This window comes from Narcine bancroftii, chromosome 13 (genome assembly GCF_036971445.1).
Source record: "Narcine bancroftii isolate sNarBan1 chromosome 13, sNarBan1.hap1, whole genome shotgun sequence".
Lineage (NCBI taxonomy): Eukaryota > Metazoa > Chordata > Chondrichthyes > Torpediniformes > Narcinidae > Narcine > Narcine bancroftii.
Window position 1 is genome coordinate 42,264,184 of NC_091481.1, and position 121,896 is coordinate 42,386,079.

At 47.7% G+C, this 121,896-nt stretch overlaps 2 protein-coding genes across 2 annotated transcripts; one reads left to right on the plus strand and one right to left on the minus strand.

Moving 5' to 3' along the window:
• The first annotated feature begins 10,333 nt into the window (after positions 1-10,333).
• nopchap1 (NOP protein chaperone 1) lies at positions 10,334-19,366 on the plus strand. Its single transcript, XM_069909980.1, has 4 exons — positions 10,334-10,837; positions 12,816-12,899; positions 17,578-17,714; positions 18,020-19,366. The coding sequence occupies exons 1-4, from the start codon at positions 10,441-10,443 to the stop codon at positions 18,194-18,196; spliced, it is 795 nt and encodes a 264-aa protein (XP_069766081.1). The 5' UTR covers positions 10,334-10,440; the 3' UTR covers positions 18,197-19,366.
• Positions 19,367-20,127: 761 nt separating this feature from the next.
• aldh1l2 (aldehyde dehydrogenase 1 family, member L2) lies at positions 20,128-114,145 on the minus strand. Its single transcript, XM_069909979.1, has 23 exons — positions 114,018-114,145; positions 111,865-112,009; positions 107,460-107,694; positions 95,201-95,366; positions 93,090-93,191; positions 71,051-71,140; positions 68,779-68,913; positions 67,597-67,722; positions 65,856-65,947; positions 63,987-64,134; positions 51,258-51,377; positions 49,153-49,280; positions 46,465-46,615; positions 46,092-46,162; positions 45,900-46,005; positions 45,400-45,487; positions 39,141-39,234; positions 31,061-31,160; positions 29,102-29,200; positions 28,134-28,299; positions 25,811-25,916; positions 23,061-23,260; positions 20,128-22,308 (listed from the first exon to the last, which is right to left on the minus strand). The coding sequence occupies exons 1-23, from the start codon at positions 114,063-114,065 to the stop codon at positions 22,253-22,255; spliced, it is 2,772 nt and encodes a 923-aa protein (XP_069766080.1). The 5' UTR covers positions 114,066-114,145; the 3' UTR covers positions 20,128-22,252.
• Between the last annotated feature and the right edge of the window lie 7,751 nt (positions 114,146-121,896).

A 121,896-nucleotide genomic window follows, 5' to 3' on the forward strand; every position in this document is an offset into this window, starting at 1 on the left:
CAAGAGTTGTATCCAGCTGTATGTGTCCATGATAATTACACTGGCAAGAGGTGCATCCAGCTGCAGATATCCCTGATAAGTACTCTGGAAAGAGGTGCATCGAGCTGCACGTGTCCCTGATAATTACTCCGGCAAGAGGTGCATCCAGCTGCAAGTGACCCTGATAATTACACTGGCAAGAGGTGAATCCAGCTACACGTGTCCCTGATAATTACACCGGCAAGAGGTTTATCCAGCTGCAAGTGACCATGATAATTACACCAGCAAGAGGTGCATCCAGCTGCATGTGTCCCTGATAATTACTCCGGCAAGAGGAGCATCCACCTACACTTGTCCCTGATAATTACTCCACCCTGATAATTACACCGGCCAGAGGTGCATCCAGCTGCATGTGTCCTTGATAATTACACTGGCAAGATTTGCATCCAGCTGCACGTGTCCCTGATAATGACTCCGGCAAGAGGTGCATCCAGCTGCAAGTGTCCCTGATAATTACTCTGGTAAGAGGTGCATCCAGCTGCAAGTGAACATTATAATTACACCGGCCAGAGTTGCATCCAGCTGCACGTGTCCCTGATAATTACTCCGGCAAGAGGTGCATCTAGCTGCATGTGTCCCTGATAATTACACTGGCAAGAGGTGCATCCAGCTGCAGGTGACCCTGATAATTACATCAGCCAGAGGTGCATCCAATTGCATGTGTCCCTGATAATTACTCTGGATAAGAGGTGCATCCAACTTCAAGTATCGCTGATAATTACACTGGCAAGAGTTGCATGAAGCTGTATGTGTCCATGATAATTACACTGGCAAGTGGTGCATCCAGCTCCACGTGTCCCTGATAATTAAAAAGACAACAGGTGCATCAATCTGCACGTGTTCCTGATAATTACTCTGGCAAGAGGTGCATCCAGCTGCACGTGTCCCTGATCATTACTATGGTAAGAGGTGCATCCAGCTGCAGGTGACCCTGATAATTACACTGGCCAGAGGTGCATCCAGCTGCAAGTGAACCTTATAATTACAGCGGCAAGAGTTACATCCAGCTGCAAGTGACCCTGATAATTACTCCGGCAAGAGGTGCATCCAGCTGCTTGTGTCCCTGATAATTATTCCGGCAAGAGATGCATCCAGCTGTACGTGTCCCTGATAATTACAGTGGCAAGAGGTGCATCCAGCTCCACGTGTCCCTGATAATGACTCCGGCAAGAGGTGCATCCAGCTGCAAGTGTCCCTGATAATTACTCTGGCAAGAGGTGCATCCACTGCAGGTGACCCTGATAATTACATCAGCCAGAGGTGCGTCCAGCTGCATGTGTCCCTGATAATTACTCTGGATAAGAGGTGCATCCAACTACAAGTATCGCTGATAATTACACTGGCAAGAGTTGCATCCAGCTGTATGTGTCCATGATAATTACACTGGCAAGAGGTACATCCAGCTCCACGTGTCCCTGATAATTAAAAAGACAAGAGCTGCATCCATCTCCACGTGTCCCTGATAATTACTCTGGCAAGAGGCGCATCCAGCTGCACGTGTCCCTGATCATTACTATGGTAAGAGGTGCATACAGCTGCAGGTGACCCTGATAATTACCCTGGCCAGAGGTGCATCCAGCTTCAAGTGAACCTTATAATTACAGCGGCAAGAGTTACATCCAGCTGCAAGTGACCCTGATAATTACTCCGGCAAGAGGTGCATCCAGCTGCATGTGTCCCTGATAATTATTCCGGCAAGAGATGCCTCCAGCTGTACGTGTCCCTGATAATTACTCGGGCAAGAGGTGCATCCAGCTGCATGTGTCCCTGATAATTACTCCGGCAAGAGGAGCATCCAGCTACACGTGTCCCTGATAATTACTCCACCCTGATATTTACACCGGCCAGAGGTGCATCCAGCTACATGTGTCCCTGATAATTACACTGGCAAGATTTGCATCCAGCTGAACGTGTCCCTGATAATTACTCCGGCAAGAGGTGCATCCAGCTGCAAGTGTCCCTGATAATTACTCTGGCAAGAGGTGCATCCAGCTGCAGGTGATCCTGATAATTACACCAGACAGAGGTGCATCCAGCTGCAAGTGACCCTGATAATTATACCGGCAAGAGGTGCATCCAGCTGCAGGTGACCCTGATAATTACATCAGGCAGAGGTGCATCCAGCTGCATGTGTCCCTGATAATTACTCTGGCAAGAGGTGCATCGAACTTCAAGTATTGCTGATAATTGCATTGGCAAGAGTTGTATCCAGCTGTATGTGTCCATGATAATTACACTGGCAAGAGGTGCATCCAGCTGCACGTATCACTGATAAGTACTCTGGCAAGAGGTGTATCCAGCTGCACGTGTCCCTGATAATTACTCCGGCAAGAGGAACATCCAGCTACACGTGTTCCAGATAATTACTCTGGCAAGAATTACATCCAGCTGCAAGTGACCCTATAATTACACCGGCCAGAGGTGCATCCAGCTGCATGTGTCCCTGATAATTAATCTGGCAAGATTTGCATCCAGCTGAACGTGTCCCTGATAATTACTCCGGCAAGAGGTGGATCCAGCTGCACGTGTCCCTGATAATTACTCCGGCAAGAGGTGCATCCAGCTGCACGGGTCCCTGATAATTACTCTGGCAAGAGGTGCATCCAGCTGCAAGTGACCCTGATAATTACACCGGCCAGAGGTGAATCCAGCTGCATGTGTCCCTGATAATTAATCTGGCAATATTTGTATCCAGCTGAACGTGTCCCTGATAATTACTCCGGCAAGAGGTGCATCCAGCTGCACGTGTCCCTGATAATTACTCCGGCAAGAGGTGCATCCAGCTGCACGGATCCCTGATAATTACTCTGGCAAGAGGTGCATCCAGCTGCAGGTGATCCTGATAATTACACCAGCCAGAGGTGCATCCAGCTGCATGTTTCCCTTATAATTACTCTGGCAAGAGGTGCATCCAACTTCAATTATCCCTGATAATTACACTGGCAAGAGTTGCATCCAGCTGTATGTGTCCATGATAATTACACTGGCAAGAGTTGCATCCAGATGTATGTGTCCATGATAATTACAGCGGCAAGAGTTACATCCAGCTGCATGTGTCCCTGATACTTACTCTGGCAAGAGGTGTATCCAGCTGCATGTGTCCCTGATAATTACAGTGGCAAGAGGTGCATCCAGCTGCATGTGTCCCTGATAATTACTCCGGCAAGAGGAGCATCCACCTACACGTGTCCCTGATAATTACTCCACCCTGATAATTACACCGGCCAGAGGTGCATCCAGCTGCATGTGTCCTTGATAATTACACTGGCAAGATTTGCATCCAGCTGAACGTGTCCCTGATAATGACTCCGGCAAGAGGTGCATCCAGCTGAACGTGTCCCTGATAATGACTCCGGCAAGAGGTGCATCCAGCTGCAAGTGTCCCTGATAATTACACTGGCAAGAGTTGCATCCAGCTGTATGTGTCCATGATAATTACACTGGCAAGAGGTACATCCAGCTCCACGTGTCCCTGATAATTAAAAAGACAAGAGCTGCATCCATCTCCACGTGTCCCTGATAATTACTCTGGCAAGAGGCGCATCTAGCTGCACGTGTCCCTCATCATTACTATGGTAAGAGGTGCATCCAGCTGCAGGTGACCCTGATAATTACCCTGGCCAGAGGTGCATCCAGCTTCAAGTGAACCTTATAATTACAGCGGCAAGAGTTACATCCAGCTGCAAGTGACCCTGATAATTACTCCGGCAAGAGGTGCATCCAGCTGCATGTGTCCCTGATAATTATTCCGGCAAGAGATGCATCCAGCTCTACGTGTCCCTGATAATTACTCGGGCAAGAGGTGCATCCAGCTGCATGTGTCCCTGATAATTACTCCGGCAAGAGGAGCATCCAGCTACATGTGTCCCTGATAATTACTCCACCCTGATATTTACACCGGCCAGAGGTGCATCCAGCTACATGTGTCCCTGATAATTACACTGGCAAGATTTGCATCCAGCTGAACGTGTCCCTGATAATTACTCCGGCAAGAGGTGCATCCAGCTGCAAGTGTCCCTGATAATTACTCTGGCAAGAGGTGCATCCAGCTGCAGGTGATCCTGATAGTTACACCAGACAGAGGTGCATCCAGCTGCAAGTGACCCTGATAATTACTCCGGCAAGAGGTGCATCCAGCTGCACGTGTCCCTGATAATTACAAAGACAAGAGGTGCATCCAGCTGCACATGTCCCTGATAATTACTCCGGCAAGAGGTGCATCCAGCTGCAAGTGACCCTGATAATTATACCGGCAAGAGGTTCATCCAGCTGCAAGTGACCCTGATAATTACACAAGCAAAAGGTGCATCCAGCTGCATGTGTCCCTGATAATTACAGTGGCAAGAGGTGCATCCAGCTGCAGGTGACCCTGATAATTACATCAGCCAGAGGTGCATCCAGCTGCATGTGTCCCTGATAATTACTCTGGCAAGAGGTGCATCCAACTTCAAGTATTGCTGATAATTGCATTGGCAAGAGTTGTATCCAGCTGTATGTGTCCATGATAATTACACTGGCAAGAGGTGCATCCAGCTGAACGTATCACTGATAAGTACTCTGGCAAGAGGTGTATCCAGCTGCAAGTGTCCCTGATAATTACTCCGGCAAGAGGAACATCCAGCTACACGTGTTCCAGATAATTACTCTGGCAAGAATTACATCCAGCTGCAAGTGACCCTATAATTACACCGGCCAGAGGTGCATCCAGCTGCATGTGTCCCTGATAATTACTCTGGCAAGATTTGCATCCAGCTGAACGTGTCCCTGATAATTACTCCGGCAAGAGGTGGATCCAGCTGCACGTGTCCCTGATAATTACTCCGGCAAGAGGTGCATCCAGCTGCACGGGTCCCTGATAATTACTCTGGCAAGAGGTGCATCCAGCTGCAAGTGACCCTGATAATTACACCGGCCAGAGGTGCATCCAGCTGCATGTGTCCCTGATAATTAATCTGGCAATATTTGTATCCAGCTGAACGTGTCCCTGATAATTACTCCGGCAAGAGGTGCATCCAGCTGCACGTGTCCCTGATAATTACTCCGGCAAGAGGTGCATCCAGCTGCACGGGTCCCTGATAATTACTCTGGCAAGAGGTGCATCCAGCTGCAGGTGATCCTGATAATTACACCAGCCAGAGGTGCATCCAGCTGCATGTGTCCCTTATAATTACTCTGGCAAGAGGTGCATCCAACTTCAATTATCCCTGATAATTACACTGGCAAGAGTTGCATCCAGCTGTATGTGTCCATGATAATTACACTGGCAAGAGTTGCATCCAGATGTATGTGTCCATGATAATTACAGCGGCAAGAGTTACATCCAGCTGCATGTGTCCCTGATACTTACTCTGGCAAGAGGTGTATCCAGCTGCATGTGTCCCTGATCATTACAGTGGCAAGAGGTGCATCCAGCTGCATGTGTCCCTGATAATTACTCCGGCAAGAGGAGCATCCACCTACACGTGTCCCTGATAATTACTCCACCCTGATAATTACACCGGCCAGAGGTGCATCCAGCTGCATGTGTCCTTGATAATTACACTGGCAAGATTTGCATCCAGCTGAACGTGTCCCTGATAATGACTCCGGCAAGAGGTGCATCCAGCTGCAAGTGTCCCTGATAATTACTCTGGCAAGAGGTGCATCCAGCTGCAGGTAACCCTGATAATTACATCAGCCAGAGGTGCATCCAGCTGCATGTGTCCCTGACAATTACTCTGGCAAGTGGTGCATCCAGCTGAACGTATCCCTTATAATTACAGCGGCAAGAGTTACATCCAGCTGCAAGTGACCCTGATAATTACTCCGGCAAGAGGTGCATCCAACTTCAATTATCCCTGATAATTACACTGGCAAGAGTTGCATCCAGCTGTATGTGTCCATGATAATTACACTGTCAAGAGTTGCATCCATCTGTATGTGTCCATGATAATTACAGCGGCAAGAGTTACATCCAGCTGCACGTGTCCCTGATAATTACAAAGACAAGAGATGCATCCAGCTGCATGTTTCCATGATAATTATTACGGCAAGAGATGCATCCAGCTGTACGTTTTCCTGATAATTACAAAGACAAGAGGTGCATCCAGCTGCATGTGTCCCTGATACTTACTCTGGCAAGGTGTGCATCCAGCTGCAATTGAACCTTATAATTACAGCGGCCAGAGGTGCATCCAGCCGCACGTGTCCCTGATAATTACAAAGACAAGAGGTGCATCCAGCTGCAAGTGAACTGATAATTACAGCAGCAAGAGTTACAGCCAGCTGCAAGTGACCCTGATCATTACTCCGGCAAGAGGTGCATCCAGCTGCATGTGTCCCTGATAACTGCAGCGGCAAGAGTTACATCCAGCTGCACGTTTTCCTGATAATTACAAAGACAAGAGGTGCATCCAGATGCATGTGTCCTTGATAATTATTCCGGGATGAGGTGCCTCCACCAGTACGTTTTCCTGATAATTTCAAAGACAAGAGGTGCATCCAGCTGCATTTGTCCCTGATAATAACTCTGGTAAGAGGTGCATCCAGCTGCAAGTGAACCTTATAATTACACCGGCCAGAGGTGCATCCAGCTGCACATGTCCCTGATAATTACTCCGGCAATAGGTGCATCTAGCTACATGTGTCCCTGATAATTACACTGGCAAGAGGTGCATCCAGCTGCAGGTGACCCTGATAATTACATCAGACAGAGGTGCATCCAGCTGCATGTGTCCCTGATAATTACTCTGGATAAGAGGTGCATCCAACTTCAAGTATCGCTGATAATTACACTGGCAAGAGTTGCATCCAGCTGTATGTGTCCATGATAATTACACCGCCAAGAGTTGCATCCAGCTGTATGTGTCCATGATAATTACAGCGGCAAGAGGTGCATCCAACTGCAAGTGACCCTGATAATTACTCCAGCAAGAGGTGCATCCAGCTACACGTGTCCCTGATAATTACTCCGGCAAGCGGTGCATCCAGCTGCACGTGTCCCTGATACATACTCTGGCAAGTGGTGCATCCAGCTGCAAGTGAACCTTATAATTACAGCGGCCAGAGGTGTATCCAGCTGCACGGGTCCCTGATAATTACACCGGCAAGAGGTGCATCCAGATGCACGTGTCCCTGATAATTACTCCGGCAAGAGGTGCATCCAGCTGCATGTGTCCCTGATAATTACACTGGCAAGAGGTGAATCCAGCTGCACGTGTCCCTGATAATTACACCGGCAAGAGTTGCATCCAGCTGTATGTGTCCATGATAATTACAGCGGCAAGAGGTCCATCCAACTGCAAGTGACCCTGATAATTACTACAGCAAGAGGTGCATCCAGCTACACGTGACCCTGATAATTACTCCGGCAAGAGGTGCATCCAGCTGCATGTGTCCCTGATAATTATTCTGGCAAGAGGTGCATCCAGCTGCACGTGCCCCTGATAATTACTCTGGCAAGAGGGAAATCCAACTGCACGTGTCCCTGATAATTACACCGGCAAGAGTTGCATCCAGCTGTATGTGTCCATGATAATTACAGCGGCAAGAGGTCCATCCAACTGCAAGTGACCCTGATAATTACTCCAGCAAGAGGTGCATCCAGCTACACGTGTCCCTGATAATTACTCCGGCAAGAGGTGCATCCAGCTGCATGTGTCCCTGATAATTATTCCGGCAAGAGGTGCATCCAGCTGCACGTGCCCCTGATAATTACTCTGGAAGAGGTGCATCAAGCTCCACGTGTCCCTGATAATTACAAAGACAAGAGGTGCATTCAGCTGCACGTGTGCCTGATAATTACTCTGGCAAGAGGTGCATCCAGCTGCACGTGCCCCTGATAATTACTCTGGCAAGAGGTGCATCCAGCTCCACGTGTCCCTGATAATTACAAAGACAAGAGGTGCATCCAGCTGCACGTGTGCCTGATAATTACTCTGGCAAGAGGTCCATCCAGCTGCATATGTCCCTGATAATTACTATGGTAAGAGTTGCATCCAGCTGTATGTGCCAATGATGATTACAGCGGCAAGAGGTGCATCCAACTGCAATTGACCCTGATAATTACTCCAGCAAGAGGTGCATCCAGCTACACGTGTCCCTGGTAATTACTCCGGCAAGAGGTGCATCCAGCTGCATGTGTCCCTGATAATTATTCCGGCAAGAGGTGCATTCAGCTGCACGTGCTCCTGATAATTACTCTGGCAAGAGGTGCATCCAGCACCACGTGTCCCTGATAATTACAAAGACAAGAGGTGCATCCAGCTGCACGTGTCCCTGATAATTATTCTGGCAAGAGGTGCATCCAGCTGCACGTGTCCCTGATCATTACTATGGTAAGAGGTGCATCCAGCTGCATGTGTCCCTGATAATTACTCTGGCAAGAGGTGCATCCAGCTTCAAGTATCCCTGATAATTACACTGGCAAGAGGTGCATCCAGCTGCATGTGTCCCTGAAAATTACAGCTGCAAGAGGTGCATCGAGCTGTACATGCCCATGATAATTACACCGATAAGAAGTGCATCCAGCTGCTAGTGTCCCTGATAATTACAGCGGCAAGAGGTGCATCCAGCTGCAAGTGAACCTTATAATTACAGCGGCAAGAGGTGCATCCAGCTGCAAGTGAACCTTATAATTACAGCGGCAAGAGTTACATCCAGCTGCAGGTGACCCTGAGAATTACACTAGCCAGAGGTGCATCCAGCTGCACGTGTCCTTGAGAATTACACTAGCAAGGGGTGCGTCCCGTTTCACGTGTCCATGATTATTACACCAGGAAGCGGTACAGCTCCTTACTATTCTGTTCATCATATGGTTCCACGGGTTGAAAGAGAATCAAGTGTGGACATTAGTTATGAACAAACAGTGGATTTTATTTCCACACTGGAAAACTCACAAAAGGGCACATACTGACATACTGATAGTGTGACTTGCTCCCATTTTCAGTTCATTTTTATTTGTGTGGGATTGTCACTTCATGAACCCTCAGGTCAGCTATCTTGGCGTGCTTTACTGTTCCACGCTCAAATTGTAAACCCAGCAGAGATCGCACCTTTGCTGCCCCCAAACTGTGGAACGACATTCCTCTTTCTATCAAATCGGCCCCTTCATCAACTCCGTTCTATCCAGACTGAAGATGTACTTTTATTTCTTTGCGTTTTAAGTCCTCCTCATGCACCTTATGTTCTAACTTCTTGTATTCATTTCGCTGTGATAGCTTTTTGATCTGTCCAGCACTTTTGTCAATGTAACTTGTTTTAAATGTGCTGTTTAGATAAATGGAACTGAACTAAACAAACAAAAGCCTGCAGTGTTTGGAAAGTGACTGTGAACTAGCAGCAGGTTTTGAAGGCAGCATGTACTACAAAGTTGATGCATTTGCAGAATGAAGCGGTGCAGCCCTTGAGAGGCCAGGGGCAGAGACCATGTGACCAGCAGATTGAAAAGAAGCTTTGCTCGGGGTCCATTTTAAGGAGACAGCACAGGAGAAAACAGCTCCTTGAAGAAGAAATTCTGTGCTGGATTGGCCTCATAGGTGGTTATAGACCAATGGTTCTCAGCCTTTTTCTTTCCACTTATATACCACTTTAAGTATTCTTTATGCCATTCTGCTTGCTTAAAGTGGTTTGTGGGTGGCAAGAAAAAGTGTGAAAACCACTGTTCTAATCGTACCAAATTATGCGCGCAGTTTCCTAATTCCAAAGGAAATGGGCCAATGACAATTTTTCTCATTCAAACTATTTCAATAACAATTGGGTCTAGTGCGTGGCTCTCAACCTTTCCTTCCCACTTAAAATGGTATGTGAGTGGTTGAGAACCACTGTTCTGGACAATTTCCTCCTGTGTTATAGAGGGACGAGAAATACGGCTCGTGGAGGTCACTTTTGTTTGACTGACCCACCAAAAGGGTTTTTACCTGCAGAAGGAAGACTGCTCTTGGATGGTGCCCAGAGTGAGAGTCTGACCCACGGAAAGGGTCCTGGAAGTTGTGTGAGCATCACTTGCTTCGTGTCCCCTCCGCCAAAGAGGGGAGGAGTTTTGGTTGCCTCTCATCGCATGTGTTGTTTTACTTGAAGGACTGTTTGGGGCCCCCCGCATGGTGGTGAAGTTTCAGTACAAATGCAGCAGTCACAGGGGTAGGTACCACGGGGAGGATTGGTGGAGAGGGACGAGTGGATGAGGGAGCTGTCTCTGCAGAGAGAGAGAGAGAGAGAGGAGGGGGAAATGCCTGGGGGTGGGATCATGAAATTGTGGAGGATGTTATGATGGAGGCTGGTGGGGTGGTGGGTCGGTGAGGAGCAGGGGAATCCTGTCCTTGTCGGGTCTGGGGGCAGAGGGCAGATGAGCGGGAAACCGAGGAGAGGGTGAGGGCCGAGTTGAGGGCGGTGAAGGGGAAGCCATGTTTTCTGAGGACACCTGAGATGCTGGATAATGGAAGAGTTCCACCGGGAGAAGCGAGGGAGCAGGGTGCGGAGGTGTCGTCAGGGCAGCTGTGCGATAGAGTGGGGGTCATAAACCCACTGAGATGCCCTCCTTTTCTGGAAACACTGTCCCCTTTTTACTTCATTTGGATGCTGCGTGACCTGCTCAGTTTCTCCAGCACTTTAGAGCGTGGGAAATGTTTTGGTTTTGTGGAGTCTGGATTCACAGCCCGAGCTGGAGGCTCCGCGTTCCGGGTTTTCCACACTCCCGTTGCTGTTGGTTGCTTCTCCAGCCGGCAGGTGTCGCTGTGGACACGGGCGACTTCGGACATGGCGGCCGGCGACGTGGTGGGGAAGCGGTGCTCGGCAGCGCTGCTGAGGGCGGGGAGCGAGGCGGGTGAGAGCGGGGCTCAAACCGGGACCACCGAGCCCGGCCCTCCCCCTATACCTCAAACACCCCCTTCTCCTCCCCCTCCCCTTCTCCTCCCCCTCCCCTTCTCCTCCCCCTCCCCTCCTCCTCCCCCTCCCCTCCCCCTCCCCTCCCCCTCCCCTCCCCCTCCCCCTCCCCCCTTCTCCTCCCCCCTTCTCCTCCCCCTCCCTCCCTCCTCTCCCTCCCCCGTCTCCCTCCCTCCCCGTCTCCCTCCCTCCCCCGTCTCCCTCTCTCCCTCAAACACCCCCTTCCCTCCCCCGTCTCCTCTCCCCTTCCCTTCTCCTCTCCCCTTCCCTTCTCCTCTCCCCTTCCCTTCTCCTCTCCCCTTCCCTTCTCCTCTCCCCTTCCCTTCTCCTCTCCCCTTCCCTTCTCCCCTTCCCTTCTCCTCTTCCCTTCTCCTCTCCCCTCCCCTTCTCCTCTCCCCTCCCCTCCCCTTCTCCCCTCCCCTTCTCTCCTCCCCTCCCCCTTCTCCCCTTCCCTCCCCCTTCTCCTCTCCCCTCCCCCTTCTCCTCTCCCCTTCTCCTCCCCCTCCCCTTCTCCTCCCCCTCCCCCCTTCTCCTCCCCCTCCCTCCCTCCCTCAAACGCCCCCTTCTCCTCTCCCTCCCTCCTCTCCCTCCCCCGTCTCCCTCCCTCCCCCGTCTCCCTCCCTCCCCCGTCTCCCTCCCTCCCCCGTCTCCCTCCCTCCCCGTCTCCCTCCCTCCCCGTCTCCCTCCCTCCCCCGTCTCCCTCCCTCCCTCAAACACCCCCTTCCCTCCCCGTCTCCTCTCCCCTCCCCTTCTCCTCTCCCCTTCCCTTCTCCTCTCCCCTTCCCTTCCCCTCTCCCCTTCCCTTCTCCTCTCCCCTTCCCTTCTCCTCTCCCCTTCTCCTCTCCCCTCCCCTCCCCTTCTCCTCTCCCCTCCCCTCCCCTTCTCCTCTCCCCTCCCCTCCCCTTCTCCCCTCCCCTCCCCCTCTCCCCTCCCCTCCCCCTTCTCCCCTCCCCTCCCCCTTCTCCTCTTCCCCTCCCCCTTCTCCTCTTCCCCTCCCCCTCCCCCTTCTCCTCTTCCCCTCCCCCTTCTCCTCTCCCCTCCCCCTTCTCCTCTTCCCCTCCCCCTTCTCCTCTTCCCCTCCCCCTTCTCCTCTTCCCCTCCCCCTTCTCCTCTTCCCCTCCCCCTCCCCCTTCTCCTCTTCCCCTCCCCCTTCTCCTCTTCCCCTCCCCCTTCTCCTCTTCCCCTCCCCCTTCTCCTCTTCCCCTCCCCCTTCTCCTCTTCCACTCCCCTTCTCCTCTTCCCCTCCCCCTTCTCCTCTTCCCCTCCCCTTCCCTCCCCTTCTTCTCCTCCCCCTCCCCTTCTCCTCCCCCTCCCCTTCTCCTCCCCCTCCCCTTCTCCTCCCCCTCCCCTTCTCCTCCCCCTCCCCTTCTCCTCCCCCTCCCCTTCTCCTCCCCCTCCCCTTCTCCTCCCCCTCCCCTTCTCCTCCCCCTCCCCTTCTCCTCCCCCTCCCCTTCTCCTCCCCCTCCCCTTCTCCTCCCCCTCCCCTTCTCCTCCCCCTCCCCTTCTCCTCTCCCCTCCCCCTCCCCCCTTCTCCTCCCCCTCCCCCCTTCTCCCCTCCCTCCCTCCCTCCCTCCCTCCCTCAAACGCCCCCTTCTCCTCTCCCTCCCTCCTCTCCCTCCCCTGTCTCCCTCCCTCCCCCATCTCCCTCCCTCCCTCAAACACCCCCTTCCCTCCCCCATCTCCTCTCCCCTCCCCTTCTCCTCTCCCCTCCCCTTCCCTTCTCCTCTCCCCTTCTCCTCTTCCCCTCCCCCTTCTCCTCTTCCTCTCCCCCTTCTCCTCTTCCCCTCCCCCTTCTCCTCCCCCCCCCCCCCCATTACCACCCTATCAACTCCATTCAACAGTTCTCCCTTGCTTGTCTTTGTGTACTAGTTTCTAAAGTATGGTTGGTGTAATGTTACCTTGTTGTGATCTGCCCCCAGGAATTGAACAGAAGCTTCTCATAGGTTCTGCGTGTTCCCAGGAAACTGCCCCTCCCAAGATTGTGAAGGTTCCCAGAAGTGAAGGTGAGTGGGACAGATGGCTTCCTCCTCCCAGGGTCTGGGCTGTAGGGTGAACTACAGCAATTGGCTGATTATGGGAAACTTGTAGCGGGCGCTACAGCAGAGAGTTATAGTCAAGACTGGTTTATTGCACACTCTGCTGCTTGTGTAGGTCCAGTTTCCCACCGCTGGGCCTGGTTTTCCCGTTGTTGTCGCCAGAAGTGACGTCAACAGCATTCCAGCCACTAATTAGTTGGTATTCCTGAAGCACAGGCAGTTGGCCAGGGAGAAAGGCCATTAGCCTGCGCGGGCTTTTCGAGATTGCTGTGTTTGTCTGCCATTTTGTGTATCAGATTGCCTCCACAAGCCCCACCCCCATTGATCCCATTGATTTTAGGAGCCTACCCCTGCGTCACGGGGCTTGTGTAGTGACCGGCTGGCTGGTGTCCATATGTGCCAGTTTGAGACGGTCAGTCTCTTCCTTACCACCGATGCCCAGCACACCTGTGGTTGTGTCAGACCCCTGGTGTCTGTCATTGCACAGTCTCCCTGTCACACATGTTTTTAGATCCTTGGGGATAAATATCTTGGGCTGGCCGTACAGTAAAGGCTGTATTGGGGCTAGGGTGCCTAGTTGCTCCCTTAGCTTTTTCAATGCTGCCACTTGTGGTTCTTCTGGGCCCTTGGTAGAGACCACGATTTCCCCCGGTATGACCAAAGGTGTGCCGTACACCATTTCCGCTGCCAAGGCGTTGAACTCCTTCTTTGGTGGTGTGCGGATACCCAGGAGGACCCATGGTAGTTCATCTGTCCAATGCGGACCCTAGAGCTGAGCCATCAGGGCTGTCTTCAGGTATCTGGAACCACTCCACCAACCTGTTGACAGGGGGTGATATGCCATTGAGTGGTGGAGTTAGGTTCCCAGAAAGTTGGCCAGCGCCGCCCAAAGCCCCGAGGTGAATTGTTCACCCCTATCTGAAGTCATGTGCTCTGGCACTCCGAACCTTGGCATTCAGGTATTGATCAAGGCTCTGGCGCTGGACTCGGTTATTGCTTCTGGCTATCTCGTGGAGTGTTTGACCGTCGGACAAATCTTCTGGCTGCCATCTTGACGGTGGTTCTGATGGCCAGGTGCTCCAGGTTGTGTACCACATCAAAAACCTGCCAGTAGGATGGGGCGGGCTTTGCCAGTGGACACGTTGCACAGGAGCCTCTCGGTAGCTGGGCCGATTGGGACGTCCTCTGGCCTGAGCCTGCCGTCTTGTATGCGGGAATCTCAGGGTCTGTCTGTGGTGCTTTGGCCAGGGCTGCATAGTCTATCGCCTGGGACAGGGTCTGGATGGTCTGACTCACCGGTTGTTACAGTGCATCGTCCACTACATTGGTTTTACCAGTGATGTGTTCAATGTCCGTGGTAAACTCGGAAATGTAGGATAGGTGTCTTTGCTGCCCGGCTGACCACAGGTCCAACACTTTATTGAAAGCAAAGGTCAATGGCTTGTTGTCTGTGAAATTATCTCCCCTCCAAAAAGTACCTGAGGTGTAGGACCACAAGAATTTGTGGTCGAAGGCGTTGTATTTAAGTTCAGGTGGCCAGAGGTATCTGCTGAAGAATGCCAGGGGCTGTCACTATCACTTGATCAAATGTTCAAACATGCCCCTGACTGCTGTGTTGGTGGTGTCTTCTGTGAGAGCAGTCAGAGGATCTATCCTGGGCTGTACCAGAATCGTGGCATTGGCCAGTGCGTTTTTTGCCTTCTGGAGGATCTCTGATGCTTCCCTATCCCTGCCATGAGTGTGAACAGGGGGAACATGATGTGGGCTGCTGCCGGTATGAAATGTTGGTTAAAAATTGATCATACTGGCAAATTCCTGGAGGCCCTTCTCCATGTGGGGTTTGGTGAAGCGCCTGATGCCCTCTTCCTTTTCAGGCAGTGGTGTCGCCTCGTGTACGTTGATTCTGTGGCCCATGAAGTAGATTATCTCTAGCTCGAACTGTCATTTGGCCGGGTTGATTGTGAGGCCAAAGTCGCTCAGGCGAATACAATTGTCTTAGGTGGGCCACATGTTCCTTGGAATTGCGGCTGGCTTTTAAGATGTTGTCCAGGTAAATGAACACAAACCTGAGGTCCTGGCCCACCTCGACAATCGCCCTCTGGAAGGTCTGGGCTGCATTTCTGAGCCTGAAAGGCATTCTTAAGAACTGAAACAGCTCAAAGGGGTTGAGGATCGCAGCTTTAGAAACTTCATCGGGGTGGACCGGGATCTGATAATAGCCCCGGATGAGGTTGACCTTGTTCCTGTAGGTTCATGGTGAAATCCTGTGTATGTGGTACAGGAGACCTGTCTGGTGTGGTGGATTTAATGAGGCGGTGATGGTCTCAGCATGGCCTCCACCCTCCCGCTGCCTTTGGTACCATGTGCAGGGGGGAGGCCCAGGGACTGTTGGAATGCTGCACTATCCCCAGCTCCTCCATTTTTAAAAAACTCCTCTTGTGCGAGGTTGAGTTTCTTGGGAGGAAGGCGGTGCACGGCCTGGTGTGGGGGAGGTGGGGATGGGATCTCTGTCAGGATGTTGTGCCATACACCGTGCTTCGGTTTAGCTGAGGTAAACTTGGATGTCATGATGTGTGTGAACTCGTTTCTGGACATTCAGGGAATGTCTGGAAAGTTCTGGCATGCTCCAAACACCACCCTTTGAGGTCCACTAGCAGACAGTGGGCTCAGAGGAAGTCTGCTCCAGGAGTGATTGTGCCACTGCTGCCAGAGTAAAAGTCCATGTGAACTGGCTGTTGCCAAAGCGGAGTCAGATGGTATGGATGCCAAAGGTCCTAATACTGCTACTGTTCACCACCCTCGGGGCCAGACCTGGTTTCTCGTTCCGAGCGTCGTAGGCTGAGGGGAGAAGGACACTAACCTCGCCACCTGTGTTGACCAAGAGTCCTAGACATGGAGGAGGCTGTCTCATTGGCCAACCGCCGTAGACACTAGTGACGGTTGGCCATGGCATTTCCCTGAAATGCACGGGGGCAGGGGGGTATGGGCCTCTGCACCACATCACTGATGGTACAAGCACAACTGATCGGTTGTGGCGGCCTTGACGTTCACTATGTGTGTGGCCTAGCGACCGATTCCACCTTGGCGCTGCTGTCCCTTTTTGCTCTCCAGAGCATGTCTGCCTGAGTGGCGGCTTTCCTGGGGTTGCTGAAATCCTCATCAGTGAGCAGCAGTCAGATATCCTCAGACAGCAGGCAAGGTTTGTGCCCCTCAGCCCTCATGAGGGTGCAGGGGGCCCTGTACCCCAGGCCGTCCATGTGCAACAGTCGGGTGGCACGCTCGCCCCGTGCCAAAAGTTCAGGTTAAAAACTCTGAGGGCATCGTATTTGCCTTGTTCTGGAGGCTGCTCCAGGAAATCGACGACTTGCGCTGCTGTGTCCTGGTTGAGTGAGCTCGCCACATAGTAGAATTTTGTGGTGTCAGCGGAGAACTGTTGGAGCAGGAACTGGGCTTTGGCCTGCTTGAACCCCACATTGTTCATCTTCGGGTCCACATGCCATTTGGAGTAGTCGGGGTCACCAATGTAATGGGCGCTACAGCAGAGAGTGGAGGAACAACACATTCAGTGTGGTTATAGTCAAGACTGGTTTATTGCTGATGCTACTCCTCCTTATATAGGCCCAGTTTCCCGCTGCTGGGCCCGGCTTTCCTGCTGTTGCCATTGGCATTCCGGCTGCTGATAGGTTGGCGTTCTCGCCATTTGGGCATTCAGCCAGGGAGAAAGGCCATTAACCTGCTTGGGCCTTGCGAGATTGCCACATTCGTCCGCCATTTTGTACATCGGTTAGTGGACCACTACAAAATAGCCTTTATATTGGAATGAGATTTAAATTTAGACATATAGCACAGTAACAGGCTATTTCGGCCCTCTAGTCCGTGCCACCCAATTCACCTATACCCCCTGGTACGTCATGAAGGGTGGGAGGAAACCTGAGCCCCCAGGGAATACCCTCGCAGGCATGGGGAGAACGTACAAACTCCTTATAGACAGTTTTGAATTTGAACCCCGTCCCGATCGTTGGTGCCTTAACAGCGTTGTGCGAGTTGTGGGAAGTTGGGGTATTTACTGCAACTGGGATAAAGAATTGATGAGTAAGTTCAGTGAGGAGGGACAGTGCTGGGAGGTTGAGTGATGACCTGCTCCCTGTGGGATAGAGGACAAGTCTCCACAGGGATGTGTAGATTTGCAGGGTGACCCCAAAAGATTGGAGCAGAATGGGACTATTAACACCACTGAGCCTGCTCCAGCATTTGCATCGTAGCTGATGAATTTCCCTCATCCCTATTCTCCAGCTTTCTCCCCATAAACTAATCAAGAATCTATCAACCTCTCTTTTAATGATGACTAGTCCTGGCAGGGCAGAATGGGATCCCAACACCATTGGTCACTGGCAGCCAGCCAGAAAAGGCCCCTTTTATTCCCACTCTTTGCCTTCCACCTGTCAGCTAATCTGATGGCTGGCTGGTACAACACAGGTACACAGTTCCAGCCATTGACTGTGGACTGGAACTGGCTGACTGCACTTGCAATGTTTGACTGACTGCCTGTTTCAATGGGGTGTAACTGGGTCTGACCGACTGCCTATGAGCCTGCCTGTACCAGGGGTGTGATGGGCCTTAAGTGTTTCCATGTGCTTTGCCCCAGTGCTGGACAGGCTCCAAGACTTCTTGCCGCGGATGGCAAAGGCGAACACAGAGCTGAGGAAACAAATGGAGATGGCTGAGGGGAGGCGATTTGACATTGAGAATGTGGAAGATTGTCCAGGCAGGATCATTGAAATGGTGAGTGAGTAGTCACCTAGTGGATGGGAGTGGAGTGGTGTTTATGCCTGTCCATGGGGGATGCCCCCATGACTCTCAAACTCAGGCTGGACGTACCGGTGACCCCTATCCATGGGGGAACGTATTGGTGACCCTGACCCCCATCCTCAAGCTGGATGTGCATTAATGACCTCTGACCTTGGGCTCCATGCCCCACCCTTCTCCCCCAGTCCGCCTGTTGGATTATAGGCACCAGATTCCCAGCCGTCCTCCCCACCCCCACACTTCTTGCTGTACCAATTCCTTTGCCCATTCTGCCCTGCCAGGACCTATCGTTTTTTGAAATGGGGAGTGAGAGCGGAGCAGAGGAATGGACGTCTGATGATTCCCAGTCTGATGAAGAGTCATTTGGTGAAGTGACAGCGGCAAACCTTAAGCTGCCCACAGCCCATCCACAACGCAGCGGCCACATTGAGGTGGTGTCAGTCGACCAGACACAGTGACTGAGGGTCTGGCTCACGGACAGTCGTTCCCTGCTGCACCGGGGGCTGGGAATGCCGTCATGGAGTTGTGCACGACCTGGGTGTGAGGAAAGCCCATTGCATGAGCCCATCCCAACACTTGGTGCTGCAGGTCACCCTGTGGACGGGTCGGACCCTGCCTGCTCATCGGTGGGGCGAGCCATCGCTGAACAAACTGGTTTCTGGTCAGTCAGTCACAGTTGCCATCCCCAATAATCAGCCATCTACCTGCCCTATCAGAATGCTTTGAATGCAGAGCAGCCTGATTGTAACAGGAACACGCCACTCGGCCCCCTCCAGGGTGTGCTGCCATAAGCCCCATTTTGTAGAACATTCCAGCACAGTACAGGCCCTTTGGCCCCCAATGTTGTGCTGACCTGTGTAAACTTGCTCCATAACAATCGGAACCCTTCTTCCATTGCAACAATAACCTATTTTTCTTATTTTTATGTGCCTGTGTAAGATTCTGTTGTACCAGCTTCCACCACCATCCCCCGGCAAGGCAGCACCCATGACTCGTATGTGTTTAAAAAAAAAATGTCTCCCCTTAACTTTCCTCCAGTCACTGAAACAGATGTTCTTGTGTAGTTGCTATTGTCTCTCTCTCCACCCTATCTGGGCCCCTCAACCTCTACTGTTTCTCTCTCCACCCTATCTGGGCCCCTCAACCTCTATTGTCTCTCTCCACCCTATCTGGGCCCCTCAACCTCTATTGTCGCTCTTGACCCTATCTGGGCCCCTCAACCTCTATTGTCGCTCTCCACCCTATCTGGGCCCCTCAACCTCTATTGTCACCTCTCATCCTTCATCACTCCTAAGAGAAAAGCCCTAGCTTTGACAACCTTGCTTCTCCAATCCAGGCAATCGCATCCTCTGCAAAGAAGCATTTGCATTCTTCCTGTTTTGACCACCGTCCTCCTTGACCAAAGAGCCTTCTTTTTTGGTGTTGGAGCTGTTTCCAATCGGGACCCTTTCTGAGGATGTTTTGAGGGATTCGGTGCTGCTGAAGGGAAGGGGTGGGTTAGTCAGTGAGCATAGGCATCCCCAAGGTTGTGATGGATGTTTCCAACCTGATTGGTAATGCAGAGTAAATGGCCAAACCATTCTGATTGTTACCTCTCCTATATAAAGGACATTGTGTTTTTACTTTAACCATGGTGTCTGTTTTACTTCAAACCGCATAGTCGCTGAAGGAGGTGCAGGCTCAAGAGGTTGAATGAGCTCAGAGGCTTCTGGTGTCTGAAGCCCAGTCTCCTGAGCAGGAGGGCCATGCCCTGAGATTGGCCGCACTCAGGCAACAGCAGTGGTGCAGATCACACACATGGGGTGGGGTTCCTCTCTGGTCCTGCACTTTAGCCAGGACACTCAGCAAGATGTCCTGGTTTGGGGCAGTAATCCAAACTGCAGACAAATACAGTGGAAGGAATTGCACCTGCCCTGACCTTCTGGATCCGCAGGCATGGGGCATGGCATTGTCTTTCCTGTGATTGATCTTTCAATCTTTCACTTTTTAGAACGGTTCACTGACGGCTAAAGGCGAGACAATCCACCACCACAGTACCTCGGGTCGCAGTTGTCCCCTGCATTAGGCTATGCCAAGTCTGTTTAGAAGTGATGAGATGGAGCCATTGATAGCAGATTGTATAATTGCAAAGTTCAGAAAATCAAAGCTGGCAGCATAAATGGGAGATTCATTTGGCCAGTCGGCACCTCACCCCTCCCTGCCTCCTGCGCACACACTTGCCCTGTTGGACACTTCTCTTTGCCTCTCCAGTTGGTGGAAGAGTAGGCAAATCCTGCAGAAGAGGAGGCTGAACACCCATGTCATATTTCGGATTGTTTCAGCAATCTGCGACAGAACAGGAAGCATCAAATGCCAACATTGTATAGAGCTAAACTCCACAGAAAACAGATGGAATGCAGAGAAAAGCTTTACTTGTAAGAAAATAAAATCACACGGCATTTTAAAATTGGGACCACATTTTTACAGCGATGAGTAACTTCTCACAGTCGATTTTGATCCAGACTTGGAAGGAACTGAGATTTGTGGGAAGCTGGATGGGCCACATTGAAACATTTTGAATGTTGAAAGGCATGGATAGAATAGATGTAGAAGGGTTGTTTCCCATGGTGGGAGAGTCCAGGAGAAGAGGGCACAACTTCAGGATTGATGGTCATCCGCTTAGAACAGAGATGTGAAGGAATTTCTTCAGGTGGGGAATCTGTGAAATTTGTTGCCACAAGTGGTTGTGGAGACCTGGTCATTGGGGGTACTTAAGGCAGAGATTGAGAGGATTAGCCAGGGCATCAAAGGTCATGAGGAGGGCAATGGGGCTGAGTGGGAAAATGGCAGGGCAGACTCAATGGGCTGAAAGGCCTATTTCTGCTTATGGATCACCCCCAGGGCCTTGTTGTTGTGAGGCACTGTGCCACTCTTTGCTATATTTTGCTAATGTCTTGATGTCTTTTTAAGGGGGGGGGGAACGATAAGGAAAGGAACAAGCCCTTTGGCCCACGCTTCTGTGCTGAATATGATGCCTTATGATCTTGTGTGCTGGATGGATGGAGCCCTGGGGTGCACTAGAGGCCCTTTGGTGAGCCGGGTGGACAGGCCCTGTGGTGAGCCAAGTGCGGATGGGGCCCTGGGATGAGTGAGGTGAGGATGTGGCCCTAGGGTGAGCGGGAGGAGGGAATATGGCCCTGGGATGAGCTGGGGGGGACAGGCCCTGGGGTGAGTAGGAGGAGGGAATAGGACCCTGGGGTGAGCCACACTCCTAGGGTCCTAGGATGAGTGGGGTAAGGATGGAGCCCTGGGGTGAGCGGGGAAAGAGAATGGGACCCTGGGTGAGCTGGGGGACAAGAACCTAAGGGAACAGGGTCCTGGGGTGAGCTGAAGGGATGGTGTCCTGCGGGGACAGAGTGAGCCAGGACGGGGGGGGGGGGTCTTGGGATGAGCCGGGGGATGGGGCCTGAGGTATCCTCATCAGATGGCAGTCGCTCACCCATGGGTACCAGAGCTTTTGAGCTGACATCCAACATTCTCCCATCAACTAGGAGCAGAATTTAATGCGATGGGCCCCTCCTCGGAGATGACTGGGGGGCAAGGATGACAGTGTTCGGCCACACTGAAGATGCTGCTAATACTGACGGCATGCTGTGGATACAACCTCCGACCCAAGATGGCAGCACCACCTCTGCCGGTTCTCAAGAGTCTCCCTGCTCTCCTCAGTTGTCGCAGATTTGACGAAAGGTCACAGCTGAACCAATGTCTTCCCTCTGCAGATGCTGTGCAGGCTTTCCTGCACTTTCTTGGTTTTTGTTTCAGATTTGTAACATCTGCAGCTTTTGAAGGGGTTTTCAGACCAGTAATATGGGTATATGATTGAACATTATCGATACAGTATTTCACAAACATCTAAACATTCAACGGCATATCTAATATTCTGGAACAGGAATGCGTCAGACTTTACATTCACTGTGTCCTCACACCACACTGCTCCCAGAGGCATCAACATCTAATGCAACAATTGCCTGATTTGAAGCTTACGTGCATAGATTTAAAACGTATTGATCCTGGTGATGGGAGAGATGTGGCGATGAGCCCTGGCCTCGGCGGGGTGGGGGGTGGGGGGGTGGGGGGTGGGGGGGGATTGTGCTCTGCCCAATGGAACATGATAGACAATTAAACAAAACCTCTGCTTGGTTGAGTGGGTTTTTTGGAAGAAGGTCCAGGCTCTTAACATCCAGATACAGGGTGTGCTCAGCCTTCGCACCTTCCTGTCCCGTGTGAAATGACACAAAGATGACCTTCAGGTAGAAACTGCAACCATTGATAACAATGAGAGTCTAGAGTCTAGATTTCCAAACTATACAGGAACTGTCAGGGGCTCTGTGTTCAATGTGCAGGGTTTAGCTTCAGCCTTGCTACACCACGAACATTGAACAGTCGCGCTCAGCCGCTGAATCAACACACCCGTGCTCCTGTCCTGCTAAAATATAGCCAAAAATAAGCAGAGATGAAGATGTCCCTGCCGTGACCTAATACTCCACCGTCACGGCTTTCGTTCGGAGATATTCATGGAGAGCCTCCTCACCTGGAATCAGAAGAGAATGAATGTTTGGAGGGAAAGGCCTTTCTGGTCACCTTCATTCAACCTGCATTAATTGTTCTGTGCACTCACAGGCAGAACAGAATAAATCTGTACATAGCAAGATCCCATAAAATGCCATTAGACCCATGTTATGTGGGTGTGGAAGTTTTGGAGGAAGAGAGGTTGGTTTATCACGGACACTGGACCAAAGGGGTTTCTTATTCTGCTGTAAAAATACGAGCTGAGATCTCTGCAGCAGGATTTGAACCCCAATCCTCTGACTAGGTGGCAGTGGAGGCTCCTCACACTTCCCTGGTGCAGGAGGGAGGTGTGTCTGTCCATGGCACAAACTACCATGGTGGTGGAGAGCAGAGGGAAGGGGTGGGATTTAGTCTCGTGAGGAGGAGGAGGTAGGTTGTGTGGGGCCAGAGCAGGGTGGAACAATTGTGCTGCGGGTGCTGGACAGGAGATGGAAGTGAGATGTGAGTCACCATTGCTGGGACCACCCAATTAGAACCCCTTCACCCATCCCCCTCTCTCACCTACTGCTGCTCAGGGTACATGTAGGTCACCTGTTGCTCTGGCCTCTCACTCGGCCAGGGATCTCTGACTCCCCTTTTGGTTCTGGACCCTATCACATGTCACACCCACACTGAGGAGCAAAGCCCCAGACACTGTCATCAGGCAAGAGCCAGGCTGAGCCCCTCCCACCCACCTGGTCAGTGATATCAATACCTCCCCCAACCTGGACTTACCCAGGTCTTTCCCAAACCCAGACTGCTTGAAACCTCCAAAGGGAGCTGCCACATCTGTCTTGTTGTAGGTGTTGATAAAGACTGTTCCAGCTTCAAGTCCATCGCTGACATACATTGCTTTCCCAATGTCCCTTGTGAAAACTCCTGAGGCCAAACCGAATTCCGTATTGTTTGCTCGATGTAACACTCCATCCACGTCCCTGGAAGCAGCGAACAGAGATTAGGATCAGTACTTGCCACTGACACCTAACATCCAGGTTCTCCAAGAGCAATCACTTGAGAGGTAGCCATGGGGTGCTGTCATCTAATGGCTCCTCGGCAGGGAGAGAGTAAAGGCGTGCACAGAGATTTTCACACAAGAGAAGAAATTAAAATGAGGTACAAACCTGCTGAGACACAGACAGAGGCCACACACTATGTGTGAAAGTGTCTCAGTGCTTTGAGATTCTGTATTGATGTAGGGGCTTATGAAGAAGAGAAGAACGTGTTGAATGTTAATTAAGAATAATCTCACTTTTTAAAAATGATTTGAACTGAAAATATGAAAAAAAAAAATTATTTGGTATGTTTTATTTAACCATATAACAATTTACAGTAGAGAAACAGGCCATAATGGCCTTTCTAGTCCGCACCAATCTACGTGAAACTCCACTAATTCCACCTACTCACTCCCTTGCCCATAACCCTCCAAACCCCTCACATCCATGTACTCATCTAACCTCCTCTTTAATGACAGAATTGACCCTGCTACAACCACCTCTTCCAGTAGGTCATTCCACTCAGCCACCACTCTCTGAGTGAAGAAGCTTCCTCTTATATTTAACTTATGACCCCTTGTTCCAATCTCACCTACCCTCAGGGGAAAGAGCCTATTCACATCTATTCCCTTCAAAATTTTAAATACCTCTATCAAATCCCCTCTCAACCTTCTACGCTCCAATGAATAAAAGTCCCAGTCTCTTTCATTTGCTCAAAGGTCAGAAAATAGGAACCTAAAAAACATATTTTACCCTCTTTATCCCATGATTAGGCCAAATATAAAAAAAGGATTATTTAATGTGAAAAGAATAAGTGGGTTCTGTTTAATATTATCTTGGCTATTTGATAGTTCTTTATTCCTCTTTCCATATAGATTCTGTTCCATATATTAAGCAAATGCTTTAGAATTGGTACTTAGAAACATAGAAAATAGGTGCAGGAACTGGCCATTTGGCCCTTCAATCCTACACCACCATTCATTATGATCATGGCTGATCAGTACCCGGTTCCTGCCTTCTCCCCATACCCTCTAATCCCCTTAGCCACAAGGGCCAAATCTAACCTCTTAAATATTGGTAAGGAACCGGCCTCAACTACTTCCTGTGGCAAAGAATTTCTCAGATTCACCAAAAGGTGAATCCTTAAACCGTGACCCCTCGTCCTGGTTTTTCCCAGCATCGGAAACAACCTTCCTGCATCTAGTCTGTCTGATCCTTTAAGAATTTTATACGTTTCTATAAGATCTCCCCTTTCTAAATTCCAGGGAATATAAGCCTAGTCGATCCAGCCTTTCTTCATATGCAACTCCTTCCATCCCTAGTATCAATCTACTCTATGGCGAGGATGTCCTTCAGATAAGGAGACCAAAACTGAACACAGTATTCCAGGTGTGGTCTCACCAAAGCCCTGTACAGCTGCAGTAGGACCTCCCTGCTCCTGTACTCGAATCCTCTTGCTATAAATGCCAACACACCATTCACCTTCCTCACTGTCTGCTGTACCTGCATGCCCACTTTCAATGACTGGTGCACAGCGACACCCAAGTCTTGCTGCATTTTCTCTTTTTAAACTGATACCATTTAGATAATAATCCTCTTTCCTGTTCTTACCTCTAAAGTTGATAACTTCACATTTATCCAGGTTATATTTTCCCTTTCAAAAGTTCTTCATGCCATTTGTACAAAATATGTTCTGGATTCATTTCTCCTATTTTATTCATTTCAGTCTGTACCCACGCTGCCTTTTACCCAGTTTGATAACAGGTGGACAAAAATCTTAACTGAGCAGCTTTATAATAATTTTTAAAATTAGGCCTGTTCCCCTTACATCAGAGGAGGTCGTTTTATCACGAGGGGCCAAGATAGGGTGATAGTGACAGTCTGTGGTGGGGGGGGGGGCAATCAAGAGGGAGGGCTGTTTGGTGAGGAGAGGCGGATTGATGGAAGGGAGACCACGGAAATGGTAGAGGGGCAGACAGTCCCATCCACACAACGCCTCCTCAGCCGGCTCGTGACTGATCCACTGGATTGGGATCCCAATCTGCACCTCTGACCTGTAGAGTCCTAGGTCACACACAGACCCCCTGATCTGACCCCTCTCCTCCCTGATCCACCCTCTCTCCTCCGCACATCCGTCCCCATTCCTCCCCCCATCCACACCCCTCTCTTCCTTCATCTGCACCCTTCTCCCTGATCCACTCCCATCCGCCCCCACTCCTCCCCCATTCGCCCACTCTCCTCCCCAATCTTCCCTCTCTCCTCCTCCCATCTACCCCCTCTCCTCCCCATTTGCCCCTCATCCATCCCACTCCCTTCCCCATCTGATCCATGCAACCTGTCCATCTTCCCCCCAATATGTCCGACCCCCCATCTGTCCCCATCTCTCCAAGCCCCACAATCTATCTGCCCTCCTCCTTCTCCACCCTCCCATCCCCTCCCCCCAATGGACTGTGCTCATTGGTCTGAGTCCAGGGCTACTAATTGTCCACTCACCCATCCTTGAACTTGGAAATGACCATGACAGGCCCGAAGGACTCCTCTTTGGCAATAAACATGTCATCCTCCACGCCTGTGAAGACGGTGGGTTCCATGAAGAAGCCTGGAGCAGTGACATTCAGAAGTCAGCCTGATGCAGAGATCATGGGGGCTAGAGATTAGACCAACCCCTCAAACTCTGGGAGACCCATGTCAGAGCAAGGACTGGAAACGCGGTGACAGACTCCCAGTCTACACCCGAGCCTCCTTGAAACCCATTGCTTGGGCCGTGGGTTCCACAGCTACACCCGTGAACTGCAAGGAGAGTGGGAATACAGGGGACAGAGCACAAGGTCACAAGGACCAGTCAGGAATGGAAGTTGGTGAGGGCGACTGGTTGGGACTGTCCTGGTGTGGGACAGGGATTGGACAAACTCGGGCAGCTTGAGGTCAAGATGGAATGAAGCAATTTTGGTGGGAGGCTGAACGCTGGGGTTTGAAGTGATTCATGCTGTCGACATGCCCTCCAGTGAGGCATCAGACATGACTCCTCAGTATCGGCTGAACCAGAATATTCATACATGGGATTAGGGTGAGTGGTAAGTGATACACAAAAGGCTTGCCTGTAGAGAAGGAAGCAGACAGTGGTCATGAAGCAGAGCTGATCCGACTGGAGGTAAAATGTCGGGGGTCCCTCATCAGAAGGAGTGAGGACAACATGAATTTTGCTAAGTTCTGGACAATGTTGAGGGTTAGTAAAGAACACAGCAGGATGTAGCTCAGTTACAGATAACTGGGCACAGAGGTGCAGGGGTGGCACAGAGTGGGGGTTGGGGAACAGTCAGTGGGGACGGAAGATCTGGGGAATGGAGAGGGGGGGACAGTGTAATGGGGACCAGATGCAAGATGGGGGAAGTGACAGTGGAACGGGGAAGAGATGGGGAACGGGGATGAAAGATATGGGATATGGAGAGGAGGGTCTAACAGGGGTGGGGGGAGCAGACAGGGAGTTGGGGGACAGGGAACAGAGAGGGGAATGGGGAACAGTGGCGGGGACGGGGAACAGATGGGGGAACGGGGGGGACAGGAGAACAGATGGGGGGTGGGGTGGACACAGGGGGGATAGGGGAACAGACGGGGATGGGGAACAGATGAGATAGGATGACAGAGGGGGGATGGGGGACGAAGGAACAGACGGGGGCTGCTTGTCTGGTGTGGAAGTTGACATTTATGAGTATGTGACAATGATTGTAATGAACGAGAGTGAAGCAGGACAGAAGGAGGGGGAACCTAGTGGGCAGGATGCAGCCTCCTCCCCGTACAGGACGGACGGAGGGAGGGGTGGACAATGAACCAGAATGGGCCACAGCCCCCCCCCCCCCCATACAGGTCAGACAGACAGGGAGGGACAGAGGGAGGGGGAACCTCGTGGGACAAGACACAGCCCACCTCCACATACAGGATGGACGGAGGGAGGGATGGGCAATCAACCAGGGTGAGGCACAGCCCACCCCCCACCCCCGTACGGGACAGAGGGAGGGGGAACCTAGTGGGCAGGACGCAGCCATGCCCCCCCAATACAGGACAGACAGACGGAGGGAGGGGGAATCTAGTGGGCAGGATGCAGCCTTTCTTCCCCCCCCCCCCATACCAGACAGATGGAGGGAGGGAGGGATGGGGAATCAACTGAAATGGGGCACAGCCCTCCCCCCCATCCTGTACAGGACAGAAGGAGGGAGGGAGGGGGAACCTTCTGGGACAGGACGTGGCCCACCCCCGTACAGGACGGAGAGAGGGAGGGGGAATCTACTGGGACAAGAAACAGCCTACCTCCACATACAGGACGGGCGGAGAGAGGGTAGGGGAATCTACTGGGATAGGATACAGCCCATCCCCACATAGAGGACAGACGGAGGGAGGGAGGGGGAATTACTGGGACAGGAAACAGCCCACCTCCACATACAGGACGAGCGGAGAGAGGGTAGGGGAATCTACTGGGACATACAGCCCATCCCCACATAGAAGACGGACGGAGGGAGGGAGGGGGAATTACTGGGACAGGAAACAGCCCATTTCCATATACAGGACGGGCGGAGAGAGGGTAGGGGAATCTACTGGGACTGGACACAGCCCACCTCCACATACAGAAGGGAAGGAGGGCAAATCTGGGACAGGACACAGCCCACACTCATATACAGGACGGAGGGAGGGAGGGAAAATCTACTGGGACAGGACGCAGCCCACCTCCACATACAGGACGGAGGGAGGAAGGGTGAACTTCCTAGGACAGAACGCAGCCCACCCCCACAATACAGTATGAACAGACGGAGGGGGAACCTACCGGGACGAGGCACAGCTCTTCCTCCGTACACGAGCATGGCCCCCTCCTTCACACCAATCTCACAGTACTCGAGCAGCTTCTCCAGGTGGGCTCGGTGGTTCTGTGGGCCATGATCTGTCGAACGGTCCAATGGGTCACCAATCCTCATCTTCTGAATCTCCTCAACCTGGAACAGACAGGACCAGGGCTGACACACTCCCACACATCTTGCACATTACCCTTCACATTCCCACACATATTACACACCACCTCACGCACATCTTGCACTCTACCCTTCACACTCCCACACATCTAGCACAATCTGCCTCACAAGCACACTCATTTTGCACACTCCCACACCTTACACACTCCAACACATCTTGCACACTCCCCCTCACACACATCTTGCACACTCCTGCTCACAATCACACACATAACACAGACACACATCTCACACCCACACACTTAGGCTCCCTCACACATACTCTCACACACACCCTCTCTCACACACCCTCTCCCACACACACCATCTCACACAAACCCTCACACACACACCCACTCTAACACACACCCCCTCTCACACACACACACGCTCTCTCTCACACACACCCTCACACACTCTCACACACACCTCACACCCACTCTCTTACCCTCTCATACACACACCCACCCTATCACAAACACCTTCTCACACACCTCTCACACACACCCTCTCTCACACATACCCGCTCTAACACACGCCCTCTCACACATACACGCTCACACACACATCCTCTCACACTCCCTCTCGCACACCCTCTCACATATCCTCTTTCACACACACTCTCACACATACCCTCTCAACACCCTCTCACACACACCTCTCACACATCCACTTACACACTCACCCTCTCTCACACATCCTCTCTCACACACTCACACCCTCTCACACTCCCTCTCTCTTGCACACCCTCACTTATACCCCGTCTCTCACACTCGTATTGCCTTACCACTCTGTGAACAAATTCATCGTGCACTGACTCTTCCACAAACAAGCGACCGGCTGCGATGCAGTTCTCACCCTTGTTGAAGTAGACGGCCCCCATCCCCTGTGGACAGAGTGAGTCCCACCACAGCAATGTTATCGACACCATTCTCAATCCATGAAGCCCCAAATCCACGATCCACTCTAACATTCTCAATGAGAGATGTAGGGTCCCAGGGACATTTAATGGCATTCACTGAGGGACAAATCTCAGTGGTTTTGGGGATCATGCCTCTCCTGTACAACTGCAGCTGAGCCTGTGCCCTATCCACTGAGCTGGTGGGATGGCTGGTCCCAGACAGAACGTCGTATTGGTCTAAGGAGGTGCTACAAACGCTGTAAACTTCCAACAGTTTCCCCATACCAATGAGAGGCACATCTTGGCTGCAGTTACTCTCACCGTCCAGTTTAGTGTCTGGATGTTTTCCCACCCAGCTGGTAAAGAGGGGAGAGGGAGCCTGGCAAGGAGGGAGGGAGAAAACCTGAGGGGGAGGGAGCTCGGCAAGGAGGGTGGGAGAGAACCAGAGAGGGAGAGAGCCAGATGAGGAGGGAGGGAGAGAACCTGAGGGGGAGGGAGCAGGAAGCCCAAGGTGAGGGTGGGAATGAGGGGTGGAGGGAAAGAGCCCGGGGAGAGGGGGGAATCCAACTAAGTGCCCCCCTCCCATGCCCACCCTTTTCATATCTCCCCTTCTCAACACCATTCCTCATGGCCTCCCCTTCCAGCTCTCCTTCCAGCTCAACCCCCTCCCAATTTCCAATCTCCCCATCCTCTCTCCCCCACCCACTCATGCACCCAATCCCCCACTCACTCACCCACTCCCCCCCACTCACTCACCTACTCCCCCACCCACTTCCCCACTCGCTCACCCATCTACTCTTCCACCGCTCCTCCATTCCCTACCCACTCCCCACCCACTCTCCCACCGTTCACCCACTCCCCCACCATTCCCCGACTCCCCACCACCCACCCACTTCCCTACCCGCTCCTACTCCCCCATTCACTCCCCCACCCTCTCCCCAACTCCCCCACCTACTCTCCCACTGCTCCCACATTCCCCCACCCACTCTCCATTTCCCCACTCTCCCACCACTCCCCCACCATTCCACGACTCCTCACTCCCCACCCACTCTCCCACTGTTCACCCACTCCCCCACAATTCCCCGACTCCCCACTCCACACCCACTTCCCAACCCACTCACCCACCCCTCCCCCATCCACTCCCCGGTTCCCCCACCACTCCCCGACTCCCCCACCACCCACCCACTTCCCTACCCGCTCCTACTCCCCCATTCACTCCCCCACCCTCTCCCCAACTCCCCCACCCACTCCCCCACTGCTCATCCACTCCCCCACTACTCCCCCACCATTCCCTCCCCACCCACTCTCCATTCACTCTCCCACTTCCCAACCCACTCACCCACCCCTCCCCCACCCACTCCTCGACTCCCCACCATCCACCCACTCCCCGACTCCCCCACCCACTCCCCCACTGATCATCCACTCCCCCACCACTCTCCCACTACTCCCCCACCATTCCCCCACTCCCCACCCACTCTCCCACTGCTCACCCACTCCCCACCCACTTATCCACCCCTCCCCCACCCACTCCTCGACTCCCCCACCATCCACCTGCTCCCCAACTCCCCCACCCGCTCCTACTACCCCACCCTCTCCCCAACTCTCCCACTCCCCCATCCGCTCCACCACTCACCCACTCCCCCATCCCATCCCCTATTCCCCCACCTACTCCCCCTCCCACTCCCCCACCCTCTCCCCAACTCCTCCACCGCTCCACCATCCACTCTCCCAACACTCCCCCACTCACTCTCCCACCCGCTCCCCCACCACTCACCCACTGCTCCCACTCACTTCCCCACCGCTCACCCACCCATCAACCCCGCTCTTCTCCCCCAATGCCCTCACCATGCGCACGGCCTTGTCCAGGTCACAGTCATTGAAGATGATGAGTGGGGACTTCCCGCCCAGCTCCAATGACACCTTCTTTAGGTTACTCAGCGCGCAACTGTGGAGAGGAGAGAGCCCCCTTATTCCCCATTCCCTTGTCCCCATGCCCTCCCATCCCCATCCCCTCCCCCTCCTGAACCCGTCCCATCCCCTCCCCATCCATGTCCTGTCCCCATCTAATGTCACTTTTCCCTGATGATTCCTTACCAACAGACCCACACCGTTCCCTCTGCTTACCAGCCTATCAACAAGCATAGAACATAGTACAGGCCCTTCAACCCACGATGTTTTGCCGACCTACCTAAAAAAATCCCCCAAACCCACCCTATCCCATAATCCTCTATTTTTCTTTCATACATGTGCCTGACTGAGAATCTTGTCAATGATACCAGCCTCCAACACCACCCAGGCAAGGCATTCCACACACCCACAATTCTCTGTAAGAACTTCCCCCTAATGTCTCCCCTAAACCTCCTCCATTCACTTTGTACAATTGTCCCCTAGTGGTTGCCACTCTCAACCTTGGCAAAAAGCTGCTGGCTGGACCTTATCACATTCTTGTAGACCTCTATCAAGTTTCTTCTCATCCTCCTACACTCCAAAGAGAAAAGTCCCAGCTCTGCTAACCTTGCCTCATAAGACTCATTTTCCAATCCAGGCAACATCCTGGTAAATCTCCACATCCTTCCTGAAATGAAGTGACCAGAACTGAACACAATAATCTTGTGTGGTCTCACCAGAGATTTGTAGAGTTGCAACATGACCTCTCCACGCCTGAACTCAATCCCCCTATTAATGAAGCCCAACATCCCAAATCCTTCTTAACTATCCTATCAACCTGTGCAGAGACCTTGAGGGATTTATGGATTTGGACCCCAAGGTCTCTCTGTTCTTCCATGTTGTTAAGTTTCCTACCATTAACCCTGTACTCTGCCTTCAAATTTGACCTTCCAAAATGCATCCTCACACTGGATCTTACACTCATCTGGATTGAACTCCATCTGCCACTGTTCTGCCCAACTCTGCATCCTGTCCATATCCTTTGTAACCTATAACCTATGTAACCTTCATCTCTACCCACAACACCTTCAACCTTCGATTCATCCACAATTTTACTGACCCATCGCTCCACATCTTCATCAAAAGGAAGAGGGGTCCCAGAACAGATCCTTGCAGAACTCCACTAGTCAATGACCTCCAGGCAGAATACTTTCCCTCCACTTCTACTCTGCGTCCTATAGGCCAGCCAATTCGGAATCCACTCAGCCTCTTGACTTCCTGAATGACTCTCCCAAATGCCTTACTAAGATCCACATAGATTCCTAATAGCCTGAATATGCCTGAGATTGTCCGATCTTGGAAGCTAAGCAGGCTCAGGCCTGGTCAGTACTTGGAGGTACGCTGGACGAAGTGGCGACTCTCTGTCTGCCTTATGGTGGACAAAAGTTAAAGAGGTTCATTTGTGTTACATTCTAAATGTAGTATTACGTGACAACCATGGAAGCGTTACTGTTACCTTTATCTACCACCCAACTTCATCAAGACTCCTCAGAAACTCAATTAGGCTCATGAGGCACGACCTTCCCTTCATAAAGCCATCCTGACTATCCCTGAGAAGACGGTACTTCTCCCAAAGCTGATAGATCCAGTCATTAAAGGTCCTCTCCAATAGTTTTACTGCTGATGCAAGGCTCACTAGTTTATAATTCATATGATTCTCCCAGTTAACCTTTTTAAACAAGAGACTACATTGACCATTCTCCAATCCTCTGGCACCATCCCTGTGGCCAAGGAGGATGCAAAGTGCCAATGCCCCAGCCATCTCTTCCGCCCCCCCCCACCCCCCACCCTTCCCACAGCAGCCTGGGGTATCTCACATCTGGCTCCGGGGAGGTTTTTAAGAAGATCCAACACTTCCACTTTCAACATGGTCCAGCACAAAGGCCTGTTCTGTTCTGACCTCACCTTGACCAAGGTCCTTTCCCTTGTAAATACCGATGCAAAGTATTCATTTAGGACCCCACCCCCCACCTCCTCCGCCCGCAGGCACATTGCCTCCCTTATCCTTTAGCGGCCCCACCTTCAATCTCGTTGTCCTGCTGTTCTTTACATACGCACAGAGAGGGTAGGAACAGGAAATGATGGCAGATGACTGTGTGGCTGAAGAGCTGGTGCAGGTGTTTTCAGATTTAATTTTTTTTTAATTTATACATACAGCACGGTAACAGATAATTTTGGCCCACAGGCCTGTGCCACCCAATTGACCTACATTTGAGCAGTGGGAGGAAACCAGAGCCCCCCCCATGCAGACACAGTGAGGACATACGAACTCTTTATAGACAGCGCGGGATTCAAATCCTGGTCCCAACCACTGGCGCTATAAAGACATTGCATTGGGGGAGCATTTCAGTGATAGTAACCACAACTCTCTGAGCTTTAGTAAAACTATGGACAAGGATAAAAGCAGATAAAATGGGAGAAAGCAGAGAAATATTATGGAGGAAGATTAGGGACCACATTCATGGGGTTCAAGATAGGTTTGTCCCACTGGAAAAGATGGTAGGGAAAGGGAATTGTGGTTGCCATAAGAGGCGAGACAGCTAGTCGAGAGGAAGAAGAAAGTATACATTAGATAGAGGAAGCAGGAAACAGGAAGGGCTCAGTGAAGTATATGGTAGCCAGGAAGGAGCTTAAGAAAGGTCTTAGGGGAGCGCAGGGGAGGGGGGGATGAGAAGGCCTTGGCATGTAGGATTAAGGAGAACCCCTAAATGAATACTTTGCCCCAGTGTTCACAAGAGAAAAGGACCTTGATCAGGGTGAGGTCGAAATAGAACAGGTCTCTGTGCTGGAAAATGTGGAGATTAAGGAAGTGTTGGATCTTCTTAAAAACATCAATTACTAAGTCCCCAGGACCAGACGTGATATACCCAGGCTATTGTGGGAAGTGAGAAACAAGATAGCTGGGGCAGTAGCTATGATCTTTGAGCCCTCTTTGGCCGCAGAGGAAGTGCCAAAGAATTGGAGAATGGCAAATGTAGTCCCCTTGTTTGAAAAAGGTAATAAGCAGAATCCTAGGAATTATAGACTGGCGAGTCTTATGTCAGTGGTGTGTAAACTAATGGAGAGGATTCTTAAGGATAGGCTCCATGAGCATTTGGAGAAGTACTCAAGGATAGTCAGCAGGGCTTTGTGAAGGGAAGGTCGTGCCTCATGAGTCTAAATTAAGTTTTTTGAGGAGGTAACAAATGAAATTGATGAGGGTAGGGCAGTAGATGTGGCCTACATGGATTTTAGCAAGATGTTTGACAAGGTTCCCCACGAGAGACGCTTCCAGAAAGTCATGAGGCACGGGATCAGTGGAACCTTGTCTGTGTGGAAGAAAGCAGAGGGTAGTCGTGGAGGGGAAGTATTCTGCCTGGAGGTCAGTGGCTAGTGGAGTTCCACAGGGATCTTTTCTGGGCCCCTGTTCTTTGTATAAATGACCTGGATGAAGAGGAGGAAGGATGGGCCAATAGGTTTGCAGATGACACAAAAGTTGGAGGAGTTGTGGATGGAGCTGAACGTTACAAGAGGATGTAAAGAGGATGCAGAGTTGGGTGGAAAAGTGGAAGATGGATTTTAATGCAGATAAGTGCGAGGTGATGCATTTTGGAAGGATGAACTAGAAGGCTGGGTACAGGGTTAATGGTCGGATACAAGAGGGTGGATGAACAGAGGGACTTTGGGGTCCAAATCCATACATCCCTCAAGGTTGCCGCACAGGTTGATAGGATAGTTAAAAATGTTGTGGTTCATTAATGGGGGAATTGAGTTTAGGAGTAGAGAGGTCATGTTGCATCTCTACAAATCTTTGGTGAGACCACACTTAGAGTATTGTGTTCAGTTGTGGTCATTACAGGAAAGAAGTGGAACCTATGGAGAGGGTGCAGAGGAGATTTACCAGGATGTTTCCTGGATTGGGAAACAAGTCTTATGAGGCAAGGTTAGCAGAGCTGGGACTTTTCTCTTTGGAAAGTAGAAGGATGAGAGGAGACTGGATCGAAGTCTACAAGAATATGAGAGGCATAGATAGGGTGGACAGTCAGCGGCCTTTTCTCAGGGCAGGATCAGCAAACACCAGAGGATGTGTGTACAAAGTGAAGGGAAGGAAGTTTAGGAGAGAATCAGGGGTAAGAGTTTTACACACAGAGTTGTGGGAGCCTGGAATGCCTTGCCTGGGATGGTGATGGAGGCTGAAACATTGGGGGCATTTAAGAGACTCATAGACAGAAACAAGGATGAAAGAAAAATAGAGGGTCTAGTACTTTTCTAGGAAGAAATATATGGGTTGGTGCAACATTGAGGGCCGAAGGGCTTGTACTGTGCTGTATTGTTCTATGTTCTATATCCTTTGCCATGGGTGAGGTGCTGGAGAATTGGAGAGAAGCTCACGTGGTTCTGTTGTTTAAAAAAGGTTCCAAAAGAATTCCTGGAAATGATAGGCTGGTCGGTGAGCCTGACGTCAGTAGTAGGTAAATTATTGGAAGGTTTTTTAAGAGATCGGACGTACAATTATTTGGATAGTCATGGGCTGATTAGGGATAATCAGCGTGGCTTTGTGCGTGGTAGGTCATGTTTAACCAATCTGATCGAGTTTGATAAAGGAAAGGCTGTAATTAAAACAGGAAATTCTACAGACACTGAAGTAAAAACACAAAATGCTGGAGAAACTCAGTAGGTCAAACAGTGTCTTTTATAGAGCAAATGTACAAATACATCACCGACATTTCAGGCTTCAGCCCTTCATCAAAGTATGGAAAAATGTTGGCAGGTATCCAAACAAAAGAGCAAGGGGGAGGCATGGTCACAAGGCAGGAGGTGATCGGGAGGGAGGGGACAGCAGCAATCAAGGGCAGGAGGAATGGCTTAAAGGAAGGAAAGGCTGTGGATGTTGTCAAGGTACCGTGTGGGAGATTAGTCAGGAAAGTTTTCACTCTCGGTATTCATGGTGAATACCTCGAGTGAACTGGATTCTTCAACGGATGGACGGGAGAAGCCAGAGAGCGGTGGTGGATGATGCTTCTCAGACTGGAGGCCTATGGCTAGTGGTTTGCCTCAGGGATCGGTACTGGGACCATTGTTGTTTGTTGTCTATATCAATGACCTGGATGATAATGTGGGAAATTGGATCAGCAAGTTTGCGGGTGACACTAAGATTGAAGACAGCAAAGAAGGTTTTCAAAGCTTGCAGTGGGATCTGTACCAATTGGAAATTTAGGATGGAAAATGGCAGATAGAACCAAGCAAGGACATACACAGTTAATGGTGGGGAACTGGGCTGTGTGGTAGAACAGAGGGATCTGGGAATATAGTGTAGCAACCCACACACACACAGATGAGAACCAGTACACCAAATGGCCGACAAGAGCGGCAACCGTGCAGACCTGGGGGGGGGGGGGGGGGTGACACCAGCCGTTGTTTCAGGTGACCTCCCACATGACGGGAGGACAGGGAACTGTGGTGGGAACGTGTGCCAATCCCAGGCCAGTGCTCCGATGATGTGGGGCCCTGACGTCAGCACTGGGGCCCATATAAACGTGACGGCCAGAGCAGTAAACCAGTCTCGACTTCAAGGCTTTGGTGTGCGAGTCGTTCTTCTCCACGCCCACGTAGTGTGAATGCTACATTGGTTACCCCAACAGGTCCAACAGGCACATGGACCCAAAGATGATGGACCAGGTGGAGCCAGTGACCATCTACACGGTCTCTCTTGGGCTCCCAACATACTGGTTGTCGCAGTCACACATGTGGTTCGAGCAGGCCGAGACACAGCTCCAGCTTCACATCATCACCAATGACACCCGCTACTTCTACGCAGTGAGCGCAATCAATCAGAACACAGCAGCAAAGATTATAGATTTCCTACGGCAGCCTCCAGAGGAAGGCAAATATGTGACCCTTACAGAGCTGTTCACCGCACTTTTGGGTTCTCACAGCACCAGCGCACCACCTGATTGCTGCATATGGACGGACTAGTAGGCCAGGCCCCGTCCGCCCTAATGAGGGAGAAGTTCACTTTAACTGAGGGCCACAGGCCTTGCCTGCTCTTTGAGCAGATCTTTCTGGACAAACTTGCGACAGACATCTTCGACAAACCGACCAGCCCCCACAGCTACTTCGTCGACACCTCTTCCCACCCTGTCCCCTGTAAGGATTCCTCCGTCTCTATCACATCTGTAACCATGATGAGGAAGGATTTCCATGCCAGATCATCAGATATGTCCTCTCTCTCCCACCTCTGGTGGAACCACTGTGGAGCTATGAGTGCTGTCTCATGCGAATGTACTGTACGGGCTGGCCCGCCCCTGTACCTGTGACCACAAAGGTGGTTACAGCCAAACCCCTCCCCCTTGGAGCCGTACTAGCAATACGTGAGACGTGTCTGCCGTTAATGGTGAGTAAAGCCTATTAATCATGAGTTATCGATAGTGTATCACCACTCACCCACATATTCTTCTTTACCCACACATCTGCCCAGCCCCCTCCGCCCCCACACGCAAAAAGGACAGGATTCCCCTGTCCACCTCATCAGCCTCCGTATCCAACACATCCTTCTCTGCCATTTCCCCCATCTACAACGTGATCATACCACTAGACATATATTCCTCTCTCTGCCTTCCACAGGGACTGCTCCCTCCATGACTTCCTTGTCCACTCATCCTGCCCCACCAATCGTCCCCTTGGGACCTACCCCTGTGACCACAGGAGATGCTCCATTTGTGCCCACACCTCCTCCCTCACCACCATTCGGGGCCCCAAACAGCCTTTCCAAGTGAAGCAACATTTCACTTGTGAACCTGCAGGGGTCATCTCCTGCATCCAGTGTTCCTGTTGTGGTCTCCACTGCATCAAAGAGACTAGGCACAGACTGGGAAATCACTTTGTTGAGCACCTCAGCTCTGTTCCCTGCAATAGCACGAATCTCCCAGTGGCCACCCATTTCAATTCTCAATTCCATTCCCTTGCTGGCATGTCTGTCCATGGTCTCATGCACTGTCAGACTGAGACCACCCGTAAATTGGAGGGACAACACCTCATCTTCCGACTGGATGATATTAATGTGAAATATGGTTGAAGATGATTAAACTTGCACCATTCTGTGAAAAGGGATGGAATGCAAAGAATGTAGTTGAGAGCTTGAAAACAGACAATACAAGCTAGTCGGCCTCTTTTTATCAGGAGCCCCAAGGATGCAAGGATCTGGTTCAGGCTGGTACAGTGACCTAAGGTAGTCTATAGCTAGTACCGCGCTTGCTTAATAGAGACATGAATATTAAAAGACGCCCCTAAGGAGGGAATGAACTAATTAACATAACATGTGATGTATGAAGAGGGAGGATCAATACCTGTATTGATGGAAGGGAAAAGGAGAATGTTGTAATGTATTGGGATTCTGATTGGAAGAAGGTAAATGAAGGTGGGGTGATGTAGAGCGATTGACTTTACAAAAGAGTGATGATTCTGAACCTCCAGTGTGTCTCCAGACCAGGGACTCCTGACTCTGTAGACCCGAAATAAAGCTGAACCTGTTCTCCAAGACTTTGTCTCCAGAGTAGTGTTTGTGAACACTTTATATTTCACATTAATGTCGACTTCTCTGGCTTTCATTAACCCCCACCCCTCATTGCTCCCTTCTTCTTCCGCTGCACCCCCGTTGTCTCTCCTTTCCCTGTCTCTTTTCTCACAGACATGATAAATTCTCAGCTGGTCCCTTATCATCCAGTTAACACCTTGTGTTGGTCTGGATTCCTCCCCCATTGTTTGAATTCTGAGACGTTCTGAGATTTCCTGCTTCCACCTTTTCTGATTTTTCCTTGAAGAAGGGCTCAGGCTTGAATTGTCGGCGATATATCTTTGTCTCCTAGAGATGCTGAAAAGACCAGCTGAGTTCCTCCAGCTTTTCGGTGTGTTTACCACATACAAGGCTACTCAATCCACCCCTTCGGCTCAAGGAAAACCCAGACAGCATGTGGTTTTCATGCAACAGTGACTCACGAACCTCTTCATGATCTGTTTCCCAATGGGTGTGGAGCCGGTGAAGCCCAGTTTGCGGACATCTGGATGTTCAGACAACCGTTGTCCAACGAGGCCTCCTGTGATAACACAACACAAATGAATGATGGCCAACAAATATCCCCAGTGGCCTGATCAACAGGGTCCATTGGTCCCAGACCCCCCAAAACTGATGTCACGACCCCTGAACCTCCAACTGGTGTCATGACCTCTGAACCCCTAACAGTGGTGCTATGATCCATGAACCCCCAACTCGTGTCACGACCCCTGAACACCCCAACAGTGTGTCAAGACCCTTGAAACCCCAGTCACAGGAGTCACGACCTCTGAACAACTCGACAGTGGTGTCACGACCCCTGAACTCTGACACAGGAGCCCCCTAATGCACAGTGGGGAACAACTGGTCTGCCTGTGAAAGCGAACACAGAAAATCTTTAACCACTTTCACACTATCAAGTGATCCCAGAAATTAACTGTCAATCAGCCTTTAAAGTGCCAGTGTGAAAGCAAAATCAGCTCAACTCCAGAATCAGATGATGTCATCTCATGCCGGGGATTGACGGCCTCGACACCTAGTACGATCCCCGGAGTCTGCAGACACTGGCGATGCAATCAGGCAAGTGTGAAATGGGTAAATGCATTAGGATTGAAATTACCCAAGTTTTTGTGAGTCCAGGAAAGGAATGCGAATAAAGAAAAGATTGAAATGAAGATATAAACTTTGCTGCGGGAAAGTTGGTAGTGCTATAGCGCACAATTTATACAGTGCGGGGAAGTTTGTAGTGCTATAGCGCACAATTTATGCAGTGTGGGGAAGTTTGTAGTGCTATAACACAGAACTTATACAGTGCGGGGAAGTTTGTAGTGCTGGAGCGCACAATTTATACAGTGCGGGGATGGTTGTAGTAGCGCACAATTTATGCAATGCGGGAAAGTTTGTAGTAATATAGCACACAAGTTATGCAACGCGGGGAAGTTTGTAGTAATATAGCGCACAATTTAACCAGCGCAGGGCAGTTTGAAGTACTATAGTGCACAATTTATGCAGCGCAGGGATGTTTGTAGCGCTATAATGTACAATTTATGCAGTGAAGGGAAGTCTGTAGTAATATAGCGCACAATTTATACAATACGGGGAAGATTGTAGTAATATAGCACACAATTTATGCAGTGCAGGGCAGTTTGTAGTCAAGTCCAAAGCCCGCTGCGCAGCTCAGACGGCAAAGTCCTCCTCAGCGACAAGATCTCCATCCTCAACCGATGGTCAGAACACTTCCAATCTCTTTTCAGTACCAACCGCTCAGTCCAAGATTCCGCCCTGCTCCAGCTCCCTCAACAGCCCCTAAGGCTAGAGCTGGATGAGGTTCCCACCCTGGATGAGACATATAAGGCAATCGAACAACTGAAAAGTGGCAAAGCAGCAGGTATGGATGGAATCCCCCCAGAAGTCTGGAAGGCTGGCGGCACAACTCTGCATGCCAAACTGCATGAGTTTTTCAAGCTTTGTTGGGACCAAGGTAAACTGCCTCAGGATCTTCGTGATGCCACCATCATCACCCTGTACAAAAACAAAGGCGAGAAATCAGACTGCTCAAACTACAGGGGAATCACGTTGCTCTCCATTGCAGGCAAAATCTTCGCTAGGATTCTACTAAATAGAATAATACCTAGTGTCGCTGAGAATATTCTCCCAGAATCACAGTGCGGCTTTCGCGCTAACAGAGGAACCACTGACATGGTCTTTGCCCTCAGACAGCTCCAAGAAAAGTGTAGAGAACAAAACAAAGGACTCTACATCACCTTTGTTGACCTCACCAAAGCCTTCGACACCGTGAGCAGGAAAGGGCTTTGGCAAATACTAGAGCGCATCGGATGTCCCCCAAAGTTCCTCAACATGATTATCCAACTGCACGAAAACCAACAAGGTCGGGTCAGATACAGCAATGAGCTCTCTGAACCCTTCTCCATTAACAATGGCGTGAAGCAAGGCTGTGTTCTCGCACCAACCCTCTTTTCAATCTTCTTCAGCATGATGCTGAACCAAGCCATGAAAGACCCCAACAATGAAGACGCTGTTTACATCCGGTACCGCACGGATGGCAGTCTCTTCAATCTGAGGCGCCTGCAAGCTCACACCAAGACACAAGAGAAACTTGTCCGTGAACTACTCTTTGCAGATGATGCCGCTTTAGTTGCCCATTCAGAGCCAGCTCTTCAGCGCTTGACGTCCTGCTTTGCGGAAACTGCCAAAATGTTTGGCCTGGAAGTCAGCCTGAAGAAAACTGAGGTCCTCCATCAGCCAGCTCCCCACCATGACTACCAGCCCCCCCACATCTCCATCGGGCACACAAAACTCAAAACGGTCAACCAGTTTACCTATCTCGGCTGCACCATTTCATCAGATGCAAGGATCGACAATGAGATAGACAACAGACTCGCCAAGGCAAATAGCGCCTTTGGAAGACTACACAAAAGAGTCTGGAAAAACAACCAACTGAAAAACCTCACAAAGATAAGCGTATACAGAGCCGTTGTCATACCCACACTCCTGTTCGGCTCCGAATCATGGGTCCTCTACCGGCACCACCTACGGCTCCTAGAACGCTTCCACCAGCGTTGTCTCCGCTCCATCCTCAACATCCATTGGAGCGCTCACACCCCTAACGTCGAGGTACTCGAGATGGCAGAGGTCGACAGCATCGAGTCCACGCTGCTGAAGATCCAGCTGCGCTGGATGGGTCACGTCTCCAGAATGGAGGACCATCGCCTTCCCAAGATCGTATTATATGGCGAGCTCTCCACTGGCCACCGTGACAGAGGTGCACCAAAGAAAAGGTACAAGGACTGCCTAAAGAAATCTCTTGGTGCCTGCCACATTGACCACCGCCAGTGGGCTGATAACGCCTCAAACCGTGCATCTTGGCGCCTCACAGTTTGGCGGGCAGCAGCCTCCTTTGAAGAAGACCGCAGAGCCCACCTCACTGACAAAAGGCAAAGGAGGAAAAACCCAACACCCAACCCCAACCAACCAATTTTCCCTTGCAACCGCTGCAATCGTGTCTGCCTGTCCCGCATCGGACTGGTCAGCCACAAACGAGCCTGCAGCTGACGTGGACTTTTTACCCCCTCCATAAATCTTCGTCCGCGAAGCCAAGCCAAAGAAAGAGCACACTATACAGTGCGGAGATGTTTGTAGTGCTATAGTGCACAATTTACACAGTGTGGGAAAATTTGTAGTGCTATAGCTTTCCCACGCTGCGTAAATTGTACGTGATAGATATACAAACTTTCCCACACTGTCTAAATGACATGTGATCGATCTACAAACTTTCCCATGCGGTATAAATTGTTCGTGATAGATCTACAAACTTTCCCACGCTCTATGAATTGTTCATGATAGATCTACAAACTTTCCCACGCTGTCTAAATTACATGTGATCGATCTACAAACTTTCCCATGGTATATAAATTGTTAGTGATAGATCTACAAACTTCCCCATGCTGTATGAATTGTTCATGATAGGTCTACAAACTTTCCCACACTGTATAAATTGTACGTGATAGATATACAAACTTTCCTACACTGTCTAAATTACATGTGATCGATCTACAAACTTTCCCATGCGGTATAAATTGTTGGTGATAGATCTACAAACTTTCCCACGCTGTATAAATTGTGCGTTATAGAGCCACCAACTTCCCCACACGGTATAATTTGTGCGCTATAGCACTACAATCTTTCCCGCACTGTATAAAAGTAAGTGTTATAGAACTACCAACTTTCCCACCCTGTTTCATGATGTCACTGGTAGAAGGTAGAACAGTCCTAACTGGCTCCTTGTCCTTGCATGTGTGAAAGCATTCAGTGTCCCAGTTAAGAGTGGTCAAGTGTGAAAAGCCAAACCCTCATTCCTATCCCAGGACACTGAATGGCCAACTTAGTAGGATGCAAGTGTGAAAGGGGCTTTTACTTACTCACTGCTCTGCTCACACTGGCACTGATAAGTGGGTGACGTTGCCCATACCAGTGAGCCTGACAATACCTCTGCTAACCTGTGCAATTACGGGAACCTGACTTGCAGGTGAAGGGGGTGATTTGAAGAGGATCCAAGAGGCACCTTCTTCATACAGAGGGTGGTATGTTTCTGGGACGAACTGCCAGAGGAGCTTGTGAAAATGAGCCAGCGTTCCTTGGATGTCCGCGGGCCAGAATTCCAGGAATGTCCATGGGCTAGTGTTCCTGGAATGTCAGCGGGCCAGAATTCCAGGGATGCTACTTTCAGGGAAAAATATATCTGAATTCCCAGATCCCTCTGTTCCTCTGTACTCCTTAGTTCCCTACCATTTACTTGGTTTGTCCTTCCAAAATGCAACACCTCACACTGGCCCATTTTTCCAGTGATTCCAGATCCCTCTGCAATTTTTGAAAGCCTTCCTCACTGTCCACAACGCCCTCAATCCTTGTGTCATCAGCCAACTTGCTGATCTATTTTCCCACATTATCATCCAGATCATTGATACAGACAACAAACAACAATGGTCCCAGCACCATTGAGGCACCCCACTAGTTACTGGCCTCCAGTCTGAGAAGCATCATCCACCCCCACTCTCTGTCTTCTTCCATTCAGCCAATTTCCAATCTAGTTTACCTCTTCTCTATGGATACCTAGTGTTTGAACCTTCTGAATTAACCACCCATGTGGGACCTTGTCAAAGGCTTTACTAAAGTCCATGTAGACAACATCCACAACCTTTCCTTCATCTACTTTCTTGGTAACCTTTTTGAAAAATCCTATAAGATTCATTAAACACAACCAATGCTGACTGTCCTTAATTATCCCTTGGCTGTCCGAATACTTGAATATCCGATTTCTCAGAACTCCCTCCAAAAAATAATTTACCCACTACTGACATCAGGCTCACCGGCCTATAATTATCTGGTTTAATTTTGGAGCCTTTTTTAAACAATGGAACATCATGAGCTACCCACCAATCCTCCGGCACCTCACCTGTGTTTTAAATATTCTACCAGGGCCCCTGTAATTTCTACACTAGTCTCTTTCAAGGTTCTGGGACCCTTTCTCTTTGTGATCTTTCTCAATGACCTGGACAAAAATGTAAATGGATGAGTCAGTAACTCTGTGGATGATATGAAGGTTGGAGGTGTTGTGGATGGTGTTGAAGGTTGTCATAGGTTACAACAAGACATAGATAGGATGCAGAGTTGGGTTAGAAAAGTGGCTGATGGAGTGTGAGGTGATGCATTTTGGACGGACAAACCAGAAGGCTGAGTACAGGGTTAATGGTCAGTTATTTAAGAGTGTAGATGAACAGAGGGACCTTGGAATCCAAATCCATACATCCCTCAAGGTTGCCACACAGATTGATAGGATTCATTAATGGGGGATTGAATTCAAGAGTCATGAGGTAATGTTGCTTCTCCAGAAAACTGATGAGACCACACTTAGAGTATTGTGTTCAGATCGGGACACGTCATTATAGGAAGGAAGTGGAAGCTGTGGAGGGAGGACAGAGGAGATTTACCAGGATGCTGCCTGGATTGGGAAATAAGTTCTATGAGGCAAGGTTAGCAGAGCTGGGACTTTTCTCTTAGAGTGTAGAAGGATGAGAGGAGACTAGATAGAATTCTACAAGATTATGAGAGGTATAGATAGGGGGACAGCCAGCACCTGTTTCCCAGGGCAGGATCAGCAAACACCAAAGTGAACGGAGGGAAGTTTAGGGAAAACGTCCGAGAGTTGTGGGTGCCTGGAGGCTGGAAAAATATGGGTATTTAAGATAGATGCAATGATGAGTGTTCTGAGAGAGGGAGGGTTTTGCTGTTTTGGGAATGGGTGTATATAGATCAGCACAACACAAGCTGTCCTGTGCTGTAATGTTCTATGTTCCATGAGAGGCACCAGACTCAGGAAAAAGGCATGACTGGGCTGGGCCAACATGGTCTGTCTTGGCAGGTGACCATCAACAGGGGCAAGGAAAAGGTAGAGATGGAGGCTGCCCTGTGAGGGACACCCACCCTTGTATGGGACAGACCCTGCCAGGGCTCAGCCACCAACTTGTGAGGTTCCCAGCAAGGTTGGGGTGTGGGGAAGGGGGGCTGCACATGGTGCAGTCACCTCCACTGGGTGCTAACGGGTTATCAGCGCACATCTGCACGCTTCTGCCATGCCTCTAGCAACACACCCACACATCCCTGACCACTCCCCAGGGCTGGGCTGATTTACCTGAGCCGGGCAGGATATTGATGACTCCTCTGGGAATTCCAGCGCGAGCGGCAAGCTCAGCGAACTTCAGCGCTGTCAGAGGTGTGACCTGGAGCGAAGAGAGGGTGCAGACATGAGTGGGAGCATGGATGAGCACCAACACCAGAAGGGGAATGGAGAGGGCATGGAGACACAGGCCATGGGACAGGGACTGATGAAAGTTCAGAGATAGGGGACATGGCACATGGGCTGACGAAATGACCCATTCTGTTCTCCCATCCTTCGCTGAAGGGCACAGCCTCCCCCTTCTGCTGGGGATGGCCTGTACTGATGGAGTCCAGCAAGGTCATCGCTGTCAGTCCCACAGCAGAGCCAGGAGGAAGGGTGCAAGTATCCCTTTGGCAACCAGCCCAGCTCTATGTGTGACCAGCCAGTCAGCACCCACAGATCTGGCTCACACACACGTTCCTCTGGCCCTGCTGCTGACTGAAGGTGGATCAGCGCACGGTATGGCATGTTACCTGCGCTGGTTTCAGCACCAGGGTGTTCCCCGCAGCAAGACAGGCTGCACTCTTCCATGCCAGCATCATCAGAGGGTAGTTCCAGGGAATTATGATTGCACACACCCTGCAGCATAGGAAGAACAAAATGCCATCACACACCGTGCAGACCAAAAGCTCAGTCACAGGATGGACGCAGAAATTCAACCTTACCCCAGAGGCTCTTTCTTAGTGAACGTTAAATTGTGATTTGGCCGTGCTTGGTTAATGGGGATTGTTGAGCCCTAAAAAACATGGAAATGTGGTCAGTTTCCAGATTCCAGTATGAGCCATTCTTCAATCATTTCATCAGTCACGTTCAATTGAATCAAAATGTGGGGTCGGCAGGTTGATTCAGTGGGAAGGTGAGGAGCAGTGAGATGGGTCATCATCAGTCCAGATCTCCCTCTGCTCCTGGACTCCAACTGAAGGACTGTCCAGGGCATGAGTCAATGTGGGGAGAAACCAAGTCATTGCCACCCTCTTCCCAAGCCTTAAAACGCTGGATGGGTTTAACCTTGGAGGGGACAGCACTGGAGAGACTGACCTGAATCTTGTCACACCATCCGGCAAAGTATCGGAATGTCTGGATGGACATTCCAACGTGGGTCTTCAGGGCAAGCGTGTAGACAGCCCCAGAGTCAATGGCCTCAATGGTAGCCAGCTCCTCCTGGTGTTCTTCCATCAGATCTGCCAATCTGCAGGGAAACACATCACACAGGGGCATGGTCAGAGGCTGGATCCTCCTGCCCCACCCTGTTCCCAAAGGTGCAACGAGTGGCTGTAGCAATGATTCCGCCACCAGAAGGTGTCAGAATTTGAGAGGTGAGAGGTGAATGGGGAAAATAAAATCTGCTTATCCGCCTGAGGTTTTCTAAATTAATGTGACACACTGAAAACACAAATATGTAATTTAAGGAACAGTTTTACAACCTGACCTGGTGTCATTAGAAGAAAATGGTTAAACACAGAGGCTGGAGAACTGGAACACACATAAGGGTGGGAGGAGGGGCAAAGAGTACGGTGGGGGGGGAGTGGGAGAGAGAAAGGAAAGGAGCTGAGAGGTTGGGTTGAGAAAGATGTTCTCTGATGGGAGAGGAAAGCGAAGGGAGTGGGGAACAGAGGGATAGGGAAAGAGAGAGACTAGGGAGGGGTTTAACAGAAACTGGAGAAGTCGATAACTGGTTGAAGAATGCCCAGGCCCAATACTAAAGTTAAAAGTTTCATACATAAACATCACATACAACGCTGAGATTCTTTTTTCTGTGGGTGAGGCAAAATTACCAGGTATTGGCAGTGAAAAAATACTCAACCTACACATGTAAACAAATAAAGAAATGTAAATAAACTGACTGGGCAATCCAGAGAGAAAAATCGATAAAGTCAGGGTCTTTAAATGAGTCCCTGATTGAGTTTGTTGTTGAGGAGTCTGGTGGTGGAGGGGTAGCAGCTGTTCCTGAACCTGGGGGTGCGAGTCTTGTAGCACCGAGACCCGACACACCGACTGATGGCGGCCGCGAGAATAGAGCGTGTGCTGGATAGTGGGGATCCTTAATGATTGCTGCTGCTCTCTGAAAGCAGCGCTCCCAATAGATGGTCTTGATGGTGGGGAGGGTTTTGCCTGGGCTGTGTCCACTACCTTTTGGAGGGCCTTATGCTCAGGGGTATTGATGTCCCCCATACTTGACCGTGATGCAGCCGGTTAGCACACTTTCCATCACACATCTGTAGAAATTTGCCAGGGTTTCCGAGTTCATAACAAACCTCTGCAAACTCCTGAGGAATTAGAGGCTTCATGATGCCATTGGTGTGTTATGTTCAGGAAAGATCCTCTGAGATAGTGACTCCCAAGAATGGTTAGTGCAACACTGTTACAGCGCCAGTGATCAGGACGGGGGTTCGAATCCCGCGCTGTCTGTAAGGAGTTTGTATGTTCTCTCCGTGTCTGCATGGTGTTTCCCCAGGGGCTCTGGTTTCCTCCCACTGTTCGAAAGCATGGACTCGTGGGCTGAAATGGACTGTGCTGTATGTCTAAATCAGTGGTTCTCAACCTTTTTCTTTCCACTCACATACCACTTTAAGTATTCCCCTATGTCAGTGATTAGTAAGGAATTGCTTAAGGTGGTAAGTGGGTGGAAAAAAGATTGAAAACCACCATTTTAATCGTACCTAATTGACTCATTATGTGTGTAGTTTCATAACTCCAAAGGAAATGGGCCAATGACAAATTTTCTCAAGCAAAATATTTCAGTAACAATTGGGTCTAGAACAGTGATTCTCAACCTTCCCTTCCCACCCACATACCAGGTGTGTTGCTCCTCCATTTTGCGGGTGGCCTTAGTTTAGCAGTACATGAGGCCATGTGGGAACGGTGTACAAATTGTGTGTGAACCTTTGAGCCCATGGACATGCATCTCCGTGTGGGAACAGTGTATGAAATTGTGTGTGAACCTTTGCTGTTGCAGTAGACGGAGCAAAGGTGCAAAATGAAACGGTCTCCTGATCTGCATCCTGGCTCTGATGTGGAGGTCACCGGATGCAGTAGATGACCCCTTCACATTCACAGGTGAAGTGTTACTTTGCTTGGAGGGACTACTTGGGCCCTTAAATGGTGGTGAGGGAGGAGGTGTCGAGCAAGTGTGACACTTCCTGCGAGCACTAGGGTAGGTACCAAGGATGCAACTGGTGGACGAGGGAGCTGTGAAGGGAACTATCCCTGTGGAAGGCGGAGAGGGGAGAGGAGGGGAAGAGGTGCCTCGTGATGGAATCATGTTGCAAGTGGCAGAAATTGCAGAAGATATGTTGCATGTGTAGGCTGGTGGGCTGGTCGATGAGGACGGAGAGAATTGTGTCCTTGTTGAGTCTCATGACTGAGGGGGCCATAGCAGATATGCAAGAAGTGGAGGAGAAGTGGGTCAGGGCTGAGCTGCTGACATGTTTTCTGAAGAAGGGCATTTCAGGTTTTCTGGAATGGAAGACCTCATCCTGGGAGCAGATGGGACAGAGAGAGTGCAGGTGGTTTGGAGCTGAATTTAGGCATTCAGGATTCATGGTCTGTCAGATTAGTGATGAGGCTGTGGACAAGATTGCTGATCAACCTGCGCTTGTGGGATCGGACTACTCTGACCCACTCACGACAGTGTTCAAGATGAATAATGATGCCACAAGCAATCATTTGGGTACTGACCCCAGGTATTTTTGCGAACAAGCTGGAAGAGAATCAGAACCTACTTACTGATACAACAACCTCCCTCGGTCTCGTGCGTTCATTTTGCCCCATTGTCCATTCTCAAACGCATCCTTTGCTGCAGCCACAGCTTTATCAACATCAGCAATAGATGAATAGGATACTTGGCAGATCACCTGATACACGGAACAAGGAGTTTGACAATCCATTCGGGCTACTTATCATTTAATATCAGTTATTTACCACGGTAAGATCAAAACAGAGAGCACGGAAAGCACTCAAGAGGTCAGGCAGCACCAGTGCAGAGGTGACCTTTCAACCAATCTGAAATCCTGAGCTTTTCTCCCTCTCCAAATGCTCCCTGATCTTTGGAGAATTTCCGCCTTTCATTTTGGAGTTCCAGCTTTTTTGGGCTGGGTTCTGATGACTCTCTCGACAGTGAAACATCAAGTGAGAAGATTCCAACAGAACTAGCTCATTGTCTCAAGGCAGTCAGTTGCACTCTCTATGCTCTGCGCAGAGGGGACCGTGAAGCCACTGAGGTTGGAAGGGAGGGGAGGCACCTGCAACATCTGGGAAGCCCACTGAATACCAAGGAACTAAAGGGACTCAAACAATGAAGCCCTCAGATGCCGGGGTTGAGTTGCAAGACACAAACGTGCTGGAGCAACTCAGCAGGATATGCAGCATCGACAGGAAGTAAAGGGTAACCAACGTTTCAGGCCTGCGGCCTTCATTGGGTATATGCAAAAATAACCAGGAACCTGAATGAGAGAAAGGGAGGAGCTCAGGTGGATACAGGTGGGAGGGTAGAAGAGGAGGTGAGGGGGGAGGGGTACCTCTCTGATAGGAGAAGGAAGGGGGTGTAGCCCAGGAGAAACTGGGGGAGGAGGGTTTAATGGAAGCTGATCCTAATGCTATCTGGTTGGAGACACCCAAGGGAGACCAGATGGCAGGGGAAGGAGCACATGGAATCACTCTGATAATGCAGAGTGTAGATGTGGGGTAGGGGATACAACGGGCAGGGTGGAGTTGGGAATCAAACTTCAGGTAGTCTCCAAACAGACCTCCAATCCTGTTCACCCTCTCCCCAAGTATCTCTTGCCTTCTCCTCCAGTTCCCCACCCTCGTTCCTTCTTGCTCCTATAAGAAAGCTCCCCGCTCTCCTCATCACTTCTCAACTTTTTTCTCTTCTACCATCCTACCTGTGCCCATCTGTCAGCCTGTGGCCCCTCCTGCCTGTGCCCATCTGTCAGCCTGTGGCCCCTCCCACCTGTGCCCATCTGTCAGCCTGTGGCCCCTCCTTCTCCTTCCCATGTGCCCTTCTGTCAGCCTGTGGCCCCTCCTACCCCTTCCCATGTGCCCTTCTGTCAGCCTGTGGCCCCTCCTACCCCTTCCCATGTGCCTATCTGTCAGTCTGTGGCCCCTCCTGGCCCTTCCCATGAGCCCATCTGTCAGCCTGTGGCCCCTCTTGCCTGTGCCCATCTGTCAGCCTATGGCCCCTCCCACCTGTACCCATCTGTCAGCCTGTGGCCCCTCCTACCCCTTCCCATGTGCCCTTCTGTCAGCCTGTGGCCCCTCCTACCCCTTCCCATGTGCCCATCTGTCAGCCTGTGGCCCCTCCTGGCCCTTCCCATGTGCCCATCTATCAGCCTGTGGTCCCTCCTCCCTCCTCTCCCCACTTTTTTATGCAGGTGCCTGGCTGTTTTCGTTTATACCTTGACCAATGGCCCAGGTCTGAATCCCTTTCCTTCCTGCGGGACCTGTGGAAATTCTCCCGCACATCTGGGCACAGAATTGAAAGGTCCCTCTGATAGGAGCAGGGACAGGATCTCACGTCAGGTTGGAGGAGAATAACTGTTGCAGTTGTAAACTGATGAAGACAACACTGTGAATAGGATGCTGCAGGACAGGAGGAAGTATTACAGCAAGGTGGGATGGATTTGCATTTTAACATCCTGCACCTGGAACTCGGTGACCCTGCATATGTTTAAAACCTAGGTGAGCGAAGCAACATGTGTTCTGAGAATGACTGGTGGAGGAGGGGAAGGGCACAGTGTGATCAAACCCACAAAACCTGCCACCAAACACCTAAGCCTAAGGTAGTGGCTAACCTAGCCATCTACATGTTCACTGGAAAATTGGTGACTCACCGATCCATCGGTGGGGTTGATGCTGTTGTAAGTCTTCCCATCCTCTGCATTCGTGAACCTGCCGTCAATAAAGCACTGGTGTGGCATTTTCACAGTCATGTCATTTACATCCATAGTAACCTTCCGATTAGAACCAAACATCTCAAATTACCACCCCCGGTACCACCGAACACAAAATATCCAGCCCGGTACCTCCGAACACACTCTTCCCTTAAAAGATCCAGCCCAGTGCCACCAAACACACTCTCCCCTTAAAAGATCCAGCCTGATACCACTGAACACACTCTCTTAAAATTACCACCCCCAGTACCACCAAACACACTCTCCCCTTACAATTACCACCCCGGTACCACCGAACACACTCTCACCTTAAAAGATCCAGCCCGGTACCACCGAACACACTCTCCCCTTACAATTACCACCCTAGTACCTCCGAACACACTCTCCCCTTAAAATTATCACCCCCAGTACCACCGAACACACTCTCCCCTTACAATTACCACCCTAGTACCTCCGAACACACTCTCCCCTTAAAATTACCACCTCTGTACCAGGGTTCAGAGCAGATTCACCAGGATTTTGCCTGGATTGGGGAACAAGTCTCATGAGATAAGGTTGTTAAAGCTCAGGCTTTTCTCTGGAGCGACAAAGGCTGAGAGGAGGCTTAATTGAGGTGTGTAAGATGAAGAAGGGCTTAGACAGGGTGGACAGCCAGCACCTTTCTCCTGGGTGCCACAACTGCAAATACCAGAGTTGAGTGGAGGAAAGTTTAGGGGGAGATGTTATAAGTTCAGGGCCATCCATAATGTTTGAGACAAAGACAGATTTTTCCTTTACTTTTTCCTGTGCTCCACAGTTTTAAAATTGCAATCTAACAATTCACGTGATTAAAGTGCACATTCCAGATTTTATGAAAACATTATTTGTACTGTATACATTTTGGTTTGACCATGTAGAAATCACAGCACTTTTTTTATACATAGTCCCCTCATTTCAGGGCACCAAAATATTTGGGACATAGCAATGGTATGTATGTTAGAGATGTTATGTTTACTACTTGGTTACATACCCCTTGCATGCATTGACTGCCTGAAGTCTGTGATGCATTGATATCACCAGGTGTGGAGTATCTTCTCCAGGCCTCCACTGCAGCCACCTTCAGCTCCTGCTTGTTTCAGGGGCTTGTCCCCTTAAGTTTTCTCTTCAGCATATGAAAGCATGCTCCATTGGATTTAGATCGAGTGACTGACTTAGCCTTTCAAGCATTTTCCAGTTTTTATATTTAAATTTTAAACTTTAAAAAAAGCTTATCCCTGTGTAGTGATGTAATGTATTATGCCGACTACTTGCTATTGGTTACGACTGTAGATTGGCTCCACCCTACTGGTATAACAGATGGTAGAACTTATCCCACTGGTCAGTAGAGATGGCTTCTTCTGTTAATAAAAGCCTATAGTATGATACAAGTCTGGTCCTTGCTTATGGTATATCAATTTTATTAACAGAAGAAAAATTATGGATACTTCCCTGAAATCTGGAAAACTCGAGATAGATCAAGATGCCACCCGAGCTGGAGAAAAGTTCCACCACTGGCTCCAATGTTTTGAAGCGTACATGCGAAAGAACAATGTCGTGCAAGGTGCCGAGAAAATGGACCATTCCGTGGCTCTCCTCGGAGACGTCCCCTACTCGGTGGTCAGAGAGGTGGCTGGCTATCAGAACGCAGTGAATCTCCTTAAAGTCTACTATGATAGGCCTCAGAACACCCTGTATGCAAGAACCAGCTTCACATTCGGAAGCAACAAGCAGGAGAGAGCGTAGATGCTTTCGCGCTCGCCCTGAAAGGGTTATCCAGGGATTGTGCATGCGTCACCATCATGGCTGAAGCCCACCGTGAGTCCCTGATTTTAGACGCAATTGTAAACAGTCTGGACTCCGGATACGTTAGACAGCTTCTACTGGAGACTCCGGGCTTGACTTTTAACGCGGCTCTGCCACAAGTGAAGATGCTCCTAACTGCGTTACAAGGGGCGAAACCATTCGAGCAAGAAAGAGGTGCCAAAGTGGCGCCCCTCAAATCGACCCATAGTGAAGATTCGCTACTGAGTACCACAAAACCGCGACGCCAAAGCCAGTCCCCGAAGTGTTATTTCTGCGGCCTGGCACTACATGCCCGCAACCAGTGCCATGCACGCCAAGATGCCTGCGGGAAGGGCCATTGGGCAAGACCATGCCGAGGTAGAAAGATGACATCTGGCACTCACAGCAAGCAAAAGAAGAAGAAAGAAAAGAAGCACCCAAGCGTTGATACTAAGCAAAGTCGCCGTATTAACGCCATGATGCTGGGCTGGAGAATCAATGACTCGTCTAGTCCAACTTCGGCTTCGTCGACTTCTCCTGAATCATCCAGCGAATCAACCAGCGACGAGGTAAGGCCCTCTATGCCAATGCCACAAGGGGATCCAATCCTAGCTTCTATGAAGGTAAATCAAGATAAATCCAATGACCTGCAGCCTTCCACGATGAAAGTGGAGGTAAATGGACAGCCTATTAACTGTTTATTTGACTCGGGCAGTACAGACAATTACATTTACCCCTTGACCACTAAACCATTAAATCTGGCGTTATACCCAGCTAAACGCACGAACACGATGGCTTGCTCAGGACTAGAACAAGATATGACAAGTTATTGCAGAATTAATTAAAAAATACATGACAATGAGTATTCTGATTTCAAGATTTCTGTACTCCCTGGCTATGTGCTCCTATGCTTCTGGGTCTAGACTTTCAATGCCAAATGAAAAGTATCATATTGGCATTCAAACGGCCCCTTGCCATCGATCACTGTCTCGTCAAAGAAGTTTTGCGGTTTGTCATCACTAAAAATTAAACCCCTTAGTCTCTTCAATAATTTGACCTCGGATTGTAAACCTATAGCTACAAAAAGTAGGCACTACAGTACACTACACTACAGTAGCCACTAAAGACGAGGTTAAGAACTTGTTAAAGGAGAATGTCATCGAGAGCAGACGAGTCCTCGGCGCGCTCAAGTAGTAGTGGTTAGAAATGGCGTGAAACCTACAATGGTCGTGGATTACAGCCAAAGCGACGATGCCGCTTTAGTTGCCCATTCAGAGCCAGCTCTTCAGCGCTTGACGTCCTGCTTTGCGGAAACTGCCAAAATGTTTGGCCTGGAAGTCAGCCTGAAGAAAACTGAGGTCCTCCATCAGCCAGCTCCCCACCATGACTACCAGCGCCCCCACATCTCCATCGGGCACACAAAACTCAAAACGGTCAACCAGTTTACCTATCTCGGCTGCACCATTTCATCAGATGCAAGGATCGACAATGAGATAGACAACAGACTCGCCAAGGCAAATAGCGCCTTTGGAAGACTACACAAAAGAGTCTGGAAAAACAACCAACTGAAAAACCTCACAAAGATAAGCGTATACAGAGCCGTTGTCATACCCACACTCCTGTTCGGCTCCGAATCATGGGTCCTCTACCGGCACCACCTACGGCTCCTAGAACGCTTCCACCAGCGTTGTCTCCGCTCCATCCTCAACATCCATTGGAGCGCTTTCATCCCTAGTGTCGAGGTGCTCGAGATGGCAGAGGTCGACAGCATCGAGTCCACGCTGCTGAAGATCCAGCTGCGCTGGATGGGTCACGTCTCCAGAATGGAGGACCATCGCCTTCCCAAGACCGTGTTATATGGCGAGCTCTCCACTGGCCACCGTGACAGAAGTGCACCAAAGAAAAGGTACAAGGACTGCCTAAAGAAATCTCTTGGTGCCTGCCACATTGACCACCGCCAGTGGGCTGATAACGCCTCAAACCGTGCATCTTGGCGCCTCACAGTTTGGCGGGCAGCAACCTCCTTTGAAGAAGACCGCAGAGCCCACCTCACTGACAAAAGGCAAAGGAGGAAAAACCCAACACCCAACCCCAACCAACCAATTTTCCCCTGCAACCGCTGCAACCGTGTCTGCCTGTCCCGCATCAGACTTGTCAGCCACAAACGAGCCTGCAGCTGACGTGGACTTTTTACCCCCTCCATAAATCTTCGTCCGCGAAGCCAAGCCAAAGAAGGAGAAGACAGCCAAACCATAAACAGATACACTCAACTAGACGCATACCCCCAGCCAAACCATAAACAGATACACTCAACGAGACTGATACCCACTGTCTGCATTTCAGACATGGTCACTCGAATTGCTCAATACGAGATATACTCTACTATTGATCTGAAATCAGCTTACCAGCAGGTTCCCATCCATAAGGATGAAAGGAAGTTTACTGCTTTTGAGGCAGATGGCAAACTCTTCCAGTTTAAGAGTATTCATTTTGGCGTCATTAACGGAGTATCAGTTTTTCAAAGAGAAATGGATAAGTTAGTGGACACCTATAAGGTGGAGGCCACTTTTCCTTATTTGGACAATGTTACCATCTGTGGCAAAGGGGGTGTTTCTAGTGAGCCAGGAAAAGCGCGGTGATGCGAGGTGAAGCACGGTGACACCTCGAATTTGGTCGCACTGGAAACACATCCGGCTGTGGCCGATGTGTGGTGATTCGAGGTGCTCCGGCATCCTACTTTTGAAGTGGTCGATGCAAGGTGATGCGAAGGACAACCTCGCAGTGGAAACACCGCGGGTGACTCACCGGAAGTCGTGATTTTTCACCCACGGTTTTCAATTGCTCATCGGACTTCCTGATCACCTCGCATCACCCTGCACCACCTCGCATTCCTCGCATCACCTCGCATCGCCCCGCATCACCGCGTATTCATCTCTCGGTAGAAACAGTTCAGGTAGTCCAAAGATGCACGGTGAAGCGAGCGACAAAAAATCGCGGTGATCCGAGGTGATGCGAGGTGTCCTTAGTATAAACACAGCTAATGACACGAATGATCATGATGGAAATTTGCAACAGTTCATACAAGTAGCCAAATCCTTGCGATTAACTCTAAATAATGACAAGTGTGTGTACCGCACAAAGAAACTGCCAATATTAGGCTACGTAGTAAATCAGGGAGAAATTTGTCCCGACCCTGAGAGAATGCGACCACTCATGGAGCTGCCCCCTCCAACAATGCAAAAGGCCCTCAAACATTCTCCTATTATACTCAGTGGGTACCACATTATGCTGTCAAAGCACGATCACTTTTTAAAACCACCCATTTTTCTCTGAGTGATGAGGCTCTCCGAGCTTTTAAAAACATTAAGCAAGATATAGCTAAGGCCTCCATGTCTGTAATTGAAGATTTACCTTTTCAAGTGGAATCGGATGCATCTGATTTTGCTCTAGCTGCCACATTAAATCAAGCTAGCAGACCTGTAGCTTTCTTTTCCCTCACACTGCGTGGACCAGAATTGAAACACTCATCCGTTGAAAAGGAAGCACAAGCGATTATAGAAGTTATCTGCTACTGGAGGCATTTTTTAGCTGGCAGCAAGTTCACCTTGCTAATTGATCAGAAATCTGTTGCCTTCAACACTAAATTGAAAAGCAAGATTAAAAACGATAAGATTATGCGATGGCGCATCGAGCTTTCCACTTATGACTATGACATAATCTATCATCCAGGAAAATTCAATGATTCTCCCGGATGCTCTCTCTCACGCTTCTTGTGCAAGTCTGCAGTTAGACTGATTAAAGATTCTCCATGAAGAACTGTGCCACCCAGGGATCACCAGACTTTATCACTATGTGAAAAATCTCAATCTCCCCTATACTGTGGAGAATGTGAGAACCTTAACTGCTCAATGACCTATCTGTGCCGAATGCCAACCTCGTTTTTACATACCCTCCCCTACCTCATTGATCAAAGCTTCTAGACCCTTTGAATGTCTCAGCGTAGATTTTAAAGGGCCACTGCCTTCAAATAATAAAAACATTTATTTTCTTAGTGTTATTGATGAATTCTCTCGTTTCCCTTTTGCTATTTCTTGCATTGGTTTCTGCTGCTTCGGTAATTAAATGTCTTGATTCCATTTTTAGCATTTTTGATTACCTGAATTTCATTCATCATGACAGAGGTTCAGCCTTTATGAGCTCAGAGCTTTGGCAATTTCTTCTTGACAGAGGTATTACCACAAGTCATATGACCAGTTACAATCCTCGGGGAAATGGGCAAGTTGAACTCAGCAATGGCACAATCTGGAAAGCCGTCACTATGGCACTCAAATCTAAAAGTCTCCCCGCCAGTCACTGGCAAGAAGTGTTACCTGAAGCTTTGAACTCTATCTGTACTTTACTTTGCACATCAACTAATGAAACGCCTTGTCAGCGTTTGTTTTCTTTTTCCAGAAAGTCGAAGACTGGATCGACCTTTCTAGACCTGGAGAAGTTTTACTGAGAAAGCATGATAGACAGAGCAAGGTGGACCCTCTAGTCGAGCGTGTACGTCTGATTCATGCTAACCCGCAATATGCTCAAATTGCTTTCCCTGATGGGAGACAGGACATTGTTTCCCTTAGGGATCTTGCTTCGTCAGAGGTTCTGCCTAGAGCTTCTAACCATTTTCCTGCTCTTACTTATTTTCCTTTGCCTTCAGAATATGTATCTGAACAGTGTGTATCAGAATAGCATGTATCTGAACAGTTTGTATCTGAACAGTGTGTATCTGAACTGAACAGCATGTATCTGAACAGCATATATCAGAACAGCGTGTATCTGAACAGCGTGTATCAAAACAGCGTGTATCAGACAGGTGTATCAGAACAGCGTGTATCTGAACAGCATATATCTGATCAGCGTGTATCTGAACAGCGTGTATCAAAACAGCGTGTATCAGACAGGTGTATCAGAACAGCGTGTATGTGAACAGCATATATCTGAACAGCGTGTATCTGAACAGTATATATCTGATCAGCGTGTATCTGAACAGCGTGTATCAAAACAGCGTGTATCAGACAGGTGTATCAGAACAGCGTGTATGTGAACAGCATATATCTGAACAGCGTGTATCAGAACAGTGTGTATAGAACAGTGTGTATCTGAACAGCGTGTATCAGAACAGTGTGTATCTGAACAGCATGTATATGAACAGCGTGTATCAGAACAGTGTGTATCTGATCAGCATGTATCTGAACAGCGTGTATCAGAACAGTGTGTATCTGAACAGCATGTATCTGAACAGTGTATAGAACAGCGTGTATCTGAACAGCACATATCTGAACAGCGTGTATTAGAACAGTGTGTATCTGTCCCTGAAATCCAGTCTGTAACACATAGAGACTTACCCCAAACAACACCTGTGACTAATCATTCTTATCTCCTGAGAAGGAGGCTTCTCCTGTTAGCTTACAGGAGCCCTCACCAATTATTCTGTGTCGGTCTCAGAGAGTTTCAAGGCCACCCCAACGGCTTACTTAAATTTTAATTGCAGCATTTCTCACAGCTTTTTTTGACTACTGATTTTCTCTTTTCTTCTGTAGAGTTTTATCCCTTAGATTTTTTTGCTATTACTTAAAATTGGTTAAATTGGTATTATGCTGACTGCTTGCTATTGGTTATGACTGTAGATTGGCCCAACCCTACTGGTATAACAGATGGTGCAACTTATCCCACTGGTCAGTAGAGGTGGCTTCTTCTGTTAATAAAAGCCTATGGAATGATACAAGTCTGGTCCATGTCTCTGTATTAATTAAAAGGGTGAAATCCTTCAGTAGATGAAGGATTAGTTTCACAGAATAGTTCTATCTGGATCTTAATAAACTCATAAAAGTCCTTCCCTTTCAACAGTGTGGTATTCAGATGCCATCTATACAAGCTTTCCTATTTTCCATTATCATAATAGTTAAAGTTAATGGTGAATGATCTGATAGAAGTCCCACTAAATTTTCCATTTTTACCACTCTACTTTTTAACTGTGCTGACATTAAAAACAAATCAATCCTTGTACATGAGTCATGTACCTTTGAGTAGAATGAATAGTCTCTTTCTACAGCCATGCTGACTATTCTCGAGTACTTCTCCAAATGCTCATAGATCCTCTCCTAAGAATCCTCTCCATTAGTTTCCACACCACTGACGTGAGACTCACTACAATTCCCAGGATTCTCCCTATTATCTTTTTAAACAAGGGGACTACATTTGCCATTCTCCAATCCTCTGGCACTTCCCCTGCAGCCAAGGAGGATTCAAAGATCATATCTAATGCCCCAGCTATCTGTTCCCTCACTTCCCACAGCAGCCTGGGGTATATCGCATCCTGTCCCAGGGACTTAGCAATCGATGTTTTTAAGAAGATCCAACAATTCCTTAATCTCCACATTGTCTAGCACACAGACCTGTTCAATTTCAACCTCACCGTGATCAAGGTCCTTTCCCCTTGTGAATACTAGGGCAAAGTATTCATTTAGGACTCCCCCAACCTCTGCCTCCAGCACATGTTGCCTCCCTTATCCTTTAGCAGCCCCACCTTCATCCTCACCATCTTTCTGCTCTTCACATACGCATAGAACGCCTTGGGGCCCTTCTTAATCCTACATGCCAAGGCCTTCTCATCCCCCCCTCCCCTGCGCTCCCCTATGACCTTTCTTAAGCTCCTTCCTAGCTACCATATACTTCTCCAAGCCCTTCCTATTTCCTGCTTCCTATATTTAATGTATGTTTCCTTCTTCCTCTTGTTGCCTGACCTATTTTGTCAGCCACGGTTCCCTTCTCCTACCATCTTTTCCTTGTCCCATTTGGACAAACCTATCCTGAACCCTGCATAATCTGTCCCTAAACTTCCTCCATGTTTCTTCTATGAATGAGGATGAGGCTACTTGGAGAGATGTTAAATATGTAATAATGTACTTGGACATTAATATACATGTGAATATGGACATATGTGCTTTCACCCTTAAACATCTATTTCCAATTTATTATCCCTTGTTCCTGCCTCATCCCTTCATAATTAGCCCTTCCCCAGTTGAGCACATTCCCAGTTTGGCTGTTTTTATCCTTTTCTACAGCTAGATTGAAGCTAAGGGAGTTGTGGTCACTCTCTCCAAAATGCTCCCCCACCGAGAGGTCCGCCCCTGACCAGGTTCATTCCCTAGAACCAGATCCAGTGAGGCCTCACCTCTAGTCGGCTGGTCCACATACTGTGTCAGGAATCCTCCTTGGACACACCTGACATATTCAACCCATTCTATCCCTCTTCCAGTCAATATTAGGAAAGTTGAAATCATCCATAAGTACAGCCCTATATTTCCCTCACCTTTCCAAAATCAGCCTGCTTATTAGTTCCTCAGTGTTCCGAGGGCTATTTGGGGGCATATAGATGACTCCCAGCACAGTAATAGGTCCCTTCTTATTTCTGACTTGCACCCACACCAACCTGGTGGACACTCCTTCTACAGTGTCGTCCCTTTCTATAGCTGTTATATAGCTCTTCAGCGCTTGACGTCCTGTTTTGCGGAAACTGCCAAAATGTTTGGCCTGGAAGTCAGCCTGAAGAAAACTGAGGTCCTCCATCAGCCAGCTCCCCACCATGACTACCAGCCCCCCCACATCTCCATCGGGCACACAAAACTCAAAACGGTCAACCAGTTGACCTATCTCGGCTGCACCATTTCATCAGATGCAAGGTTCGACAACGAGATAGACAACAGACTCGCCAAGGCAAATAGCACCTTTGGAAGACTACACAAAAGAGTCTGGAAAAACAACCAACTGAAAAACCTCACAAAGATAAGCGTATACAGAGCCGTTGTCATACCCACACTCCTGTTCGGCTCCGAATCATGGGTCCTCTACCGGCATCACCTACGGCTCCTAGAACGCTTCCACCAGCGTTGTCTCCACTCCATCCTCAACATTCACTGGAGCGCTTTCATCCCTAACGTCGAAGTACTCGAGATGGCAGAGGTCGACAGCATCGAGTCCACGCTGCTGAAGATCCAGCTGCGCTGGGTGGGTCACGTCTCCAGAATAGAGGACCATCGCCTTCCCAAGATCGTGTTATATGGCGAGCTCTCCACTGGCCACCGTGACAGAGGTGCACCAAAGAAGAGGTACAAGGACTGCCTAAAGAAATCTCTTGGTGCCTGCCACATTGACCACCGCCAGTAGGCTGATATCGCCTCAAACCGTGCATCTTGGCGCCTCACAGTTTGGCGGGCAGCAACCTCCTTTGAAGAAGACCGCAGAGCCCACCTCACTGACAAAAGGCAAAGGAGGAAAAACCCAACACCCAACCCCAACCAACCAATTTTCCCCTGCAACCGTGTCTGCCTGTCCCGCATCGGACTTGTCAGCCACAAACGAGCCTGCAGCTGTCGTGGACATTTACCCCCTCCATAAATCTTTGTCCGCGAAGCCAAGCCAAAGATACTATCCCTGACCAGTAATGCTACCCCTCCCCCCCACATTTACCTCCAATTCTATTCCTTTTAAAACACATAAACCCAGGTGCCTGCATCAGCCAATCCTGCCCTTCCTCCAGTAAGTCTCTGTAATGGCCGCAGTTTCACGTACTGATCCATGCTCTAAGTTCATCCCCCTTATTCCTAATAGTCCCAGCCTTGAAACAGGCACATTTCAACTCCTCTAACTGGATACATTTATGTTTTGTCCCCTGCCTCTCCTTCCTTACTAACTCAAAACACACAGCATCAGGCTTTTGTCCTTCTCCCCTAATCTCTGCATTCACATTCTGATTCCCACCCCACTGCCAAACTAATTTAAACCCTCCCCAACAGATCTAGCAAACCTGCCCACCAGGATACTGGTCCCCCTCCAGTTCAGATGCAGCCCGTTCTTTTTGCACAGATCAGACCTTCCCCAGAAGAGACCCCAATAATCCACAAATCTGACCCTGCCCCCTGCACCAACTCTTCAGCACTCATTCAGCTCCCACAACTTCCTGCTCCTACCCTCTCGGGCACATGGCACAGGCAGCAATCCTGAGATCACCACCCTTGAGGTTCTGTATTTTAACTTTCCTAACTTCCTATATTCCCTCTTTAGGATCTCATCCCTACTCCAACCTACGTCATTGGTCCCCATGTGGACCACAAGATCTGGCTGATCACCCCCCCCTCCAGAATGCTGTGAACTCAATCAGAGTTGACTCTGACACCTGGGAGGCAACATATCATCTGGGAGCCTCAATCTCACTCACAGAACCTCCTCTCTGCTCTCCTAACCAATGAGTCCCAATTATCATCGTTCTCCTCTTCTCCCCCCTTCCCTTCTGAGCAGGGAGTGGGGTGGGGGGGGGGGCAACCTCTGTTCTGGAGATGTAACCACCTCGACTTGTCCCTGGTAAATCATCCCCCCAGCAGTGTACTTGTTGAGGGGAACGGTCACAGGAGTACTCTGCACTTCCTGCCTCTTCCTCTTCCCTCTCGTGACAGTCACCCAGTTACCTCTCCCTTGACGTTTAGGGGTGACTACCTCCCTGAAGCTCTCGTCTATCTCAACCTCCGCAGTTCATCCAACTCCAGCTCACCTCAGAGTTCATTTTGCTACGACCATCAGCAGTTACATCATCAGTGAAGATTAGTGCCCCAGTACCTGTGGCAGCCATACATACCATGTTTCACAGATAAGATGGTCTGATTTGGATCTTGGGCACTTCCTTTACGCCTCTACACTTACCATCACTCTGATACAAGTTAATCTCATCGGTCCACAAGACCCTTTTCCAGAATTCTGCAGGTTCTTTTAAATACTTCTTGGCAAACTGTAATCTGGCCATCCTGTTTCTGTGGCTAACTAGTGCCTCTGTATTTCTGTCCACGAGGTCTTCTGAGGACAGTATCATTCACATATCCCCACTGCCTCCTGAAGAGTGTTTCTGATCTGTTGGACAGGTATTTGGGGATTGGTCTTCATTATGATGAGAATTCTTATGTCATCAGCAGAGGAGATTTCCCGGAACACCAGGCCCTTGGTGATTACCGACACCCTAAAGTTTGGGCGATGTCTCGCACTGTTTTATTCTTGTTTTTCAGCCTCATAACGACTTTTTTGACTTTCATTGGCACAAATCTGGTTCTCATTGTGAAAAATGGCAACTACAGACTCCAAAGGTGATAAAAAGCTTAGAAACAAGCCTCGGTCTCTTATACCTGCACCAATGAAGCAATTAAACATTCCTGAGTTCTCACAAACACCTGTGAGGTCAAATGTCCAAAACATTATGGTGGCCTAAAATGAGGGGACTATGTATAAAAAAGGCTGTAATTTCTACATGGTCAAACCAAAACATATACAAATAACCTTGAATAAAAACTGAATTGTGCACATTAATTACAAGTGAATTGTTTGATTTCAAATGTAAAACTGTGGAACACAGGGCAAATGTGTCTTTGTCCCAAGCATCATGGAGGGCCTGTCTGTTTGGTGGATGCCTGGAATGCATTTCCAGGGATGGTGGTGCAATAGGGATATTCAAAAGGCTGATAAAAAGGCTCAAGGATGCACGAGAAATTTAGTTATAGATGTGATGGAGGGAAGATTAGATTGTTAGTGAATAGGTCAGCACAACATTTTGGGTTGAGCGAGCAGAGTCTCCTCTGTTGTCATGAAAAGACTGGACATCACCAAGGAAATAAGGGAGAATTTGGATGTATTTTACAAACTTTCAGTTTTAACACATTGTTATTGCCACGGCTGCAGAGTGACCGTCACTTGAGGCTCGGTGCTGAACACAAGGGGCCATCCTCTCACAGAACTCACACCAGGCACTTGGCTCTGAGCATCACGGACAAGACACAAGGCACTTACATAGTCCACCTCCAGCTCTTCTTCATCACCCCCTCCTCTCATCTTCTGCACTGCCATCTGAATGAAATCCTCGAACTTTGTCGCCATGTAGACATCTTCATTCTGCAACTGCAGCCCATTGCATTTCTGTTTGATCACCTCGACCAACCTGTATAGACAGCAATGATACTGAGCTCAGCCAGTGCGGTACTGGCAAAGCAGATAATCTCTTCAGAAACAAAGGACTTCACTCAGTGATCAGCAGAATACTCACTCATCAGAAATTTCCTCAACCATCACAACACACTTAGTGCAGCAGTTAGTCCCATGCCATTACAGCTCCAGCAATCGGGACTGTGGAACATCGTTAAAAAGAAAGGACATACGGGTTCGAATTCCGTACTGTTTGTAAGGAGTTTGTACGTTCTCCCTGTGTCTGGGGCAGTGACCTGGGCATCTATGGCTGCCACAGGTACTGGGGCACTTATCCTCATTGATGATGAAACTACTGATGGCCCGAGCAAAATGAACTCTGGATGAACTGTGGGTTTTCTCCAGGGGCTCCGGTTTCCTCCCACTCATCGAAATGTACTGGGGATGTTGGTGAATTGGGTGTAAATTGAGCAGCACGGACTCGTGGGACGAAAGGCCCCTGCTACTATGCTGTATGACTAAATTTAAATTAAAATTTTTAAAATTTAACATAATTTAAAAATCTAAATTTAAAATATTCAATGTTCAACCAATATAAAGGATAATTGCAAGCTGGAGATTAGAGGATACAGAGAATAAATTTTCACTCTGGTGGAGTTTACCACAGTTGTGATCATTCATTCCAGCTCAGACAACAACTGGGTCACCAACACAGTTCAATGATGTCGAATATGTACAAATGGGAGAAATCACAGCAGAGATAAACAATGCAGAACAAAAGCTCCCGATTCAATGCACGAAAGTTGCATGTGGAATTGTGTTGTCACGTTCAGCAATGTACTGGGACGGAGGTCACAGCACTAGGGCAGTGGCCACAGCACTGGGGCAGAGACCACAGCTCTTGGACAGTGACCACAGCACTGGGGAAGAGACCGCAGCACTGGGACAGAGGCCGCAGCACCGGGGCAGTGACCGCAGCACTGGGGCAGAGACCGCAGCTCTGGGGAAGTGACTGCAGCACTGATGCAGTGACCGCAGCACTGGGACGGAGGCTGCAGCACTGGAGGAATGACCACAGCACTGGGACAGAGTCCGCAGCTCCGGGGCAGTGACCGCAGCACTGGGGCAGATGCCGCATCACTGGGACAGAGGCTGCAGCCCTGGGGCAGAGGCCGCAGCACTGGGGCAGAGGCCGCAGCACTGGGGAAGAGACCGCAGCACTGGGGAAGAGACCGCAGCACTGGGGCAGAAACCACAGCTCTTGGACAGTGACCGCAGCACTGGGGCAGAGGCCGCAGCACTGGGGAAGAGACCGCAGCACTGGGGAAGAGACCGCAGCACTGGGGCAGAGGCCGCATCACTGGGGCAGAGACCACAGCTCTTGGACAGTGACCACAGCACTGGGACAGATGCCGCAGCACTGGGGCAGATACCGCATCACTGGGACAGTGACTGCAGCACTGGGACAGAGACTGCAGCACTGGGGCAGATGCCGCATCACTGGGACAGTGACCACAGCACTGGGTCAGAGACCGCACCACTGGGACAGAGGCTGCAGCACTGGGACAGTGACCAGAGCACTGGGGCAGATGCCGCATCACTGGGACAGAGGCCGCATCACTGGGACAGTGACCGCAGCACTGGGGCAGTGACCGCAGCACTGGGGAAGAGACCGCAGCACTGGGACAGAGGCCGCACCACTGGGACAGAGGCCTTTGTGTGAGATGAGATAATTACCTGACCACATCCATGGAAGCTGCTCCTGATCTGAAGAAGTCCGTGGAGTCCTCGATGATGGCAACGTTGCTCAGGATTGATTTCCAGGTGGCCTGAAGCACAATGAAGAGAAAACAAACTGTGTTCATTCTGGGACAAACCCTTCACTTCAATGGGGGAGGGGCAGGTGACCCACAATGACCCCCACCCCCTAACACTGAACCTCCCCGTCCCCAACATGTCCGACACCCACCCCGAACCCCTCCTATACCAACCCCGACACCCACCCCCACCACTCCTACACCCACCCACCCCGATACCCTCCTACACCCACCCCGACCCCATCCTACACTCACCCCAACTCCCTCCCCCACCCCTCCTACACCCACCCCGACACCCTCCTACATCCACCTCAACACCCTCCCCCACCCCTCCTACACCCACCCTAATACCCTTCTACACCTAATCTTACCTCTTCCTACACCCACCTCGACACCCTCCCAAACCCCTCCTACACAAACCCTGACCCCCTTCTACACTCACCGACACCCTCCTCCACCCCTCCTACAACTACCCCGACACCCTCCTACACCCACTCCAACACCCTCCTCGACCCCTCCTACACCCACCCTGACCTCCCTCCTACACCAACCCTGATACCCTCCTACACCCACCCCAAAACCCACCCTGACCCCTTCCTACATCCATCCCGAACCCCTCCTATAACCACCCCGACCCCCTCCTACAACCACCCTGACCCCTCCTACACCAACCCTGACACCCCACCTTGACCCCCTCCTACAGCCACCCTCCCCACCCCTCCTACACCCACCCCAACACCCTCCTACACCCACCCCAACACCCTCCCCGACCCATCCTACACCAACCTCGACACCATCCTACACCTACCCCGACACCCTCCTACACCCACCCCGAACCCCTCCTACAACCTCCCTGAACCCCTCCTACAACCACCCTGACCCTTCCTACACCCACCCCCTCCTATAACCACCCCGACCCCCTCCTAAACCACCCCAACCCCTCCTACACCCACCCAACCCCTCCTACACCCACCCCAAAACCCATCCTGACCCCTTTCTACACCCACTATGAACCCCTCCTACAACCACCCTGACCCTTCCTACACCCACCCCCTCCTATAACCACCCCGACCCCTCCTAAACCACCCCAACCCCTCCTACACCCACCCAACCCCTCCTACACCCACCCCAAAACCCATCCTGACCCCTTCCTACACCCACTATGAACCTCTCCTACAACCACCCCACCCACCCTGACCTCTCTTACACCCAACTCGACACCTAGTCCCAACACCCACCCCAACACCCTCTGCACCCACCCCGACCCACCCACCGAGCCACTCTGCCAATTGCTCTATCTGACCCAAGCCTCCAAGGATTTTTGAGGGGGGAGGGGAACAAATTCGCCTTGTGGGTTCTTTCCCCCACCCCCAGCTGAAGTTACCGGGATGAACTGGGAAATGGAGTGTTGAACAAGCAGAAGTTTGGGTAAACACTAAAGTTATCTCAAGATTGTTCAATCCATCTAAGGTCCCTTCTCAGTATTTCAACCCAAGTCACTCTTCGTCCAACTGCAGTTCCAGAAGGCCCAGTGTTTATGTGTCAGTGCTGACTTTGGGAAGATACCAATGGGAAGCAGATCACTTCAGAGGGTATGTGGTCAGGATGCTGGACAGCTCGGACACAGTGGCATAGCCTCCTCAACCTGGCTTAGAACCTACCCTGATATCTTCAGCCATTCTCTTTTCTTCATCAGTCAGTTCCACTACTGGGCTCGCACCAGCAGAGAAGTATTTAGAGGCTGGAATCATTTTCCCATCTTCAAACTGCAGGTTTCGGACCACCAGCTGAAACATTAAGCAGAAACCGTCAGAGGACTGACCACCAGGAGGTCCCCAACACAACCCAACACCCTGACCCTGGCTGAGAATAGCTGGCAGAGACCAACACAAGGCTGTGGGACCCCATCATCATGGGCAGCCCCCTCACTCACCCAAACCTGTGACAAGGGACTCACCATCCCCTCCAACCCCACATCCATAGTGCAAAGCTGCAAGCACCAGCCCAGGGCCACAGACATTCTGCTGAAGGTCACAGCCCATGAGCCCACACCACCCAACCATGTTCCAACCGCATGACTAACAAACATATCAACCCCATATGGCGTTGGAACGTGGGAGGAAGCCAGAACACCAAGGAAACCCATACAGACACGAGGAGAGTGTATTAACTCCGTACAATCTGTGCCAGATGGAACAGAGAGAATGGGGATGGAACGGGGGGAATGGGGGAGGGAGATGGGGATGGGAGGACTGAGGGAATGGGGGAGGAAGATGGGCATGGGACAGAGGGAATGGGGATGGCATGGGGGAATGGGGGAGGGAGATGGGACGGAAGGAATGGGGATGGGACGGAGGGAATGGGGAGGAAGATGGGGCTGGGGTGGAGGGAATTAGGGAGGGTGACGGGGATAGGTTGAAGGAAATGGGGGAGGGAGATGGGGATGGGACAGAGGGAATGGGGAGGAAGATGGGGCTGGGGTGGAGGGAATTAGGGAGGGTGACGGGGATAGGTTGAAGGGAATGGGGGAGGGAGATGGGGATGGGACAGAGGGAATGGGGATGGGGAAGGGGGTGAGGGAATGGGAAAGGATGAAGAGATGGGGAGGGGATGGAGAAAGTGTAAGGGGGGGAGGATGAGGGGAGGGGTGGAGAGCAAGGATGAGGAAGGGTATGGGTGGACAGGGGAAATGGGAAGGGAGAGGGGGAGGAGGCTGCCCACCATGCAGGAATTCCCAGATCCCATTATTTCATTCCCCTCGTTCCTGTCCACTTTACAGAGGGTCTTCAGTGTGATGGCATCGCTGGGCCAGGCACCAGCAGCGTTTGGAGGGGGAACTTTACCATTTTGCCATCGTTGCCGAAGAGCACCAGTCCATCCGTGGTGACCACACCTGGTTGACAGGCTCCACCGATGTCCAGCTGCTGGCCACTTGGCACTGCTCCCCTGTACATGGATGATCCATATAGAGTGACGGTCTGAAACAGACAGAAGGTGTGTCAGCACCCCCACCCCACCATCAATCAGACAGGGGTGGGGGAGGGTGGGGATGGAGAAGAGGTGTGGGGGGGGAGAGAAATGGGAAAATTGGGGGGTTGGGGGAGAGAGCCAGGGCAGAGCGGTGGTAGGGGGAGAGACAGGGATGGGAGGCAGGAGTGGTAAGGGGAGACAGGGATGGTGGGGCAGGGGTGGGGGAGATGGGGGGTGAGGGAAAGATGGAAAAGAGGATGGGGAGAAAAAGATGGAGGGGCAACGAGGCGGGGAGAGGAGGCAGAGAAGGAAGCAAAGGGGATGGGGGCCCAAGGGGAGGGGACAGAGGGTGATGAGGCAGAGGGGGAGGGGTGGAGAGGGGACTGGGTGGGGAGGGGGCAAGGGGAAGGGGGTATGAGGGGAAATGGGCAAGGGGAGAGGGGAAGTGGGGAGAGGGGGAGTTGAGGGAAAGAGGGTGGTGAGGGGAAGAGGGATGAGGAGATAGGGGTTGAGGGGAAGAGGGTGGTGAGGGGAAAAGGGGAGGGGGCGAAGGAAAGAGGGGATGTGGGAAAGAGGGGGACAAGGAGAAGGGATGAGGGGAAGGGGGGACGAGGGGCAGGGAGGATGAGAGAAAAGGGGGATGATGGAAAGGGGAGTTGAGGGGAAGGGGACAAGGGGGTGAGGGGAAAAGGGGTGAGGGGAAGTGGAGATGGAAAGGGGAGATGGGAAGGGGGATAGGGAAGGGAAAATGAGGAAAAGGGGGACAAGGGTAAGGGACAAGGGGAGATGAGGGAAGGGGGGACGAGGGGTGAGGGAAAGATGGGAAGAGGGAAAGGGAGTATGAGGGAAGGGGTACAAGGGAAAGGGAGGGGAAGGGGGATAAAGGGGGGAAATTAGGAAAAGGGTGAACGCGAAGGGGGATGAGGTGATGGGGGGACGAGGGAAAGGGGAAGAGGGTAGGGGGAACAAGGGAAGATGAAGGGAAAGGGGATGAGGGAAAGGGGGAATGAGGGGGAGAGGGGAAGTGGGGGAGAGGGGAAGGGGAGTGAGAGAAAGAGGGGACAAGGTGAAGGGAGGATGAGGGGAAGGGGAAGAGGGGACATGGGGAACAGGGTGTGAGGGGAAGGGGGCAAGGGGAAGAGGGGGTGAGGGAAAGGGGCAAAGGGGAGTATGAGGGGAAGTGGACAAGGGGGAGAGGGGAAGGGAATTGAGGTGAAGAGGGTGGCAAGGGGAGGAGGCGAGGGAGATGGGATGAGGGGGAGGGGGATGAGGGTTGAGGGGAAGAGGGTGGCGAGAGGAAAAGGAGAGGAGTGGAGGGAAAGAGGGGGTCTTTGCCCCTCATGACCCTCCCCCTCCTCTCCCCATCACTTACTCAGCCCCCTTCCCCAACCCTCCCCTACACCTTGACTCCACCCATTACTCCACTTGCAACCCTGCCCCTTACTCCGCTCCCCCGTCTCCGCCCCGACCGCCTCTCTCCGACCCCATCCTTGACTCTGCCACTTTCCTTCAACTCTGTCCCCAACTCCACCCAATCTCTTGAATCTGCCTCTTCCCTACTCCACCCTCGACTCCACCTCTGACTCCAACACCTCCCCCTGCCTCTGCTGCCCACATCCAGGTTAGAACGGAGAGGTAAATGGACGATCTGGATACCTGTTGCCATCTCTGCTCCCAGCTCCACCAATCCAGAAGCTGGGGTTACTGGGAATGAACGAGGAACTGGGGTGGTGCATGGTCAGAGGATGTTTCAGGCCTCAGCCAGCCTGAGGAGCAGGGTGGTGTGGGATTGGACAGCTGGGCATTGGTATTCAAGGCACAAGGACCATTATCTTTCCCTTCTCTATACAACCAGGTTCCTCTGTCAGGGTCAGAGGTGGCAACGTTTTTATCCAGTTTGTTTCTCCAGCGCCCCTCCCCTCCCCTCCCCAGTGCTCACCGTGCCAGGTCTTGCTGCTCATCTTGTTATGCAGCAGGTGCCAGAACCTGGAGGGTAATTACTTCTTCTCCAAGCCGAGACACATTGCATTTCGAACCCAAACATGCCCAGCTTCCCCCCAACCCCCCCGCCAACCACACTCCAGTGAGGAGTCCAGTGGAACCCAGAATCACTTTTACCTTATCAACAAGGAGGCCATGACATACCTGCCCATCAATAACTGTCCAAGCTCCAGGAACCTTATCGTGACCACGGATCCAGTTATGGATGAACTCTGCAGGCTGATCCCAGCAAATCTGCAGCAACAACGGATGTTCCCATGAGGAGCAAGGAGCAGAAGTCTCGTTTCCTTCAAGTTACATATTCAGCACATGCTGTGCCAACGGGCCCTGGGCCAGCACGTCCCTCTCCCCAGAAACTCCATTATCCAGGCTGCAATTCCTCCTGGACTCTCTCCCTCTGCCTCCTTCAACACCACCACTCTTACTCCCTCATTGTTACAGTGAAAAGACACTTCAGAGCCTCTCAAAGGACTCGGGAGAATCTAGACAAACCACCTGAGTGGGATAATCACTGAGCAGCCAGACTTGATGTGGCGAGAGTGAAGATCGTAGCCCAGTTACTATGTGGTGGTGGTGACAAAATCACCAGGAAAAAGCAACTTGGGCCCAATCACAGAAGCTGAGGTTTCACCAGAGTGCAGGGGCCTTTGGGATAGGTGCATGGTCCCCTGCAGAAACCTTTCTGTGCAAAACCTGCATTTAAAACCATTTGAATCCTGCACATCAAAAGGAATCCTGCCGGTGATTTCACTTGCACCAACTTCACGAATAGGTTTGTGTTAAAGGGGCCCCCACACCTTCATGCTTTGCACCCATTTGCATGCCTCCCCTCCCTTCCCCTCTGTCCTACCCATTTGCATGCCTCCTCCCCTCCCTTCCCCTCCCTCCCACCAACCCCCCCCGCCACCTTATCCCTCCTTCCCACCTCATTCTTCCCCTCCTCCCTTTCCCCTCCCCTCCCCTCCTACCTCCCTCCCACTGCCTCTTCCCTCCCTGCCCTCTCCCTCGCCTAGTATCTCCCTCCCCTCCCTCCCGCCTCTCAGCCTCCTCCCCTCCCTCCCGTCTTGCACCCCCTCCCCTCCCTCCCTCTCTCCCGCCTCCCTTCCCCTCCTCTCCTCCCCTTGCATCCCTTCTCCTCCCTCCACCCGCTCCCACCCCTCCTGCTTCGCTCCCCCCCCCTTCATCCAGCTGTGGGTCAATCGCTGAAATGTGCTGATGTGACATAGGAGATTATCTTCACTCCTCCTGCTTCCCTCATCCACCTTGTCAGTATAATTAAATCCAGCTATCTAGAAATATCCCAGGGCAGGGACACAGTCAGTAACCACAGTGGTGATGGGGAAGTCCAATGAACAGGTTGCACTATGTAAACACAATTGATCTGATTAAAACAACCCAGCCAACCCTCAAACTACTGAATAAACTTTACAACTTCACAAATTCAATGGTACAAAATATTCCAGGTTCCTGCACACCAAAGAAGTTTGCTCTTCCAAAGCCCTTGTGCCACCACCATCCACATACAAAACAGAAAGGCAAGAGATCATGGCCAGTGGACACGAGTCAACAACGGGCAACGTGCAAGTGATCGGGAGCATGGAAGGTCGACCTTGACGGTGAGAGGGTCCGAGTCCATTTGAGACGATTGAATTGGGACGAAGGGAAAGGGTCTGGAGGGTTATGGTTTGGGTGCAGGTCAATGCAACCAGGCAGAAGAGATAGTTTATCATGGGCTGAAGGGCCTTTTTCTATGCAGTGTGCTCTGTAAATTGATCGTCAGTGAACATCTCCACTAGGTGTCCTTCATGCTCTTCAATGGTCTGAATAGTGACCATGGCCAGTCTCAATAAAAAGGGAAATGCAGCATTAGATCAGCCAGATGCTGAACAAGTCCCACCTCCATGCACACACCTGCATCAACAGTGTTTTGTAAAAATTTAATCTATTTGGAAAGAAAGCTGATTAAGGACTTCAACATGCAGAAGGATTACCTTATTTTCCAGTGATAATCATATTTTGTGAACAAATTTTTAGGGTAAAATTAAGTGGATTGACTATTACACACATACAATGTTTGATTGTGGTTTGTATCTGCATCATTCAGGGCATTGGGAGCTCGAACGGGAGGGCAGGCGACCGGGACCGGGGTTAAGTCTGAGTTCGGTGCGTCGGGAGCTCGGACGGGTGGGCAGGATCTCCAGACAGAGAATTTGTGGAATGCCTATGAAGCGACTTCAAAGAACAGCTTGCGGCTGAGCCGAGCAGGGAAATGGCAATTCTGGATTGGGTATTGTGTAATGAACCAGAGCTGATAAAGGAGCTGAAGGTCAGGGAAATCATCGGAGGCAGTGATCAGAATATGATAGAATTCGCTCTGCAGTTTGAGAGGGTGAAACTAAAATCAGATGAGTCCATGGAATAGAGGGAACCACAAAAATATGAGAGAGGAACTGGAAGGGCTCACGGGCAGGGAGGACGGCAGAGCAGCAATAGCCGAGTTTCTGTGAGAAATAAGGAAGGTGAAGGACAGGTTTATTCCCAAAAGGAAGAAATGTTTGAATGGAAAAAGGACACAACTGTGGCTGACCAGAGAAGTCAAACCGAAAGAAAAGGCATGCAATGAAGGCAAAATTAGTGGGAAGATTGAGAACGGAGAGGTTTTTAAAAGCCTACAGAAAGTAATTGAAAAGGTAATATGGAATAAAAAATATAACTTTGTAAGGTTAGCAAATAATATTACAAAGGATACAAAGTGTTTTTCAATATATTAAGAGTGAACGAGGTAAGACTAGAGATAGGACTGTTGCAAAATGACTGGAAACATTGTAATAGGAGACATGGAGATGGCAGAGGAACTGAATGAGTATTTTACATCAGTCCTCACTGTATAGTGGGCTTCCAAGCATGTCAGAGGTGTTTGGGAACTGAAAGGATTATGAAAGACTTCAAATTCCCAAATATTGACTGGCACCTGCTGACTGCAATAGGAATAGATGGGGCAGTTTGTCAGGTGCGCCCAAGAGGGATTCCTGACACAGTATGTGGACCAGCTGATGAGAGGAAAGGCCACACTGGATCAGGTTCTGGGGGATAAACCTGGTCAGTGGGGGAGGATTTTGGTGACAGTGACCACAACTTCCTGAGGTTTAGCATAACTATAGACAAGGATAAAAGTAGACAAAATGGGAAAGTGTTTACTTGGGGAAGGGCTAATTATGATGGGATAAGGCAGGAACTCAGCAGAGTAAATTTGGAGTCGATGCTCACAGAAGAAAGCACAGAAGTGATGTGGAGGATGTTTAGGGACCACTGACACAGTGTTCAGGACAGAGAATGGGGGTGGATGATGCTTCTCAGATGGGAGGCCTGTGATTAATGGGGTGCCTCAGGGATCGGTGCTGGGATCATTATTGTTTGTTCTCTATATCAATGATCTGGCTGATCATGTGGGAAATTGGATCAGCAAGTTTACTGTTGACACTAAGTGTGGAGAGCCAGGAAGATTTTCAAAGCTTGCAGAGGGATCTGGATTAAATGGTAAAATGGACCAGAAAATGGCAGCTGGAATTTAATGCCGACAAGTGTGAGGTGTTGCATTTTGGAAGGACAAACCAAGGTAGGGCATTTATCGTAAATGGTCGGGCACTGAGGAGTGTGGAGGAACAAGGGATCTTGGAGTACAGATACATAATTCCCTGAAAGTAGTACAGGTAGACGGAGTTGTAAAGAGAGCTTTTGGCATCTTGGCTTTCATAAATCAAAGTACTGAGTACAGGAGTTGGGATGTTATGATGAGGTTGTACAAGACATTAGTGAGGCCAAATTTGAATTATTGTATGCAGTTCTGGTCTCAATAGTCAGGGTATTGAAGGTTAAGGGGACAAGGCAGGAGTGTGAAGATGGAACAGCTCATGATGGAAAGGTGGAGTGCACACAACGGTCCAAATGGTCTTGCCTCCCAATCAGAGAACAGGAAGAATCACGTCCACCTCCCAATCAAAGAACAGGGAGAACCATGTCCATCTCCCAATTAGACAACATGGAGAACCACATCCACCTCCCAATTAGACAACAGAGAGAACCACGTCCATCTCCCAATTAGAGAGCAGGAAGAACCACGTCCATCTCCCAATTAGAGAGCAGGAAGAACCACGTCCATCTCCCAATTAGAGAGCAGGAAGAACCACGTCCATCTCCCAATTAGAGAGCAGGAAGAACCACGTCCATCTCCCAATTAGAGAGCAGGGAGAACCACATCCATCTTCCAATTTGAGAACAGGGAGAACCATGTCCATCTCCTAATCAGAGAACAGGGAGAACCACGACCATCTCCCAATTAGAGAACAGGGAGAACCACGTCCATCTCCCAATCAGAGAACAGGGAGAACCACATCCATCTCCCATTGGATAGCAGGGAGAACCACATCCATCTCCCAATCAGAGAACAGGGACAAACACGTCCATCTTCCAATTAGATAGCAGGGAGAACCACATCCATCTCCCAATCAGAGAACAGGGAGAACTTTGCAAGCATGTTTCACTCAAGCTAAAGAGTAGGATAATTTCTGACCATTCTTTGCTGTTTATTTCTTGTGTGGGGCCGAAAGTTAATCAATCAATTTTTTGCTGGAGGTTTAATGTAATGCTATTGAAAAAAATGGAATTTGTAAAATTTATTAAGGATAAAATTGGTATTTATTTAGATTTTAATAAGAATACAGTCAGATGTAATTTTATTGTATGGGATGCTTTAAAGGCAAATCATTAGTTATGCATCAAAGGAAAAGAAGAAATTTCTGATAGAGTCTCAGTAGTTGGAAAAACAAATAGCAGAGTTGGAAAAGGAATTTCAGAGGAATTCTACAGAAGATAATAAGGCGTTTTTGACAAAATTGAAGCTAAAATATAATATATTGCAAACTGACCAATTTGAACGTTTGATTCAAAGATCTAAGCAACGAGTTGGGGACAGAGCACATAAAGTCTTGGCATAGCAAATGAAAACTGAACAAGCTTCAAGGTTATTAATGCTGTGAGGAAGGATAATTCAGTTACTTTTAAACCTCAGGAAATTAATGACCAATTTTTGTCATTTTATCAGAAATTATATGCTTCTGAGGGAGTGTGAGATGATGGTTCTATTGAAGCGTTTTTGTCAGAGTTAAATTTACCAATATTGAAGGAGGAGGATGTGAGAAAGTTGGATTCTCCTTTTACAGATTTAGAAATAAAGGATGTTATTCAACAAATGCCTAATGGGAAATCACCAGGAGATGATGGGTTCATTGCTGAATTTTATAAATTTTTTTTATGATGATCTGTCCTCTGCATTCATGGATGTTCTTAATCAGGTAACTCAGGAACAAGCTTTACCAGACTCATATTTGAGTGCAATAATAACAGTTATACCAAAAAAAGACAGAGACCCTTTGAAGGTTTCTTCTTATCGACCAATTTCTTTATTAAATGTGGATTATAAAATAATAGTGAAATTATTAGCAAATAGATTAGCAAAATATTTACCACAATTAGAACATTCTGACCAGGCAGGTTTTATTAAAGATAGGTATGCTTCGGATAATATTCTTAGAGTGGTTTCATTGATCAATGCTTCACGTCAGCAACACAACCTACCAATCATTAGATGCTGAAAAAGCTTTTGATAGGGTCGAATGGAATTTTTTATTTAAAGTTTTGGAGAAATATAAATTTGGACCCTTATTTATTAGTTGGGTGAAGACATTATATAATCCTGTAGCAAGGGTGGCGACAAATGGTCAAACTTCTTTTTTTTTAATTAACATGTTCAATTCATCAAGGTTGTCTTTTGTCGCAAGCCCTATTTGGTCATTGAACCATTAGCTCAGGCTATTAGGCAGAATGAGAATATTACAGGTAAAAGGATTGGACAGGATGAATATAAGATTAATTTATTTGCTGATGATGTTTTGATATATTTAACTAATCTGGATCAATCTTTAATTTATTTGCAAAATTGTTTAGAATTATATGGTAAATTATCTGGATATAAAGTGAATTTAGATAAAAGTGAAATACTACCAATTTCTGAAGGAAATTACGATCAATCTAGACAAATTATTAAATTTCGATGGACTGATAAAATTAAGTACTTAGGGATAATGATTGATGTAAAATATCAATCATTGTAAAATTTAAATTATGTACCATTAATGAGAAAGATTAAAGCGGATATGATTAAATGGAAAGATTTACCTTTAACTTTAATAGGTCGAGTAAATTATATAAAGATGAATATTTTTCCGCGAATTCAATATTTATTTCAATTGATTCCTTGTTCTCTTCCAAAATCCTTTTTTCACGATTTAAATAAAGTAGTTTGAGAATTTTTATGGAAAGGAAAATTAGCAAGAGTAGCAAAGCATAAATTGACCTGGGAGTATGCTTTGGGAGGTTTGCAATTACCTAATTTTTTTAATTATTATGAAGCAGCTCAATTAAGATTTATTAATCATATGTTAGATATTTCCAACCCTTCTAGTTGGGCTAGGATGGAACTGGCTGTGATATTGGAACCTTGTCCCCATCAGTTTGTATTTAAATGGAATACTGTCTTACTACCGAAATATAATGTACGGGGAGTGGGGGGTATGGCAAGATGGCATAGAGGACAGGCATGCAGTCCTAATCCTCCCCAGCCAGTTTTTTTAAACACCCATTTTTAAACTTTAATCTAAGTATATAAACGCTTTATTTCTACTTCTAAGTACATTATTTGTATATAATGGGAGCTAATATTAAAAAACCAAAGACTCAACGACAGAAAAAAACTACTCTTTAAAAGTGCTGAAAAACTGAGGCCTACCTGACCAGCTGGAACCACGGATTTGCCATTGGGAATCTCCAAGCCACAGAGAACTCCAGCTAGGTTAAGTATTACAGAGGAGTTTATAGAAGGTGGGTCCCAAGACTAAACTCTGTTTTTACTGTTTTGGAAGGGATTGCCTACCATATGGATAATATCTCTCACCAAATTACCCAAATGCAAACTACAATGTTTAATGTGTCTGAAGATTAAGAGAGATGTTAATAAATGCCTTACTTCAGTGGATGTAGTACAAGAACATTTTTAAAAAACTTGAGACAGCTTTCTCTGAATGTAAAGAGCAAGTCGTACGTAATAAGGATAAAATAGAGAAAGTGGAAGATTCGTTTGTGGATTGGGGAATCCAGAAGAGAGATTTATTGAAAAAGATTGATTCACTGGAAAATCAAAGTCAGAGAAATAATATAATAATTGTGGGCCTTCCAGAAGATATTGAGGGAGCAGATCCAATAAAATGTTTTAAGGACTGAATCCCCCAAGGAGTCACGTGATGGAGTAGTGGCCGGACGGAGAACTCCAGCCCTCTCCAGAAAAGTCGGGAAAAACAAGAGAAAATACAAAGGCACAGAAATAAAAGTTAAAGAAAAGTGAGTATAAAGGTGGAAAGAAGATGGAGACAAAAAAAGAAAAATCAAAATCAACAGAAAGAAGAGAGGAAGAGAAGACAACAGAGGAAAAAGGTGAAAGCCTTACCTGTCCGAAGAGGCCCGCTGTGGAGAGAGGAGCCCGCATCCTCAGGTCGGTGGAAAAAGAACTACAACAATGGCTCGCAGATGCGCATGAATAAAAACACACCGACGGGAGGGGGGACCAGCTGGGGAGTCGATCTCCACAGCCGGCAACGACAGCTGCAGAACACCTGCAGCAAGAAGAGACCACAGAAGACAATAGAAACAAGAAAGAAGAGAAGGAAAGGGCAACAAAGAAACAACAGATGGCCAACCCAGAGGAAGAAGAGGAGGAAGAATACAGTGAAATAAATGAAGGGAAAGGCAAGGTAAAGGATATACTTTCTCTTGTTAGAGGATACATGGAGTCATTTAAAGAATGGCAAACACAGGAATTCAATGATTTAAGAAGAAGAATAAACAACACAGAAGAGAAAGTGAATAAAATAGATATGACCTTAACAGAAATGGGGAAAAAAATGGACAAGATGGAAGAACGGGCAGTAGCAGCAGAAATGGAGGTAGAAGACTTAAAAAAGAAATTGGAGGAATCTAATAAAAAAACTAAAGAGACACAAGAACTACTAGCTCAAAAAATAGATATAATGGAAAATTATAACAGAAGAAATTACATAAAGATAGTGGGCCTTAAGGAAGATGAAGAAGGCAAGAATATGAGGGAGTTTATAAAAGAATGGATCCCTAAGACCCTAGGATGTCCAGAACTACAGCAAGAAATGGAAATAGAAAGGGCACATAGAGCATTGGCCTCTAAACCACAACTGCAACAAAAACCAAGATCTATTGTAGTAAAATTCCTAAGAGAAAAGGTACTGGAGAAGACAATGGAAAAAGTAAGAGAGGGCAACAAACCACTGGAATATAAAGGGCAAAAAATCTTCATTTATCCAGATATAAGTTTTGAACTCCTAAAGAAGAGAAAAGAGTTCAATACAGCAAAGGCGATTTTATGGAAGAAAGGGTATAAATTTATACTGAAGCATCCTGCGGTATTGAAAATATTTATTCCAGGACAACAAAACAGACTATTCTCGGATCCAGAAGAAGCACGAAAATTTGCAGAACAATTACAAAAATAGACTGAGGGATGAAGACGGGTAATGAGAGTAAAAATGATCACGATTGATATGTATGTGGGTAAAGACAAAAATAGACTGAGGGATGAAGACGGGTAATGAGGGTAAAAATGACCACGATGGATATGTATGCGGGTAAAGAGGTATAAGAGTGAATAGAGACAATGTGCATACGTGAATGTATCTGTAATTAGAGGAAAATATAGATAGTATAGACAAGAATTAATAAGGGAAGGTAATGGAATAGAGAGAATAAGGAGGGAATTAAAAGAGTGACCTTTATGACATATGAAAAGTGAAATCTTTTCTGGGTGGGGGAAAATAGCGGTCACTGCAAAATCAGTTGATGCTTGCGAGTGGATTCGCAAATCCAAATGGAGAGGGGAGATGTGGTTGTCCGACAAGGGATAAAGGACAACTCAGGAGGGGAAGGGGAGATTGGGGATAAAGAAGATAGAAATAGGAGAATAAGGAAAATGTTGGATGTTGTAGGAATGTTGTCTTGTAAAGAGTTGAAAATAAGAAAACAGAAATGGAAAAGGAGGAAAGGTAATGATGGAAAAACGGAAAGAGAAGATAAACAAAATATAAAATAGCTACGCTGAACTATATGACTTTAAATATTAATGGATACATAACCAAATTAAAAGGAAGAAACTACTAAATTTACTGAAAAAGGAAAAAATAGATATAGCATTTGTCCAAGAAACACACTTAACTGAATTGGAGCACAAGAAATTAAAGAGAGATTGGGTAGGACATGTAACAGCAGCATCGTATAATTCAAAAGCAAGAGGAGTGGCTATATTAATTAGCAAAAATGTGCCATTTAAAATAGAAGAGGAAATAATAGATCCAGCAGGGAGATATGTTATGATAAAATGTCAGATATATTCGGAGCATTGGAATCTACTTAATATATATTCACCTAATGAAGAAGATCAAAAGTTTATGCAAGATATCTTTTTGAAGGTAGCTAATACGCAAGGGAACATACTAATAGGAGGAGATTTCAATCTGAATTTGGATCCAAATATGGATAAAACGGGAAAAAAAATTAACAGGAAGAACAAAGTAACCAAATTTATAATTAAATCAATGCAAGAAATGAAACTTGTGGACATATGGAGGAAACAAAACCCAAAAGAAAAGGAATACTCATACTACTCGGCTAGACATAAAACATACTCAAGAATAGACCTATTTTTGTTATCAGCTAGTATGCAGGATAGAGTAAGAAAAACAGAATATAAAGCAAAAATGCTATCGGACCATTCACCCTTACTACTGACAGTAAAGCTAGAGGACATCCCTCCAAGAATGTATAGATGGAGATTAAACCCCATGCTACTTAAAAGACAGGATTTTAGAGAATTTATTGAAAAACAATTAAAAATGTATTTTGAAGTAAATACGGAATCAATGGAAGATAAGTTTATACTATGGGACGCAATGAAAGCATTCATTAGAGGGCAAATAATAAGTTATGTAACCAAGATGAAGAAGGACTACGATCAGGAAACAGAGCAGTTGGAAAGGGAAATAGTAAATATAGAAAAAAAATTAGCAATGAAGGAAGATACAACTAAAAGAAGAGAATTGGCGGATAAAAAAATAAAATATGAAACAATACAAACATATAAGGTGGAGAAGAATATAATGAAGACAAAACAGAAATATTATGAACTAGGTGAAAAAACACACAAAATCTTAGCATGGCAGCTTAAGACAGAGCAAACTAAGAAAATGGTATTGGCAACAAGGAAAAAAGACAAACAAATTACATATAATCCGAAAGAAATTAAGGAAAACTTCAGAGAATTCTATGAACATTTATACCGAACTGAAAACGAAGGGAAAGAAGGGAAAATAGATGAATTTTTGACTAAAATTGAACTACCAAAACTGCAAATAGAGGAACAAAATAAATTAACAGAACCATTTGGAACAGTAGAAATACAAGAGATAATAAAAAAATTACCAAATAATAAGACACCAGGAGAGGATGGACTCCCAATAGAATTCGACAAAACATTTAAAGACCTATTAATACCGCCCCTCCTGGATGTAATCAACCAGCTTGATGAGACACAAAACTTACCAGATTCATGTAAAACAGCAATAATTACAGTGCTAAAACAAGGGAAAGATCCACTCTCACCAGCGTCATATAGACCAATATCTTTGCTAAACACAGATTATAAGATAATAGCTAAACTATTAGCAAACAGATTAGCAGAACAGGTACCGAAAATGGTAAATTTAGACCAAACTGGATTTATCAAAAAAAGACACACAACGGACAATATTTGTAAATTTATTAACTTAATTCATGCAGTAGAAGGAAATAAATCACCTGCAGTAGCAGTTGCTTTAGACGCAGAGAAAGCCTTCGACAGAGTAGAATGGAATTATTTGTTCAAAGTATTGCAAAAATTCAGTTTACCGGAGAAGTATATTAATTGGATTAAAGCATTATATAAGGGACCGTTAGCGAAAGTGACAGTAAATGGACATGTATCAAAGCAATTTAATTTAAGCAGGTCAACGCGGCAGGGATGCCCACTATCACCGTTATTGTTTGCGCTAGCTATAGAACCACTAGCAGAATTGATAAGAATAGATAATAATATAAAAGGAATAAAAATAAAAGACAGGGAATATAAAATCAGTCTATTTGCGGATGATGTGATAGTGTACTTAACAGAACCAGAACTATCAATAAAAGAATTATATAAGAAATTGAAGGAATATGGAGAAGTGTCAGGATACAAGATAAACGTAAATAAAAGTGAAGCAATGCCTATGAATAACGCGGATTTCTCAAAATTTAAGAAGGAATCCCCATTCAGATGGCAAATGCAGGCAATAAGATACCTAGGTGTACAAATAAACAAAAATCTAGGCCAATTATATAAACTCAATTACAATCCACTAATGAAAAAATTACAGGACGATTTAGAGCATTGGAAAGAGCTACCACTAACACTGATAGGAAGGATAAACTGTATTAAAATGAACATTTTTCCAAGGATACTATACTTATTTCAGGCATTGCCAATACAACTGACAGAAAAATTCTTCAAAAGTTAAAGAAAATAATAAGGAAATTTTTATGGAGAGGGGGGAAACCGAGGATAGCACTAGATAAATTAACAGAATGGTATAAACAAGGAGGCTTACAATTGTCAAACTTCAAAAATTATTATAGAGCCGCACAATTAAGATACCTATCAGATTTTTATCAAACAAGGGAAAAACCAGACTGGACGAGATTAGAATTAGATAAAATAGGGGAAAAGATACCTGAACACATATTATATAAATGGGACGAAAAATTGGTACAACATAGAACTTCTCCAGTATTACACCATCTCCTCAATATTTGGAAAAAGATTCATGTTGCAAGAAATAAAACAAATTATCAATTACCAAAACTAATATTGATGCAAAATAAGCTACTCCCTTTTACAATAGACAACCTTTCCTTTAGAAAATGGGAAAAAAAAGGGATTAAAAGAATAGAAAATTGTTTTTCAGGAAGTAGATTCTTATCCTTTGAACAAATGAGAGATAAGTACAATATAACTGGAGATACAGCGCTGGCATATTACCAACTGAGATCCTACTTGAAAGATAAATTAGGAAGCAATTTGAGTTTACCAGAGGGAAGTAACCTTGAATATGTGATTACAGATACAATGTTAATCAAAAGATTTATAACAAATATGTATATTAAACTGCAAGAAAAAGAGAATAAGGAAACAAATGGTAAAACTAAACAAAAATGGGAACAAGATTTAAATATAAAGATAAAAAAGGAAACATGGGAGAAATTATGTTCTGGAACGATGAGAAATACAATAAATACGAGGCTACGTATGATACAATATAATTGGTTACACAGACTATACATTACACCGCAAAAGTTAAATAAATGGGACCCAACAGTATCTGATAGATGTTTTCGATGTAAAAAAGAAAGGGGAACAACAATTCATGCAATCTGGACATGTGAGAGAGTAGAAAAATTTTGGGATGATCTCAATCAGATATTAAATAAAATAACAGAAAACAATATACCAAAGAATCCAGAGATCTTTCTCCTAAGTAACATAAAAAATAAAGAATTTGGAATTGACTTGGAGGATGCACAAAAAAGATTTGTTAAGATAGCTCTAGCCGTAGCAAAAAAATGTATTATGTCAACCTGGAAATTGGAAGATAATTTGAAAATACAACAATGGTATATAGAAATGAATAAATGTATTCCATTAGAAAAAATAACATATAGTTTAAGAAATAATATTGAAATATTCGAACAAGTATGGGAGCCTTACAATAGCGAAAACCTACCGGGGACAAACATTACCTAAGTTGATGGAAGGAGAAGGAAAGAAAAGAATGGACTCAGTAGAATTTCTGGTGTATTTTTGTTGAATGACAACATTGTCTGACTGGTTTAATGCAACCTAGATTGTATACCTAAAATGGATGAGAGGGGGAGTGGGGGGGTGGCTTGGGAGGAGGGGGTGGGGGGGAGAAAAAGTCACTGTATATGTGTGAAAAAGAAAAAGTGTATATCATGGCTAATGTGATTTATGGTGTGAAAAATAAAAAATTTAAAAAAAAAAAGGACTGAATCCCCAAGATGTTGGGTAGAGTTCTTTCCGGGTGGTTTAGTATTGGAGAGGGCACTTAGAGCTCTAAGGAAGAAACCATTACCAGGACAGCCATCACGAGCAGTTTTAATTCGGTGCCTGAATTATCTCGAGAAATGATTTTGCGGTTGGAGGTACAGAAGGGAAGACAAAGTCAAACCCAATGATGAGCCAGAATAATAGGTTTCCTTTATGCAGATTTGAATCAAGAAATTATTAGACGTCGATAGGAGTTTAATTCGGCCAAAGATGTGTTGTGGCGGAAAGGATATAAATTTGCTTTTCGATACCCTGCTATGTTGAAGGTTTTTTATGCCAATTATCAATCTCATTTTTTTGAGAATGATCATGACGCATTGGTTTTTGCTAATTCGTTACCGGATCTAAGTGGTCAGGGAAGAGTCTCGCAGTCGTCGCCTAAAGGAAGGGCCAATGGAAATGGAAATGGACAGAATGGGAAAAATGGGAAAGATAGAAAAGGAGGTTTTGACACACAGTCTTATTGATGTTGAAGATTCGAACCAGTCATTGGGACTGGAGTCACTGGGCTGAATATTTCTATGATGTTGAATTACATTATTATATATATTATATTTCTGGCTGGGGGGAGATTGATGGCACTGATATCTTTGATAGTCATCTGTCACTGGTGGGGTTTACCACACCCAGTTTTTTAGGGAGTTACTACCTTTGGTTGTTTTTTTTTCTTTTTTTGGGGGGGGGGGGAACTAATTATATTTCTTTTTATATTAACTTTTTCTATAATATTAGGGGAAGGAGAGAGGATTTCATTTATTAGGAGAGTGATTTTTTTTGTATTAAGTGATTATATTGTTAGTTTATTAAAATGTCTAGTTTGAAATTTGCAACTTTTAATGTTCAGGGATTAAATAATCCAATTAAGCAAAAGCTAATTTTAGCTTATATCAAGAAAATGAAAATTGATATTGCTTTTTCACAAGAAATATACTTGACCGAAAAAGAGCATTTGAAATTGAAAAGAGATTGGTTGGTTGTGTTTTTTTCTTAATTTAACTCTAAGGCAAAAGGTGTAGCATTTTTAGTTCATAAGAATTATCTTTTGAGTTGCATACTGTGAAGGGGAATGCTGGGAGGGTTTTAAAAGTTGACTGTAAAATCTTTTACAAACTTTGGACTTTACTTAATATCTAAGCACCTAATGTAGATGATGAATGTTTTATTTCAGACGCTTTTTTGTTATTAAGTCAAGCTAATGAAAAAATTTTAGTTGGGGGGGGATTTTAATTGTGTTTTGGATCGTTTGATGGATAAATCCCCAAAATGTATTAGAAAATCAAAGATGGCGATACAAATCGGGGCTTTAATGAAAGATTTAAATTTGGTATATATTTGGAGAAGGATTAATCCTATAGAGAAAGATTTTTCTTTTAATTCTTCCCGACATGATTCCTTTTCTAGAATAGATTTTTTTTTAAATATCGGCACATTTACAAGGAAAGGTATTGCAGGCAGAATATAGAGTTATATCAGATCATTCTTTATTATTTTTTCTTATAAAAGTTCAGAGTTTATCCTATAGATGGAAATTTAATACAATGTTGTTGAAAAAACCTGAGTTTGTTACTTTTGTTAAAGAACAGATTGGTTTTTTCTTAACTGAAAATGCTAATTCAGTTAAAAGTTATTTTGTATTATGGGATGCGTTAAAAGCTTATTTAAGAGCACAAATAATTATAGCACTAAAGTTAAGAAAGGATGTATGGCTGAAAGTCTTAAATTAGAAAAGCAAATTGAGGAACTGGAGAAGGAATTTCAGAAGAGAGTGACAGAAGATCAGAAAATAGCTTTAACTAAATTGAAACTGCGATATAATACGTTACAGACTTATCAATTTGAATGTTTACTTAATCGATCTAAGCAACGATATTATGAGTTGGGTGAGTGTTAGGTCTGCTTTGTTCATGAATGAGTGAGACAAACACCAGACTGAGTCGAAATCAGGGTTCTTTGTTCTTTATTACCGGATTGTAACACTTGTAATGCATTCTCCGACTAACATTGTTAGTCGCAAGTGTTACAATCCGGTAATAAAGAACAAAGAACCCTGATTTCGACTCAGTCTGGTGTTTGTCTCACTCATTCATGAACAAAGCAGACCTAACAGTGAGAAGGCACACAAAGTACTTGCATGGCAGTTAAAGAAGGAACAGACCTCAAGGGTTATTAATGCTGTTAAAAAGAATTCAACAGTTACCTACAAACCTCAGGAAATCAGTGACCAGTTTTATTCATTTTCTAAAAAATTATATTCTTCTGAAGGGAGACGGGACAATGGATCTATTGATTCTTTTTTATCTACATTAACGTTATCAGTATTAGAAGAAGAGGATATTATAGATTTGGAAGCTCTGTTTACAGATTTAGAAATGAAGACTGCTATGTTGGAAATGGCAAGTCACCAGGTGATAATGGGTTTTCGGTGGAATTTTATAAAGTTTTTTTATGAAGATTTATCTTCGTGTTTGAGGAGGTATTACAACAAGTGACTGAACATTATGAGTTACCAGAATCTTGTTCTAGTGCTTTAATTATTGAATTCCAAAGAAAGATAGAGATCTGTTAAAGGTGTCTACGTATAGACCTATTTCTTTATTGAATGTGGATTATAAAATAATAGCTAAAATGTTAGCAAGTCGACTTGCTAAATATTTGCCTAAATTGATACATGTAGACCAAACGGGTTTTATTAAAAATAGGCATGCTTCAGATAATATTCTTCAATTAATTAGTTTGGTCAATGCATACCGGCAGCAACCCAACCACTTGATGTGGAAAAAGTTTTTGATAGAGTCAAATGGGATTTTTTATTTAAGATTTTGGAAAAGTTTAAATTTGGCCCCTTTTTTATTGGTTGGGTTAAAGCTTTATATACAAGTTTCGTCATCGTTTAAATTGACACGTTCTACCCAACAAGGTTGTCCATTGTCACCAGCCCTGTTTGCATTGGCCATTGAACCGTTAGCTCAATTATTAAGGCAATATACAAGGGATGAGAGTTCTGGATGAAGAGCATAAGATTAATTTATTTGCAGATGATATTTTAATATATTTAACAAACCCAGAACAATCCTTGTTTATTACAGTATGGATCATTAACTGGATATAACGTTAATTGGAATAAAAGTGAAATTTTACTGGTTGGTGAAGGAGATTATTCAGTTTATAAAAATGTTACTAATTTGAAATGGTCGGATAAAATTAATTTAGGAATAATTGTGTATACTGAGTATCAATTTTTATATAAATTAAATTATGTTCCATTATTGAAAAAGATTAAAGCAGATTTAATTAAGTGGAAGGACCTTCCGTTAACTCTAATTGGCCGGGTTAATTGTATTAAAATGAATATTTTTCCACGTATTCAATATTTGTTTCAATCAATACCATGTTTTCTTACAAAGAACTTTTTTCAGGACTTAAAAAAAGTCGCTAGGGAATTTTTATTGAAAGGTAAATTACCAAGGGTAGCATTAAATAAACTTACTTGGAAGTATGCATTAGGTGGATTACAATTAACTCACTTTCAGAACTATTATGAAGGAAACCAACTTAAATTTATTAGTGGTTTGAAGGATTTGGATCGGCCTCCAAGTTGGGCTAAAGTTGAGATGATATGTATTTCTGAAACTGCAATACATCAATTTATATTTTGGTGGAATATAAATTTATTATGGGAGTATAATATGCTGATATTAAAACATTTATTGATGTTATGGACAAAAAAGAATAGGATTATAAGATCAAAAAGTAAATTATCTATTTTAACACCATTATATAATAATCAGCTTATTCCTTTTTCATTATTTAATAATAGTCATTTAAAGAATTGGGATTTAAGGGTATAAAAACATTACAGGATCGCTTTATAGAAAGGCAATTTCTTTCTTTTAATCAATTGAAAGAACGTTTTGCTATCGTGGAAAAATCTTTGTTCTTTATTATCAACTTCAATCACTGGTAAAAAAATATGTATGGTAGAGTGATGATTTTACCTGTATTGACGGAATTCGAGTCTTTGATTTCTTCTATAACAAAAAAGGGTTATATTTCTGTTATGTATCAAGTACTACAAGATAATATGGATAAGCTGGAATGAGAGAAATCTAAACTTAAATGGGAAAATGACTTTTTACATTCTGTTTGGTCCTGTATGTATGTACAACCATTTTGGGAAGAAATTGTTAATTTTGGAAAAATTGTATAAGTTACCATTAGATCCATCCATTTTTTTATGGGTATGCGATTCCTTTAAAGGGATTGGGGTTGGATAAATTTCAAATTGCATTTGTACATTTAACATTGTCCGTAGCTCGAAAATGTGTAGCAAGTACATGGAAAGATAATACAGTGATTAATATAATGCGGTGGCAAAATGAAATGAAAGCTTGTATTGTTATGGAAAAAATTACATATGTTTTGCAGGCTAATTACTATTTTTTTTGTTAATAAATGGTTACCATATTTGGATTATATGTATTTAGATGTACCTTGATTTATTTTATTTTTAGTTTTTCTTTATAATTTTTTTGGCTCTCTTAAGAGAACTGGCTGAAGGGGTGGGAGGATGGGAATATATATATATATAAAAATGTTGTTATTGTCTGTATTTTGTATGATTACTAATAATTTTTCAAAATAAATAGTTTGAAAAAATGAAATATAATGTACCAATTTTGAAACATTTATTAGAAATTTGGACTAAAAGGAATTTATTAATAGGATCAAAAGGTAGTTTATCAGTTCAAACCCCAATATATCAAAATAAATTGATTCCTTTTTTATTGAATAATAGCATTTTAGAAGATGGTGGATCAAATGAATAAAAAGATTGCAGGATTGTTTGGAAGAAGGTAAATTTTTATCATTTAATCAGCTTAAAGAGAAATTTGGGATTTTAGAGAATTCTCTGTTTGTTTATTATCAAATTAGGGCATTAGTGAAAGATCATTTTGGAAGAGAAATGAAAATTTCTAAGTTAACTAAATTTGAATTTATGGTTTCATATTTTCAGATAAAGGTTTTATATCAGAGATGTCTGCATTATTACAAGATACAATAGTTAAAATTTTTTAGATCCATCTAGGATTAAATGGGAGCATGATTTAAGTTGTGAGATTAGTCGGGTGGATTGGGAAAATATGTGCTATGATGGGTTGACTAAATTAATTAATTAAAGATATAGTTTGGTTAATTATAACTTTTTGCATCAGTTATATTGAAAAATTGAAAAACTATGGATTTAGTGATTCAGGTTTGTGTTTGGGGTGTGGATGATGTGTTGGAACATTTCTTCCTTCTGTTTGATTTTGTGATAAAGTTCATCTTTTCTGGTTTAAAATTAGGATTTTTCTTCAAACTTTGTTTAAATTTCCTTTAGATCCAAACATTTTTTTGTTGGGTTATTTTACTCCGTTAGTGAACTTGGGGTTGGATAAGTTTCCGACAGCGTTTATTCGTCGAACATTGTCAGTTGCTCGTAAATGTATCGCTATGTCCTGGAAAGATGAAGCGGAGTTAAATGTAGTTTAATGGCATGAGTTGGTCATGTATCTATACGGAGAAAATAATTTACATAATCATTATGATTTCTTTGTTAAGATGTGGACACCATATATGAAGAATACGAATTTAGTAATATTTAAAATTACTGAATCTTTTTGTTTATTTTTAATGCTTCCCTTTAGGGATCTGTTGTGGGAGGGGGGAGGGGATGGGTTTGTTTCACTGTTTTATTATTAGACTACTTATTCTGTAAAAGTCTGTTTATTTTTATTGAAAAAAATACTAAATAAAGTTTAATAAAAAGAGAACATCTCCCAATCAGAGAACAGGTAGAACCAAGTCCATCTCCCTCCCAATCAGAGAACAGGGAGAATCAGGTCCATCTCCCAATTAGACAACAGGTAGAACGACGTCCATCTCCCATTCAGAGAACAGGGAAAACCATGTCCATCTCACAATTAGACAACAGGGAGAACCACGTCCATCTCCCATTCAGAGAACAGGGAAAACCATGTCCATCTCACAATTAGACAACAGGGAGAACCACGTCCATCTCCCAATCAGAAAACAGGGAGAACCACGTCCATCTCCCAATCAGAGAACAGGGAGAACCACATCCATCTCCCAATCAGAGAACAGGGAAAACCACGTCCATCTCCCAATCGGATAACAGGGAGAACCACGTCCATCTCCCAATCAGAGAATAGGGAGAACCACATCAATCTCCCAATCAGAGAACAGGGAGAACCACGCCCATCTCCCAATCAGGGAACAGGAAGCATCACACAAACACACACATATACACACACTCACACACACATATTTACATACATATACACACTCTAACACTCACACACACAAATGCAGACACTCACACATATGTAGACACACATACACACCCCCACACTCATATTCTTTGGCTTGGCTTCGCGGACGAAGATTTATGGAGGGGTATATCCACGTCTGCTGCAGGCTCATTGGTGACTGACAAATCCGATGCGGGACAGGCAAGCACGGTTGCAGCGGTTGCAAGGGAAAATTGGTTGGTTGGGGTTGGGTGTTGGGTTTTTCCTCCTTTGTCTTTTGTCAGTGAGGTGGGCTCTGCGGTTTTCTTCAAAGGAGGTTGCTGCCTGCCAAACTGTGAGGTGCCAAGATGCACGGTTGGAGGCGATAACAGCCCACTGGCGGTGGTCAATGTGGCAGGCATCAAGAGATTTCTTTAAGCAGTTCTTGTACCTCTTCTTTGGTGCACCTCTGTCTTGGTGGCCAGTGGAGAGCTCGCCATAGAACACGATCTTGGGAAGGCGATGGTCCTCCATTCTGGAGACGTGACCCACCCAGCGCAGTTGGATCTTCAGCAGCATGGATTCGATGCTTGCGGACTCTGCCAGCTTGAGTACTTCGATGTTGGTGATGAAGTCATTCCAATGAATGTTGAGGATTGAGCGGAGACAGCGCTGATGGAAGCGTTCTAGGAGCCGTAAGTGATGCCGGTAGAGGACCCATGATTCAGCGTGGGTATGACAACGGCTCTGTACACGCTGATCTTTGTGTGTTTCTTCAGGTGGTTGTTTTTCCATACTCTTTTGTGTAGTCTTCCAAAGGCGCTATTTGCCTTGGTCTGTTGTCTATCTCTTTGTCGATCCTTGCATCAGATGAAATGGTGCAACCGAGGCAGGTAAACTGGTTGACCGTTTTGAGTTCTGTGTGCCTGATGGAGATGTGGGGGGGCTGGTAGTCATGGTGGGGAGCTGGCTGATGGAGGACCTCAGTTTTCTTCAGGCTGACTTCCAGGCCAAACATTATGGCAGTTTCCGCAAAACAGGACATCATGCGCTGGAGAGCTGGCTCTGAATGGGCAACTAAAGCGGCATCGTCTGCAAAGAGTAGTTCACGGACAAGTTGCTCTTGTGTCTTGGTGTGAGCTTGCAGGTGCCTCAGATATACACATACACAAATACACACACATATATACACACATACTCACACACGCACACAAACACACACATATGCACACACACACTCTAACACTCACACACATACTCACACCTATGCACACACAGACCCCCCACACTCATATATACACAAACACACTCTCACGCACACACACACACACACACACACACACACACACACACACACAAATACACAGGCCCCCCCCCCATACTCATATACACAAACATACACACACACATACACAAACAAACAAACTCACACACGTTTATAAATAGTTGGGTTAAGTTAGAGTTAAGTAAGAAGTTATTTTATTAATAAAAATAACTGTTTTGGAGATACCATTGTCTTGGTGAATTTCCATTGCTGCTGATCTAGGTCGAACCCCTTAAAGTACAATACAAGATCAGAAGGCATTGGAGATACTCAGCAAGCAGAGCCCCACTCTAGGAAGAAAACTATTGTACATATTTGTCATGTAATGTCATGACCTTCCCTAGATGGCCCTGGTCTCATTGGCCGGCTCATGACCCCTCCCCCTTCTTTCCCCAAAAAGGCTGTGATGCCACAAGCTTGCCCCCCAGTTCGAGTCCGGGTCAGAGTGAGCAACCCCCAGTCACATCACGATCAGGGATGCTGTCCACCTCTTGTAAATAAAAGCCTTCAGTTTCAGCATCTTCAGTCTTGGTCGTGCATCGAAAGCTAGTTGCAGGGTTCGGACGATGGTGAAAATGCTGAGGATGTGAGACCCTGAAGAATAGATTTTCAGAACTCTAACAAGGGGGCAATATTCACCTCTGTCAGCTGACACAGCCATACGTGGGTGCACTACAGTGAGAGCTCTGTGTGGGATGACAGGATTCAGAACTGCTATCAATTTAAATATTGCCTGTTCTGCAGGGAGATGACCCCCCTGTAGCCAGGATTGAAGGGCAAGAGAGATGCAGAGGAATTTCTTCAGCCAGAGGGTGATAAATCTGTGGGATTTGATGCCACAGGTGGTTGTGGAGGCCAGGTCATTGGGTGTATTTAAGGCAGAGATTGCTGGGTTCCTGATCAGCCGGGGCATCAAAGTTCATGGGGAGAAGGCCGGGCAGAGGGGGTGAGCGGGGTGATGGATGAGCTCAATTAAATTTGCATTTACACATGGTCAGTGCAAGGCCTTTATAGCGCCAGTGAACAGGTTAGAATCCCGCATTGTCTGTAAGGAGTTTGTACGTTCACCCCGTGTTTTCCCCGTGGGTTCCAGTTTCCTCCCATTGTTCAAAACGTTGTATATCAATTGGGTGTAACTGAATGACATGAGCTCAGCAGCCAGAAGGACCTGCTCCTGTACTCTGCATCTAAATTGATGGGCTGAATAGCCCATTTCTGCTCCTATATCCTACAGTCTACCTTGGCATTCTCCTTCCTCTGGATCCCTTCATATGTGGCACCTTCCTCGGGCTGAGTAATGCGAGGAGCCTTTTTGTCAGCAATCAACTGCACTGCCTCCACCTGGAACAAAGCAAGCAGTTAGTAACAAGGCACCCTGCACCCATGGGTGCCTAACCATGCCCTGCTGGAGGGTCTGAGCTCATGGTCTGGGAGGTAGGGTCATCAGAGTTGGGAGTCAGGGTCATAGAGGCTGTCATTGGGGTTGGAGAAGGGTCATTGGGGTCAGGGTTATAGAGGTTATCGGGGTTGGAGAATAGTTATCAGGGTCGGGGAAGGGTCATCGGGGTAGGGGGTTGTCATTAGGGTCTGGGTGAATCATCGTTGAGGTCTAGGGGTTGTCGAAGTCAGGGGATTAAGGGTCTGGAGGGGGTCATCAGGACAGGACGAGGGGAGGATCGGGGAACGCTGGGAAGGGAGCTTGGGGAGGATCAGGGTGGGACCTGGGGGTTTCAAGGTGGGACTGGGGGAGATTGTGGTGGAAATTGGGGGTGGAATCATGACAGGAAAAGTGGGGGATCGTGACAGGAACTGGGGGGTGATCGTAATGGGACTGGGGGATCATGATGGGACTGGGGGGGATCGTGATTGGACTGGGGGGGAAATCATGTCGGGAGTGGGGGGGGAATCATGACGGGACTGGGGGGGGGAATCGCGATGGGACTGGGGGGAACATGATTGGACTGGGAGGATCGTGACGGGACTGGGGGGGATCGTGACGGGATTGGGGGGAATCGGGACGGGACTGGGGGGATCGTGATGGGACTGGGGGGATCGTGATGGGACTGGGGGGAACGTGATGAGACTGGGGTGGATCATGATGGGGCTTGGGGGGAACGTGATGGGAATGGAGGGGATAGTGATAGGACTGGGGGGGGTAGTGATTAGATGGGGGAATTGTGATGGGACTGGGGGGTGGGATTATGATGGGACTGGGGGGGAATGTGACGGGACTGCGGGCGAATCATGATGGGACTGGGGGGATTGTGACGGGACTGGGGGGGGATCGTGATGGGACTGGGGGGGGAACGTGACGGGACGTGGGGAATATGATGGGACTGCGGGCGAATCATGATGGGATGGGGGCAGGATCGTGATGGGACTGGGGGCGGGGATTGTGACAGGACCGGAGGTGGATCGTGATGGGATTGGGGAGATTGTGATGTGACTAGGGGTGATCGTGATGGGACTGGGGTGGGGGGGGGGTATCATGACAGGACTGGGGTGGATCCTGACAGGATGAGGGGAATCGTATGGGTTGAGGGGGAGATCATTACGGGACAGGGGGAGGATCGTGACGGGACTTGGGGAGGTTCGTGATGGGACGGACTGGGGCGGGATTGTGATGGGACTGGGGTGGGGATTGTGACGGGACTGGGGGGGGTGGATTGTGGCCTGGTCAGCTCAAGATTGGGGTCTCACAGTGAACAATACAGGGTCGTGGAGGGGACAGAGGTTAACCAAACTAACCATTGAGTAATCCAGGACTCATGTTGTGACCTGCCACCTCTACCCAGTCAATGCATCATGCTGGATGCTTCCACTTACTGCTCAGGGGTCAACTGCTCAGTACCCCCAAAAGGAAGAACACAGGGATCCTCACTGAACCTCACTCTGTGCAAAAATGTGGACCTCTTACATCTCCCCAAAACTTCTCTCCACTCAGCTAAAACCGATGGCTTCTGATATTTGCAGATGTCGCTCCAGGGAAAAGATACTGGCCGTCCGCCCTGCCTATGCGCCTGTCTGACTCAATTGTCACCTCTCATCTTTCTTTCCTTCCTTAACAGAGAAAAGCCCTTGCTCTGACAAACTTGCCTCTGTTAACATGTTCTCTGATCCACACAACACTCTGGTCAATCTCTTCTCCAAAGCATCACCTTCTTTCTTCTACCGAGGTGACTGGTGTTCACAGCACTACCCTGGAAGCTTAACCTTAATGCCCAGAGACTGCAGACCCCCAGGACTGAGCTCGGTAGAAACGAAACTGTCTCACAGCAGTAGCTTGTCCTGCACTTGAGCTGCTGCACTAGGTCCGAGTTGCTTCTGGAAGGAGTGGCAGCATTCCTTACCATTGCATGGATCCCTTCTGGGTACAGGAACCGGTTGTAGAAGGAGTCCACGGTGTCGTTCGGATCAATGTCACATTGCCTCTGCAGAAGAATGGGACCAGTGTCCAATCCGTCATCTGCCCAAAAAATGGTGAAACCTCCTGTCGTGTCTCCGTGAATCAGAGTCCTGAACAAAGCAGAAGGGTTAATGGTTCTGAGCCAAATCCTCTCCTCAGTAGCACCATCAAAAGTCAGAAGAAGGCAAAACAAATCACAGAGGTCAGGATGAGTAAAACAAATCACTGGGGTCAGGGATGGTGAAACAAATCACTGGGGTCAGGGAGGATAAAACAAAACGTTGGGGTCAGGGAGGGTCAAACAAATCACCAGGGTCAGGAAGGGTAAAAACAAATCACCAGGGTCAGGGAGGGTAAAACAAATCACTGGGGTCAGGGAGGGTCAAACAAATCACAGAGGTCAGGATGGGTAAAATGAATCCTGGGAATCAGGGGCAAACTGAATTCCTCTCATAACATTGTAAACCTTGATCAGATCTTCCCTCACTCTCCTTAGCTCCAGGGAATAAAGCCCTAACCTGTTTAACTTCTCCCTGTAACTCTGTTCCGAAGTCCATGCTTCCCTTTTACGTTTTAAAGCTTTCCTTTTTTTTGTGGCATTTAATTTATATTTGTTTTGTGCATTGGGGAGTGGTGGAAAGAAAACTAATGACGCCAAAGCCTCAAAGCAGAACCAGGCTATTTGGCCCGTTATACTTCAGTGCACCTCATCATGTTCATTGTCATCTGATTGTACAAGTCCAACCCGTCGAATCAACATTCTCCGGACCTCAATGCAAAACATACAGACACACAACCAGACATAACACATGCACAGATGCAAGATGAGCATTTCATCTAAACTAATAAATATTATTTTGTAACTATAATTTTCAGATGGTTAGTGTGGGCAGTTCCTTTGGTCGTTCAGCATTCTCACTGCCCTGTCAGCAACTGTTCATTCATCCAGCTCCTTATCTCTAGGCAGTGATGACCAACATGTGACAACTGACAAGAGTGACACCTTTATCACATCCATCCGTCCACTGGTTATCTCTGGCTGATTGAGTGGTGACAGCACATCCACACAACCAGCCAGGCAACGATGATGACCTTTCAGTCAGAGTACTTCTCGCTCTGCTCCACACAAGTTGTGAGTGGTTCAGGCACACTTCACAGGGTGAAGGCAGCAGGAAGGAAAGCTGGTGGTCAGAAAGTGTGAACAGTACTCAAAGAGCTGGAGGGTGGGCAGCACACAATGAAAGCCACAGACAGTCAACACTTCGGGCTTGAACCCTTCTTCAGGAGTGTGAAGGTGGGGGGGGAGAGGAGGAGCAGAGGCTGACCAGTCGATATAGGTGGGAGGGGAGAGGAGCTGAGAGGTAAGAGGTGCAGGGGCCAGAGGCTGAGAAAAGTGCTCTCTAATAGAAGGAGGGAAGCTAGAGGGAAGCAGTAAGAGAAACAAGGGGATAGATAGGGTGGGGAGGGTTGTCAGTAATTGGAGGTTGATATTGATGCCGATGGGTTGGACTGCACGGTTAACGTAGTGGTTAGCATCACGCCGTTACAGTGCCAGCGATCGTGACTAGTGTTCAAATCCCATGCTGCCTGCAAGGAGTTTCTACATTCTCCCTCTGATCCCTGGGGGCATCCGGTTTCCTCCCAACATTCAAAACATACCAGGGTGTAGTTTAAATGGGTGCAAGTGAGCGTTCTCCTTCTGAACAGTGCTTGTTTTTCCGTTTCTGGTGTCCTGCGCCGCTCCACTGCTTCCCAAGTCTGCAACCTCTCGTAGTCACTGCCGAGCAGAGGCGCCGCCATCTTGGGTACAGACCCGCAGAGCTCAGTTCCATTGGGCAGTAGTCATTTAGTTCAGTTACTGTCACTTTCTTGGTCACCGGGATGATGGTGGCTGCCTTGAATCCTGTGGGGACAGTGGACTGCACCAGTGAGATGTTGAAGATATCCGTCAGGACCTCAGTCAGGTGGTCTACAAAGTCCCTCAGCACCTGACCAGGTATTTTGCCTGGCCCTGCTGCTCTGTGTGGGTTCACCCTGGCTAGGACGCTCCTCAGCTCAGCTGCAGGTCTGCAGGGACCCGATCCTCAGGGGGCGGGGCTTTCTTGGACGTTATGTTGTTTATCTTTTCAAACCGCACATTGTCAGAAGATGCTCTCCACCCAGTGAGTACTAGCAGCTGCACTTCTGAGCCTTTCAGAGGGTTTCATTCAACACACCCCGTGCGGGGAAAGAGACGTTTACTGATTTCTGTGTAATGCACCGACCAAATTCTCCCTCGAGTCAAGATGCCCATCAATCCCTGGCCAAGGTAAATAGTCACCAACATTACTGAACTCTGGAAGAGGACAACGCACACAGCTTTTGTGTGGGGTAGGTTGAAAAAGGTCGGGGCTTTGTAATCCCATCTACACATTGCAAGCTCAACTTCACATTCACAGATCTCTGGTGATGTTTGCATCATGGGGGGATCAAGGGTGGGTGGGGAACAGATGGGTAGGTCCAGATCAGATCATCCTTGGTCTTGTTGGGTGGGGCAGCAGGCTCGACAAGCCAGATGGATTTGTCCTGTTTCTGATGTGATGTGCTGTGTGTCTCTCATTGCCAGTTCCATCTTCTGTGATGGAGACGAGTAAAAGGATCACCTGTGGGGACAGGATAAGGGACGGTGCAGTATGAAAAACTGACAGGTACCAACCATGAGCAAGATTTCTCGAGGCAGATGTGGCAAATGGCCACCACAGTAATTCAACATGTGGAGTGACAGAGACCTGAGCAGGAAAATGTGGGGACGTGCAGGTTCCAGGGCAACAGGGTAAAAAACACCATCTTTCAGGACAGGAATGGCTATGTCCCACCAGATCCCCATCCCTTCCCACAAACCGGAAAACATCTTCACTGAGGATCCTTCCGTGGTTTCAGCTGCAGCTGGCACAGACCACTCCTACAGTTCAGCCCACTACGTCCGCTCCCACTCAACCCCACTCCTGTCTTCTCTCCATAACTTTTAGTACCCCGAAGATCTTCACCACTCACCTCAGAGCTTGAGTTCATACCCCAGCTGGGAATTTGGACCCCTTCCATGTCACCATCTCCAAGACCACATCCAATGACTGCTTTGCCCACACAGCAGAGATTGGAACAAAGATTGGACTGAAAGGTCACCAGGCCCACAGTCTCCAGCAATGCAGCAGGAGTCAGCTTTAAAAGACTATTTAGATTTAATCACTAATTTTAAATGAGATTCTTCCTGTGTTAAACTGAAACAAATTTCTAGAAGTACTCAGTTGAATCTGTGGAGAGAGTCTTCAATCTATAATTGGAACAGGCCCATGTGTCTGCACTGAGCTAGATGCCCAAATCAAACTGAAGCCCTGCTGCCTGCATGCAATCTGTTATCTAGTCAGGATAACGTGAACTACTTTTAACTGCGTAAGAATACATCCTTCTCACTGTAGTAAATGTATCGTACCACTGTGGGGCGTATGAATATGAGGTGCGAACAGTTTCCTGAGATGGTGGAAGGCATCAGTAAGTAAAGTCTCTTTTGTTATTTGAATCTTGCATCTCTAAGTTATTTAAGAAGCCTCCCACTAACACAGAGACACAACATGGTGGCAGCAGTATAAGAGAACAAGAATAAAACCATACAATTGATTGTAAGTCACTGAAATATGAAGCGGAAGAAGAGAAAAAACATTATTGAGAAAAAAATGGCTGGAGCAACGACAATTCACCCAGTGATGGCCGGGGAGGCTGAAGATATTGTTGAATCATTTAAAAAGTTTCAGCAGAAGTGCAATTTGGCATTCAAAAGCTATTTTAAAAATGCAACAGAAGTATCTGCCAGGCCATGGCACACAATGGGAGCAGACTTGTTCACTGAGAATCAAGAGTGGTATTTAATAGAAGCCTGTTACTACTCTAAGTTCCTGTTCATCAAAAGGGTGAAAGACTTGAGAGTGTCAACTACCACCTCAGAAATGAGAGCACTCCTTGCTGAACAAGGAATACCCGAGCAAGTAATATGTGACAATGGAACGTAGTTCACGTCACAAGAATTCAGAAACCTGGCTGCAGAGTATGGTCTGACATCACTACATCATCCCCATACTACCCCAAAGTTCATGGGTTCATTGAAAGACAAGTGTAAACTGTGAAATGCACACTAGTTAAATGTCACGAAACAAAAGAAGGTGTAGCTCTTCTATCATTACGAGCAACTCCTTTAAGGGCTGACTTGAAGTCCCCGGCAGGACTTCTAAATGGCAGGAGATATAAAACAACTCTGCCGAGCAAAATACACCCTCCAGAAGACCAGGAGGAAAACAGAAGAAGACTACTGACACGTGAGAAGAAGGACGCCAGCATTATAACAAATATTGCCAGAACTCTTCAGAGGGCACCATGTGCATATTCAAGAGCCGATGTTGAAAACATGGACCCCAGCAAAGGTCGTCAGAGAAGCTGAGACACCAAGATCATACATTGTCGAGACAGACTCTGGCAAGCAGCTGAGGAGCTTTTATACTAGTAAGGCTGGTAACACCAACATCAAGTGAGGTATCAAATGAAGAGACCACAACCACTAATACGGAAACATCAACACAACGGTTGTCAGGTGAAGCACAACAAGATACATCACCTCCACGTGTACCAGCAACACAGAGCCCAATGGTCACAGCCAAATCCACAAGATGGCCACCAGTGCAATATCAATAAGAACTATTTAAAATTAGTTGTGTAAATAAACTAGTGTACTTAAGTTGCATTGGAAAGAAAGTGATAAAGAACACTAAAATTCCTTTATCTTGAGAAGGAGAGATGTTATAGTTAGGATAATGGGAACTACTTTTAACTGCATAAGTATACATCTTTATCACTGTAGTAACTGTAGTCCACCACTGTGGGGTGTATGTATATGATGTGTGAACAGTTACCTGAGATGGTGGAAGGCATCAGTCTCTTTAGTTATTTGAATCTTTCATCTCTCAGTTATTTAAGAAGCCCTCCCAAGTAACACAGAGACACAACACAATCCATGTCCCGCGATTCCTGCATATTGTCTGCCTGGGAGCCTCCAGCACTACTATTGCATCTGCTTCCACCACCATTCTTGGCAGCCCATTCCAGCAGCCATCACTGCAGAAGAAAACTTTCCCCACACATCTCCTGCAGACTTCGGAAGCAACGCTGTTCACCATGGGCCTCCAGTTCACAGGCGTGTGCTTGGTTCAATGCAAAGTGACAGGATTCCACACGGATCAGTTCAAATTAAACCAGGTGGCTTCACTGCAGTCAGTTCCTGCTAATGTCCCTGTGGTGAACTGCCCTACTCTTGATTACCTGGCACCGCCCCATCCTGTGGCCCCTCCCTTTTTGACCTTGTATAAAGCCTCTAGACCAGGAGTGTCAAACTCAAATTCACGGAGGGCCAAAATTAAAAACTTGGACTAAGTCGAGGGCCGAACTAAATATTTATTGAAAATTTTCAACAACATATGCTTGTTTTCTCTTCTTTCAACATATGTAATGTTAAACTTTAGGATATAACTTTAGGAGGATAATGTTACAGTCAGGAGTAGGTAGCTCAAGTTCACCCGTTGCTTGACCTGAGGGAAACATATTTGGTCCCTGTGGAGATGTAGTCAGCATTCACAGGCTGTGTCCATTTTGGCCTGCATCAGGACTCAGCATTTCCTGCTCACTCCTCAGGCTCTAGGCCTCTATTCACCCTCGACCCACCATCCCTCTACCTGACCAGTCCTTTACCCAACCTCTACTCACCTCTAACTCCACTCGCTCTGCCTCTACCCACCCCATCCTATACACGCCCCTCTACTGCCTCTCCCCTCAACCTGTTCCTCCCTCTACCCGTCTCTCACCCTCTAATCACCCCTCCCCTACTCGCCCTGCCCCTCCCCTTTTACCTCTTCCCTATCCACCCCTTCTTCTACTCATCCCTCCCTCTAACTGCCCCTCGCACCACCATAACTTCCCCTGCCCATTACTCCTCACCTACACCCTCTGCTCACCCCTGCTTACCCACCCACTCAGGCCCAGCGCGCTGCCGATCAGCCTTTGCGGACAGCCACCATCTCTCTCTTCACGTGCAGGGCCGAACCAGCCGTCCCTGGGGTCCGCGCGGGTGCAAGCGCTGAAGGCCGTGGTGACCGGGAGAAGTGCGCTCGCGCTGTGGAAGGGCCGTCCGGTGCCAGTCGCGCGGGGCTCGCGTTGCCCGGGGGCCGAGCGCAGCCTGCCATGCCCGTCGCGCCGACAGGAAATCACAGGCGCTCGCCAATCCGCCGCACCGCTCGACAGGTGGGAGAAGTGACTGGTTGTGCGGGGAGCCTTCCAACTGGCTTGCCGGCTGATGACATCGACAGACTTCTCGTGTTACAATTTCTCGTGTTACAATGGGGAAGGATGTGCAATGAAGGGGGAGGATGGTGGGGGTGACATTACCAAAAAACAGCATCGGCTCTTGCTGCAGGGCAGGCCACCTCTAATACATTTTTGAAATGATCTTGCGGGCCAAATATAATTATATCGTGGGCCAAATTTGGCCCACGGCCCAGAGTTTGGCATGTGTGCTCTAGACCCTTCCCCAGAAAGCCTGGGTCACGGCACAAGATGTGGTCCCTGTCCATTGGGAAATAAAAGCCTGTAGATCTGTAATTCCGTCTCAGCCTCTCGAGTTATTTACTGCGCGTCAGTCCCCTTATTGACTGCTGCCTGCTTTCTGCCACTCCCTTACACACTCGGTGGAACTATTACCTCTCAGGTCCTTGGGATTTATGAAGAAACCGGGGGGGGGGGGGTGCGTGGAATGCCCATGATCAAAGGAGAGCATGTAAATGCCCAAGAGGAGTACCCACAACCAGGATTGACCCTGGGATGCTGGACCATGAAAGCTAACCAGCTGCACCACTCTGTCTTCGCCCAGCACAAAGCAACAGTGTGAGAAGATGTCTTGGTTTTACTCGTGACACAATTAGTTTTGTCAAGTAAATGGGTAGGATTGAGGGGAGGGGGGAAACGAGGAAAATCTCATTTCACACAGCAAGCGTATGCAGAGCCCAAAAGGGCAGGAGAAACAGATTAAGAGTAGATATTGAAATGAAGCTCAGTATTTTCTTGGGCAAGATGGGGAGGAATGTGAGGACAGACAAGTAGAATTGATGTTTCTTTTAGAACAGCCACAACAGGCAAAGTAGCCCAGTTACAGGCTGAACAGTGTTCCTGTCAGGTTCATCAATTGCCCTTCAACCTCTCCACCATCTTCCTGCCACGCCTGACACAGGCGCAATGAGGAGAGAACAGCAGAACTCACAGGATTACTGGTTTAGCCACTTCAGTATCCAAATGCCCAGATGAAAGATGTAATTACAGAAGTTGAGACCCCACTAGCCCTGGTCATTGGCTGAGGAATGGTTGGAACACATTACAAAGCAGCGCACCGGCTGAGCAATGAGGCAAGCAAAGGGATGGCTCCAAGCTGGTCCCTGCTGACAATATTAATACTGCAGCGGGAAAACAACCCCAGAGAAGGTGAACTCCAATACCTGGAGCTGCGATGGAAACAGTAAACACTACAGCACGTACAGACCCTTTGGCCCATCTGTGCTGAACTATTATTCTGCCCTCTCCCATTGACTGACACCCAAGCCATATCTCTCCATTCCCCTCCCATCCATGTACCTATCCAAAGTTTTCTTAAATGTCAAAATCAAGCCCACATTCACCACTGCAGCTGGCAGCTCGCTTCACATTCTCACCACTCACTCTCTCTGTGAAATTCCCCCTAAATTTCCTTTAAACATTTCAGTTTTCACCCAGTTCAGTAGATCAGCCTCAGTGGAAAAGCCTGCCTCCACTTACTCTATCTATACCTCTCTCAAAAAGGAGCACTGCACACAGTTTGTTTTAGATTTGAAATGCAATGATGTGGCAGAAATAGGCACAAAACAAATTCAATTACTAACAACCACCATTCACACAATTTAAACGGTGCTTGCCAAATTTTCCAGTGGGGATTATGTGGGAACAGCTGATAGAGTAGACATTCAGGGAACTGAGTGCCTTCACTACAGGTAGTAGGACAAGATCACTGGTACAATTATTGTGCAAGTGTAAAAAACCAGGTTCAACACACAAATACAACATTAATAAAGTCCTTACAGGAAAATGCTAGAAATATTACAGCTGTTAAGAAAATATTGAGATAAATTTTCATTCATACAACTGAGACAGGCTCCAAATATTCAGTGCAACACCAACAATTACTCGCAGTGAGTACTACTTTAATCTTCCACAGATGGAATGAGTCAGTGGGATTGGGGATGGGAATGGGTTTGGGGGGAATCAGGGATGGGAACAGGTTGGGAGGGATTGGGGACAGGAACAGGTCAGGGGTATCGGGGATGGGAAGAGGAACGGGTCAAGGGGATTTGGCAGGGGAACAGGAACTGATCGGGGGGATCAGAGAGGCAAACGGGAACGGGTCAGGGGGAATCGGGGATGGGAATGGGAATGGGTCGGGGGCATCAGGACGGCAATAGGAATGGGTCAGGGGCATCGGGGATGGGAAGAGGAACGGGTCAGGGGGGATCGGGGATGGGGACAGGAATGGGTCAGAGGGGATTGATGACAGGAACAGGATGAGGGCATTGGGAACAGGAACAGGTCAAAGGAATCAGGGACGGGAACGGAAACAGGTCAGGAGGATCAGGGACGGGGATGGGAACAGGTCAGGGGATCAGAGATGGGAACAGGAACAGGTCAGGGAGATCGGAGATGGGAATGGGAACAGGTCGGGGGGATCTGGACTGGGAACAAGTCGGGGGCATTGGGAACAGGAACGGGAACAGGTTGGGGGGATCAGGGATGGGAATGGGAATGGGTCGGGGGGGGGGGATCAGGGATGGGAACAGGAAAGGGAACGGGAACGAGTCGGGGCGATCGGAGACGGGAACGGGAATGGATCGTGGGGATCAGGGATGGGAACAGGAGTGGGTCGGGGGATCAGGACGGGAACAGGAATGGGTCTGGGGGCTCAGGAAATGAATGGGAACAGGTTGGGGGAATCGGGGATGGGAGCAGGTCGAGTGGATCGGGAATGGGTATGGGAACGGGTTGGGGGGGATCAGAGATGGGGATGGGAACAGGTCGGGGTGATCAGGGACGGGAACGGGAATGGATCGTGGGGATCAGGGACAGGAACAGGAGTGGGTCGGGGTATCAGGACGGGAACAGGAATGGGTCTGGGGGCTCAGGAAGGGAATGGGAACGGGTTGGGGGAATCGGGGATGGGAACAGGTTGAATGGATCGGGAATGGGTATGGGAACGGGTTGGGGGGGATCAGGGACGGGAATGGGAATAGGTCGGAGGGATCGGAGATGGGAACGGGTCGGGGGGATAGGGTTTGGGGATAGCAAAGAGTCGGAGGGATCGGGGTTGGGAAAGGGAGCGGGTCGGGGGATCGGAGTTGGGATGGGAACGAGTCAGGGGGAATCGGGGATGGGAACGCCAATGGGTCTGGGGGGGAATCAGTGATGGGAATGGTATCGAGTCGGGGGGGATCTGGGATGGGAAGAGGAATGGGTCAAGGGGATTTGGCATGGGAACAGGAATGGGTTGGGGGAATCAGAGATGCAAATGGGAACGGGTCAGGGGGAATCGGGGATTGGATCGGGTTGGGGGGATCAGGGATGGGAACGGGGATGAGTCGGGGGGGAATCAGGGGTGGGAACGGGTCGGGGAGATCAGGGACTGGAACATGAACAGGTCAGGGGAATCGGGGATGTGAACGGGAATGGGTCGTGGGGATCAGGACAGCAATAGGAATGGGTCAGTGGGATCGGGAATGGGAACAGATTGGGGTATCAGGGATAGGAACAGGTCAGGGAGATAAGGGTTAGGAAGAGGAACGGGTTGGGGGATCAGGGATGTGAACGGGAACGGGTTGGGGAGATAAGGGATGGGAATGGTTTGGGGGGTTTTGGGATGGGAATGGGAAGGAGTCGGGGAATCATGGTCGGGGATGGGAACAGGTCAGGGATCAGGGTCAAGGACAGGAATGGATCGGGATTGGGAATGGGTCTCGAGGGAATCGGGGACAGGAACAGGTCGGGGGATCAGGAGTGGGAACAGATCGGGGGATTGGGGTCAGGGACGGAAATGGGTTGGGGGAGATCAGGAACAGGAACGAGAATGAGTCAGGGGGATAGGGAATGGGAACAGGTTAGGGGATCAGGTACGGTAATGAGTTGGGGAGGATCAAGGATGGGAATGTGTCGGGGAGATTGGGGACGGGAATGGGAACAAGTCGTGGGATCAGGGATGGGGAAGGGAATGGGTGGGAGGGGATCATGGATGGGAACGGGAATAGGACGGGATTGGTTGGGGGCATTGGGATGGGAATGGGTTGGGGGGAATCAGGGACAGGAATGGGAAGGGGTGGGAAAAGGAATGGGATTAGGTCGGGGGGATCAGGATGGGAACGGATCTGGGGGAATTGGGGACGCAAACGGGAACAGGTTGGGGGGTTGGAGACGGGCAGGAATAGGTCGGGGAGATCAAGGATGGGAATGGGTCAGGGTGATCAGGGATGGGGAAGGGAACGGGTCAGGGGGGGAATCAGGGATGGGGAAGGGAATGGGAACAAGTCAGGGGATCAGGGATGGGAATGGGTACAGGTCAGGGGGATCAGGGATGGGGAAGGGAATGGGAACAGGTCATGGGGATCAGAGATGGGAACGGGAATAGGTCGGGGGGGGGATTAGGGACAGGGAAGGGAACAGGTTGGGGGGATCAGGGACAGGGAAGGGAACGGGAACAGGTCGGGGGGATCAGGGATGGGAACGGGAATAGGTCGGGGGTTCATGGATGGGAATGGGAACAGGTTTGGGGGGATCAGGGGTGGGGAAGGGAATGGGTCGGGGGGGGGATTGAGAATGGGAACAGGTCGAGGGCATCAGGGACGGGAACGAGAAGGGGTCGGGGGATCAGGAATGGGAACGGGTCTGGGAGGATCAGGGATGGGAATGAGAACGGGTCAGGGGGATCGGGGATGGGGATGGGAACGAATCGGGGGATCAGGGACAGGAACAGGAATGGGTCAGGAACAGGAATGGGTCAGGGGGATCGGGGTCGGGAGTGGGAACGGAAATGGGTCGGGGCCAGGAATGGGAACGATGGGTTGGGGGGGATCGGGGTTGGGACAAGCCGGGGGGAATCAGCGATGGGAAAGGGATCAGTGATGGGTCAGGGGGACGGGGATTTGTTGAGGGGGATTGGGGATGTGTCCAGGGGGATCGGGGATTGGTTGAGGGATCGGGGATGTGTCCAGCAGATTTGGGATGTGTCGGGGGGGGGGAGATTGGGGATGGATCCAGGGCATTGGGGATGAGTCGAGGGATCGAGGTTGGGTCTGGGGGATCGGGGATGGGGACGGAAATGAGTCGAGTTGATTGGGGTCAAGGACAGGAACGGGAACAGGATGTGTCGGTGGGATCGAGGTTGGGGATGGGAATGAGTCGGGGTGATCAGGGTCAAGGACGGAAATGGGATGTGTCGGGTGGGGGGATTGGGTCAGGAGGATCAGAGTTGGGAACGGGATCAGTGATGGATTGGGCGGGATCGGAGATAGGAATTCAAATGGGTTGTGGGGATCGGGGATGGGGACGGAGATGGCAGGGGGATCGGGGATGTGTCGGGGGAACAGCGATGGGGACAGGGATGGGTCAGGGAGATCGGGGATAAGAATGGAAACGAGTTGGGGGGATTGGGAACAGGTCGGGGAGAACAGGGACGATGTTGGGATTGGGTATGTCGGGGGATTTGGACAGGTATGGAGATTGGGAATGGTTGTGGGGAATATGTGGTACACACAGACACTTGCTCGGGTCATCACTGTCATTGGAACAGACATTGGGCCAAAGGGGGCTGTTTCCTTTCTGTAAATCTTTCTGACATTGACAAAATTGAAACTGCCTTTTCTTCCAAAACAAACCACTGGTTTCTGCATTGATGGAAGGTAAGCAGCCAACCATCCTACAGGGTCCTCGCTATTGAGCGTGCATGTGTACAGTGGTGTGTGGAATGCTGTTTTGTTGGGTTGTACACGGACAGTCAGATGACACTGAACTCGACCCTTCACAGTGCACCCAGGACCTCATACTGCTCAGTGACACGATTCTCTTACCAGTTTATAGCAGCTGCACCCCGGTGGCGAGGAAGCAGTGATGGGTGGTAGATGATTGATCCGTGCTTCGGCTGATCAATAACGTCCATGGGGATGAACTGGCTGCAGAATGGGAGCACGTTCAGCTCTGCACCCACAGACTTGTAGGCTTCCACGACATCGGGAATTGGCTTGCCTTTCAACCTCCACCTGGGAAATTTGAAGACAGGGGTCCCATCCTTGTCTGCTGCAACCGCTGAGGAGAAAGCAAATGCTCAACTCAGCTTCTACATGTGTAAATGAAGCTCCGGTTTATCCTGTGCCTTCTGATGGCCTTTAGGTCACGAAGGAGGTCAGTGAAGTTCCAGCACCTGCTCTGTCACCCCACCCGGCGGTTTGTACAGCTCCCCTCCCTCCCTGTGTCCCAGCCAGGGCAGGCTGTTGCTCTCCTTATCAGTCAGGAACTTTGAAACCAGCCTAATGTTTTGAGGTTAGAAATGTAGCAACAACTTCACTTAATTGTAAATACTGAGTATCAATCTTTATATAAGTTCAATTATGTTCCTTTATTAAAAAAGATTAAAGCAAATTTAATTTAATGGAAAGATCTTCCGTTAACTTTAATTGGTCGAGTTAATTGTATTAAGATGAATATTTTTCCCCATATTCAATATTTAATTCAATCAATAACGTGTTCTCTTTCAAAGGGATTTTTTCAGAATTTAAATAAAGCCATGAGAGAATTTTTATGGAAAGGTAAATTACCACAGGTAGCATTATATAAACTTACTTGGAAGTATGCGTTAGGTGGGCTTCAATTACCTCATTTTCAAAATTATGATGAAGCAGCCCAGTTGAAATTTATTAGTAGACTGATGGATTTGGACCAACCCCCGAGTTGGGCTAAAGTTGAGATGGCTTGTATTTCTGAAGTTGAGGTGCATCAATTTATATTTCGATGAAATGTAAATTTGTTGCGGGAATATAATATGCCGATATTAAAACATCTATTAAAGGTATGGACTAAAAAAAAGATTTTAGGATCAAAAGGTAAATTGTCAATTTTAACTCCACTATATAACAATCAGCTTATTCCTTTTTCAATGTTTAATAATCATTTAAAGAGTTAGGACTCTAAGGGTATAAAGATGTTACAGGACTGTTTTGTAGAAAGACAGTTTCTTTTAATCAACTGAAAGAGCGTTTTGATATTGCTGAAAATTCTTTGTTTGTTTATTATCAACTTCGAGCTTTGGTGAAAGATAATGTATAGTAGAGATGATTTTACCTGTATTGACGGAATTCGAGTCTTTGATTTTTTTCTGTACCAAAAAAGGGTTATATTTCTGTTATGTACCAAGTATTACAAGTCAATATGGATAAGCCGGAATGGGAAAAATCTAAGCTTAAATGGGAAAATGATTTAGCATTTGTTTTTCCTGAAGATTATTGGGCAGATACGTGTCATGATAGTTACTAAATTGACGAATGTGTGGGATGGAATGGTTAATTATAACTTTCTACATCAGTTGTATTTAACCCCAGAGAAATTGAAAAAATATGGTTTTAGTCATTCGGACTCTTGTTTTAGATGTGGTGTATGTTCTGGTACTTTTTTTACATGCTGTTTGGTCTTGTGTTCATGTACAACCATTTTGGCAAGAAATTAGATTAATTTTGGAAATATTATATGACATTAAGTTACCGTTAATTAGATCCATCTATTTTTTAATGGGTTATATGATTCCTTTAAAGGAATTAGGGTTGGATAAATTTCAAATTGCATTTGTATATTTAGCATTGTCTGTAGCTCGAAAATGTGTAGCAAGTACATGGAAAGATAACATAGTTAATGCGATGGCAAAATAAATTGAAAGCTTGTATTGTTATGGAAAAAATTACATATGATCTGCATGACAATTATTCTTTTTTGTTAATAAGTGGTTACCATATTTGGAATATATGCATTTAAATGTACTTTGATTTATTATATAGTTTCTGTTTATATATTTTTGGCTCTCCTTAAGAGAGCTAGCTAATGGGGTGGGGATTTTTTTTATTATTTTTTCATATATATACATATAAAATTGTCTTTATGGAATGTATTCTGTATTATTACTAATGATCTTTCAAATAAATAGTTATTAAAAAAACATCTGTCCTGGCCCCCTCCGCGCTCACACACAAGGACAGGATTCCCTTTGTCCTCACCTACCACCCCACCAGCCTCTGCATCCAACACATCCTTCTCCACCATTTCCCCCACCTGCAACATGATCCCACCACTAGACACAAATTCCCCCTCTCCGCCTTCCACAGAAACTGTTCCCTCCATGTCTCCCTTGTCCTCCCCAACAATCGTCCCCTTGGGACCTACCCCTGTGACCACAGGAGATGCTCCCTCCTCCCTCACCACCATTCGGGGCCCCAAACAGTCCTTCCAAGTGAAGCAACATTTCACTTGTGAATTTGCAGGAGCCATCTCCTGCATCCAGTGTTCCCGCTGTGGTCTCCACTGCATTGGAGAGATTAGGCACAGACTGGGAAATCACTTTGTTGAGCACCTCAGCTCTGTTTCCTTCAATAGCACGGATCTCCCAGTGGCCACCCATTTCAATTCTCCATCCCATTCCCTTGCTGGCATACCTGCCCATGGTCTCAAGCACTGTCAGACTGAGACCAGGGAACAAAGATTTCTTTGACTTTTCCCTGTAACTCAGATCCTTAGGTCATGGTAATATCCTAGTAAATCTTCTCTGCATTCTTATTGATACCCTTCCTGTAGTTGGCCAAATCTGCACACAATATGTTGTCCTACTTTACACTGGGCACCTCAGCTCTGTCCCCTGCAATAGCACGGTTCTCCCAGTGGCCACCCATTTCAATTCTCCATCCCATTCCCTTGCTGGTATGCCTGCCCATGGTCTCAAGCACTGTCAGACTAAGACCATCTGTAAATTGAAGGGACAATTACCGATCTTTATACTGACCTTTCTGGCTTTCGTTAACCCCCCACTTCTTCCCCTGTTGCCTTTCCCCATCCATTCCATCTCTGTCACAAGGACATGATAAATTCTCACCTAATCCTTTATCACATCCAATTAACACCTTTTGTTGGTCTGGATTCCTCCCCTTTTGTCTGAATTCTGAGAGTTCTTGCTTCTGGCTTATTCTGCTTATTCCAGGCCTGAAACATCAGCAATATATCTCTGTCTCCTATAGACCTTGAAAGACCAGCTGAGTTCCTCCAGCATTTTGGTGTGTTTACTACAATCACTGCATCTGCAGACTTTCATGTTTCACTCAAATTTTACCCAGTTGGCCTAATCTTCCTATGCCTGAGCCTTCCTACCATGTGGGACCTTATATACACTTTACTAAAATCCATATCAATAACATCAATTGCTTTGCCTTCTTTATTACTTCTTTAAAGTTTCCCATCGTTTATGAGCCATGATTTCCCTTTGTAAGATCAGCACAAATCCATGCTGGCTCTCCTCCATTTCCTCTGCAATCACCAGCTTCCCTCCTCCCCCTTCCTTCCTATCCAAGAATGTCCCTCTCAGGCCTGACCCTTCTCCCATCACCGCTTAGCTCCTCAAATCCTTTCCCCCACCCTGTATTCACCTGCCACATGTCAGCTGGTGCTCTTCCACCTCCCCCTGTAGGTTTTGGAGGGTGGGAAGAAACTGAAGCCCCTGGGGAAAACCCTGCAGACACGGGGTGAATGTACAAACTTCTTAGAGACAGTGTGAGATTCGAACATCAGTCCCAATCGCTGGAGCTGTAAAGGCGTGGTGCTGTTTCGCTAACTGTACTGCTCCATAAGGACAGGGATGTGTGCATTGATGAGGCTTTATAAGGCACCAGTGAGACCTCATTTGGAAAACGGTTTTGAGCTCCTTATTTAAGAAGGGATGAACTGGTGTTGGCAATGGTTCAGAGAAGATCTAAAAGAATGATTCCTGGAATGAAGGGATGAGGAACATTTGACGGCTTTTGGACTGGACTCCTTGGAGTTCTGAAGAATGAGGGAGATCTCATAGAATAATTTCAAATGTTAAAAGGGCCTTGACAGGGTAGATGTGGCAAAGTTGATTTCCATGGTAGGGGAGTCAAGGACAAGAGGGAACAACTTCAGGATTGAAGGGAACCCATTTAAAAGAGTGATGTGATCAAATTTCTTCAGCCAGAGAGTGGAGAACCTCTGGAATTTGCTTCCACGAGCAGCTCTGCAGCCAGGACATTGTGTGTATTTAAGGTAGAGATTGATGGGTATCTGAATAGTTAGGGTATGGGGAGAAGGCAGGGGAGTGGGAGAATGGTGGAGCAGACTCTTTTCTGCTCCCACATTTTATGGTCTAGCATCGACGGTGAAAGAAGCATGAATGCAGTGTGTTACTGACTGGGGTGCACTCTCACTCACCCAAAGGGTCAGCCTTCCCATCCCGGTCAGGGACTGTGAATACACCAACCACCTTGTGGCCTTGCTTCCGCAGGTTGCTGTAAACCTCCTGCCCAAACAAACTCTGCCCAATTAAAGCAACTTTCAACTTATTTTGGTAACAAACCTGAAAAGCAAAGAAAGCTGAATCAAACCTCAGTGCTGGAGGGAATCAGCCAGGTACCCCGAAGGGAGGATTGGAAGAGAGGGGGAAGGAGAAGGAGGAGGAGAGGGGGACATGAGGGAGAGGGGGGAGAAGGGTGATGGAAGAAGAAGGTAGACGGGGAGGGGTGAGATGGGGGAAGGGGTGGATGGGGTACAGATGGGGGAGAGGGATGGAAATGGGGGTGTGATAGAAATGGGGCCAGGGAGGGGAGATGGGGAGAGGGAAGGAGATGGGGAGAGGGTGGAGATGGGGAAGAGGGTAGACGGGGAGGGGCGAGGGGGGAAGGGGTGGATGGGGGAGGGGCTGGAGATGGGGAGGAGTGGAAATGGGGTCAAGGAGGGGAGGGGAGGGGGCGGAGATAGGGGAGGGGATGATGGGGAGAGGGGTGGAGGGGGAGGGGTGTTGGGGAAGGGAGGGGTGATGGGGAGGAAGGGGAGATGGGGAGAGGGGTGGAGATGGGAAGTGGTGGGGGAATGGATGCAGAGAGGATTACAGGATTGGGGTCTGGACAGAGGAAGGAACAAAATACAGATTGAGAGTGCTGGGGGGGGCGTGGGAGATGTGGGGTGAGGAGGTGGGGGCAAGGGACGCGGATGCAGTAGGGAGGGCAGGGGGAGAGAGACTGGGGGTTGGAGAGGTGGAGGAGAGGCAGAGGAGGTAAGGGGTGGGGGATGTGAGGGGTCAGGGTTGGGGAGTGGAGGAGACGGGATGAAGGCAGGGAGGGTCAAGAGGAGGGGGAGGGTGTGGATTGGAGAGAAGACCAGGGCAGGGGGTGACAAGTGGTGGACTGGATCCTCCTGACGCTGATGGTGGACGAGAGGAGCGAAGATATCCGGGTGGAGGCGGAGTAGGGGTGTGGGGATCTGGGCGGGGTGGGACGGGGGCGGGTTGGAGGCGGGGTGGGACGGGGGCGGGTTGGAGGCGGGGTGGGACGGGGGCGGGTTGGAGGCGGGGTGGGACGGGGGCGGGTTGGAGGCGGGGTGGGACGGGGGCGGGTTGGAGGCGGGGTGGGACGGGGGCGGGTTGGAGGCGGGGTGGGACGGGGGCGGGTTGGAGGCGGGGTGGGACGGGGGCGGGTTGGAGGTGGGGTGGGACGGGGCGGGTTGGGACAGGGGCGGATTGGAGGCGGGGTGGGACGGGGCGGGTTGGAGGCGGGGTGGGACGGGGGGGGGGGTTGGAGGCGGGGTGGGTGGGGTGGGTTGGAGGCAGGGTGGGTGGGGTGGGTTGGAGGCGGGGTGGGACAGGGGCGGGGTGGGACGGGGGCGGGTTGGGACGGGGGCGGGTTGGAGGCGGGGTGGGACGGGGGCGGGTTGGAGGCGGGGGCGGGACGGGGGCGGGGGCGGGTTGGGGGCGGGGTGGGACGGGGGCGGGTTGGAGGCGGGGTGGGACGGGGGCGGGTTGGAGGCGGGGTAGGACGGGGGCGGGGCCGGCTCCGCTCCTGGCCCAACACCAAGCCTGATGCAACATGTCCTTCGGATAGCGGCGCCGCACCGTGACAGGGGTGTCAGGACTGTCTGTCGGAGCGGCGGGGCTACAGGGGTGCGGGATCGGGCATGGGGCAGGTCTGGCCAGGCAAGTGGCACCAACTTACCCTTCGGAGCACGGGGCAGCTCCGGACTCTGACCGGGAAGCGAAGAAGGAAGTGAGTGGGGCCGCGAGAAAAGATTGACACCCGATGATAGGTCGCGGAGCCCGGGGGGACGGGGAGAGATCCAGGGGGGAGGAGGGAGAGCCCGAGGGGAGAGATATCGGGGGGACGGGGGAGAGATCCCGCAGAGTCGGGGAAGTGTGGGGACTGAGGGACGAGGGAGAGATCCCGGGGGAACGGGGAAAGAGATCCCGGGGAGAGATGACGGGGGGGAGGGGGAATCACGGGGAGAGTGGGGACTGGGAAACGTGGGAGAGATCCCGGGATGGGGTGGGGGGAGAAATCCCGGGGAGACGGCGCCGCCCGCCCGCCGCGCCTCACCGCCGACGTGGAGAGCCGCCGGAGCGCCGGGCCGGCCGCCCTCAGCATGGTTCCCCGGAGCAGCAGCGCAGTGACTGAATGCCAGACCACCGTAGCTCGCGCCCGACACAGGGCATGCGCGTCCCCGCAGCCCGTCCGCCCCGCCCCCGATCCGTGGCCATCGCCCTGAAGCTGCCCGCTGAGGAGATCCAGTAGGTGGTCCGCGGCTCCCCGTGGTCCGTACGTCCGTCGACTCACCCAGGGCTGACAGCCGCACTGCACGTACGCTCATCATCTGCACAGTGAGAAGGTCAAGGAAGAGGCACAAAGTGTGTGTTCACAACTGGGGTTGGGTCTGTCTGTAGGCACTTTCAGGTGGCCAAATTCCTCGCTTGTAAAGCCAGATATTATGCCAATATGCGGCTGTTGGGAGGCCACTTGAAAGCGCAGGAGGCGCCTGTGAGGCGGGCTGGGCGGGATAATCGCAGGAGCAGGGAGGTCATCCCCTGCACATGAATGCAGCAGCCTGAAGGCGGCTCATCACTCACTGTGTGAAGATTCCTCCTAATGTTCCCCTTAAGGGCAGCACAGTTGGTGTAGTGGTTAACGCAATGCCTTTATAGTGCCAGCGATCGGGACTTGACTGGGGTTCAAATCCTGAGCTGTTTGTAAGGAATTTGTACATTTTCCCCGTGTCTTCGTGGCTCTAGATTCCTTCCACCCTTCAAAAAAACCATACTGGGGTGTAGGTTAATGAGGTGTAAATTGGGCAGCACAGACTTGTGGGCTGAAATGTATGTTTAAATTAACATCTCACTTTTCACCCTTAACCCATGTCCTCTCATTCTTGCCTTACCCAACCTGAGTGGAAAAACCTGCTTACATTTATCGATGCCCCTCAGAATTTTGCATACTTCTATCAAATTCCCCTCAATCTCCAGGGAACAAAGATTTCTTTGAGCTTTCCCTGTAACTCAGTTCCTCAGGTCATGGTAACATCCTAGTAAATCTTCTCTGCACTTCATTCTTATTGATACCCTTCCTGTAGTTGGCCAAATCTACACACAATATGTCGTCCTACTTTACACTGCGCCTCATCTGCGAGCAGAGAAGGCTGGCAATGGACAGATCAATAAGGGAATGGGAAGAGCGTTTGAAACAGGAGGCCACTATGGATAGAGAGAAGGTGCTCTATGAATGTCCACCAGTCTGCACGTTGTCTCACCAGTGCAGAGGAAGCTGTGTCAGGAGAATTAAATGAGATCGATGAGGGCCAAGCAGTGGCAGATTAACCATTAGGCAGAGTAGGCTGAAGCATAGGGGCCCGGAAGGTAAGAGGGCCCATCATGTTAGTCCTGGGTCCACCTGCCAAATCAAGCCTTGCAGAAGTCACGTGTTCACCTGTCAATCAGCAGCGGGGTCTTGGTCCCATCTATCAATTCAGGCTCCGCCGGTCCCAATGCCGCCTGTCAATTACTGCTCGCACATGTGTCTGAGGTCTGCCTCCTGCGGCAGAACTAGGCTCATGTAGCATTGCTCACAGGAGGTTTACTTTCTAAAACAAGACTCCCTTCTGTGTTATTTTGTATCAAGACATTTTTTAGAAATAATTTTATTTATTCTTTTGTAACTATTGAACTTCAAATTATTCAGGGCTAGCAGATGACTTCTGTCAGGTAAAGTTTTGTTTGATTTTAATGAAGTTTTTCCTTCCCTCCTCCAACCAAACCCCAACTGGTGAATTCCCAGCACATGCCTGGCAGAAAAATTTAGAATATGTGAGGGCATCAAGACCAAAGGCTAATAAATGGAACAGTTTCGCTTTATTCTATTCAACAAAGAGTGGGGGTCATGGGGCGGGGGGGGGGGGCGAAGTAAGGTGGGGGCCTTACAAAAGCTCAGCCTAGGCCTGGATGGTAGTTAATCCGCCACTGGGGTCAAGGAGGTACAGGCGGACCTCTGCCTCACCTGAAAAGATGGTTTGACCACTGGGTAGTGGTGAGGAAGGAGGTGAAGGGACGGGTGGCAGGGGTCAGAGAGGGGTGCGTCGGGAGAAATGAGGAAACAAGGAATCACAGTGGGAGTGGTACTTGAGGAAGGCGAAAGGGGCTTGGGACGGGAGGGAAAAACACGATTAGAGGCTGAAAGAAGGGGGGTGTGGCGAGATGGCGTAGGAAGAGGACGTGTAATTCCACCTCTCCCCAGCTGAACAATTTTAATACCTGAAATTTAAAGACCATTCAGTTTTTAAAATTACTTCTGAAAAAGTTTTAAAGAGTTTTTATAGTCATAATGAGAGGTAACAAGGCTCAAGCTACAAAAAAGACACAGTTTAAAAGTGCTGAAGAATTGAGGCCTACCTCATCGAAGGATGCACAGAGGTTGATTATGGCACAGCCGAAGATCCAATAGACCACTCAGGCCAAGGTTTCCATCACCCCGGCGCCTTTCTTGCATTGTGCAACGCAAGATGGTGCCAGTATGGTAACCCATCCCTTGGAGAAGGGGAGCACATCGGACTAGCTACCGACATGCTGAACCCAGGTGCAGAGGAAGAAGGCCTGCGCTACTGGGCCCTAGCCGATCTGGGCATGTGCGAAGAGTTGCGCTTGCGTACAACCCCCGACCGGGCCCAGGCTGCCGGGACATCTCTCTCCTGACAGGCTGACCCACAGTCGGATAGCCCGGGCCGAGGTGGTGGCCTTGGATTCAGAGGAAGAAGATGAAGAATTAATTGAGACACCAGAAAATGAAGCAGCAGTAACATTATGTGCTGCTAGAATTATTCAAGGTAGGCCTCTAAAATCCCAAAGAGTTTCAAGAATTAAATCACCTACTTTGCAAACTTTTCAAACTACAAGTGGAGGAAGACACTACTTTGTCGGTTTCTGAGAAGTTTATGCATCAGATGAATAATATGGCAACTCAAGTTATGCAGGGATTTAAAGAAAATAAGCTTCAATTGACTGAATTGAGAGGAGATGTGTCATTAATTAAACAAGATGTAGCTAAATGTTCGAGAGCAGTAGATGTGGTGCAGGATTAATTTAAAGACATTAGGTGGGCATTTCGTGATTGCACTGATACTGTGGAATGATATCCTGAAAGAAATGATTATATGGAACATTGTGCTACGGAATGGAATGTTCAAAAACGAGAATTTCTGAAGAAAATTGACTCACTGGAAAATCAAAGTAGACGGTAATAATGTTAAGATAGTGGGTGTGCCAGAAGATATTGAAGGAACAGATCCGGTGAAGTTTTTTCGGAAATGGTTACCAGAGATGTTGGGAAAAGATGCTTTTCCAGAAGGATTGGAAATGGATAGAGCACATAGAGCGATACAACGGAAGCGTTTTCTTTATCAACCACCGCGAGCAGTGCTTATTCGTTGTTTACGATATCAGGATCATGAGATAATTTTGCGTTTGGCACTTCAGAAGTCTCGACAGAATCAGGGTCCTATGATGGTTCAGGGTAACAGTTTTTTTTATCCAGATTTGTCAGGATGTGATAAGACGACGTAAAAAGTTTAATCCAGCTAAAGCTGTGCTATGGAAGAAGGGTTATCGGTTTGCGTTTAGATCCCCTGCTGGGTTGATGTATAGGTTTGTGTTTAGAAACCTGCTGTGTTGAAGTTGTTTTATGGTCATTTTCAGGCACAGTTTTTTGACAATGAAACTGAAGCTTTGACTTTTGCAAATTCTTTGCCAAATAATCCTCATATTTCTGAGTTGCAGAAACAATTGAAATCGCAGGGATCTCCAAAGCAGAATGGGAATGGTAATAGCAGAAAGAAAGTGGAGGAACAACATCTGATCCAGAGGAGAGATGATGATCAAGTTTCTGGTGCTGTTGGTGTTGAAGATCAAGCAACTGGTGTTATGGGTGTTGTGGACTGAATTCTTTAATACCACTTAGTGATTTTTTGAGATACGAGAATATCAGCTGAGGTGGGGGGGGTGGATGGCTCTGTGCCTTCTGAAGTCATCTGCCACTAGTGGTTTAGACCACACCCGGTTTGTAGAGGGGGGTACCACTTTTGGGGTTTTTATTCCCTTTGTTGCAATTGTTTTCATTTTTTGGGGGGGGGGTTAGTTTTACTTTTTTTTAATTAAATTTTATTTTGGGTAGACTTAGAGAGAAGAGGGTTTTTTTTTCGGAGCTTATACTTTTGTGAAGGTTTGTTGTGTTGGGTGTCATTTGTTAAGACAGAATGAGTAAATTGAATTTTGCAACATGTAATGTAAAAGGGGTGAACCATCCGATAAAGAAGAAACGTGTGTTGGATTACATTAAGATGAAGGTGGATATTGTTTTTCTGCAAGAGACCCATCTGCCGGAAAAGGAACATTTTAAACTGAAGCGAGATTGGGTTGGACATGTCTTGGCATTTTCCTTCAATTCTAAAGCCAGGGGAGTAGCGATTTTGATACACAAAAAGGTGCTTTTTATTTTAGAATCTTTTTTCTGAAAATGCTGGAAGAGTTTTGAAGGTTAATTGTTTTCGGAAGCTTGGACTTTAATGAATTTGTATACACCAAACTAAGATGATGTACAATTTGTTACAGATCAGTTTTACATTTGAATCAATCAAATGAGAATATTATAGTTGGAGGGGATTTTAACTGTTGTTTGGATCCACTATTGGATAAATCTCCAAAAATTGTGAAGAAAACTTGCAAAAAGGGTAATTGGGGGATTTAAATTTGGTTGAAATATGGCGACGAATTAATTCAACTGAGAAAGATTATTCCTTTTATTCTGCACGTCACGAATCATTCTCAAGAATAGATTTCTTTTTGGTATCAGCTCATTTACAAGGTAGGATTGAACAAGTGGAATATAAGAGTAGAATCATGTCAAAGACCATTCATTGTTGTTGATTTCTTATAATGTTCTTATAACGTTGGTGGGAATGAATTATTGTTGGAGATTGAATGAGATGTTGTTAAAAAGGCCTGAATTTATTTTGTATGTGAAAAATCAGATTAAGTTTTTTTTAGAAACAAATGAGGGATCTGTACAAAGTAGATTTATGTTGTGGGATGCTTTAAAAGCATATTTCTGAGGTAAATTATTAGCTATACAGCTAAAGTGAATAAGCAATATAAAGTAGAAAAAGAAATTGCAGTATTGGAAAAAATATTTCAGAAAAATGCAACAGAAGAGAACAAGATACAGTTATCTAAATTGAAGCCTCGTTATAATACAAAGCAAACTGATAACTATGAGAAAATGATTCAGAGATCAAAACAGCATTATTACAAATTAGGGGAAAGGGTGCATAAAGTTTTAGCATGGCTGTTGAAGACTGAACAAGTCTCTAGAACAATTAATACAGTTCGGGGAAATTCAGGAATTACATAAACCACAGGAGATTAATGAGGAATTTCATGTTTTTATTGGGATTTATATGCATCTGATGGGACTGCAGATATGGAACAGATTGATTCTTTTTTGTCAAATTTGAACACCTTTATTGGAAGATGAGGATATTAAGTCGTTAGATAGTCCATTTACTGATCTGGAACTTAAGTAGGCAATGCCAAGTGGAAAATCACCTGGTAGGAACGATTTTACGACAGAGTTTTATAAAGAATTTCACAATTTGTTATTTCTGGTGTATATGGATGTACTTAAACAAACTACAGAAACAGGTTTATTTCCTGAGTCGTTTTCAAGAGCATTGATGACGGTTATACCAAAAAAAGAGACCCATTAAAAGTTGTGTCATGTAAACCTATATCTTTATTGAATGTAGATTATAAAATTGTAGCAAAAGTTTTAGCAAACAGATTGGCTAATTTTTAACCAAAACTAGTACATATAGATCAAGCAGGATTCATTAAGAACAGATAATCTGCTGATAATATTACTAAATTCATTACAATAATCAATGCATCAATGCTAGATGATGAAAAGGCTTTTGACCGTGGGGTGGAAATTTTTACTTAAGGTGTTAGAAAGATTCAAATTTGGACCACTCTTATATACCAATCCTTCTGCACGGATGGTGACGAATGGACAGATTTTGCAGGTATTTAATTTGTTTAGGTCACCAGCCTTATTTGCATTGGTTATAGAACCTATGGCTCAAGCAATTAGGCAAAATGTAAATAATAAGGGAATTACAATTGGTCGACGAGAGTATAAAATTAATTTATTTGCCGATGACATGTTGATATATTTGTCTCAACCTAAGAATTCTTTAGAACCTCTACAGGATTTGTTAAAATATTATGGAACAATGTCAGGTTATAAGGTAAACTGGGATAAAAGTGAGATATTACCAATATCAGATGGGGATTATTCAGATTGTATGCAACTTAAAAAATTTAAATGGTCGGATAAGATTAAGTGTTTTGGTGTAACTGTAGATAAGGAGTATCAACATTTGTATAGTTTAAATTATTTACGATTATTAAATAAGATTAAGCCTGATTTAAATAGATGGAAAGATTTGCTGTTAACATTGATTAGTCGGGTAAATTGTATTAAAATGAATATATATCCTCGTATTCAATATTTGTTTCAATCTATTCCTTGTGCTATACCGGGGAAGTTTTTAAGGAATTAAATAGAGTTGTCCATTTGTTTTTGTGGAAAGGTAAACTATCTCGAGTATCTATGCAAAAACTGACGTGGAAGTATGATTTGGGAGGCCTCCAACTGCCACATTTTCAAAATTATTATCAAGTAGCACAGTTGTAGTTTATTAATAGATTATTTGATATTGATCAACTACCGATGAGGGCTAAAGTGGAAATGGACCAGATACAGGAAAGATCAATACATCACTTTATATATAAATGGAAACCTTTGCTTTTACGATATAAAGTACCTGTATGGAATCATTTGATGAGGATATGGAATAGGATCAAAGGATGTGTTTTCAGTTAAAACTCCATTATATCAGAATCAATTAATTCAATTTCCTATGCATAACTCCTAATTGAAGAACTGGGACTGATATCAGTGGAAGGCTGTTTTGAAGTAGGTTCATTTCTTTCGTTTAATAGACTTAGAGAGAAGTTTGGTATATTGGAGAATACTTTATTTGCTTATTATCAAGTAGGCAATTTGTTAATAAAATGTTTTGACCGAGAATTAATATTACCAAGTCAATCAAAGTTTGAGAAATTAGTCATTTGAGGAGTCACGTGATGGAGTAGTGGCCGGTCAGGGAATTCCAGCCCTCTCCAGAAAAGTTGAAAAAAAAACACACAAAACACAAAGGTACAAGAATAAAAATTAAAACAAAGTAAAAGTAAAGGTGAGAAGAAAATGGCAGCGATGAGAGAAAAGCTGAAAGCAACGGGAAGAAGAGAAGAAAAAAGAACGTCGGAAGAAGAAGGTGAAGGCCTTACCTGTCCGAGGAGGCCCACCACAGAGAGAGAAGCCAGCTCCCTAAGGTCGGTGGAAGTCCCGAGCTCGGGACTACAAAAATGGTTCGCGGAGCCGAGTAAAAGTGCGCAACCGCGCATGAAAAAAAACATTGACGGGAGGGGGGAGCAGCTGAGGAGTCGCTCTCCACAGCTGAGAATGACAGCTGCAACACAACAACAGGAAGAGAACACAGAAAACAACGAGAACAAGAAAGAAGAGAGCAAAAAGAAAACAAGGCAACAACAGATGGCCAACCCAGAGTAAGAAGAAGAACATAGAGAAATGGAAGAAGAAGGGAAAGGCAAGACAATGGATATTTTTTTTTTAAAGAATATATGGAACCAGTAAAAGAATGGCAATTACAAGAATTTAATGAAATAAAAAGAAGAATTAAGAGTGCAGAAGAAAAAATGAATAAAATAGAGATGGTCATATCAGAGATAGGAAAAAGAGTGGATAATGTGGAAGAACGAGAAATAATCGTAGAAATGGAAGTAGAGGACTTAAAAGA

Coding starts and splice junctions, on each gene's coding strand:
- nopchap1 (XM_069909980.1), top strand. CDS start 10,441: ATGCTGGATAATGGAAGAGTTCCACCGGGAGAAGCGAGGGAGCAGGGT. Junction 10,838..12,815: donor GAGGGCGGGGAGCGAGGCGG/GTGAGAGCGGGG, acceptor ATCTGCCCCCAG/GAATTGAACAGAAGCTTCTC. Junction 17,715..18,019: donor CAGGCAGGATCATTGAAATG/GTGAGTGAGTAG, acceptor CTGCCCTGCCAG/GACCTATCGTTTTTTGAAAT.
- aldh1l2 (XM_069909979.1), bottom strand. CDS start 114,065: ATGCTGAGGGCGGCCGGCCCGGCGCTCCGGCGGCTCTCCACGTCGGCG. Junction 67,723..68,778: donor TCGGCAACGATGGCAAAATG/GTAAAGTTCCCC, acceptor TTAATGTTTCAG/CTGGTGGTCCGAAACCTGCA. Junction 46,006..46,091: donor ACTAAGAAAGAGCCTCTGGG/GTAAGGTTGAAT, acceptor CCTATGCTGCAG/GGTGTGTGCAATCATAATTC.